The following is a 121,896-nucleotide window of genomic DNA, read 5'->3' on the forward strand; positions in this document are numbered from 1 at the left end:
TGGCCGTGTCCCACTGTCTCATTTGTTTCCTTGGTCTCTGCTCTGTATGTTTACATTGCGGGGAGATAACGCGTCCTCTACCTCACTTCCGGTTTGTCCCATAAGTGACATTGTGGCGCCGGTCCTTTGTGAAAACGAGGCTTGGACTGCACGCCATCGCCATCTTGGCCGGTATAGCGGTGCCTGGCAGCATAATACAGGTGGGATACGTTTCTTTTGATTAGAATCTCTATAAATATCACTATTTTTCTTCACTTTGGCTGGCATTCACCTTTGATAAAGTCACATTTGATGAAACGCGTCAGAACTTTGCCTTATACAGCCAGGACCAGGCCAAAGGCTGCTTGATCTGTGTATCTTTACTCACTGCTCATGTTCCTGGATGTTTGCAAGTGTACCCCTTTATTTTATATTAAAAGTTCTTAAAGTGGAGTTACACTATGTTTGCTTTGTCTTGGATTATCCTTTCCATGTCAGGTGGGGAAAGAGAGGTTTCACCTCATTTGATCCTTTGACCGCAAACTTGAACATCCGTGACTGCAGGTTTCGTTTATAGATTTGCAGGATATTGTATGAGCCCATCTGACCCCTTTGTTGTATGACAATTTGGGTCCATTTGTTTTGGTGAGCGCATATATTTATTTTTCCTGTCGGTGTTGGGATCTGATGTCCTTTGGGGACCACACGCACCACCCTGGAATTGTATTATCACGCTCTTCACCTGGGACTCTGTGACGATACTAACCGTCACTATGAGTGAAAGACAGATAAGTAATGGTTTGGATTGCTTCAATATTTGTCAGCAAAATCTTCATATACAAATATGAAGATTTAATACCACCTTACACAGTGTATTCCATGCTTGGCTGTGAGAGAGACACAAAGACTGTCATTGGCAGACTTCCCTATTGTTTGTGTATTGGGAGGGAATGTGGATTGTGTTAAAGTTTACCTGTCTGTTCCATTGTTAAATGTTAATGACCTCACATTGTTCTGTCTGTCTACCTTAAGAGAAACTTATTATGGGATGTATATAGGTATGTGGATTGTATGCTAAGGGGGAGGGGGGATTGTCCCACATTGTATATTTTTGTGTACAATGTATGAGAGTGTAAAACTCTGTTCCTATTGCATTGTGAATATCACGTCCAGTCTTCAACAAGGTCCACCTAGGCGGTAACCTTGTGGGTGAAAACTGTATATAAGTCTGTTCAATAAAGGAGTTCTAGAGTTACTTCACCCTCAATCTAGAGTCCTGTCTCTTATTGGGGGAATCTGCTACAGGGGATTGCTATGCTCTTCATACTCCCTTGGATAATCACTAAGCTCTTGTAAGAGCTTGTTCTGCTGCACTCTGTGGGGAAAGAGAGGTTCACCCACGGAAACCTGGAGCCTTGTCGGAGGTCCAGGGTGGGTAGGAGACAGCGAGACCCTAACCAAGCTGCGGCAGTTCGTGGGGTCTTAGGTGGTTATGGTGTCTGGTGGAGTGCTTGGAGCCCTCGGGAAGCACTAGGAGCATCAGTTAATGGAGGTACCCAGTCAGGGGTGCCCTGTTCCGTTACAGTTTCTGTCTGCCTTAAGATAAACTTATTATGGGATGTATATGTGTATGTGGATTGGCTGCTAAGGGGGAGGGGGGGGGGGTTGTCCTACAGTGTATATCTCTTTGTGCATGTGTTTGAATAAACAGTTTGAGTTTATCTAGAGTCCTGTCTCTTATTGGGGGAATCTGTTACAAGAGATTGCTATGCTCTTCATACTCCCTTGGATAATCACTAAGCTCTTGTAAGAGCTTGTCCCTGGGCCTGCTTCACCTCTGGGGAAAGAGAGGTTCACCCACAGGAACCTGGAGCCTTGTCGTAGGTCCAGGGTGGGTAGGAGACGGCGAGACCCCAACCAAGCTGCGGCGGTTCGTGGGGTCTGAAGTGGTTACGTTGTCTGGTGAAGTGCTTGGAGCCCTTGAGAAGCACTAGGAGCATCCGTCAACGGAGGTACCTAGTCAGGGTTGCCCTGTTTCGTTACAGACTCTTTTTGTTATTTACTTCACTTCACCATTTATATTTGGGCACTTTATATGAAGCCAAGCAGGGCCACTAGTAAGGGGGTACAATTGATCTACCTGTATCAGGCCCAGGCACACAGAGGTGCCCGAGCAACAGGGGAAATCGGGTGTGGGCAGAACAGGCAGGATGATTGGTACAGCCATTACAGGAATTCCAAGGATATACTAAGATCTTTGGGGACAGCAGACATGGGAATCAGATATGGGCAGGACAGGGAGGGGGATCGGTACGGTGGGGGAGCAATGCCCTGTGTGTATCCCTCCAGCAGCTGAAAGTCGGATTCTCTCCCTTTACCCTTCTCCAGCTTTTAGCTGCTGGAGGGAGAGACACACAGGGCATCATTCCTGTAATTGTCACCCCCCACCCACCCTCTGCACTGATCTCAGTATATCCCAGGATCCTGTGTGTCCACACTGCAATCAGTGGACTGGGGAGGGGCAGGATCATTACTCCGCTGTACCTTCTACGTGGCTAAAGGGGATGGCGGGCAAGAGAATACAGTGAGAGTCTGGAGGACACCTGGAATTTGGAGGGATTGTTCCTTTCTTAAAAAAAACTAAAACATTAACCACTATTTTTAATCACTTCAACCCCGACCTGTATATACATACACTACATTGTCAAAAGTATTGAGACGTTGGATTGTTTCATAATGTCTCTAGTACGGGGGAAAGTCAAGCTACATATCTGTATCAACCTTCTTTCCCTATATACCTGGTGTGGATACACAACTGCCTGTATCCACCCATGAGGCATACGCCAAACTGGGTCCACCATTTCTGGTAGACCCCCTAGATGTTGGTGGTGGCTGATCTACTCACGCTTTTCCTATACTACTAATAATTATTACCTGGATCTGCACTGTTGAAGACTTACATTTTCATCACTGACTTTTTGATATATTGTCACTTTTGTTATATTTTTAGTTCACAATAATTATTATGTTTATATATCATTCACATTTCTTAGCACTGCACTTTTTTATATAAAAGTATTGGGACGCCTGCCTTTACACACACATGAACTTTAATGGCATCCCAGTCTTAGTCCGTAGGGTTCAATATTGAGTTGGCCCAACCTTTGCAGCCATAACAGCTTCAACTCTTCTGGGAAGGCCGTCCACAAGGTTTGACCATTCTTCCAGCAGGTCAGGCACTGATGTTGTACGAGAAGGTCTGGCTCGCAGTCTCCGCTCTAATTCATTCCAAAGGTGTACTATCAGGTTGAGGTCAGGACTCTGTGCAGGCAAGTCAAGTTTCTCCACCCCAAACTTGCTCATCCATGTCTTTATGGACCTTGCTTGGGGTGGAGGAACTTGACTGGCCTGCATTGAGTCCTGACCTCAACCCGATAGAACACCTTTGGGATGAATTAGACTGGAGACTGCGAGCCAGGCCTTCTCCTCCAACATCAGTGCCTGACCTCACAAATGCGCTTCTGGAAGAATGGTCAAACATTCCCATAGACCCACTCCTAAACCTTGTGGACGGCCTTCCCAGAAGAGTTGAAGCTGTTATAGCTGCAAAGGGTGGGCCAACTCAATATTGAACCCTACGGACTAAGACTGGGATGCCATTAAAGTTCATGTGTGTGTAAAGGCAAGTGTCCCAATACTTTTGGTAATATACTGTTTACGCTGCGGCTTGCAAGTGGTTTACCGGGGGGTGTCAGGTACACAGAGAAAAGCATGAGGTCGTTGACTTGTCGTACATCAAACAGAGAAGTGATAGCAAATAACAGAACATGAAATATGTGGAAAAGTACATTGATCATATTGCAACAGAGAAACATTGTAGGTCAGAATGGAGGAAATCCATTCACCTACACAAGGGAAACAGGCAGTGGATGAGATGTCAGTATACAAAATTCACTAAGCAAAAGTTGATCTTTTGCTTTCAAAGGTAGAGGAGAGATTTGGGGTCTTATAGACCCCATATCTCTCCAATAGGAGGACCTGTCATCCCAATAGCTTTATTGCAAGTGATGTTTACTATTTATTCTTTGTAATCAGAATAAAAGTGGGTCAAAAATAAGAAATAAATTAAGGGACAGTGTAAAAAAAATAAAAAAGAAATAAGAAAAATAAATTTAGAGCGCCCCCTTCGATACTCGCGCACAGAAGCAAAGGCATACGTAAGTAGTAAGCGTATGTAAATGGTGTTCGCACCACACATGTGAAGTATCGCTGTGAACCTTAGGGAGCAATTATTCTAGGGCCAGACCTCCTCTGTAACTCTAAACAGGTAACCTATTTCCTTTTTTAAAGCATTGCCTATGGAGATTTTTAAGTATCGTCACCATTCTATGAGCGTTTGCAATTTTAAAGCATGGCATGTTAGGTGTCTATTAACTCAGCATAACATCATATTTTATACTTCATCAAAAATTGGGTTATCAGTGATATCTGGAGACAAGATCGGTGATGTAGTTGGGGGCAAAGTTGTCAATGGCTTTGTATGTTGTAATTAGTGTTTTTAATTTAATTAGCTGGGTAATCAAAGGCCAGTGTAGGGATTGGTTGAGAGGGGTGGAGGACACGGAGTTGAGGCCAGTGGAGGGATTGGCGAGAGGGGTGGAGGACACTAAGTAGAGGCCATTGGAGGGATTGGCAGAGAGGGGTGGAGGACACGGAGTTGAGGCCAGTGGAGGGATTGGCGAGAGGGGTGGAGAACACTAAGTAGAGGCCAGTGGAGGGCTTGGCGGAGAGGGGTGGAAGACACGGAGTGGAGGCCAGTGGAGGGATTGGCAGAGAGGGGTGGAGGACACGGAGTGGAGGCCAGTGGAGGGATTGGTGGAGAGGGGTGGAGAACACTAAGTAGAGGCCAGTGGAGGGCTTGGCGGAGAGGGGTGGAAGACACGGAGTGGAGGCCAGTGGAGGGATTGGCAGAGAGGGGTGGAGAACACTAAGTAGAGGCCAGTGGAGGGCTTGGCGGAGAGGGGTGGAAGACACGGAGTGGAGGCCAGTGGAGGAATTGGCAGAGAGGGGTGGAGGACACGGAGTGGAGGCCAGTGGAGGGATTGGTGGAGAGGGGTGGAGGACACGGAGTGGAGGCCAGTGGAGGGATTGGCAGAGAGGGGTGGAGGACACGGAGTGGAAGCCAGTGGAGGGATTGGTGGAGAGGGGTGGAGGACACGGAGTGGAGGCCAGTAGAGGGATTGGTGGAGAGGGGTGGAGGACAATAAGTAGAGCTCAGTGGAAGGATTGGTGGAGAGGGGTGGAGGACACTGAGTGGTTGGTAAGGTAGATGAGTCTGGCAGCAGCATTCATGATAGACTGAAGAGAAGAGAGAGGTAGGCCTATGAAGAGAGAGTTGCAGTAGTCAAGACTAGAGATAACAAAGGAGTGAATGAGGAGCTCCACAGTTCAACAATGGTGAGAGTCAGCAGCACAAAATGTCTGGGAGTTCACATCTCAGAGGACCTCACTTGGACTACCAATGTCAAGTCACTCACCAAGAAGACACAACAGTGCCTACACTTTCTTTGCTGCCTTAAAAGAGCTAGTCTCCCTATATCTATCCTTACCTCATTCTATAGGGGAACCATTGAGAGAGTGCTGACTAGCTGCATTATTGTTTGGTACGGAAACTGCAGTTCTGCTGACGGCAAGACCTTGCATTATTGGTGCTCCACTCCTCTCCATCTTAGACATTTTCCATACACAATGCTCCAGCAAAGCTACTAGTATCATGAGATATCCCACTCATCCCTCCCACAGTCTCTCTCAGCTCTTGCCATCAGGTAGAACAGGGATGTCAAAGTCAAGCTCACTGTGGGCCCATCGGCATTATGGTTTCCCTCAAAGGGCCGGTTGTACCTGTAAGACTAGATGACCAGATCACCACCCTTACATCAGATGTCAAAAGTCCCCCACTGCCACCATCAGCAGTCGAGTCTCCACCATCCCTTACATCACAATGCACTCCCCCCCCCCCTGCCTTGTTCTGCTGCCAAGAAGAAGCTGGGGGTAAAGGTGGGAAGCAGAAAGTGCAGGATCTGGAGGAGGACCAGAGGAGGGCTGAAGTCAGCTGCCGGAGTCTGCTGAATGCTGAGATCAGAGTAGGTGGAGACGAGGGGGCGCTGGAGCTGCGCAGGATCTGGTGAAGAAGTTCTGTCCTCCTCTCTGCTGCTGGGATAAGGTGGGAGTGGAGACGGGGGGGGGTGGTTCAGCTGCAGGAAAGGTGCAAGGGCCACATGAAATGGCTTGGCGTGCCAGAATTGGCCGATTGTGTTTGACACATGTGAGGTCAGACTGTTCAACAGCTTTTTCCCCCCAGGCGTTCCTGCGGGCTTCGCTCCACTAATCCGTCTTCTAGGAGAAATAACAGCAAACCTCCAACCAGAATCGAGAAGCGTGATGTCATCACCATCGTAGACCACTCCCATAACACAATTTCTTGTATGTCTGCATATGTTCAACTTTTTGTAAGTGCAATCGATCTTTTTTACAATAAATGTGATATCTTTTAATGCACTATGGGAGAATCTTCTCTTCTGATTTTCATGATTCATGAGTGTGAGGATAAATGACCTCCTTTATTGTCTATGGATGGATGTTCGATTGCTCACGTGATCTGACAACCCACAATCAGGGCCGGTGCTAGACCATTTTACGCCTTAGGCAAGACCAGCTACTTGCGCCCCCCCCCAAAAAAAAAAAAAAAAAAGGGAAGGGGTTAAAAACTCCTCTATGTAATACCCAGTGAACCTGATCTGATGGTTCCTCCATGTTATGCTGTCATACCCAGTGATGCCCATATTCCTCCATGTCCTTATGTCCCTCTATGTCACACCCAGGGACCCTGATGTTTTTCCATGTCACATCCTGGGACCCCAGTATTCCTCAATGTCATGCTGTCATACCCAGTGACCCCAATGTTCCTCTATGTCACACCAGGGGCCCCTGATGTTCCTCCATGTCATACTCGGAGAGACCCTGATGTTTTTACATGTCACACCTGGGGACATCAATCCCCCATGGCACACGAAGGGACCCCAATTTCTCAGGGCACACATGGTGACCCCGAACCCCTGTTACACCCAGTGACCCCTATCCCCCATATCACACCTGGTGACTCCGATTCACCATGGCAAACCTGGTGACCCTGATTCCCTTTCACACCAGGGATCCTCCATGTCACACCCCGGGACCCCGATCCCCTGTTCTGGGGACACCCACTGGGCAGTATGAAGAGAGTGGTCCGCACTCTGCCCTCCTTCACCGTGATTCCTTTTCCCAGGATGCTCCTCTCCTGGACCACAGTGCTCACCATAGCTCCAACTGGCTCGTGGTGGATGGAGCAGTCAGTGCCGAGCTCCGGCTCAGGTTCAGCTCTCCTCCGCTCCCTGCTTAATATCAAACCAGGGACGTGAAGGGCTGCCCACCAGCTCAGTGCAGAGAGTCTCTTCCTGCCCAGGGTTTAGGCCGCTCAGCTCCAGCGGAAGAGGATAATCATTCAGGCAGCACTCCGGTGGGCTTCCTTCCTGCCTATTGGGGCCCCCCCAAAACAGCGGTGGAAAGCCAAGGCCTGATAGTTCTGCCACTGCCCCAGACACCTATCATCTTCCTCTGTCCCTTCTTCCTCACCCACTGCTGCTTCTCCCCTCAGCTCACAAGGATCATTAATGATGGAGAGAGAATGCCGACTCATGGCTGCGCCCCTAGGTGGCAATGCGCCCTAGGTGGTTGCCTAGATTGCCTAGTGGAAGCACCGGCCCTGCCCGCAACTCAGTGATCTACTTTGATATTGGAGGACAGATGACCATTTTTTATGGATAGATGCTTTGCTTGTTTTCCCCACCTATAATTTAGAGGTCCATTCGATCTGGTAAGGAGATTACCTTATCACATAGGGTGTGAAGCTTCCCTCCTGCTTTTTCTAGTGACCCCCTTACTATCCATTTGTGGTTCTTCTAGTAATGGTGGTGTCATTTACCCCTTTTTCTCTTCTGGATCTGATTTACTTTTATGTTTTTTTATATGATTTTGATTATTATTTTTTATCATTTTAACAATCATTTCAAATGAATGGTTTTATCTATCGTGATTAGCGCTGCCCTATTTGTCTATTGTTTTATTTTGGAAGCCTGAATCATTATGTAGCACTAAGTGCTAGCAGCTTTCCTCTTAGTGCGACTTGGTCGCCTGACAAGTCGCGCTCCATTCAGTGCAATTGGAACCCTTCTCAAGTCGCTCCGACTTAGAAAAAGGTTACTGCACTACTTTTGGCCGAAGTCGGAGCAACTTGCATTGACTTCCATTATGTGACGTCGGTGCAAGTCGTGCCGAAGTCGCGGTGCACGGCGACTTCATTAAGTCGCCCCGAAGTTGTGTCGCCATAGTGTGAACCGACTCTTAGTGTAGTGTTTATTTGGTTTTGTCTATTTGTATTCTGCCACATATTTCTGGTAAAAAAAAGTCCCAAAAAGTGTATATAAATTTGTTTTTGCGCAAAAGTTATTATGTCTACAAACAAGGGGATAGATTTTTATTATTTTTTTTTTTTTTTTTTACTAGTATTGGCGGGGAGTTTTAGCAGGACTCTGACATTGCGGCGGAAAGATCGGACCCTTAACTGACACTTTTGACACTTTTTTGGGGGACCAGTGACATTACTACAGTAATCAGTGCTAAAAATATGCACTGTCACTGTACAAATGACACTGGCAGGGAAGGGGTTAACCACAGGAGCGATCAAAGGGTTAAGTGTGTATAGGCATGGTACAGGAATGGCACAGGTGATGGTATAGGCATGGCACAGGTGATGGTATAGGCATGGCACAGGTGATGGTATAGGCATGGCACAGGCATGGCACAGGTGATGGTATAGGCATGGCACAGGTGATGGTACAGGCATGTCACAGGTCATGGTAAGGGCATGTCACAGGTCAGGTCACAGGTCGGCTTCAATCACTTACCTGCTCTCCTGGGCTGCCTGCGAGACGTCCACGGCGCTACTCCTCTCCTCGAGTCCTCTTCTTTTGACGGCAGCGGGATTCCAGGAACTGCGGACACTGGCAGGGAAGGGGTTAACACCAGGAGCGATCAAAGGGTTAAGTGTGCTCCTAGGGAGTGCTTTCTAACTGTGTGAGGAATGGACTCACTAGAGATGAACATAGAGATCCATGTTCCTAAATAGCAGGGACTCAAGATGACTGTGTTCATCTGTGACAGAGCGGCCATAGGCAGACTGATGTTCTGTCTCTATGGGGGAGCGTTCGCGGATGGCCAGCGGACATCGCGTCTGCCGGACCCGCTGATTGGCTCCCCCTCTGGCCAATCCGCACGCGTGAGCTCCCACTGTCTATTACATGAAGCAACGTACAGGTACGTCGTTTTGCACAATAGACCTGACCTGCAGCAGTAAAACTACGGCGGCTGGTCGGCAAGTAGTTAAGGAAGTGGTGCGACATCTATGCTGATATATGCGAACGCTGGATGGTAAGTAGGTAAATACTTAGCAGAAAATATATTATCTTTTTTGTAAATACTTTTTCATGCACATTGTGTTTTACATTTCATGATTATACACTGCCTGGCCAAAAGAAAAGTTGTCACCTGGATCTAACTAAGCAACTAACTAAACTAAGCATGCAGTGACTCTCCTATGGGATAGTTCCTGCATGTGCCCAAAGAATGAGGTCAGCTGACTCCCTGAATATACGGAATGACCAGGTTATTCCATCAATAGATTTTTTCTTCCCTGATGATGAATATTCCAAGATAACAATGCCAGGATTCATCGGGCTCAAATTGTGAACGATTGGTTCAGGGAGGAGGAGACATCATTGTCACACATGGATTGGCCACCACAGAGTCCAGAACTTACCGTATATACTCGAGTATAAGCCGAGTTTTTCAGCACATTTTTTTGTGCTGAAATCGTCCCCCTCGGCTTATACTCGAGTCAACAAAAAAAAAAAAATGTCCCCGGCCGGCCCGACGTGATTTACATTTAAAAATGGCACCGCCCGGCGCCAACGGGTCACCGCGCATGCGCCGCTGCCGCTCGGGACAGACCGTACATGTTCGGCTATTCCCGGGAATAGCCGAACATATACCAGCTTTCCCGAGCGGCGGCCGCGCATGCGCAATGACTCATCAGCACCGGCCGGCGCCATTTTTAACTTGAAGGCGCTTCTAGAACAGGTAAGTGAAACACAGCCACACTACCTGCCATTATGTGGGGCTGCGGGCATACTACAAGGGATGCAGTGCTGCAGGCATGGTACACCTGTACCATGCCCGCAGCCCCGCATTTTCTTGTACTATGCCCACAGCACTGCATTGTCTTGTACCATGCCCGCAGCCCTGCATTGTCCTGTACCATGCCCACAGCCCTGCATTCTCCTGTACCATGCCCACAGCAGCCCTGCATTCTCCTGTACCATGCCCGCAGCACTGCATTCTCCTGTACTATGCCCGCCGCCCTGCATTCTCCTGTACCATGCCCGCTGCCCTGCATTCTCCTGTACCATGCCTGCCGCCCTGCATTCTCACCCTAGGCTTATACTCAAGTCAATCATTTTTCCTATTTTTTTGTGGTAAAATTAGGGGCCTCGGCTTATACTCGGGTCGGCTTATACTCGAGTATATACGGTAACCCCATTGAGAATCTTTGGGATGTGCGGGAGAAGGATTTGCGCAGTGCTCCGACTCTCCCATCATCAATACAAGATCTTGGTGAAAAATGAATGCAACACTGGAGGGAAATAAATCTTGTGAGATTCCAGAAGCTTATTGAAACAATGCCATCGTGAGTGCGTGCCGTAATCAAAGCCAACAAAATCTGTGACCTTTTTTTTTTTTTTGGTGGTGGCTTTTTTTTTGGCCAGGCAGTGTATTTGAAAGTCAGCCCATTGGACACTAGAAGTCGCATATATCAAAATATTCGACAAACCATCCAGAGAGTGCAGAGATTTTATTTATCAAGGTTTATTTATTTATTTATTTATTTTGATAAAAAAATTTTATTGAAAGTATTTGTAGAATACAGAGAAATCATAACAAAAGGAACATAGCCAAACAAGGAACACATTATACAATCTCTGGCTGTTCAGAATGTCTATAGAAAACAATAGAGTGTTTTATACTTATAGAATGATACGAAGAGACAAGGAGTATGCAATGAGCAGTATGGCACTGACAATAAAAAGAGAGCGCCAACCTAATCCGGACCATGACACCCCCAAAAGGGGATCACGCTGTGTCGGAGACCGCCGAACAGCATACACGGGTGTGCCACAACCTGATTATCGGGTAAGTGTTAACTCCACTATCGGAAAAATAGATGAACGGATCTGGAGGGGAAATCAAGTAGTGACATTCACGAACTAAGAAAGAAAAGAGAAAAAAAAAAGGGGGGGGGGAAGGGAGGGAAGGAGGGGGGCAAGGCAAGGTTAGGGTAGGGAGGGGAGGGTGAAAGAGAGATTAGGGGTTCCAGGGACCCGGCCGCTAATTTATTCTAGTGGTTTCTATTTCGCTGGGTTTACAGCGTGAGCTACTGTATAACAACAATGTTGTTTAAGATAGCAACGCACGGCATGTGGGCGATGTAGTAAATTCCACCCAAGGCGCCCAGCTAGTATAATATTTGCCATAAGAATCTTTCGCTTATCAAGGTTTATTTAATCCACAGGAATGTTACATTGTGGCAGAGATGGGAACATTGTGGTTTATTTCTCCGCAGGATTCATGACCGTCCCCATGAAAAGAACGATGTCAGTTTTTTGCTCAATGAGGAAGAAAACGAATGGCCTATCAATGGATATATATGGGGGTGCTGAAAATGGCATCCAACCTACGGCGGTGGCTGCGGCGGCCACTGTCCCTTTTTCATCCACATTTATTACAGCCTGGTGCACGGCCTGAAATATAATAACAGACACGATAACGTCAGCAAATAATCAGCAAACACAACCTGCTCAGCTGTAGTTATATAAGATGATTGGTGTCGGGGTAATGGGAATTTCTAATCAGTACAAAAAAAGACCATGAAGTGTATTGTATATAGAATTGTGTTTTTTATTTATTTATTTATTTTAAATAATTTTAACAGTTGGCAAGACCAGTGTTTCTCAACCAAAGTGCCACGAGCTTGGGACCCGGTTTTCCCTGGATCTGAACTATGAGTTGCAGTGGTGTGGATGAGTTGGTCCTCAGCACCCTGACAACAATGAGACTCTGGATCCAGGACGCATCATGTCATTCATTGCTATGATGATGGCACCATGGCGATGCATGACTCTGGGGGTGCATGCAGGGCTGCCCCCAGTATTCAGCAGAATATGGAAGTCCACCTACTTCAGAACCTCCTCCGTTTCCTCTCCTCTGCCATGCTGCTTAAGCCAAAAAGTAGGGCTCAGATGTGAAAAGGGGACTGTGTGGTTGTGGGGCTCTGTGATGGAGGCACTCTGTGGTGATGGGGTACTCGTTTATAGGGAACTCTGATGTACAGGAGCAACTCTGATGTACTTGTGTGCTTTCATGATGTGAAGGAGGACCTCCGATGTGATGGGGGGCATCTGATGTAATGGGGGTGCCCTCTGATGTGAAGGAGGACCTCCGATGTGATGAGGGGCATCTGATGTAATGGGGGGGCCCTCTGATGTGAAGGGTAATCTCTGATGTGATGAGGGATCTCTGATGTGATGGGGGACCCTCTAATGTGATGGGGGCCTTCCGATGTGAGGGGGGAAACTCTGATGTGATGGGGGATATCTGATTGATGGGGGGGGGGCTCTCTGATGTAATGGGGGGCCCTCTGACCTGATGGGGCCCTTGGATGTGAAGAGGGACTTCCAATGTGAAGGGTAACCTTCAATGTTAAGGGGAACCTCTGATGTCAAGGGGGGACTCTAATATGAAGTTAATATCAAGTTGTTTGTGTGCGCAACATCCCAGGTTTAGGTTTCCCACTGCTAAGTAGCATTTAGAAGGGGAACTCTGATGTGATGGAGGACCTCTGATGTAATACGGGACCTTCTGGTGTAATACGGGACCTTCTGATGTGATTGGGACCTCTGATGTAATACGGGACCTTCTGATGTAATACGGGACCTTCTGATGTGATAGGGACCTCTGATGTAATACGGGACCTCTGATGTGATAGGGACCTCTGATGTAATACGGGACCTTCTGATGTAATACGGGACCTTCTGATGTGATGAGGGACCTCTAATATGATAGGAACCTCTGATGTGATAGGGACCTCTGATGTGATGGGGGACCTCTGATGTGATAGGGACCTCTGATGTGATAGGGGCCTCTGATGTGATGGGGGGGCCTTTGATGTGAAAGGGAAACTCTGATGTGGTGCTGGGATCTCTGATGTGATGGGGGTGGGGGGGGGCTTCTGATGTGATGGAGGATTTCTGATGTGATGGGGGCCCTCCGATGTGCGATGTGATAGAGGACCTCTAATGTGATGGGGGCCCTCTGATGTGGGATATATATATATATATATATATATATATATATATATAATATAATATACACACAGTGCTCAGCATAAATGAGTACACCCCAACAGATTTGTCAGAAAACCTTTACTTTCCTTTCGGAGTCAACATTCTCTATGGGACTCCATACTACAAAATCCTCCAACAAATGCGGGCCATTAATTGCAACCAAGATTTGTTAATTTGCACACAAAAAAAAAGTATTTTTTCTAACAAATTCATTCAAGTCAATGTTGCAAAAATGAACACACCCCAATGAAAATCTTAGAAGCAAAGCTAAATTTTAGACAACAGACTCCTAATTACCAAGAATTCAACTACAGGTGAGTGTAATTATTCATTAAACAGGTGTCCAGCAGACAGGTGATTATAAAAGGGTGTTGCTCAATAAAGAAAGCCCCTCCCATTTCATTCTGTCAGCAATGGCACCACATGGAAGAGAAATGTCACAAGGCCTGAGAAAGAAAATAATTTCTTTACACAAGAAAGGTGAAGGCTACAAGAAGATCAGTAAAGCTTTACTTATCAGTCAGCATACTGGAACAAAAGTGATATAAAAATGTAACAAATCCTCAGTATCTTCCTCCCTTGCATCAACCTATCCAAACTAACTTCGACGGGTATTACTTCTATTACGAACCTATACCATGGTAGCTAACTCAAATCATTCGCGACGCTCGCGCAAGAATTTTCACTATCCCTGCAAGCCAACTTTGTCTACAATAGCGTGTCTAGCTTCCTGCGAAAACATTCTCCACCAGATATCTCCCTTCCAATTTCTTACGAATCCCACCTGCCCCTAAAGGGCATTTCTCTTTTTTACCATACTATCAAGCACAAGGCCATATTCCAAAAGTCACCGCATATGATCACCTGGGAAAAAGAACTCAAACAAGAGTTTTCAGATGTGCAATGGGCTAATTGCCATTCGGACCACTTATAAAGCGTCCAAGTGCGTCTCTCATTGGGAGCAAGCGCAGAAACTCCTTACCCGTTGGTACCTAACACCTTATCGTTTGTCTAAAATTTATGTAACCCAAAGCCCTCTCTGTTGGCGCAACTGTGACCAGGTGGGCACAATTGCTCATATTTTCTGGTACTGTAAGGCAGGGGTGGGGAACCTTTTTTCTACCAAGGGCCATTTGGATTTTTGTAACATCATTCGGGGGCCGTACAAAATGTATGCATAAATGTAATAGGCATTGCTTTGCGGCAAAAAACGCTGTAAAAAATTGCGTGACTTTGAGGTCACAAAAGTGTGAAAGGGGCCTTCAGTAATCAAGGAATAGTGTGCCCCCTTTCAATGCAGAGTGACCACAGCATGCCCCCCTTTCAATGCAGAGTGACCACAGCATGCCCCCCTTTCAATGCAGAGTGACCACAGCATGCCCCCCTTTCAATGCAGAGTGACCACAGCATGCCACCTTTCAATGCAGACTGACCACAGCATGCCCCCCTTTCAATGCAGACTGACCACAGCGTGCCCCCTTTCAATGCAGACTGACCACAGAGTGCCCCCTTTCAATGCAGACTGACCACAGCATGCCCCCCTTTCAATGCAGACTGACCACAGCGTGCCCCCCTTTCAATGCGGAGTGACCACAGCGTGCCCCCTTTCAATGCGGAGTGACCACAGCGTGCCCCCCTTTCAATGCAGACTGACCACAGCGTGCCCCCCTTTCAATGCAGAGTGACCACAGCATGCCCCCTTTCAATGCAGACTGACCACAGCGTGCCCCCCCTTCAATGCGGAGTGACCACAGCGTGCCCCCCTTTCAATGCGGAGTGACCACAGCGTGCCCCCCTTTCAATGCAGACTGACCACAGCGTGCCCCCCTTTCAATTGCAGAGTGACCACAGCGTGCCCCCCTTTCAATGCGGAGTGACCACAGCGTGCCCCCCTTTCAATGCAGACTGACCGCAGCGTGCCCCCCTTTCAATGCAGACTGACTACAGCGTGCCCCCCTTTCAATGCGGAGTGACCACAGCGTGCCCCCTTTCAATGCGGAGTGCCCAGAGCGTGCCCCCTTTCAATGCGGAGTGCCCAGAGCGTGCCCCCCTTTCAATGCAGACTGACCACAGCGTGCCCCCCTTTGAATGCAGACTGACTACAGCGTGCCCCCCTTTCAATGCGGAGTGACCACAGCGTGCCCCCCTTCAATGCAGAGTGACCACAGCGTGCCCCCTTTCAATGCGGAGTGCCCAGAGCATGCCCCCTTTCAATGCGGAGTGCCCAGAGCGTGCCCCCTTTCAATGCGGAGTGACCACAGCGTGCCCCCCTTCAATGCAGAGTGACCACAGCATGCCCCCTTTCAATGCGGAGTACCCAGAGCATGCCCCCTTTCAATGCGGAGTGCCCAGAGCGTGCCCCCTTTCAATGCGGAGTGAACACAGCGTGCCCCCCTTTCAATGCGGAGTGACCACAGCGTGCCCCCTTTCAATGCGGAGTGCCCCCTTTCAATGCGGAGTGCCCAGAGCGTGCCCCCCTTTCAATGTGGAGTGCCCAGAGCGTGCCCCCCTTTCAATGCGGAGTGCCCAGAGCGTGCCCCCCTTTCAATGCAGAGTGCCCAGAGCGTGCCCCCCTTTCAATGCGGAGTGCCCAGAGCGTACCCAGAGCGTGCCCCCCTTTCAATGCAGAGTGCCCCCTTTCAATGCGCAGTGCCCAGAGCGTGCCCCCCTTTCAATGCGGAGTGCCCAGAGCGTGCCCCCCTTTCAATGTGGAGTGCCCAGAGCGTGCCCCCCTTTCAATGCGCAGTGCCCAGAGCATGCCCCCTTTCAATGTGGAGTGCCCAGAGCGTGCCCCCCTGTCAATGTGGAGTGCCCAGAGCGTGCCCCCCTTTCAATGTGGAGTGCCCAGAGCGTGCCCCCCTTTCAATGCGGAGTGCCCATAGCGTGCCCCTCTTTCAATGCAGAGTGCCCAGAGCGTGCCCCCCTTTCAATGCGCAGTGCCCAGAGCGTGCCCCCCTCTCAATGTGGAGTGCTCAGAGCGTGCCCCCCTTTCAATGTGGAGTGCTCAGAGCGTGCCCCCCTTTCAATGCGCAGTGCCCAGAGCGTGCCCCCCTTTCAATGCGGAGTGACTGAAAACAATGCAGAGTGAACAGCGTGCCAAGCCCCAGTGCACTTGACTTACCTGTTCTAGCGGCGGGCGGCTTCCTCTCTTCGAGTCCTCCCGCGTCCCGCCTCCCGCCTCCTCCTCGGCCAATGACATTGGCCGAGGAGGAGGTGGATCTGTGAGACAGTAGCGAATTTTCATTCGCTATTGTCACACAAATGGGCGGGCTCGAGGCGCGCTGCTCTGCGCTTCGGGTCCAGCCTTTTCGGAGAATTCAGTGTCAGAACGGAGCCATCGGCTCCTTCTGACACAGCGGCACGGGGGGCCGGACAGAAGGATCGTGCGGGCCGCATGTGGCCCGCGGGCCGGAGGCTCCCCACCCCTGCTGTAAGGGGTTGACCAGCTTCTGGGGGAAGATATTCGAAATTATTTCAGACACCACTGGTATACTGCGTACACCTGATCCTGCCCTAGCACTTCTCTTCCTGGGCATGGATGCCTTTCCATCCCCGATGCGTATTGTAGTGGCCCACATCTTGATTGCAGCCAGAACCATCATAGCGAGATGCTGGAAACAACCTGTTGCTCCTTCACATCTGGAAGCACTGAGACAAGTTAACCTCCAATTCTCCCTGGAAAAGGCCTACGCCTTTTCAACCCTCAGAAGCTCTAAATTCCACAGAGACTGGTCAATCTGGGTAAATAGCAGATATTTCCTCCCGTCCTGTTGACACTTTTACGGTCACTTAGTTTAGTTCAGTATGTCAAAGTTTACTCTGTACTTGTTTAGCTCTCCATGCTAACAGTTCAGTTAGCAGATAGTCCACGTTGTGCTTAGTTCATGTTCCCGTGTTATTGAGATAGGTCAAGGATCCGTCCTCCATTATGGCCATTGCCCTTAATGATTACCAGACATCCTGGCTATTCTTGTATTCCATATCTCCTGTTTATTCACATTATCTTCATATGTTTTATTTTGTTGTATGTGTATTTTAAATACCTCAATAAAAATTATTGAAAGTAATGTAACAAAGATGGAACTGCAACCATCTCACAGAGACACAAATACAAATTGGCCTAAAATGATGAAAAATTTTATATGTTATATAGCAGAATGTGAAAAAAAATATATATATTTTTCAGAATTGTCGATTTTTTTTTTTGTTTATAACACAATAACTAAAATTCACAGAGGTGATCAAATACCACCAAAAGAAAGCTCTATTTGTGGAAAAAAAGGAAATCAATTTTATTTGGGTACAGCATCGCACGACCGCGCAGTTGTCAGTTAAAATAATGCAGTGCCGAATCGCAAAAAATGGCCTGGTCTTTAAAGTGGTTAAAGAGCACCAGAATATGTCATCTCACTTTACCTACTTATGAAGGGCTACCTACCCTTTATGTGTAAAAATATACTTATCTCCTTATTTAGCTTTACTTAATTTGCTGTAAGATGACACTTGGAGCTGAGAGGCAACAGCTCTGTTGTTCTTATTCCTCTTAAATACTTCATTTCCCTCTTCCTTTTCATTTCCTCTTCATTTCTTCCTCTTCATTTCCCTCTTCATTTTTTCCTCTTCATTTCCCTCTTCCTCTTCATTTCCTCTTCATTTCCCTCTTCCTCTTCATTTCTTCCTCTTTATTTCCCTCTTCCTCTTCATTTCCTCTTCATTTCTTCCTCTTCATTTCCCTCTTCCTGTTCATTTCCTCTTCATTTCCTCTTTATTTCTTCCTCTTCATTACCCTCTTCCCCTTCATTTCCTTTTCATTTCTTCCTCTTCATTTCCCTCTTCCTCTTCATTTCCTCTTCATTTCCCTCTTCCCCTTCATTTCCTCTTCGTTTCTTCCTCTTCATTTCCCTCTTCATTTCCCTCTTCCTCTTAATTTTTTCCTCTTCATTTCGCTCTTCCTCTTTATTTCCTCTTCATTTCTTCCTCTTCATTTCCCTCTTCCTCTTCATTTCCTCTTAATTTCTTCCTCTTCATTTCCCTCTTCCTCTTAATTTCTTCCTCTTCATTTCCCTCTTCCTCTTCATTTCTTCCTCTTCATTTCCCTCTTCATTTTTTCCTCTTCATTTCCCTCTTCCTCTTCATTTCCTCTTCATTTCCCTCTTCCTCTTCATTTCCCTCTTCCTCTTCATTTCCCTCTTCCTCTTCCTTTCTTTCTCTTCATTTCCCTCTTCATTGTTTCTTCTTCATTTCCCTCTTCCTCTTCATTTCCTCTTCATTTCCCTTGTCCTCTTCATTTCCTCTTCATTTCTTCCTCTTCATTTCCCTCTTCCTCTTCATTTCTTCCTCTTCATTTCCCAATTCATTTCTTCCTCTTCATTTCCCTCTTCATTTTTTTCCTCTTCATTTCCCTCTTCCTCTTCATTTCCTCTTCATTTCCCTCTTCCTCTTCATTTCCCCCTTCCTCTTCATTTCTTCCTCTTCATTTCCCTCTTCCTCTTCATGTCCTTTTAATTTCTTCCTCTTCATTTCCCTCTTTCCCTTCTTTTTAGTTTTATAGTAAAAAAGGTTTAAAACCTTACAACAAATTCCCTTCACATGGTGGTGATCCAAAGGTAACATTTAAAGTTTGTCCCAGCTTGGCACTATAAATTCACATGAAAAAATGTGTTTTGTGTGAATGGGGCAAAGTCAAAGGTTCTCTGGCTATAATCTCTGCAGTTCAAATGTGCGATTGTGGAAGATACCACATTATGACCATTAGGTGGTGGTGAGGATCATACTTATATCTTCTGATACTCTGCACCATCCAGTGGCCATAATGCCGTATCTCTGAACTTCCTAGATTTCTTGACATATTATTATTTCAGCAGTTTTCTATGAGAGAACTATCATTGTGTTATTAGAGGATAGTAGGTCAGAGGTGACACCATATTTATGGGCCAAATATAAAATCAATAACAGGAAATATAAATAGAATGGACTCTTACCGATCCCACTTTAAGCCCAAAATCGTGAGTTATTCCAAAGAAGTCTGCAGCCTCGGTGAAAGGGGTTCTGATGCCAAGTTTAGGTAACTCTTCCTTTAGGTTTATTTTGGAGATTATATTAAATTTGGGTACAAAAAGATTAATGGTCCTGTGAAGTAAAAACAAAAAAAAAAAAAAAGCTTATTATGAGAACTGGAGAATAGTAATAACTGCAACAATGATTGGGATAAAAAAGGAAAACTTCAACCACCTTCTCTATCCACCCCTACTGTAGCTTAGACACCCTTATATCTGTTGATCTGGAAAAAAAAAATGTATCCATACATGTCCTGACATTATATAAAACACAGGACAATTTATCATTAAACAGCCAATGAGAGTGTTATAAACTGAATGGATTATTTAGGTAAGCCCTCACCCTAAAGGTAGCCCCACATGCATTAGAATCTGATTGTACAACCTCTGCACAATCTTCTATAGATTTCATGTCCAGTTTCAGGTTTACTTTTTCCACTTCCAGGCACTGTACAGGAATTGGGCTTTAACAACAATGATGTACCCAAACAAGCCATTCAATCTATTACCAATTTATAACTTTGCTTGCAACATTTTTTGTAGATATAAAAGAGATTATATAATTACATTGTATGCAAGTCCAGCTTTAATGAAGAAACCTGTCAAAATATTAAAACCACGAGGGGGTTGTGGCTTGGTCCCGATCCAAGATGGCCGCTTAGTACCGAGCTCCTGCACCTCGAGGCCTGATCTTCTCACAGCATAGCCGACTCGCACCCCGTCTTGCTATCTAACCATGGGGAGTACCTCCCGGAGCAACTCCGCTACCCGTTCCCGGGCTCCGCGGGAACCGGAGACTCAGCTGAGCCGTGGAATCCCTGAACTATTCCGGTCTCAGACCGGGACCACACAGAGGCCTACTCCCTCTCCTGCTCCTCGCTCTCGCTCCCGCTCGCCGAACAGACAATCATCCGGCGCCAGTGCTCGTTCCCCCGCCTTGGAATTGTCTCCTCCACCGGCCTCTTTATTTTTCCAAGACCTCCAGCTCGTGGCGGCGGACATTAAAACGGACATCAAGGCCGCCCTGTCGGCCGTCATTGCCGAACTCAGAAGTGATGTCCAGGCCATGTCTCTGAGGGTGGAGGAGGTGGAGATCACCACAGCCCGCCATGATGCCTCCCTCTGCCATGTTCAGCAGGTGACTGAATCCCACGCCGCGCTACTACGAGACCTGAACAGGCATGTGGAGGATCTGGATAATCGGGGGCGGCGGGGGAATCTTCGGGTCCGTGGAATCCCCGAGAGCGTGGAGCACCAGAATTTCCCTCAGGCGGTCACCTCGATCTGTAATGACCTCTTGGGCAGACCTCCGGACACCCCGGTCGCCCTGGAACGTATCCACAGGGCCCTGAGGCCCAGAGGTAGGGATACTGACCCCCCCAGGGACGTGGTGTGCTGCCTCATCAATTTTCAATTGAAGGAAGATGTCCTCCGGAATGCCCGGATTCGCCGCCATATTGCGTATCAGGGGGCAGAGATCAAAATGTTTCAGGATCTGTCCAACATCACCCTGCAACGGAGGAGGGAGCTGCGCCCGCTGCTGGAAGAGTTGCGATCAAGGGCCATAGTATACAGATGGAAATTCCCGTTCGGACTCTCTGCCACCTCCTAGGGTCGAACGGCCCTTCTCCGTGTTCTGGAGGACCTGGAACATTTCTGCTCCACTTTGGATATCCCCTACATTGATTTGCCGGACTGGTACAGCGAATTTCGCCTTTCCCCCCTTCGCAGGGCCACCTCCATGGATGGTATACAGCCAGCGGGAAACTACAGCGTCCGTCGCCGCAGAGCCTATCCTGCCTCCCCTCCTCCTGCCAGGAGAGACGAAGTACCCCGCAATGGCAGCCCTACTGCGTCTCCTGATCACAGGAGGGCGCGTCGTACGCCTTGATTGTGGGGTCTCCTACCGGTGAGTGCTGTCGTGACTTTCTGATTGCTGAGATGTTACTCTGCTACTTTCTCCCCCTGTCTTCCCGGCCATGGACTGTCTGTTTGCCTTGAGTCTACAGCTCCTCCTGATTATGGGACTTTCCGCAGCTCTTTCCCCTCCCGGTCTATCCCTGCTGCTCCTACCCTGGACTGCCTATCATCCCCGGTCCTGTTACTTGGAAGATCGTGCTGATGGCTCACGTGGAGTCCCTACTGTTTTTGTCCCCCTTTGATGGCTTGGGATCCCTTACAGCGCTCCGTGACTCTGCTCCCCCCTCCCCCCCTGCCTGCCCGCGCTCCGACCGGGACGCCACTAACATTTACTTTCTCCCCCCTACGGATCACTCCTAGCCTTGGCTTGAGGACTGCCTGTCTGGACGCTCCCTGGTTTCGTTTCTCCATGCCGGATACGTCCCTGCTTGAAGACTTTGGCTGCCAGGTCACCCTTTTTGGGATGCTTTCCCTGCTTACGCTTACACCCAGGATGACATCCATGCTTGTGTTTTATAGTTACGGGGCTGCTTCCACGGTTGTATGTATTTTCCTCACACTGCCTGTTTCTGCATGTTCGTTGTGTGGGCCGGGGGGGGGGGGGCCCGGGGACTGCCCATTGTCGGCGGTTCGCTCTTCTCCCCACTATAAGTGAGTGAGTAGGTCATCCTGCGAGCCGTGCGGGTTATTCCGGGCCCCCCCCCTCCTCCCCCCCCCCCCCCCCGCGGCTGCGGTGGCGGTTGGGGTGGCTGGGGGTGGGTGGGGAGCTGTGGGTTTCACATTTGCTATACCTGGAAATGTGCTGTGGGGGCTAGCATGGGGGGCGGGGATACCTGTGCCCTGCCTGCACGCTGGGGGGTCATGTGTTGCTGTGGCCGCCTGGCTGGTCGGTGGGGCGTGGCTTATTCCCACACCTCCATGATCTATGTGTCATTTCACATGCTGATGCCTGGGTTTCGCCCGGCGACACTTTTAACATACCTACTGATCCCTACTGCTGTTGATAGATGGAGGATGCTGGGAGACGCTACATGGCCTGTGCCCGCTTTTTTCTCTTTTTTTTTTTTTTTTTTCTTTTTCGGGCGTTTTTTTGTATCTGTTTTGGCTTGTTTTTCGGTTCTGGCCATTTGGCCCAACCTCCATCTGTCACTAGACAGTACTCACCGGTATTGATTGTTCACGTTTATTCCTGTGTTCACTGCTTCGTTGTATGCATTAGTTTGTTTGGCTGCTCCTCTACTCCCTAACCGGTTATGAGGTCACTGCCCTTTGTTTTTGACCTCTCTCCCCTCTACCCTGGGTATCCCCATCACTGCCTACCCTACTGAAGCCTCTCGCATGCTCCTCCCTCCCCCACACTTCCTCCCGCCCCCTTCTCTCTGCCTCCTTCTCTCCCGTCCCCTCTCCCTCCCCCCCTCTCCTCCCCTCTCTCCCCCCCCTCGTCCCATCCCCCCTCCTCTCCTTCCCCTTCCTTCCCCCCCCCTCTTCCCGCCTTTTCCCCCCTCTTCCCCCCCTCTCTCCTCCCCTCCTCCCTCCACTCCCCCTCCCCTTCCCGGGGTTACCTGGCACCTCCTCGAGGCGCCGCCTTCTTGCCCTTTGATTGCCCCCTCCCACCTATGCCTGTTTATTTACTCTACCACCTGCCCTCACTCCCCTTCACTCCACTATGGAGCTTGTATGCTACCACCTAACAGTCCTTACACAACCTTTTTCCCCTGGTGCTCGCCTACATATCCTTGCCTCTGCTCCCCACGATATTTGCCTGTGTTCCATCGCCCTGGTGCTCTGGCCTGTTGCTCCCCCACTGCCACCCTTATAGCTGTGAGTCGGCTACCCCCTTTGTAGCTTTAAATGGCCCTACAGGTGCCTGGTGCTGACCTCCTTTCTTGGTCTCCGTTCCTTCCACTCTCCCCAGCAGCAGAGGTTATCTCCTCTCCCGACTCATTTCCGATACCTTCCCCTGATATCCCCTTCCTCATCGGGTGACGTAGCTGGTCTACCAGTGCCCGCGGATTTAGTGCCTTGCCCTCTCTCCCCTCCTGCCCTCCCTTGACCCCCCCCTTTTTTTTTCTCTCTCTCTTTCTCCCTCTCTTTGTTTGTGCCTGCTCGATTGCTTGTCGTGTTTTGTTTGTTTTGGCCACCTGTCTTTCGTCTTCCTTGTCATCGGTCCTAGTGTCTATCTCTCCCCTACTGTCTTGAAGGATGCCCCGACCTCATTCGGCCCGTCCTGACGCTCAGCTATTGAAAATAGTCTCCCTGAATGTCAAGGGCCTTAACACGCCTCAAAAGCGCTCTTCGGTTTTGACACACCTGCGTAGGCTCCGGGCGGATGTGGTTCTCCTCCAGGAGACCCACTTTCGAGCGGACTCCGTACCTCGATGCTATAACAAATACTATCCTACTGTGTTTCATGCCCCTTCACCGGACTCGCGGACTAAAGGGGTCTCGATCCTTGTAGCTAAATCACTCCCGCTGTCCATTACGGACTCCCTAGTGGACCCCAACGGCCGCTATCTTTTTCTGCGGGGCTCCCTTCACAACTTTCAGATTACCTTGGCTACTGTGTATAGCCCGAACTCCTCCCAAGTCCCCTTCTTCCGGAGGGTTGCATCGGAACTGATCCCATTTCAAAGGGGCACTCTGATTTTTGGGGGCGACTTTAATGTCCCCCTAGACCCCTTACTGGACACTTCCTCTGGCACCTCCTGCCTCCCTTATCGGGCTCTGAAACAGATTCGACTGAGCTTGCAGTCTTTACAACTGCATGATTCTTGGCGCACTTTACATGCGTGGGACAAGGACTTTACGTTCTTCTCCCCGCTTCATTGTAAATACTCTCGGATAGACTATTTGTTCTTCTCCCAGGCGGCTCTACAGTACCTCACCGACGCTTCCATTGAACCAGCGGTCCTATCGGATCACAACTCGGTCACTATGACCTTATCGCTGCCCCTCTGTATGCCTCGCGACCGGGTATGGCGGCTTGACGCCTCTCTACTGACGGATGCGACTAGACTCTCTGAAGTACGCTCTACCCTTCAGGACTACTTTCGTGACAACGCTACTCCCGACACCTCTCTGCTGACTCAATGGGCTGCCCACAAATGCGTGATCAGAGGCAAACTTATAGCCCTTTCTTCAGCTCTACGGAAACAGCGGGAAGCGACTGTCTCCGACTATCTTTCTCGAATATCGGCCCTTGAACGAGTACATAAGCAGACTTTGGCACAGGATGCCCTCTCGGCTCTCACTGAGGCCCGGGAGGGCCTCCAATCTGAACTGGATAGGCGGACCCGCAAGAGTTTTCTTTTATCGCAGAATCTTTTCTACGAATACGGCAATAAGAGTGGCCGTCTCCTTGCTCGAGCCCTACACGCTAGGAAAGCCAAAACGGTGGTTCACCACCTCTGCTCCCCCTCTGGAGCAAAGGTGACGAACAACAGGGATATTGCGGGTGAATTTGAACGTTTCTACCGCCAGCTGTATAATCTGCCGAAGGCGGATTCCTCCTCTCCAAATCCGACTACCAGACCTCGCGCGATCGCGGATTTTCTTGCACAAAACCTGTCTCAAGCTGTTTCCCAGGAATTCAGTTCCACCCTAGATGCCCCCATTTCCCCACTTGAATGGACCGCTGCTCTTAAGCAAATGAAACCCAACAAGAGCCCCGGACCTGACGGCCTGCCGGTCGCGTATTACAAGTCTTTCTCCGATGTCCTGTCTTCCCCTTTTTTAGCGGCGTTCAACTCCCTTTCCCCCGAAACCTCACTGCCCCCCTGCATGCTTGAGGCCCACATTGTGGTCATACCAAAGGAAGGGAAGGATGCTTCCTCCCCGTCCAGCTACCGGCCGATTTCACTGCTAAATGTTGACGTGAAAATCTTTGCCAAAGTCTTGGCGAATAGGCTCCTTCCACTCCTCTCCAAGGGCATCCATCCGGACCAAGTTGGCTTTATCCCTGGCCGGGAGGCTAGGGTTAATACCATTAAAGCAATCAACCTTCACTATGCCCTTTCCACGACCAAACAAAGCGGTTTCCTCTTATCCCTGGATGCTGAGAAGGCATTCGACAGGGTCTCTTGGGATTATATGGAGGCAACCCTGATGGCATGGGGTCTTGGTCGCGGCCTCCTCAACTTCGTCATGGCCCTCTATGCGGACCCACGAGCCCGTGTTCGGGTCAACGACACCCTGTCGAGTGCCTTCCCCATCGGTAATGGAACCAGACAGGGATGCCCCCTATCCCCGATCCTCTTCGTTCTCACTTTAGAGCCCTTCCTCAATAGCATCAGGAATAACGCAACCATCCATGGAGTACGTTTCGCGGGTGCGGAATACAAGGTGGCCGCCTACGTGGACGACCTCCTTCTGTTCCTCACGGAACCCGTCACCTCCCTCCCTGCGGTCATGAAGGAATTCCGACAATTTGCTCATTTATCCAATCTCAAAATAAATTTTTCTAAGTCCTTTGCCCTGAACGTAACCTTACCCTCATCGGCCGTGCAGCACTGTCGGGACAATTTCCCCTTTGTCTGGCAACATGACTCGCTCACTTATTTGGGGATACAGCTCCCCTCCGACCTCCGCCATCTGTTTGCTCGCAATTTGCCCCCGATCCTTGCCCAAATTAAAACTGACTTAGCCGTCTGGACCAAGCTCCCAATCTCTTGGTTCGGGCGAGCGGCGGTTCTCAAGATGAACATCCTGCCCAGGATACTCTATGTCCTTCAGACCATTCCGGTGTCTGTCCCGAAGCCGTTCTTCCGCACTTACAAACAACTGACCACGGAATTCCTTTGGCAACACAAGCGATCTCGCATTCACTATGATCTCTTGTCCCTGCCTAAACATAAAGGGGGTATCGGTCTTCCCGATATTCGCAACTACCATATAGCCTGTCATCTCACCAGAATTGTTGACTGGAATGTCCACAAACCCTTCAAAGACTGGGTCTCCATTGAAGCTGGTCTCACTTCTCTCGACCTATCCACGGTTCCGTGGATCAAGACGTCCTTGGTTCCCGCCGACTTGGGACGACACCCCTTAATCAGCTCAACGCTTCGCACCTTTCGTCGGGCATGTAAAACAACAGCGATCTCGGCGACCCTGGGCCCTATGACCCCTATACGATTGAACCCCGATTTCCCCCCGGGTATGACTAGCACTTACCTTACGGATCATTGGCCGGCTGCTCATCTGCGTATCCACCATGTCAGCGACGGCAAGCAGCTCTACCCCGTCGCCTCTATTGCCCGGAAAGCCAAGTGTCCTCCTATCCTGCCTTTGGCTTTTCTACTCCTAAGCCACTTTGTTTCATCCTTCACCCGCAGGTTTCCTTGTACGGACTCCCCGTCCCCGTTTGATGACCTCTGCCAACAAGAGGGCCCCCTTCGCAAACTGGTATCGATTACCCATTCCCTTCTCTTCTCGCAATCTGGTCAGGCCGTGCGTAAACGGTGCGCCGCCTGGGAGAAGGAATTGTCCTGTTCGCTTTCTGAGGAAGACTGGGAACAAATCTTTCTTAAAAATCACAAGTGCTCCCGGAATGTGTCTACCCAAGAAAATGGATACAAAATTGTATCTAGGTGGTATCGAACCCCGGTGCTTCTACACAAATTCTTCCCTTCTGTCCCCCCCACTTGTTGGAGGTGCTCTTCTGATACTGGATCCCTTCTTCACATTTTCTGGTCTTGCCCGAAGTTGTCTTCCTTCTGGCGAGAAGTACACAGGATAACCACACAGGTCACCACCTATGCCCTGGAATTCACACCAGCTCAATTCCTTTTACATCATACCCCTGCCTCGCACGCTTCTTACACAAAGTCGTTAGTGATCCACATGCTCAACGCAGCCAGACAATGCATCCCGGTGTTGTGGAACTCGCCGCTGCCTCCGACAGTCAAACAATGGCTCCGCAGGGTGTCTGCTATAGTAGAGATGGAAGAACTCATCCATGTTGCCCATGACACCCCCGCTAAATACCATAAGAAATGGGCTTGCTGGCTTCACTTTGTCAGCACCCCAGAGTTTTCCATGCTCTGCTGTTGAATGAACAACTATTCTCTACTTGCCCTTTCTTCCAGCGACCTTTTTTGATTTTACTTGACCTACCCAGGACTACTCTTCTCTTCCCCCCCCCCCCCACCTTGGTGTTGTGGTATGTATGCGTTGAGTGTATGTGTGTAGGCCCCCCCCCCTTTTTTTTTTTTTCTCTTCCCCCCCCTCTCCCTTATCCCCTTCCCCCCTCCCTTCCCCTCCCTTCCCCTCCCTTCCCCTCCACTCCCCATCATGAGTCGCCTTCCCTCCTCCTCTGTGCTCTCTGCTGGTTGGTTAAGCCGACTGGCGAGCACTCCCCACGCCTTTTCTGAACGCCTTCTTAAGATGTGCATCGTAGCTCTACCCCTCCTATCACCCCCTCCCCCCCTCATGGGGACGGTCGCCGGACCCCGTGTTGGGGGGAGGACGTTGTGCTTGGTCCCTTCCCCATGGGACACTTGCCCCTTTAGGCCTTGCCCGTCGTGCCTTTCCGTGTCCTGCCTGTGTCCCTTGCTACACCCTGCCTTGGACGGCCTGAGGTTATTTTGTCTCCATGTACTGATTCCTATGCCGCCCTCTGTCCCTATGGACCAACGGATGCCTACACTTGTTGAGGAGTTTCTCTCCTCTCATACTGTTTATATACTGTTGTGTATTATTTTGCACTGTTCACTTTATATTGAAATATGCTATTTTTGAGAGTATTATGTACCTCTTGTTTCTGTATGGCGTTCATTTCATGTAATGCTCTTTACCCTTTTCTTAATAAATTGTTTTGGAAAAAAAAAAAACCAGGGCTGTCATTTCCGGCCTCTCTTTCTGACAGTGCCAGTTACCTGAGTGTCATAAGGATCTAATAGCATCAAAACTGTAAGTCATGCCAGTGGGCAGCTTAGCTAAAAGAATCTGTGCTATAAACTATAAATCTTAATCATTTTGGTTTCATGGCAGAGCACTGGAGCATTGAGAACACTTCAGAACCGGCAGTTTGAACTTTGCCCTTGCCTTTCTACCTGCCGGCATTTGTCCTGCTTCCTACCTCCCCTTTGTTCTACCTTCTCAATGCTTGTGTCATATCCTGCCTGGCCTTGTTTAATCTTCTGCCTGCCTTTGTCCTGCCTCCCGCCTTCCATTGTCCCACATTCTGCCTGCCTATGTCATGCCTGCTGCCTGCCCTTGTTCAACCTCTTGCCTGCCTTTATTCTGCTTCCTGCCTGCCCTTTTTCAACCTTCGGCCTGTCTGTGTCCTGCTTCCTGCCTGCCCTTCGCCCACCTCCTGCCTATCTTTGTCCTACCTCATGCCTGCCCTTTACAACCTTCTGCCTACCTTTGTCCTTCCTCCTGCTTGTCCTTGTTCAACCTTCTGCCTGCCTTTCTTCTTTCTCCTGTATGCTTTTTTCCCCTTCCTTCCTGGTTTTGTTCTCCTTCCTCTCTGACCTTGTCCAGCCTTCTATGTCATACCTGCTGCCTGCCTTTGACCTGCCTCCTACCTGCCCTTGTCCAAACCTTATGCCAGCCTATGTCATGCCTCCTGCCTGCCATTGTTCAACCTTCTACATGCATCTCTCCTGCCTGTCCTTATTCCACCTCCTGCCTCCCTCTGACCTTCTTCTTGTCTGCCCTTTTCCCACCTCCTGCCTGCCCTTGTCCTGCCTACTGCCTACCATTGTGGCTACTAGTCAGCATCACAGCACTGCTGGCCCCTGTCTTGGGCTTTCTTTCTCCTGTAAACTAAAATGAGTATATACGTGATCCCATCCTTTTTTTGGGGAAGACACAACCACAGCAATGTCCCTTTCCACTTTCAGCTGGCAAATGGCCTGTCAGGATATACAAAGTAGATACATGTAATGCAATAATATATTAATGATTTTACATTTGAATATACAGGTAAACTAGGTTTAGGGTTTTCTTACCATTCACTCCATGATGTCCTCCATCGTTGTATGGTCTCAGCAGACAATCCTTGCTCTACTTCATGGATCTTGCCCGGCTCAGCCATGGCGATAATCATGGATGCGTTATCCTTGTATGGAAGCTCCACCACTGTACAAGGAAGCTCTGTGTCACGGTAAGTGTTGTACTGTCCTGTGCGATGCATCATTGGAACATCCACCATTGTGTTCTTATCCACATTGAACTTCCCGGTTGTTGTAAGAGCTGCATTAAAAATTTGCTGCCATTCTCCTAATAACATAAAACATGAGTTTTAAACCCAATAAGATCTCTGGTTAATGGATAAAAAATCTCACACAATTATTCGATTTGATGCCAAATATAAAACATGCTCGCTGGCATGAAAGCGAATGTCTCGAAAAAAACAAATGCAATATATCCCAACAATACACGCACATTTCCCATGTTTTGTCTCCTTAATTTCTTGCCGACCAGCTGCAGCACTTTTACAGCGGCAGGTCGGCTCTATTACGCGAAACGGCGTACCTGTATGTCGTTTTGTGTAATAGACAGTGAGTGCAAGTGCGTGCCGCTGGGGCCGTGCGTGCACTGATTGGCCAGAGGGGGAGCCAATCAGTGGGTCCAGCGGATGCGATATCCGCTGGCTGCTGGCGATCACTCCCCAAAGAGACAGTACGGCGGTCTGCCTATGTAAACAAGGCAGACCACCATTTTGTCAAAGATATACACAGGGATCCTGTGTTCCTGCTATTTAGGAACACCGATCTCTATGTTCATCTAGTGAGTCCCTCCCCCACACAGTTAGAAAACACTCCCTAGGAGCACACTTAACCCTTTGATCGCCCCTGGTGTTAACCCCTTCCCTGCCAGTGTCATTAGTAAGTAACAGTGCAATTTTTAGCACTGATTACTGTAATAATATCACTGGTCCCTTCAAAAGTGTCAGTTAGGTGTCCGATCTGTCGGCCAAAATGTCGCAGTCCCGCTAAAACTCACTGGATTGCCGCCATTACTAGTAAAATAAAAATTTAAAAAATTAAAATGTCATAAATCTATCCCCTAGTTTGTAGATGTGATAACATTTGTGCATACCAATCAATATACACTTATTGGGATTTTTTTTTACCAAAAATATGTAGCAGAATACAAATTGGCCTAAAATGATGAAAAAATTAGATTTTTTAATTATTTTTATTGGTTGTGTTTTATAGCAGAAAGTAAATATATATATATATATATATATATATATATATATATATATATATATTTTTCAGAATTGTCGCTCTTTTTTTGTTTATAGTGCAAAAAATAAAAACCGCAGAGGTGGTCAAATACCACCAGAAGAAAGTTTTATTTGTGGGAAAAAAAGGACATCAATTTTATTTGGGTACAGCGTCGCACGACTGCGCAATTGTCAGTTAAAGTAACGCAGTGTCATATCGCAAAAAATGGCCTGATTCAGCAAGCAAGCCAAAGGTTGGTAACAACTGGTTGCAACTTGGGATCAAGCAGGAGCATAGTCGAGGAACATGCCAAAGGTCTGCAATAAGTTGTAGCGAAGATACGGATGGCAGAAGGAGAGACAAGTGCAGGATATTAGCTGAGAGAGAGAGCTCAATAATCTGGCAAACAGGAAGTGCAAGGGCATGGTTTAAATAGGAAGTTCATGGGAGGAGCAAGGGGGTTAAAGATTCAAGACAAACGAGATACAGGGCAAGGTTGTCTTAAGAGATCAGGTAGGGAATTACCCAGTGGCTCAGCAAGAAGAGACATTACCAGACAGTAGAGGTCACAGGTTCAGACATGGATCCTGACACCTGAGGTGATTAAGGAAATCCTTTGGTGCAGGGAAGCTGCCTACCTATCATCCATATATCCTGACAGGGATGCAATTAACATAGCATTGACACAAATTTGAACACACAAGTGTCAACCATTTTTATCTCAAGGTTGTAGCACCATTAATCTACTCTATCCCAAGCAGTGTTTTCTGCCTTGTCCAGTTCAACATTCATGGACTACAGAACATCTCCTCCCTCCTTATCTCCCTTAACCCCTTCTGGACCGGAAGGATTAGCCCCTTTAATGACCAGGCCCTATTTTGCAATTCGGCACTGCATTATTTTAAAGGAAAATTGTGCGGTTGTGCAACGCTGTACCCAAATAAAATTGATGTCCCTTTTTCCCCCATAAATAGAGCTTTCTTTTGGTGGTATTTGATCACCTGTGCGATTTTCTTTTTTTTTGCGCTATAAACAAAAAAAGAGCGACAATTCTGATTCTGAATATTTTTCACATTCTGCTATATGACATTCTCAAAAAAAATGCTAAAAATATGCACTGTTACTGTAATAATGACAATGGCAGGGAAGGGGTTATCCCTGTGGGTGATCAAGGGGTTAAATGTGAGCCTAGGAGAGCAATTCTAACTGTGGGGGGCGTGGCTTGTGGAATGACCATAGAGACCTGTGATCCTATATAGCAGGATCACATGGGCTCTATGATCATCCCAGGGAGAAAGACGGTCGGCTGTGTTTACAGCCGACCGTCCTTCTCTCTCATCGGGGAACGATCGTGGGTTTCAGGCGGCAATCGGAGGCACTTGACCCGCGCATCGGCCTCCCCGCTGCCAAGTGAGGGGGCCCTAGCTTCCCACGCGTGACCGATGTAGATCTACGTTGGTTTGCGCAGAGGAGCCACCCTGTCGCAGTAAAAAGGCAGCGGGTGGTCGGGAAGTGGTTAAATAAGGGAATGGGTTTTTCTATCTAGCAGGGGAGAACCGGCAAAGCTGACAACCTTGGTAGCAACCTAAATGTAATTATTTACTCCAGATTCCAATGACTTACCCTTAAAAAGAACAAAGTTGACCAGGGCTAACTTAGTTTTTGGAGGAAAATCTTCGACAAGTTCCTTAATTTTGCCTTCAGTTTTTTTCTTCACATAATCATTTACTTCTTTTTTAGCCTCTTGTAGGTCATTGAAATTGGTCTTCCTAATTTCAGCATGGTAAAGATTTTTCAAATCATCTTCAAAGTTCTTCAGCAAGGTCAGTGTCTGCTGTACAAAAAGGGCATTGCCGATGTTCACTTGACATCTGCTTTTTGGTTCATTCAGCAGTTGGAGAAGAGTGGAATACGCCTGATGGACCTCACTTTCCGTGCTATTCGTGTTGTTCAGGCTCAAACCTTCCAAGATTTCCTGGTGGGTCTTTGATTGGGCGCCCAACAACAGAATGGAAAAAGCAGAAGAAATACTGAAAGGTGAGAAAACAACATTTTTGGGTGGGGAATCCTTGCCCTCAGAAGACGTGGAAGTCAGTTGCTTGAAGAAATTGAAGGCAAATTTAGTATTTCCTTTTACTGCCTCTTTTAGGACTTGGGCTTTCTTTCCACATTCATGGGACTCTTCAGATTTGTGGCCATATGAAGCAGTTATGCCGGGGATGAGCAAAAGCAAAATTAGGAGGAACTTCATGTCTTCTCAGTATAGACGCTCACCTGCAGGTAATGACAATGTGTTTGTTGAGTCTTTGTTTTCAATCCCTGATAAAAACTAAAGTAACATGGCATGAGACTGAGACAAACATCAACGTGTAGGCATTAAAATGTACATACAGGATGTCTGAGAAAAAGAGATGGGGAAGTGTCACGATTCGACCACGCCCACGGCGACTAGCCACGACGACTAGCTAACCGAGACGTGGTGAATCGTGACTGGGAGAGTATAAAGGAGTAAAGGAATAAAGAAAATTCCTACTAAGTAATAAGATTGGCTGCAACACTTTCACAGCTTGCACTGCCTTTAGTCACCACTAGAGGGAGACTCCACTCCAATCCAGCTGGCTGACCACACACAGGCAGATACAAATCTTACATACAATCTGCTGCACTCTAAGGGTTGGGGAGCAGTCTAGCAATTACCACACACTACTAGGATTCCTCCAGCTATCCTACAAGCTAGAACCCCTGTTTTAATCACTCTTCCCACTGTCCCCACACCCACACACCACAAACGATAGCCTGCCACCACCCAACAGTTTTTCCGCAAACTGGTCTGCTGGGACACCACACACACGCAGATCTCCATCTGGTTTACAAATCTGCATTCTGCCAACACACAGTGCAATTGCATACAGATTGGCATGTAGCGTAGATCAAGCAATTTAGGCACTGGAATGCAAAAAATCTCTCTAGAGGTTTGAGTCCTAGCTTAGTACACAGAAGTCACTTATTAATTTTATAATTTAATATCCCAAAAGTGGGCAGTGCATAAAAAATATATACAAAGCAAAAGCAGTTACAAAAAATACACAAAAGATAAAAAGACACACAATTGGCAATTTGCTATAAAAATAAAAAGGAATAAAACAGAAATTAACTTTAACGAAGCTTATCCCGTTGGCAGAAGCATACCGGAAATCGTGCAGGAACTCCCCAGTTCAGAACTGGCTTCAAGGAAGAATGCTGAACCAATCTCAGGGTTCCCAATTTATTGGAATATGAATGTGGGCTGGACTTGAGCCCTTGGCCAATCAACCCCAGAGGGTTGTCCCCTGCTCAGCCCACACGATGTTCTAAACTGACCAGAGTTGAATTGGCCCAGAATGGCGCTGACCGCTGGGCCAGGGATAGGAGTTCTGACACCAGTGCATCGGTCTGATCGCAACAGTACCAAACACTGCTTGCCTGTCGCAATCAGGTGCCATACAACGGTTTTGTGCAATTCTCCAGGACCCCACCCATGCCACAGACACAGATTTACATGTACTCGTAGCCCCACACGTGAGCCACAAGAAGGAATTATTTTCATCTCTCTGCCACTAAATTTTAACTTTTATGAGAGATAAAATACATTCCTTTGATCTGATGGTATCAATCCATACTTGTAGACGGTTGGGGGGCCTTCCACCGCCCCCTGCTGATTTCCACAGCCAAAATGACTGGCAGTTCTCTTTGATGCTCCCGGAAGTGACAATTTTCTTGTTTACTGGTATGGGAGACTTCATTGGAATGTAGGTGTCAACTCTATCTTACAGAATGGCCCCTGTCTTTTTAGATGCTAATAACAGGACATGTGTGTGTGTGACTGATACTACATTAATTAACTCCAAAATGACACTACATCTGCAATTCACTATTTCTACAGATCACTTCATATTTCATATTTCGCTACCGCAAAGCTACCCTATATCTGACATTTACGTTACAGGAAGTAATTCAAACTCACCAGAAGATGTTGATCCATGTGAGCTTATAGCTACAGGAGATTTTCAATATCTGTTCTCCTTAGGGACCTCTAAGCAGCAGCAGCAGCTCTTGTTCACCCCTTTTTTCATTATAGATTGGCACAAGTGTTTTTTTGCATTACATATATATATAAATATATATATATATATATATATATTTTAGCAGAGACCCCAGAGAATAAAATGGCGGTTGTTGCAATATTTAATGTCACACTGTATTTGCGCAGTGGTCTTTCAAACGCAATTATTTTGGAAAAAATACATTTCAATGAATTTGAAAAAACTAAACAATAAAGTTAGCCCAAATTTTTTATGTGTATGTATGCAATGTAAGAGATGATGTTATGCAAAGTAAATAGATACCTAACGTGCTTTAAAATTGCGCGTACTCGTGGAATGGCGACAAACTACAGTACCTAAAAATCTCCATAGGCGACGCTTTAAACAATTTTAACGAATACCAGTTTAGAGTTACAGAGGAGGTCTGAGGCTAGAATTATTGCTCTCGGTGATACCTCACATAGTTACATAGTAGTTGAGGTTGAATAAAGACAATAGTCCATCAGGTTCAATCTGTGTAGGTGTGTGTGGACGTATTAATTACCCATACCCCTGAATGTTTTGATCTTGGAGATGTATGTCCAAGAGTCTTTTAAAAGTAGCCATACTCCCCGCAGTTACCACCATTTGTGGAAGAGAGTTCCACAGTCTTATTGCCTTTACTGTAAAACACCATTTGCATAGCCTGAGGTTAAATTGCTTCTCCTCTAGTCGCATTGTATGGCCTCGTGTCCTCTTACATTCCTTGCAACTGAATAGTTTTTTTTCTATTCTGAGATCACCATGTCCCCCCTCAGGCGTCTTTTCTCTAGGGAGAATAAATTGAGCGCTTCTCATAATAGCTCCTCATAATTTAGGTCCTCCAATCCCCTAATTAGTTTAGTTGCCCATTTTTGGACTCTTTCCAGTTCCAGCACATCCTTTCTGAGGATTGGCGACCAGAACTGGACAGAGTACTCCGGGTGTGACCAGAGTTTTATAAAGTGGTAGGATTATAGATTTATCTCTGGAATACATCCCCTTCCTTATGCATGCAAATATTATGCCGGCTTTGGCAGCTGCAGCTTGACATTGCATGCTATTGCTTTGTCTATCTTCTACTAAGGCTCCCAGATCTTTCTCCATTCTTGATTACCTCAGAGGTCCCCCCCCCCCCTAGAGTGTATTTTGCATTTGTTTTTAGTCCCTAAGTGCAATACCTTACACTTCTCCACATTAAATCTCATTTGCCATGTAGTTGCCCACTCTGTTATTTTGTTCAGGTCATTCTGTAAGATTTCTGCATCACGATGTGAAGTTATTGCCCTGCTTAATTTTGTGTCATCCGCAAAAACTGAGATTGAGCTACTGATCCCGTCCTCAATGCTATTTTTGAATAAATTGAACAAAATTTGCCCCAGGACTGAGCCTTGGGGGACCCCACTTATCACTCCAGACCAGTCTGAGTATGCGGCATTTATTACCACACTTTGGACACGCCCCTTTAACTTATCTCAGTTTTCTATCCAAGGGCAAACCTTGTGGTCTAAGCCTGCTGACCTTATTTTGTAAATTAATGTTGGGGACTGTATCGAATGCCTTAGCAAAATCCAAGTACACCAGGCACATTCACAGGTCTCCCCCTATCTAGCTCACAGCTCACCTCTTCGTAGAATGTTAACAGATTGGTCTGACAAGATCGTCCTTTTGTAAACCCGTGTTGATTACTGCTGATGATACTGTTGACTTTAGCAAATTCTTGGATATAGTCCCTTATCCCTTCCAGTAATTTACATACTATTGACGTTAGGCTGACCAGTCTATAATTGCCCGGGATATGCCTCTGCCCTGTTTTGAATATTGGTATTACGTAGATATAACCTTACTGAGTTCTTTGAGTACTCTCGGATGCATGCCATCCGGTCCTGGTGATTTATTTGTGTTAATATTATCAAGCCTTTTCATGATTTCACCCTCTGTTAGCCATAGCGGCAAGTCATGTGAAGTACTGCTAACCATACAGTCATGGTAAGTGTACCCCTCCTTTTCCTGTGTAAAGACTGAGGAGAAGAAAGCATTTAGCACAGTTGCCTTCTCTGTGTCTTCTGTAACCATTCTCCCATTGTTAATTATGTGTGCAACATGTTCTGACCTTGTTTTTTTCCTATTGATATATTTAAAGAATTTCTTAGGGTTCCTTTTACTTTCCTCTGCTATATGTCTCTCAAAATCGATTTTAGCCTTCTTGATTTCGTATTTACATTTCTTATTTGATTCCTTGTATTGGTGGAAAGTCGATAAAGTCCCCTCCAATTTATATCTCTTAAAGTCAATTTCTATTTACCTAATATGTTTTTTATACATTACGGTTTAGCCACCCTGGTTTGGCCTTGGCTCTTCTAAATTTATTTCCCATAGGAATGCACTGTGAGATGCTTTTGTTCAATATGTTCCTAAAACATTCCCATTTTTCCTCCGTGGTCAGTGTTCCTGGACACCTGCTTCTGAGATTAGATCTGGGTCATTAGTAATTAATAGATCTAGCACTGCATTCTTTCTAGTAGGAGAATCCACCAACTGAGACATGTAGTTGTCCTGTAAGATATTCATGAAGAGTTTAGTGAGTGTGAAGTCCCCTCTTCCCAGTCAATGTCGGGATAATTGAAGTCCCCCAATATGATGACTGGCCTCAGCTTTGCCGCGTTACCCAACAGTGATAGAAGTTACAGCTCAACCTCCCACCTTTGGTTGGGCGGCCTATAACATACTACCACTATTACTTTCCCCTTTACTTCTTCTCTATGGAGTTCTACCCACACGTATTCTAACCCCGTACTCATCCCTTCCATAATGTCACTCCTCTCTACCACCCTTACATTTTTTTTTAACATAGAGACATACCCCTCCCCCTCTTTTTATTCCCTGTCCTTCCGATACACGGAGTACCCTTGGATATTGGCCAGCCAGTCGTGTGAGGGGTCGAACCAAGTTTCTTTTATTCCCACAAGGTCTATGTCCTCCTCATGTATTAACAGTTCCAACTCATCCATTTTATTAGCTAGGCTCCTGGCATGTGCATATACCCATCTTAGTTTTGTAGAATTGGATAGAGAATTATACTTAAGTTTATTCCTGTTTGGTCTGAGGTTTGTCCGCACAGACCCCCTGTGGTTGTTGCTACGGTTCTACTGTCGCTGTTGACCCTAATAATACCTTCTGTCCTTTGCTCCCAACTAACTGACTCTACCTCAGAGCCCTCCCCCCCAACACCTAGTGTTAAGCCCCCTCTACCTTTGTGGTCATCTTTCTCCCCAATAGAGCTGTATCATCCCCATTATGGTGCAGTACCGTCCTTACTAAAGAGCCGGTAGCCAACTGAGAATTCAGCCCAGTTCTCCAGGAACCCGAACCCCTCCTTCCTACACCAGTTCCTCAGCCACTTGTTCAATTCCCTAATCTCCTTCTGCCTCTCTGGTGTGGCTCAAACTCAGTGGCGGCTGGTGCTCCAAATTTTTGGGGGGCGCAAACAGAGAAATGTAATAGGCATTGCTTTGCGGCAAAAAGCGCTGTAAAAATTGACTTTGAGGTCACAAAAGTGTTAAAGGGGCCTTCAGTAATTAAGGTATAGTGTGCCCCCTTCAATGCAGAGTGACCATCGTGCACCCTTTCAATGCAGAGTGACCATCGTGCCCCCTTTCAATGCAGAGTGACCAGCGTGCCGTGCCCCTTTCAATGCAGAGTGACCAGCGTGCCGTGCCCCTTTCAATGCAGAGTGACCAGCGTGCCGTGCCCCTTTCAATGCAGAGTGACCAGCGTGCCGTGCCCCTTTCAATGCAGAGTGACCAGCATGCCATGCCCCTTTCAATGCAGAGAGACCAGCGTGCCCCCTTTCAATGCAGAGAGACCAGGGTGCCCCCTTTCAATGCAGAGTGACCAGCTTGCCCCCTTCAATGCAGACAGACCAGCGTTTCCCCTTCCAATGCAGAGTGACCAGCGTGTCCCCTTTCAATGCAGACAGACCAGCGTTTCCCCTTCCAATGCAGAGTGACCTGCGTGTCTCCTTTCAATGCAGACAGACCAGCGTGCCCCCTTTCAATGCAGACAGACCAGTGTGCCCCCTTTCAATGCAGACAGACCAGCGTGCCCCCCTTTCAATGCAGACAGACCAGCGTGCCCCCTTTTAATGCAGACAGACCAGCGTGCCATGCCCCCTTCAATGTAGACAGACCAGCGTGCCCCCTTTCAATACAGACAGATCTGGGTGCCCCCTTCCAATGCAGACAGACCAGCGTGCCCCCTTCTAATGCAGACAGACCAGCGTGCCATGCCCCCTTCAATGCAGACAGACCAGCATGCCCCCTTTCAATGAAGACAGACCAGCGTGCCCCCTTCCAATGCAGACAGACCAGCGTGCCCCCTTCCAATGCAGACAGACCAGCGTGCCCCCTTACAATGCAGACTGACCAGCGTGCCCCCTTTCAATGCAGACAAACCAGCGTGCCCCCTTTTAATACAGAGTGACCCGTGCCCCCTTTCAATGCAGACAGACCAGCGTGCCCCCTTTCAATGCAGACAGACCAGCGTGCCCCCTTTCAATGCAGACAGACCAGTGTGCCCCCTTTCAATGCAGAGTGACCAGCGTGCCCCCTTTCAATGCAGACAGACCAGCATGCCCCCTTGCAATGCAAAGAGACCAGCGTGCCCCCTTCACAATGCAGACAGACCAGTGTGCCCCCTTTCAATGCAAACAAACCAGCGTGCCCCCTTTCAATGCAGACAGACCAGCGTGCCGTGTCCCCTTCAATGCAGACAGACCAGCGTGCTGTGCCGTGCCCCCTTCAATATACACAGACCAGCATGCCATGCCCCCTTCAATGCAGACAGACCAGCATGCCGTGCCCACTTCAATGCAGACAGACCAGCATGCCATGCCCCCTTTAATACAGACAGACCAGCGTGCCGTGCCGTGCCCCCTTCAATGCAGACAGACCAGCGGGCACTTACCTGCAGCGGCGGCTTCTCCTCAGTCCCCCGCGTCTCCTCGAATCCTCCCGCCGCCTCCTCTCGGCCAATGGCATGGTCTTTGCCTTTTGGCCAATCAGGAAGCAGTTCTCAGACCCGCTTCCTGATTGGCCAGGAGAAGGATCCATGTGACAATAGCGAATTTTTATTCGCTATTGTCACACAATGGGTGGGCTCGGGGAGCACTGCTTTGCGCCCCGGGTCCACTCTTTTCTGAAGCCTATTAGAGCCTCTGGCTCTAATCAGGTGATAAAAAAAAACCCCATTGAGCTCCATGCGTCCGGCGCCCTGCATGCAGATTAGGGGGCCGGAAGCATGGATAGGGAGGGCGGCGCCCCTGCGCCCCCAACGCACCAGCCGCCACTGCTCGAGGTACAGGCAGTATTTCAGAGAAAACCACCTTGGAGGTCCTAATACTCAATCTATTCCCTAAGTCCCTGAAATCATTTTTATGATCCTCCACCTTCCTCTCTTTGGTCATTGGTGCCCTTCATGCACCATGACCGCTGGGTCCTCCCCACCCCCACCTAATAATCAGTCCACCCGATCTGTGATGTGCCGAACTCGAGCGCCCGGTAAACAACATACTGTTTGGCTACCACGATCGTTTTGACAGATTGCCCTCTCTGTCCTCTTGATAATTGAGTCCCCCACTACCACAACCTGTCTAACCTTTCCTGAGTCCCAGCCTCCCTTCTTCCCTGAGCCGTCGCTCCCCCGGCAGCTGGTGGAGGGCGCCTGCTCCAGCACTGCCGCACCTGAGCTGATATCCCCATCATCATGCAACTCGGCATATTTTTTGGGGTGTACTAACTCAGGACTGGCCTCCCTAGCGCTCTTTCCTCTTCCCCACCTTCTAACTGTCACCCAACTGCCTACTTCCAGTACCTGCATCTCCACGTCTCCACCCTCCTCTATGCTGGCCCTTGCCAGCACCTGATGGGTAATGTCCAAGCTCCTTTTCAGGTTGTTGATGCTACGCAGTGTTGTCACCTTGTTTTTTAGATCCAGGATCTGAGCTTCCAGAGTAACAAGTCGCTCACATCTTGCACAGCAGTATTTGCCCTTGATTGGTTCATCAAGGAACGCATACATGCAGCAAGAAGTGCACTGAGTGGCATCCCCAATCCCGTCGGACATTATTACCCACTATTCTATGGGGATAATTAGGATAATGACCTGCTATTCATTACCTACACTACCTCAATCTCCGCAGGTACTACACCTAGGGTACATCCAGTCGCTAAGGTACTCCCGGTTGCTAAGGTACTCACCAGTCGCTAAGGTATTAATAAGTCACTAAGGTGCTCCCAAGTCGCTAAGGTACTCCTGAGTCGCTAAGGTTCTCCCAGTCCCAATGTCACAAGTTATTCCCAGTCGCTAAGCTCACTCCCAGCCGCTAAGGTCACTCCCAGTCACTAAGGTTACTCCCAGTCGCTAAGGTACTCAGTCGCAAGGTACTCCCAGTCTCAAGGTACACCCAGTCATACAGTTACTCCTAGTCGCAAGGTACACCCAGTCGCACAGTTACTCGAAGTCGCAAGGAACACCCAGTCGCACTGTTACTCCCAGTCGCAAGCTAGTCTCAGTCGCGAGGTACTCCCAGTTACTCCCAGTCGCAAGGTACACCCAGTCGCTAAGGTACTCCCAGACACGCGGTTATTCCCAGTCGCAAGGTACACACAGTTGCTAAGGTATTCCGCAGCACTCAGTTATCCCGCAGTAGTCAATCGCAATACTCAGCAGTACTCAGTCACTCGCAATACACAGCAGTACTCAGTCACTCGCAATACTCAGCAGTACTCAGTCACTCGCAATACACAGCAGTACAGGCATACCCCGCTTTAAGTACACTCACTTTACATACACTCGCGCGTAAGGACACAGCTTGTTCAGCTTGGCATGACACTACTCCTGGTTTTAAACATTGGTGTCTATAGGAAATCTTGGTCTGCTTGACATGGCACTGCTCCCAAACCATAAGTGACAGGGATACCAAACTTAAGGAGCACCGAGAGGGGACCCAGGACTACAAAATATCCTGTTTGTGGCCAGCCAGCTTGCCTAGGTAATCTACTATGTCATAGTCCTGGATCCCCTTAACATGCTCCCCAAGCTTGGTGTCCTAATCACATAGTTTGGGAGCAATGCCATGTCAAGCTGACCAAGATTTCCTATGGAGCTAGATTATTTACATGCATTGAGAAGTGAAAAAAGGTATTGCTTCACTTGAAGTACATTTTCGTTTTACATACATGCTCTGGTCCCATTGTGTACTTAAAAGTGGGGTATGCCTGTATTCAGTCACTCGCAATACACAGTAGTACTCAGTTACCCACAATACTCAGACACTCATAGTACTCAGCAGTACTCAGTCACTCACAATACTTAGCAGTACTCAGATACCCACAATACTCAGCGATTACCCCAGAATAATACTCACCTTCCCTGCGATCCCCCACCACCCTCCCGCAGTCCTCACACTGTCTCCCCGCTGTGTGCTCGGCAGATGCCATCACTTGTCTTTTGGTTCCCTTCCCTGCCAGCGTTGCGACGCAGGGAGGTGGAACTGGCGGCAATTTTAAAAATGTGAATACAGCAAATGAGATGATAGAAAGCTGTGATGGGATTACACTGTATCATCCCATTTCACCACAGGATTTCACCTGGTGACTTTTCCAGTGCCCTGCCTGTGCTTTTCAAGTGCTTTGTGCCTGGAAAATAGAGAACGACCATCGCAGCGCTCATAGGGGAGGGAACGTAAGGCAGGTGCCGGCATCGGCTGAGCACACAGCGGGAGGACGGTGGGGGAGGATGTCGGGAGGACGGAGTGAGGATGTCGGGAGGACGGCGGGAGGATGGCGGGAGGATGGCTGGAGAATGGCAGGGGGATGGCGGGAGGATGGTGGGGGAGGACAGCGGGGGAGGACGGGGGGAGGACAGCAGAAGGATGGTGGGGGGGGACATCGGGGGAGGACGGCGGGTGATCGCAGGGGAAGGTGAGTTTTAAAATCTAAAACAACAGATTTCCATGCAAAACAATTTACCGCTTTTAGCACAGAAATCCTGACATAATCAGACTGCCAGGGAGGTTAAAGAGTCTCCACAATGGGAGCACATGTATTCTAATGGATAGATGGGGGACAGGTGACTGGAGGGAGCTCACCCCTTCTTAAAGGCACAGGGTCACACTGAACCCCCAGCACATCGCACAATGGCAGCAAAGGTGTCCGTACATTGCCTGACCAATATAAATGATAATACAAAAAGTTACTCAGTTACTACACCCTCCTCACCCAAAGTCCTCACTATCCTCTGTCAACCTGTCACAGTCTGTTCTCTATCAGTTGTGTCTCCCCTGTACTGTCTCTGCAGGGCTTGTCAGTTTCCTCTCTCTCCCTGCTCTGCTTCTCACATACACTCCAGTATGTGGATACACTCACCGTCCTCTGTTACTTCTTGGTCCCTCCTTGGCTCCTCTGTCAGACAGTCAGCTCAGTGGGGTAAGGTTGTCAGTCTCTCCTGATGCTGCCGCCTCCACTCCCGGTACCCTCTCCTCCAGTCTCTCTCTGTCACAGGGGTCACAGTTTGCCACTCACTCACACACTCAGCTGACACTCCTCACACACGCTCAGCTCAGCTGTCACTGATTTCCGTGCCCTTTCCTCCTGCAGCACAGCACCACCTGCTGTAAACACTCTTTACATCTTTGGAATGCGAGCATGGAGGGATGGGGCACTTTACGTTTTGGCAGAGACCCTAGAGAATAAAATGTATTCTGGATTTGTGCAGCAGTCTTTAAAACGCAATTTTATGGGAAAAAATTCACTTTAATGAATTTGAAAAAAAAAAAAAAAACGAAGCAATAAAGTTAGCCCAATTTTTTTGTATAAAGTGGAAGATAATGTTACACCAAGTAAAAAGACACCTAACATGTCACACTTTAAAATTGCGCACACTCGTGGAATGGCGACAAACTACAATACTTAAAAATCTTCATAGGCGACGCTTTAATATTATTTAACGGTTACCAGTTCAGTGTTACAGAGGAGTTCTTGTGCTAGAATTATTGCTATCACTCTGACGATCGCGGCGATAGCTCACATGTGTGGTTTGAACACCGTTTACATTTGCGGGCGAGACTTATGTATGTGTTTTCTTTAGCGTGCGAGCACGGAGGGATGGGGCGCTTTACATTTTTTTATTTTCTTATTACACTTTCCTTAAAAAGATGTTTCCCTGATCACCTATTGCTATTGCAAGGAATGTAAACATCCCCTGTGACAGTAATAGTAGTGACAGGTACTCTTTATGGAGGGATCGGGGGAATGTGACAGTAATAGGCAGTGACAGGTACTCTTTATGGAGGGATCGGGGGAATGTGACAGTAATAGGCAGTGACAGGTACTCTTTATGGAGGGATCGGGAGGAATGTGACAGTAATAGGAGTGACAGGTACTCTTTATGGAGGGATCGGGGGGAATGTGACAGTAATAGGAGTGACAGGTACTTTTTATGGAGGAATCGGGGGGGGGGATGTGACAGTAATAGCAGTGACAGGTACTCTTTATGGAGGGATCGGGGGGAATGTGACAGTAATAGGAGTGACAGGTACTCTTTATGGAGGGATCGGGGGAATGTGACAGTAATAGGAGTGACAGGTACTCTTTATGGAGGGATCGGGGGGAATGTGACAGTAATAGGAGTGACATGTACTCTTTATGGAGGGATCGGGGGGAATGTGACAGTAATAGGCAGTGACAGGTACTCTTTATGGAGGGATCGGGGGGAATGTGACAGTAATAGTAGTGACAGGTACTCTTTATGGAGGGATCGGGGGAATGTGACAGTAATAGGCAGTGACAGGTACTCTTTATGGAGGGATCGGGGGAATGTGACAGTAATAGGCAGTGACAGGTACTCTTTATGGAGGGATCGGGAGGAATGTGACAGTAATAGGAGTGACAGGTACTCTTTATGGAGGGATCGGGGGGAATGTGACAGTAATAGGAGTGACAGGTACTCTTTATGGAGGAATCGGGGGGGGGGATGTGACAGTAATAGCAGTGACAGGTACTCTTTATGGAGGGATCGGGGGAATGTGACAGTAATAGGCAGTGACAGGTACTCTTTATGGAGGGATCGGGGGGAATGTGACAGTAATAGGAGTGACAGGTACTCTTTATGGAGGAATCGGGGGGGGGGATGTGACAGTAATAGCAGTGACAGGTACTCTTTATGGAGGGATCGGGGGGAATGTGACAGTAATAGGCAGTGACAGGTACTCTTTATGGAGGGATCGGGGAGAAATGTGACAGTAATAGGCAGTGACAGGTACTCTTTATGGAGGGGGGGGGGGGATGTGACAGTAATAGGCAGTGACAGGTACTCTTTATGGAGGGGGGGGGGGGATGTGACAGTAATAGGCAGTGACCGGTACTCTTTATGGAGGGATCGGGGGGAATGTGACAGTAATAGGCAGTGACAGGTACTCTTTATGGAGGGGGGGGGGGGATGTGACAGTAATAGGCAGTGACCGGTACTCTTTATGGAGGGATCGGGGGGAATGTGACAGTAATAGCAGTGACAGGTACTCTTTATGGAGGGATCGGGGGGAATGTGACAGTAATAGCAGTGACAGGTACTCTTTATGGAGGGATCGGGAGGAATGTGACAGTAATAGGAGTGACAGGTACTCTTTATGGAGGGATCGGGGGGAATGTGACAGTAATAGGAGTGACAGGTACTCTTTATGGAGGGATCGGGGGGAATGTGACAGTAATAGGAGTGACAGGTACTCTTTATGGAGGGATCGGGAGGGATGTGACAGTAATAGGCAGTGGCAGGTACTCTTTATGGAGGGATCGGGAGGGATGTGACAGTAATAGGCAGTGACAGGTACTCTTTATGGAGGGATCGGGGGGAATGTGACAGTAATAGGAGTGACAGGTACTCTTTATGGAGGGATCGGGGGGAATGTGACAGTAATAGGAGTGACAGGTACTCTTTATGGAGGGATCGGGGGGAATGTGACAGTAATAGGCAGTGACAGGTACTCTTTATGGAGGGATCGGGGGGAATGTGACAGTAATAGGCAGTGACAGGTACTCTTTATGGAGGGATCGGGAGGAATGTGACAGTAATAGCAGTGACAGGTACTCTTTATGGAGGGATCGGGGGGAATGTGACAGTAATAGGCAGTGACAGGTACTCTTTATGGAGGGATCGGGGGGGGGGGGGATGTGACAGTAATAGGAGTGACAGGTACTCTTTATGGAGGGATCGGGGGGAATGTGACAGTAATAGGAGTGACAGGTACTCTTTATGGAGGGATCGGGGGGAATGTGACAGTAATAGGAGTGACAGGTACTCTTTATGGAGGGATCGGGGGGAATGTGACAGTAATAGGAGTGACAGGTACTCTTTATGGAGGGATCAGGGGGAATGTGACAGTAATAGCAGTAACAGGTACTCTTTATGGAGGGATCGGGAGGGATGTGACAGTAATAGGCAGTGGCAGGTACTCTTTATGGAGGGATCGGGGGGAATGTGACAGTAATAGGAGTGACAGGTACTCTTTATAGAGGGGGGGGAATGTGACAGTAATAGGCAGTGACAGGTACTCTTTATGGAGGGATCGGGGGGAATGTGACAGTAATAGGAGTGACAGGTACTCTTTATGGAGGGGGGGGGGATGTGACAGTAATAGCAGTGACAGGTACTCTTTATGTAGGGATCGGGGGGAATGAGACAGTAATAGCAGTGACAGGTACTCTTTATGTAGGGATCGGGGGGAATGTGACAGTAATAGCAGTGACAGGTACTCTTTATGTAGGGATCGGGGGGAATGTGACAGTAATAGCAGTGACAGGTACTCTTTATGGAGGGATCGGGGGGGGAATGTGACAGTAATAGGAGTGACAGGTACTCTTTATGGAGGGATCGGGGGGAATGTGACAGTAATAGCAGTGACAGGTACTCTTTATGGAGGGATCAGGGGGAATGTGACAGTAATAGGAGTGACAGGTACTCTTTATGGAGGGATCTGGGGTCTGAAAGACCTCAAATCCCTACTCTGCACGCCAAAATCTGAGATTTTGAATACTTTGTATTTTTTAAAACTGGAATGTGACAGTAATAGGCAGTGACAGGTACTCTTTATGGAGGGATTGGGGGGAATGTGACAGTAATAGGCAGTGACAGGTACTCTTTATGGAGGGATCGGGGGGAATGTGACAGTAATAGGAGTGACAGGTACTCTTTATGGAGGGATTGGGGGGAATGTGACAGTAATAGGCAGTGACAGGTACTCTTTATGGAGGGATCGGGGAGGAATGTGACAGTAATAGGCAGTGACAGGTACTCTTTATGGAGGGATCAGGGGGAATGTGACAGTAATAGGCAGTGACAGGTACTCTTTATGGAGGGATCAGGGGGAATGTGACAGTAATAGGAGTGACAGGTACTCTTTATGGAGGGATTGGGGGGAATGTGACAGTAATAGGCAGTGACAGGTACTCTTTATGGAGGGATCGGGGAGGAATGTGACAGTAATAGGCAGTGACAGGTACTCTTTATGGAGGGATCAGGGGGAATGTGACAGTAATAGGAGTGACAGGTACTCTTTATGGAGGGATCGGGGAGGAATGTGACAGTAATAGGCAGTGACAGGTACTCTTTATGGAGGGATCGGGGAGGAATGTGACAGTAATAGGCAGTGACAGGTACTCTTTATGGAGGGATCAGGGGGAATGTGACAGTAATAGGAGTGACAGGTACTCTTTATGGAGGGATCTGGGGTCTGAAAGACCTCAAATCCCTACTCTGCACGCCAAAATCTGAGATTTTGAATACTTTGTATTTTTTAAAACTGGAATGTGACAGTAATAGGCAGTGACAGGTACTCTTTATGGAGGGATTGGGGGGAATGTGACAGTAATAGGCAGTGACAGGTACTCTTTATGGAGGGATCGGGGAGGAATGTGACAGTAATAGGCAGTGACAGGTACTCTTTATGGAGGGATCAGGGGGAATGTGACAGTAATAGGAGTGACAGGTACTCTTTATGGAGGGATTGGGGGGAATGTGACAGTAATAGGCAGTGACAGGTACTCTTTATGGAGGGATCGGGGAGGAATGTGACAGTAATAGGCAGTGACAGGTACTCTTTATGGAGGGATCAGGGGGAATGTGACAGTAATAGGAGTGACAGGTACTCTTTATGGAGGGATCGGGGAGGAATGTGACAGTAATAGGCAGTGACAGGTACTCTTTATGGAGGGATCGGGGAGGAATGTGACAGTAATAGGCAGTGACAGGTACTCTTTATGGAGGGATCAGGGGGAATGTGACAGTAATAGGAGTGACAGGTACTCTTTATGGAGGGATCTGGGGTCTGAAAGACCTCAAATCCCTACTCTGCACGCCAAAATCTGAGATTTTGAATACTTTGTATTTTTTAAAACTGGAATGTGACAGTAATAGGCAGTGACAGGTACTCTTTATGGAGGGATCAGGGGGAATGTGACAGTAATAGCAGTGACAGGTACTCTTTATGGAGGGATCAGGGGGAATGTGACAGTAATAGCAGTGACAGGTACTCTTTATGGAGGGATCGGGGAGGAATGTGACAGTAATAGGCAGTGACAGGTACTCTTTATGGAGGGATCGGGGGGAATGTGACAGTAATAGGAGTGACAGGTACTCTTTATGGAGGGATCGGGGGGAATGTGACAGTAATAGGAGTGACAGGTACTCTTTATGGAGGGATCGGGGGGAATGTGACAGTAATAGGCAGTGACAGGTACTCTTTATGGAGGGATCGGGGGGAATGTGACAGTAATAGGCAGTGACAGGTACTCTTTATGGAGGGATCGGGAGGAATGTGACAGTAATAGCAGTGACAGGTACTCTTTATGGAGGGATCGGGGGGAATGTGACAGTAATAGGCAGTGACAGGTACTCTTTATGGAGGGATCGGGGGGGGGGGATGTGACAGTAATAGGAGTGACAGGTACTCTTTATGGAGGGATCGGGGGGAATGTGACAGTAATAGGAGTGACAGGTACTCTTTATGGAGGGATCGGGGGGAATGTGACAGTAATAGGAGTGACAGGTACTCTTTATGGAGGGATCAGGGGGAATGTGACAGTAATAGCAGTAACAGGTACTCTTTATGGAGGGATCGGGAGGGATGTGACAGTAATAGGCAGTGGCAGGTACTCTTTATGGAGGGATCGGGGGGAATGTGACAGTAATAGGAGTGACAGGTACTCTTTATAGAGGGGGGGGAATGTGACAGTAATAGGCAGTGACAGGTACTCTTTATGGAGGGATCGGGGGGAATGTGACAGTAATAGGAGTGACAGGTACTCTTTATGGAGGGGGGGGGGATGTGACAGTAATAGCAGTGGCAGGTACTCTTTATGTAGGGATCGGGGGGAATGAGACAGTAATAGCAGTGACAGGTACTCTTTATGTAGGGATCGGGGGGAATGTGACAGTAATAGCAGTGACAGGTACTCTTTATGTAGGGATCGGGGGGAATGTGACAGTAATAGCAGTGACAGGTACTCTTTATGGAGGGATCGGGGGGGGAATGTGACAGTAATAGGAGTGACAGGTACTCTTTATGGAGGGATCGGGGGGAATGTGACAGTAATAGCAGTGACAGGTACTCTTTATGGAGGGATCAGGGGGAATGTGACAGTAATAGGAGTGACAGGTACTCTTTATGGAGGGATCTGGGGTCTGAAAGACCTCAAATCCCTACTCTGCACGCCAAAATCTGAGATTTTGAATACTTTGTATTTTTTAAAACTGGAATGTGACAGTAATAGGCAGTGACAGGTACTCTTTATGGAGGGATTGGGGGGAATGTGACAGTAATAGGCAGTGACAGGTACTCTTTATGGAGGGATCGGGGAGGAATGTGACAGTAATAGGCAGTGACAGGTACTCTTTATGGAGGGATCAGGGGGAATGTGACAGTAATAGGAGTGACAGGTACTCTTTATGGAGGGATTGGGGGGAATGTGACAGTAATAGGCAGTGACAGGTACTCTTTATGGAGGGATCGGGGAGGAATGTGACAGTAATAGGCAGTGACAGGTACTCTTTATGGAGGGATCAGGGGGAATGTGACAGTAATAGGAGTGACAGGTACTCTTTATGGAGGGATCGGGGAGGAATGTGACAGTAATAGGCAGTGACAGGTACTCTTTATGGAGGGATCGGGGAGGAATGTGACAGTAATAGGCAGTGACAGGTACTCTTTATGGAGGGATCAGGGGGAATGTGACAGTAATAGGAGTGACAGGTACTCTTTATGGAGGGATCTGGGGTCTGAAAGACCTCAAATCCCTACTCTGCACGCCAAAATCTGAGATTTTGAATACTTTGTATTTTTTAAAACTGGAATGTGACAGTAATAGGCAGTGACAGGTACTCTTTATGGAGGGATCAGGGGGAATGTGACAGTAATAGGCAGTGACAGGTACTCTTTATGGAGGGATCGGGGGGAATGTGACAGTAATAGGAGTGACAGGTACTCTTTATGGAGGGATCAGGGGGAATGTGACAGTAATAGCAGTGACAGGTACTCTTTATGGAGGGATCAGGGGGAATGTGACAGTAATAGGAGTGACAGGTACTCTTTATGGAGGGATCAGGGGGGATGTGACAGTAATAGGCAGTGACAGGTACTCTTTATGGAGGGATCAGGGGGGATGTGACATTAATATGCAGTGACAGGTCCTCTTTATGGAGAGATCGGGGGGAATGTGACAGTAATAGGAGTGACAGGTCCTCTTTATGGAGGGATCAGGGGGGATGTGACAGTAATATGTAGTGACAGGTACTCTTTATGGAGAGATCGGGGGGGAATGTGACAGTAATAGGCAGTGACAGGTACTCTTTATGGAGGGATCGGGGGGAATGTGACAGTAATATGTAGTGACAGGTACTCTTTATGGAGGGATCGGGGGGAATGTGACAGTAATAGGCAGTGACAGGTACTCTTTATGGAGGGATCGGGGGGAATGTGACAGTAATATGTAGTGACAGGTACTCTTTATGGAGGGATCGGGGGGAATGTGACAGTAATATGTAGTGACAGGTACTCTTTATGGAGGGATCGGGGAGGAATGTGACAGTAATAGGAGTGACAGGTACTCTTTATGGAGGGATCGGGGGAATGTGACAGTAATAGCAGTGACAGGTACTCTTTATGGAGGGATCGGGGGAATGTGACAGTAATAGGCAGTGACAGGTACTCTTTATGGAGGGATCGGGGGGAATGTGACAGTAATAGCAGTGACAGGTACTCTTTATGGAGGGATTGGGGGGAAATGTGACAGTAATAGGAGTGACAGGTACTCTTTATGGAGGGATCGGGGGGGGGGGGGAATGTGACAGTAATAGGCAGTGACGGGTACTCTTTATGGAGGAATCGGGGGGAATGTGACAGTAATAGGAGTGACAGGTACTCTTTATGGAGGGATCAGGGGGGAATGTGACAGTAATAGGCAGTGACAGGTACTCTTTATGGAGGAATCTGGGGTCTGAAAGACCTCAAATCCCTACTCTGCATGCCAAAATCTGAGATTTTGAATACTTTGTATTTTTTAAAACTGGAATGTGACAGTAATAGGCAGTGACAGGTACTCTTTATGGAGGGATCGGGGGGAATGTGACAGTAATAGGCAGTGACAGGTACTCTTTATGGAGGGATCGGGGGGAATGTGACAGTAATAGGAGTGACAGGTACTCTTTATGGAGGGATCGGGGGGAATGTGACAGTAATAGGCAGCGACAGGTACTCTTTATGGAGGGATCAGGGGGGAATGTGACAGTAATAGGCAGTGACAGGTACTCTTTATGGAGGGATCGGGGGGAATGTGACAGTAATAGGAGTGACAGGTACTCTTTATGGAGGGATCAGGGGGGAATGTGACAGTAATAGGCAGTGACAGGTACTCTTTATGGAGGGATCGGGGGGAATGTGACAGTAATAGGAGTGACAGGTACTCTTTATGGAGGGATCAGGGGGGAATGTGACAGTAATAGGCAGTGACAGGTACTCTTTATGGAGGAATCTGGGGTCTGAAACACCTCAAATCCTTCCTCTGCACGCCAACATCTGCGTTTTTGAATACTTTGTATTTTTCAAAACTGGTGCTGTTAGCTGGCAAGCAAACTGGAAGTGATGTCATGACGTCGCTTCCGGGTTACTACCTTACCTTACTTCCGGGATCAAAGCCGATTCTGGCTTTGTTCGGGTGGGCGGACGTGCCAGCTGGACGCTCGAGTCTTTTGGTGGGACGGGAGACTCAGGCGGAGTGGTGGAAGGCGGCGAGAGGGGGGGGGGATGTCCCCTCCCGCTGCTTGTAATAATAGCTGAGAGGCTGCTTAGCCGCATTGGTTGTTATCACAAGAAAGCTGACCATCAGCTCTAAAAACCGTGACGGGGTGATGCCTGCAGCTGCATATCATACTGCTACCGTGTTTCGCCGAAAGTAAGACACCCCCCGAAAATAAGACCTACTTACAGTTTTGTCTCTCGCTGAAATATAAGGCATCCCCCCAAAAACAACACCTCCCCGATAATCAGGCCTTCTCTGAACATAAGGTCTCCCCGATAATAAGGCCCCCCGAAGCTACTGTACCTCTGGACCGTAGCGGTGGGCGCCGCCACGCAGCTCACTGTTGGCTGCAGCGCAACCGGAGCAGACAGGAAGAGAGCCCGTGCTGCCGCCTGGATAAGCTGCCGCCTGCTGCTCACTCTGCCCTGACGGATTCTGACGGACTCACAATTAGACAGTGAGTCGCGTGGGGCAGGAGTCGGGCACATTGTGTGAACACACAGGAGTGACTGAGGTAGGGGGAAAATGTCTGATAAAGGGGTGGGGGGGGATGTCTGGTGAAGGTGTGCAATGGTGCAGGGGTAGGGGGAGGGGGTTCACTTAACCACTTGCCGACCGCTCACTGAGCTGGTACTGCGGCAAAGATGCTTGTTATCGTCCAGCGACGTAGACCTACATTGCTGGATCCCGCCCCCTCTCGGCGGCGCGCGTGCGCTGGCGGAGGCTCGCTCCCGCTGTATTCAGACACAGCGAGAGTCGGGCCAGGGGAGGATAGGCAGTGATTACCGCTGCTCTTCCCCGATCGTCGGGGATCGAGTGAGGAAATCCGCCCACTTGTGTAAACAGAGCGGGTTGATCTCCTCTGTGACAGACAGTCACAGATTACAGGATTTAGCATAGCTGAACCTGCGATCTCTGTCTGTGTCACAAGATCCCCTCCCCCCACACACGTCAGTAAGCATGAGGCATACATTTAACCCCTTGATCACAGTTAACCCCTTCTTTGCCAGTGTCATTATTACAGTAACAGTGCATATTTATAGCACTGATTACTGTAGTAATGTCACTGGTATCCCCAAAAGTGTCAAAAATGTCAGTCAGGGGTCCGATCTGTCCGCCGCAATGTCGCAGTCCTGCAAAAAAATCTCAGATTGCCACCATTACTAGTAAAAAAAAAAAAATAAACAATAAAAATGACAAATCTTTCCTGTAGTTAGTAAACGCGATAACTTTTGCGCAAACCAATCAAAATACGCTTATTGTGATTTTTTTCACCAAAAATATGTAGCAGAATACAAATTGGCCTAGAATGTTAAAAAAGTTTGATTTTTAATTTTTTGGGGAATGTTATACAGTCAGGTCCATAAATATTGGGACATGGACACAATTCTAATATTTTTGGCTCTATACACCTCCACAATGTATTTGAAATGAAACAAACAAGCTGTGCTTTAACTGCAGACTTGCAGCTTTAATTTGAGGGAATTTACATCCAAATCAGGTGAACGGTGTAGGAATTACAACAGTTTGTATATGTGCCTCCCACTTTTTAAGGGACCATAAGTAATGGGACAGATTAACAATCATAAATCAAACTTTCACTTTTTAATACTTGGTTGCCAATCCTTTGTAGTCAATTACAGCCTGAAGTCTGGAAGGCATAGACATCACCAGACGCTGGGTTTCATCCCTGGTGATGCTCTGCCAGGCCTCTACTGCAACTGTCTTCAGTTCCTGCTTGTTCTTGGGGAATTTTCCCTTCAGTTTTGTCTTCAGCAAGTGAAATGCATGCTCAATCGGATTCAGGTCAGGTGATTGACTTGGCCATTGCATAACATTCCACTTCTTTCCCTTAAAAAACTCTTTGGTTGCTTTCGCAGTATGCTTCGGGTCATTGTCCATCTGCACTGTGAAGCGCCGTCCAATGAGTTCTGAAGCATTTGGCTGAATATGAGCAGATAATATTGCCCGAAACACTTCAGAATTCACCCTGCTGCTTTTGTCAGCAGTCACATCATCAATAAATACAAGAGAACCAGTTCCATTGGCAGCCATACATGCCCACGCCATGACACTACCACCACCATGCTTCACTGATGAGGTGGTATGCTTTGGATCATGAGCAGTTCCTTTCCTTCTCCATACTCTTCTCTTCCCATCACTCTGGTACAAGTTGATCTTGGTCTCATTTGTCCATAGGATGTTCCAGAACTGTGAAGGCTTTTTTAGATGTTTGGCAAACTCTTATCTGGCCTTCCTGTTTTTGAGGCTCACCAATGGTTTACATCTTGTGATGAACCCTCTGTATTCACTCTGGTGAAGTCTTCTCTTGATTGTTGACTTTGACACACATAGACCTACCTCCTGGAGAGTGTTCTTGATCTGACACACATACACCTACCTCCTGGAGAGTGTTCTTGATCTGGCCAACTGTTGTGAAGGTAACACACATACACCTACCTCCTGGAGAGTGATCTTGATCTGGCCAACTGTTGTGAAGGGTGTTTTCTTCACCAGGGAAATAATTCTTCGGTCATCCGCCACAGTTGTTTTCCGTGGTCTTCCAGGTCTTTTGGTGTTGCCGAGCTCACCGGTGCATTCTTTCTTTTTAAGGATGTTCCAAACAGTTGATTTGGCCACACCTAATGTTTTTGCTATCTCTCTGATGGGTTTGTTTTGTTTTTTCAGCCTAATGATGGCTTGCTTCACTGATAGTGACAGCTCTTTGGATCTCATATTGAGAGTTGGCAGCAACAGATTCCAAATGCAAATAGCACACTTGAAATTAACTCTGGACCTTTTATCTGCTCCTTGTAAATGGGATAATGAGGGAATAACACACACCTGGCCATGGAACAGCTGAGCAGCCAATTGTCCCATTACTTATGATCCCTTAAAAAGTGGGAGGCACATATACAAACTGTTGTAATTCCTACACCATTCACCTGATTTGGATGTAAATACCCTCAAATTAAAGCTGCAAGTCTGCAGTTAAAGTACACCTTGTTTGTTTCATTTCAAATCCATTGTGGTGGTGTATAGAGCCAAAAAGATTAGAATTGTGTCGATGTCCCATTATTTATGGACCTGACTGTATATCAGAATGTAAAAAATATTGTTTTTTTTTTTTTCAAAATTTTCGCTCTTTTTTTCAAAAATTAAAAATTGCACAGGTGATCAAATACCACCAAAAGAAAGCTCTATTTGTGGGGAAAAAAAGGACATCAATTGAATTTGGGTACAGCTTTGCACGACCGCGTAATTGTCCATTAAAGTAACGCAGTGCCAAATCGCAAAATATGGCCTGGTCAGGAATGGGGTAAAATCTTCCGGTATATTTTGGCCTAAATATATGAGAAAAATTGAATATTTTGGATATTTTTTAACTGTCAAAGTAGAAAATGACAATTTCTTTGCAAAATTTTCGCTCTTTTTTTATTTATATCGCAAAAAATGAAAAGTGCAGAGGTGATTAAATACCGCGCAATTGTCAGTTAAAGTCGCTCAGTGCCAAGTTGCAAAAAGTGGCCTGGACGTAAAGCAGGAAAATCCTCCGGTGGTAAAGTGGTTAAAATGACCCAGGAGGATCAGAGGGAATCAGATGTACTGGAACTCTGAGCCCCACCAACTGACTCTGTCATTCTTGATTTATGTAAAATGTATTATTGTACGCTCGTAACTAATGTTGGCTGACTCGTATTCTGTATCTAATGTACTCCAATTAGATTACTGTTCATGTTGTATTTTTCTACTTGAAAATTAATAAAAAAAAAATAAAAGTAAAAAGTAAAAAACAGTGGTCACCAAAACTACCTCCTCCCACTCATTCACTGGATCTCCAATCACCACAATGAAAAAAAAGTTAGGAACACACTGGTTAGGCCTATTCTACCTGATTAAAAATATCCTTCCACTGATCAATTATTCCACAACTGTATCATCTGTGGGCTGTTACTTTTAATGATTGTATGAAAATACGTGCCTGTCCCCTGTGTTCTGTTCATTACAACTGTGCCGCCACTTTCCAATATTTACACTGGTGGGCTAAATTCCCTTTGGTTTGATATTTAATCCCTGATAAGAAAACGACCAGGGCTGCTTCTGTAGGGGGACCAGGCACACAGGGGCCCCAACAGTATGAGGAATCTGTGTGGTAAGGTGGAGGGGGCAGTCACAGAAGGAAGCCCTGTGCGGCTCTCTGCAGCAGCTGAAAGCTAGTTTCTCCCCCTCCTGCCAGCTTTCAGATGCTGCGGGGAGAGACACAGACACAGGCACAGGCACATCGTTTCTGTATTAGCCTCTCCTTGACACCGATCCCCCTCCCTGTCCTGCCTGCTTCTGATCCACCCCCCCCCCGTTTGCTCCCCTTTCACTGCATAAAAAAAGGGATGTATTCCAGAGATAAGACTATAATCCTTCCACTTTATAAAACTCTGGTCCAACCTCATCTGGAGTATTCTGTCCAGTTCTGGTTGCCAGTCCTCAGGAGGGATGTGTTGGAGCTGGAGAGAGTCCAGAGAAGGGCAACTAAACTGATTAGGGGACTGGAGGACCTTAACGATGAAGAGCGTCTGCAATCGATTTATTCTCCCTGGAGAAGAGATGCCTGAGGGGGGACATGATAGCAATTTATAAATATCTTAATGGGGATCCCAGCTTAGAAAAAAAGCTGTTCATTCGAAGGGATTGCATGAGGACTCGAGGGCATACAATGCGATTAGAGGAGAAGCGTTTTAACCTCAGGCAACGAGGGGGGTTCTTTACTGTTAGGGCTACAAGATTGTGGAATTCTCTACCACAAGAGGTGGTTTCTGCGGGAAGTATGGTGACTTTCAAAAGACTCTTAGACTTACATCTCAAGGATCAGAACATTCAGGGATATGAGAGATGATTACAGCCACACACACCTACACAGGGGGAACTGGATGGACTATTGTCTTTATTCAACCTCACCTACTATGTAACTATGTAACTGTGTCGCACTCCCCCCCCCCCCCCATTCCTGCAGTGCTGCAGGCTTCCCTGTTCTTTAAAACAATAACAGATTGTAAAAAAAAAAAAAAATAATTCCACATTGTAATAAATAAAAAAAAAGTTTTTAAAAAGTTTTAGGAAATTGTAAAATAACATTTATTTTCGTAGATCACGGGACACAGAGCCATAATCATAACATGTGGGTTACATAGGCCACCTATAGGTGAAGGACACTGGCAACCAATCAGAATTGATGACCCCCTAAATAACCCCTCCCACACAGGAAGTACCTCAGTTTTTTCGCCAGTGTCTAAAAGGTGAAGGTCGCTGTGGAGAGGAGCTCCACATGTTTGTTATGTTTCAAAGAAGAAGAAAGAAGATTATGCTATCATACCCCAATCAAAGATCACTTAATCTAAGGGGTTAGCTATCAGAGTCATCTAAAACAGTCAATGGACTAAAAGGATGGTACCTGAGCCTCGGCAAGCAGAAATAAGGTTTTGCTTGTAATGCTGTCCTTTTTAGGTGCTGGACCCTTGGATCCGGACGCTTGGAATACCAAACCCCAAAGGCGCTCCATGCAGGGTGCTCTACAGGTCCAAGGCCGTGGGCCCCTCTTACATAGGGGACCCTGTCCTTGAAGGTCTTTAGATTATGCTCACCGTGAGGAGTAAAGATTGGAATCTTGCTTATAGCAGTTTCCTGCGGCAAGACTGGTGAGTCCATTTTAAATATTTAAACAGCAAACAAAAAACCTTAAAAGGTTAAAAATTGCAAAATTGTAAAAATTTTATGCACTGTTACCTTTATTAAGATTACAGAGACTTGTGCCAAGTGTATTACTGCTTGTATTCACATTGCAGCAGATTATGCAAAGTATGATTAAAGCATATTATTACACTGTTTTTTTTTTACCCTGTGCTGATTATCTGAAAAGCTTCAGCTGTGGCAAACAAGTTTCAGCCTAAAATTGCTCTCTCCCCATTTGTTGGTGTTAGCTATGGCACATAGGCATTCCCATGATCGCCGCTGCTAGACATTGTAGCAGGTTCATGCAGAGTATATTTAAAGTGTGTTTAACCACCTCAATACTGGGCACTTAAACCCCCTTCCTTCCCAGACCGATTTTCAGCTTTTAGAGCTGTTGCATTTTGAATGCCAATTGCGCGGTCATGCAACGCTGTACCTAAACCAGATTTGTGAAATTTTTTCCCCACAAATAGAGCTTTCTTTTGGTGCTATTTGATCACCACAAGGTTTTTTCTTTTTTGGTGCACAAATATTTTTTTGTTTTTGTTTTATGTTATAAAATTTTGTAAATAGATACGTTTTTTCCTGCACTGATGAGCACTGATGAGGCCGCACTGACAGGCACTGATGAGGAGGCACTGAAGGGGTGGCACTGATATGCAGCACTGATGTGCACTGATAGGTAGCACTGATATGCAGCACTGATGGGCACTGATATGTGGCACTGATAGGTAGCACTGATATGCAGCATTGGTGGGCACTGATAGGCAGCACTGATGGGCACTGATCGGCGGCACTGATGGGCACTGATAGGTGGCACTGATGGGCACTGATCGGCACTGATAGGCGGCACTGATCGGCATTGATGGGCGGCACTGATGGGCACTGATAGGCAGCACTGGTGGGCAATAATGGGCACTGGTGGGCGGCACTGATAGATGGCAATAATGGGCACTGGTGGGCAGCACTGATAGATGGCATTGGTGGGCAGATAGGGAGGGCACCACTGGCAGGCTCTCTGAGCCCTGATTGCCATCCCTGGTGGCCATCCCTGGTGGTCATGGGTGGGCATCCCTGGTGGCTCTAGTGGCACCCCCCCCCCCAGGGCTGCACTGGTAATCAATGTTCTGATTACCAGCACAGACCCCCCCTGTGATCAGTGAGTAATTAGAAAAACTCACTGATCCCCTGGCTGCAGCACAGATCGTCTTCTTCTCCTCACTGACAGGATCTGTGTGAGGAGCAGTGGTGGCCTGTGCGTAGGGGGCGCAGGGGCGCCATCCCCCCCCCCCCCAAAAAGAAAGGAAAGAAAAAAGTAGAAAAAAAAAAGTAAAGGTCATTGCGCTAGGACACGCCCACTTTCGTGATATCCTGGCTGTGATTGGTCCAGTCTCCAGCCTGGACCAATCATCATTCAGGACATCCGATTCCTGACCCCGCTTATGTCGCAATGGGGGCGGTGCCGGTGCGTGCGCCCGATCTCCTTCCCGCCGGACGGATCTGAAGAGCCAGAGAACCTGCCGCCGTCAAAGAAGACAGAAGAGGACTCTCGAGGAGGAGAGGAGCAGTGCCATGGACGGTTCCCACCGGACCGCGGTTCCCGGAATCCGGCCGCCGTCAAAAGAAGAGGACTCAAGGAGAGGAGCAGCGCCGTGGACGTCTCGCAGGCAGCCCAGGAGAGCAGGTAAGTGATTGAAGCCGACCTGTGACCTGACCTGTGACATGCCCTTACCATGACCTGAAAAAAATGCCATATTTTTTACTTTCTGCTATAAAACATTCCCAATAAATTTTTTTTTTTTTTTTTTATCAGTTTAGGTCAATTTGTATTCTGCTACATATTTTTGGTAAAAAAAAAAAATCCCAAAAAGCGTATTTTAATCGGTTTGCGAAAAAGTTATAGCGTTTACAAACTACGGGATAGATTTGTGGACTTTTTATTTATTTATTTTTATTTTTATTAGTAATGGCGGCGATCTGCGATTTTTTTTTTTTTTAGCGGGACTGCGACATTGCGGTGGACAGATTGGACCAATAACTGAAATTTTTGACACTTTTTGGGGGGACCAGTGACAATACTACAGTAATCGGTGCTAAATAATATGCACTGTTACTGTATAAATGACACTGGCAGGGAAGGGGTTAATACTGGGGGTGATCAAAGGGGTTAAATATATGCCTAAAGTGCTTGCTCACTGTGGGGGGGGAGGGGTTCTGTGACAGGCACAGAGAGATCGGGGGTGTAGCTTAGCTGAAACTTCTGATCTCTCTCTGCTTGTCTGACAGAAGATCCGCCTGCTTTGTTTACATAAGCAGGCGGGTCTTCTCTTGGTTTCTCCAATGATTGCGGGAGGGCAGTGGAAATCGCTGCCGCTCCTCCCGCGGCCCGCCTCCCACTGTATCTAAACACAGCGGGAGCACGGCTCCGGTGGCGCACGCGCGCCGCTGAAACCATTTGCACGAAGTCACGTAGTACTACGTGACTGAGCGCAGCCGAGCCGCCCTGCCTCAGTAATATTGCGGCGGGAGGTCGACAAGTGGTTACAATGATAAAAAATAATCAAAATCATATAAAAACCATAATAGTAAATCAGATCCAGAAGAGAAAAAGGGGTAAATGACACCACCATTCCCAGAAGAACCCCAAACAGATAGTAAGGGGGGGAGGGGGGGTGACTGGAAAAACCAGGAGGGAAGCTTCACACCCTATGTGATAAGGTAATCTCCTTACCAGATCGAATGGACCTCTAAATTATAGGTGGTCAAAACAAGCAAAGCATCTATCCATAAAAAATGGTCATCTGTCCTCCAATACACCGAGTAGATCACTGAGTTGTGGGTTGTCAGATCGAGTGAGCAATCGAACATCCATCCATAGACAATAAAGGAGGTCATTTATCCTCACACTCATGAATCATGAAAATCAGAAGAGAAGACGCTCCCACAGTGCATTAAAAGATATCACATTTATTGTAAAAAAGATCGATTGTCCTTACAAAAAGTTGAACATAAGCAGGCATTCAAGAAACGGTGTTAGGGGCGTGGTCTACGATGGTGATGACATCACTCTTCTCGATTCTGGTTGGAGGTTTGCTGTTATTTCTCCCAGAAGACGGATTAGTGGAGTGAAGCCCGCATGAACGCCTGGGGGAAAAAGCTGACAGACCGGGTTTTAATACTCCAGTACCTTCTACCTCACATGTGTCAAACGCAAGGCCCATCGGCCAATTCTGGCCTGCCAAGCCATTTCATGTGGCCCTTGCACCTTTCCTGCAGCTGAGCTACCCCCCTCGTCTCCACTCCCACCTTATCCCAGCAGTCAGCAGCAGAGAGGAGGACAGAACTTCTTTGCCAGATCCTGCTCAGCCCCAGCACCCCCTCGTCTCCACCTACTCTGATCTCAGCATTCAGCAGACTCCGGCAGATGACTTCAGCCCTCCTCTGGTCCTCCTCCAGATCCTGCACTTTCTGCTTCCCACCTTTACCCCCAGCTTCTTCTTGGCAGCAGAACAAGGCAAGGGATGGGGGGTGCACTGTGATGTAAGGGATGGTGGGTGACTCGACTGCTGATGGTGGCGGTGGGGGACTTTTGACATCTGATGTAAGGGGGGTGATCTGGACATCTAGTCTTATAGGTACAACCGGCCCTTTGAGGGCAACCATAATGCCGATGCGGCCCACGGTGAGCTTGACTTTGACACCCCTGTTCTACCTGATGGCAAGTGCTGAGAGAGACTGTGGGAGGGATGAGTGGGATATCTCATGATACTAGTAGCTTTGCTGGAGCATTGTGTATGGAAAATGTCCAAGATGGAGGGGAGAGGAGCACCAATGATGCAAGGTCTTGCTGTCAGCAGAACTGCAGTTTCCGTACCAAACAATAATGCAGCTAGTCAGCACGCTCTCAATGGTTCCCCTATAGAATGCGATAAGGATAGATATAGGGAGGCTAGCTCTTTTAAGGTGGCAAAGAAAGTGTAGGCACCGTTGTGCCTTCTTGGTGAGAGACTTGACGTTGGTGGTCCAAGTGAGGTCCTCTGAGATATGAACTCCCAGAAATGTAGTGCTGCTGACTCTCTCCATTGTTGAACTGTGGAGCTCCTCATTCACTCCCTTGTTATCTCCCGTCTTGACTACTGCAACTCTCTCTTCATAGGCCTACCTCTCTCTTCTCTTCAGTCTATCATGAATGCTGCTGCCAGACTCATCTACTTTACCAACCACTCAGTGTCCTCCACCCCTCTCTGCCAATCCCTCCACTGGCCTCAACTTAGTGTCCTCCACCCCTCTCTGCCAATCCCTCCACCGGCCTCCACTCCGTGTCCTCCACCCTTCTCTGCCAATCTCTCCACTGGCCTCCACTCCGTGTCCTCCACCCCTCTCTGCCAATCCCTCCATTGATCTCCATTCAGTGTCCTCCACCCCTCTCCACCAATCCTTCTACTGACCTCTACTTAGTGTCCTCCACCCCTCTCTGCCAATCCCTCCACTGGCCTCCACTCCGTGTCCTCCGCCCCTCTCTGCCAATTCCTCCACTGATCTCCATTCCGTGTCCTCCACCCCTCTCTGCCAATCTCTCCAATGGCCTCAACTTAGTGTCCTCCACCCCTCTCGCCAAGCCCTCCACTGGCCTCTACTTAGTGTCCTCCACCCCTCTCGCCAATCCCTCCACTGGCCTCAACTCCGTGTCCTCCACCCCTCTCCACCAATCCCTACACTGGCCTTTGATTACCCAGCTAATTAAATTAAAAACACTAATTACAACATACAAAGCCATTGACAACTCTGCCCCCAACTACATAACCGATCTTGTCTCCAGATATCACTGAAGATCTCCTGCTCTCAAGCTCCCTTTTCTCCTCCTCCCATGCTCGTCTCCAGGACTTCTCCAGAGCCTCTCCCATCCTCTGCAACTCTCTACCTCAATCTGTCCGTCTGTCTCCTACTCTAGGCAATCCCTGAAAACTAATTTCTTCAGGGAATCCTATCATGCCTCCAAATAATCTCTTATCACTTGTGTGAGCTCCCCCCCCCCCCCCATCACAGTTATAACCTTTTGTATCACTTGCCCCACCCTGGAGGCTCGCTCCCGCTGTTTTCAGTCACAGCGGGAGTCGGGCCAGGGGGAAGCAGCCGCTGCTCTTCCCCGATCGTCGGGGAATCTAGTTTGGAGATCCGCCCACCTGTGTAAACAGAGTGGGCGGATCTCCTAAGTGACAGGCAGTGACAGATTGCAGGGTTCAGTATAGCTCAACCTGAGATCTGTCCCTGTGTTACTCAGTCACCTCCCCCCACACACGTCAGTAAGCACCAGGCATACATTAACCCCTCCCTCTCCAATAAAATTAACCCCTTCCCTGCCAGTGTCATTTTTACAGTAACAGTGCATATGTATAGCACTGATTACTGCAGTAATGTCACTGGTACCCCCAAAAGTGTCAAAAATGTCAGTCAAGGGTCCGATCTGTCCGCCGCAATGTCGCAGTCCTGCAAAAAAAATCGCAGATCGCCGCCATTACTCGTTAAAAAAAAAAAACACCAAAAATAACAAATCTTTCCCTTAGTTAGTAAACGCAATAACTTTTGCGCAAACCAATCAAAATACGCTTATTGTGATTTTTTTTTTTTACCAAACAAAGGTAGCAGAAAACAAATTGGCCAAAAATTTAAAAAAAAATTGATTTTTACATTTTTTTTGGGGGGGGAATTTCATATAAAAAATGTTAAAAATATTGTTAGTTTTTCAAAATAAACGCTATTTTTTTGTTTATAGCGCAAAAAGTAAAAATCGCACAGGTGATCAAATACCACCAAAAGAAAGCTCTGTTTGTGGGAAAAAAAAGGACGTAAATTTTGTTTGGGTACAGCGTCGCACGACCGCGCAATTGTCAGTTAAAATCACACAGCGCCGAATCGCAAAAAGTGGCCCAGACGTAAGACTGCAAAATCCTCCGGTGGTAAAGTGGTTAAAAAAGATTAAAAAAAAGGGTGTTATGAAACATCCTGAATATTTAAGAAGTTGAAAAAATTCATACCACAAGTAAGTTTAAGGGTCCCACAACTATACGTTAAAGTCACAGCATTTTATGTGTGACACAAAAATAATAGTAAAAGTAAATTAATTAAATACAAAGATATTCTTACACAGTAAGCAATATATCCAATTAAGGACCGGGCCTTATCTGGCACTTTTTATTTACAAGTTAAAATCTGTATGTTTTGCTAGAAAATTACTTGGAACCCCCAAACATTATATATTTTTAAGCAGAGACCCTAGAAAATAAAATGACGATCGTTGCAATTTTTCATGTCACACGATATTTGCGCATTGGTTTTTTAAATGCAATTTTTCGGGAAAAAATACACTTTAATCAATTTTAATACAAGGAAACACAAGAAATAACCCAATTTTTGATAAAGTATAAAATATGATGTTATGCTGAGTTAATAGACACCTAACATGCCATGCTTTAAAATTGCAAACGCTCATAGAATGGTGACGATACTTAAAAATCTCCATAGGCAATGCTTTAAAAAAGGAAGTGGGTTACCTGTTTAGAGTAATGCTCCGTACACACGTGCAGATTATCTGAAGAGTTTTGTCTGTAGATTTACCAAAACCATATAATATGAGGTCAAACCTAAACACTTTCAATTTGTATGCAATCCGGCAGGCCCTTGCACTACATAGAAAAGGTAAATCTGAAGACAAAAGTCTTCAGATAATCTGCACGTGTGTACGGGGTATTACAGAGGAGTAGGGTTGAGCGGACACCTAGATGTCCGTGTTCGACGGGTTCGGCCGAACTTTAAAAAAAAGTCCGGGTCCGTGTCCCGGACTTTTACCGAACTTTTCCCGGACACCGAACCCCATTGAAGTCAATGGGGACCCGAACTTTAAGGCACTAAAATGGCTCTAAAACACCAAAGGAAAGGGCTAGAGTGCTGCAAATGGCAGCAAAACGTAATTAAGAGCATGGCAAGTGCTCTGCAAACAAATGTGGATAGGGAAATAACTTAAAACAACAAAAAAAAACAGAAAAATAAAACAATGTTCTTCTTCATCTCTGAAGGACGAGGCCCATATGGAGTAGGAGGGAGGTTGAGGTGGTGGTGGATGTGGCGGTGACATAGGCGTGCGCACAGGGTGTGCTGGGTGTGCCTGGGCACACCCTAATCACCTAGGGCACATAGCATTGCCAGTGAGGAGATGGGAAAGATCTCCCTGGGACCTGCTCTGCTCTATTTCTCCTTGCCTACAGGTACATGGCCCCGATACATTACTCTCCCTGCTGGCAAACACATGCATGTGTATTTCAACTTTGGGGTGCACACCTTAATGCAATAGGCTGCGCACACCTATGGGCGGTGTAGGTGGAAGCGGCGGTGGAGGAGGACCAGGGCCGGATTAACAGCATCATGGGCTTGGTGCTGAGGATTTTGAAGGGCCTTAAGGGCCGTGCCTTGCCATGCACCCAGAGGAGGAAGGGTGCAGCCATGCATGCCTAATTCAACATGGGATGCTGTCTCTGAAGCCCATAAACACATCCATGCATCGCCAACTGTCCCTCCTTGTCCGGCCTTCACGCTGTGTGGGGAGGTTCTGAGGGTGCTGCCTGGGGAAGCGAGCATAGAAGCCAGACTTCTGTGTTTACAAGTGACAGAAGAGCGGTAACAGTGAATATGGCCAACCCGGGGCCTATATAAAAGGTAGGGGCCTGGAGCTGCAGCTCCAATAGCCCCTACATTAATCTGGCCCTGAGGAGGAGGACGAGGTAGCCAACACTGCTTCTTTTCAAAAATTTTAAATGAGGGTACACCCCAAAAGAGTGAGAAAGAGCAAAAATGGAACAATGGGTGGGTAAGGTCGGTATCCATTGCTATTCTGCATAAGGTACGGAAAAGTCCCGTGGGATCCATGCCTGGTTCATTTTAATGAACGTGAGCTTGTCCACATTGTCTCTGGACAGGCGGCTGCGCTTGTCTGTTATAACGCCCCCAGCCGTGCTAAATACCCGTTCAGATAATACACTGGCTGCAGGGCACGCCAGCACCTCCAAGGCGTAAAGGGCAAGCTCAGGCCATGTGCCCAATTTGGAGACCCAGAAGTTGAAGGGGGCAGACCCGTCATTCACTACATGTAGGCGTGTGCACACATACTGCTCCACCATGTTGGTAAAATGCTGCCTCCTGCTAAGACGTTCCATCTGAGCTGCTGGTGCTGCTGTTTGTTGTGGCGTGCTGACAAAGCTTTTCCACATTTCGGCCATGCTAACCCTGCCTTCTGAGGTGCTGGCGGTGCCCTGGTTGCGTTGGCGACCTCCTCCTCCTCCTCCTCTGCCTTGTGCTTCCACTGTGGCCCCGCTGTCAGATGGGAATGCCAGCAGCATGGCGTCTACCAGCGTGCGCTTGTACTCGCGCATCTTGCGATCGCGCTCCAGTGAGTGAATTAAGGACGGTACGTTGTCCTTGTAACGGGGATCCAGCAGCGTGGCCACCCAGTAATCAGCACAAGTTAGAATGTGGGCAACTCGGCGGTCGTTGTGGAGACACTGCAGCATGTAATCGCTCATGTGTGCCAGGCTGCCCAGAGGCAACGAAAGGCTGTCCTCTGTGGGAGGTGTATCGTCCGTGTCCTCTGTATCCCCCCAGCCACGCACCAGTGATGGCCATGAGCTGGCCTGGGTGCCACCCTGCTGTGAACATGGTTCCATCTCCTCCTCCAGCTCCTCCTCCTCCTCATCCTCCTCATCCTCCAGAACTGTGCCCCTGCTGGACAATTGCGTCCCTGGCGTTTGCGTGTGCAGGAACCCACCCTCGGAGCCCCTTGCGAATGACTGCCCTGAAAGCCTTGGAAATGTTACCTCTTCATCCTCCTCCTCCTCCTCATCCTGTGCCACATCCTCTTCCATCATCGCCCGAATTGTTTTTTCAAGGAGGCATAGAAGTGGGATAGTTAAGCTGAGAACGGCGTCATTGCCACTGGCCATGTTGGTGGAGTACTCAAAACAGCGCAACAAGGCACACAGGTCTCGCATGGAGGCCCAGTTATTGGTGGTGAAGTGGTGCTGTTCCGCAGAGCGACTCACGCGTGCGTGCTGCAGCTGAAACTCCACTATGGCCTGCTGCTGCTCGCACAGTCTTTCCAGCATGTGCAAGGTGGAGTTCCACCTTGTGGGCACGTCACATATGAGGCGGTGAGCGGGAAGGCCGAAGTTACGCTGCAGCGCTGCCAGGCGAGCAGCAGCAGGGTGAGAACGCCGAAAGTGCGCACAAACGGCCCGCACTTTCTGCAGCAGCTCTGACATATCGGGGTAGTTTTTAAGGAACCTCTGCACCACCAAATTCAGCACATGCGCCAGGCAAGGGATGTGCGTCAAACCGGCTAGGCCCAGAGCTGCTATGAGATTTCGCCCGTTATCGCACACCACCAGGCCGGGCTTGAGGCTCGCTGGCAGCAACCACTCATTTGTCTGCTGTTCCATGCTCCTCCACAACTCCTGCGCTGTGTGTGGTTTGTCCCCCAAACAGGCAAGTTGTAAAACTGCCTGCTGTCGTTTACCCCTGGCCGTGCTGAAGTTGGTGGTGAAGGTGTTACGCTGTCCGGATGAGGAGGCGGTAGAGGATGAGGAAGCGGAGTAGGAGGAGTTAGGAACAGGAGGCAAACTGAAGCGCCCTGCAATCCTCGGTGGTGGAAGGACATGCGCCAAATTGCTATCCGCCTCAGGCCCATCCGCCACTGCATTTACCCAGTGTGCCGTTAGGGAGATATAACGCCCCTGACCGTGCTTACTGGTCCACGTATCCGTAGTTAGGTGGACCTTGGCACAGATGGCGTTGCGCAGTGCACACCTGATATTTTCCCCCACTTGGTTGTGCAGGGAAGGGATGGCTTGCCTGGAAAAGTAGTGGCGGCTGGGCACGACGTACTGTGGGACAGCCACCGACATAAGGTTTTTAAAACTGTGCGTCTCCACCAGACGGAATGACAGCATTTCAAAGGCCAATAATTTTGAAATGCTGGCATTCAGGGCCAGGGATCGCGGGTGGGTAGGGGGGTACTTCCTCTTCCTCTCAAGTGTTTGGGAGATGGAAAGCTGAACGCTTCCACGGGACATTGTGGAGATGGTTGTTGGTGACCCAGGTGGTGGTGTTGCTGACAGATCGTCTGTTTGCGGGGTGGCAGGTGCCGGTATCACTACAGATGTGGCTGGAGCGGCCGAGACTGCAGCAGAAGAGGAAGCAGGATGAGCCAGAGACGTTTCTTGGTTTTGAAGGTGTGTACTCCACTGCAGCTCGTGCTTTGCACTTAGATGCCTGATCATGCAGGTTGTGCTCAGGTTGAGAAGGTTTATGCCTCGCTTCAAGCTCTGATTGCACAGGGTGCAAACCACTCGTGTCCTGTCATCAGCACATTTTCTAAAGAACTTCCACGCTAGAGAACTCCTTTGAGCTGACTTTGGTGCGCTCGTTCCCTTGCTGCGTTGGGCAGTAGCGGGCGTAGTGTCTAGGGCACGGCCGCTCCGCTTCTGCACCCTGCTCCCTCTTCTGCTGTGCTGGTGGCTCTGTGCGACCACCGCCTCTTCCTCCAAACTACTCAGGTCACCTGCATGACGTTCATTCCATGTGGGGTCGAGGACCTCATCGTCCTCCACATCATCTTCCACCCAGTCTTCACCCCTGCCCTCCTTGTCGGTCTCCACAATGCTGAACGCCGCAGCAGTTGGCACCTGCGTTTCGTCATCATCGGAGACGTGCTGCGATGATCCTTGCATGTACTCATCTTGAGAAATAAGTGGTTGGGCATCGCTGCACTCAATCTCTTCCACTTCTGGGGCAGGGCTAGGTGGATGGCCCTGGGAAACCCTGCTGACAGAGTCCTCAAAAAGAATAAGAGACTGCTGTATGGCTTGGGGCTCAGACTGCTGGCCTGATTTGCAAGGGGGTGAGGTGAAAGACGGTTGGACATTGGCTGCAGGTGCCAACTCTGACCTTTCTGCAGTAGACTGGGTGGGAGACAATGTGAAGGAACTGGAGGCACTGTCAGCAGCAAACCAATCTACTATCGCCTCAACTTGTTCTGGCCTCATCACTTCTAGGGGCGTTTGATGCCCTACCAAATACTGATGCAGGTTCTGTCGCCTACTCACACTTGAGGAAGGTGTTTCACTTGTGCGTGTAGCTGGCACAGATCGACCACGTCCTCTCCTTGCAACAGGAGCTCTACCAGCAGCACCACGACCCAGGCCACGGCCCTTATTTGACGGTCTCCTCATATTTCTGTAATTTAAGATCTTGCCCTAGAAAGGTTTTTATTGAATAGCGGAATAGGAAATATGATCCAAAAAAGTGTATGTATCTCGCACGTACAAAACCACACTAGGCCCCAATTACTATTGTTTCTACCCCTAAAAGGATGGATGAGGAGTAGGAGGAGTATGGAACAGACAGCACCCTCAAATCTTCAGAAGTATGAGATGAACCCCAAAAACTTGGAAAGGTGGATCTCACACGTACCGACACAGACTATCCCGCAATTCAATTGATCCTCAAAGGTTTTTATTGAATAGCGGAATAGGAAATATGATCAAAAAAAGTGTATGTATCTCGCACGTACACAACCACACTAGGCCCCAATTACTATTGTTTGTACCCCTAAAAGGATGGATGAGGAGTAGGAGGAGGAGTATGGAACAGGCAGCACCCTCAAATCTTCAGAAGTATGAGATGAACCCCAAAAACTTGGAAAGGTGGATCTCACACGTACCGACACAGACTATCCCGCAATTCAATTGATCCTCAAAGGTTTTTATTGAATAGCGGAATAGGAAATATGATCAAAAAAAGTGTATGTATCTCGCACGTACACAACCACACTAGGCCCCAATTACTATTGTTTGTACCCCTAAAAGGATGGATGAGGAGTAGGAGGAGGAGTATGGAACAGGCAGCACCCTCAAATCTTCAGAAGTATGAGATGAACCCCAAAAACTTGGAAAGGTGGATCTCACACGTACCGACACAGACTATCCCGCAATTCAATTGATCCTCAAAGGTTTTTATTGAATAGCGGAATAGGAAATATGATCAAAAAAAGTGTATGTATCTCGCACGTACACAACCACACTAGGCCCCAATTACTATTGTTTGTACCCCTAAAAGGATGGTTGAGCAGTAGGAGCAGGAGTATGGAACAGGCAGCACCCTCAAATCTTCAGAAGTATGAGATGAACCCCAACAACTTGGAAAGGTGGATCTCACACGTACCGACACAGACTATCTCGCAATTGAATTGATCCCCAAAGGTTTTAATTGAATAGCGGAATAGAAAATATGATCAAAAAGAAAGTGTATGTATCTCGCACGTACACCACCACACTAGGCCCCAACTACTATTGTTTGTACCCCTAAAAGGATGGTTGAGCAGTAGGAGGAGGAGTATGGAACAGGCAGCACCCTCAAATCTTCAGTAGTATGAGATGAACCCCAAAAACTTGGAAAGGTGGATCTCTCTCACACGTACCAACACAGACTATCCCCCAATTTAACTGATCCCCAAAGGTTTTTGATTAAATAGCGGAATAGAAAATATGATCCAAAAAAAGTGTATGTATATCACACGTACACAACCACACTAGGCCCCAATTACTATTGTTTGTACCCCTAAAAGGCTAGATGAGGAGTAGGGGGAGTATGGAACAGGCAGCACCCTCAAACCTTCAGAAGTATGAGATGAACCCCAACAACTTGGAAAGGTGGATCTCTCTCACACGTACCAACACAGACTATCCCCCAATTTAACTGATCCCCAAAGGTTTTTGATTAAATAGCGGAATAGAAAATATGATCCAAAAAAAGTGTATGTATATCACACGTACACAACCACACTAGGCCCCAATTACTATTGTTTGTACCCCTAAAAGGCTAGATGAGGAGTAGGGGGGGTATGGAACAGGCAGCACCCTCAAACCTTCAGAAGTATGAGATGAACCCCAACAACTTGGAAAGGTGGATCTCTCTCACACGTACCAACACAGACTATCCCCCAATTTAACTGATCCCCAAAGGTTTTTGATTAAATAGCGGAATAGAAAATATGATCCAAAAAAAGTGTATGTATATCACACGTACACAACCACACTAGGCCCCAATTACTATTGTTTGTACCCCTAAAAGGCTAGATGAGGAGTAGGGGGGGTATGGAACAGGCAGCACCCTCAAACCTTCAGAAGTATGAGATGAACCCCAACAACTTGGAAAGGTGGATCTCTCTCACACGTACCAACACAGACTATCCCCCAATTTAACTGATCCCCAAAGGTTTTTGATTAAATAGCGGAATAGAAAATATGATCCAAAAAAAGTGTATGTATATCACACGTACACAACCACACTAGGCCCCAATTACTATTGTTTGTACCCCTAAAAGGCTAGATGAGGAGTAGGGGGGGTATGGAACAGGCAGCACCCTCAAACCTTCAGAAGTATGAGATGAACCCCAACAACTTGGAAAGGTGGATCTCTCTCACACGTACCAACACAGACTATCCCCCAATTTAACTGATCCCCAAAGGTTTTTGATTAAATAGCGGAATAGAAAATATGATCCAAAAAAAGTGTATGTATATCACACGTACACAACCACACTAGGCCCCAATTACTATTGTTTGTACCCCTAAAAGGCTAGATGAGGAGTAGGGGGGGTATGGAACAGGCAGCACCCTCAAACCTTCAGAAGTATGAGATGAACCCCAACAACTTGGAAAGGTGGATCTCTCTCACACGTACCAACACAGACTATCCCCCAATTTAACTGATCCCCAAAGGTTTTTGATTAAATAGCGGAATAGAAAATATGATCCAAAAAAAGTGTATGTATATCACACGTACACAACCACACTGGGCCCCAATTACTATTGTTTGTACCCCTAAAAGGCTAGATGAGGAGTAGGGGGAGTATGGAACAGGCAGCACCCTCAAACCTTCAGAAGTATGAGATGAACCCCAACAACTTGGAAAGGTGGATCTCTCTCACACGTACCAACACAGACTATCCCCCAATTTAACTGATCCCCAAAGGTTTTTGATTAAATAGCGGAATAGAAAATATGATCCAAAAAAAGTGTATGTATATCACACGTACACAACCACACTAGGCCCCAATTACTATTGTTTGTACCCCTAAAAGGCTAGGAGTAGGGGGAGTATGGAACAGGCAGCACCCTCAAACCTTCAGAAGTATGAGATGAACCCCAACAACTTGGAAAGGTGGATCTCTCTCACACGTACCAACACAGACTATCCCCCAATTTAACTGATCCCCAAAGGTTTTTGATTAAATAGCGGAATAGAAAATATGATCCCAAAAAAGTGTATGTATATCACACGTACACAACCACACTAGGCCCCAATTACTATTGTTTGTACCCCTAAAAGGCTAGATGAGGAGTAGGGGGAGTATGGAACAGGCAGCACCCTCAAACCTTCAGAAGTATGAGATGAACCCCAACAACTTGGAAAGGTGGATCTCTCTCACACGTACCAACACAGACTATCCCCCAATTTAACTGATCCCCAAAGGTTTTTGATTAAATAGCGGAATAGAAAATATGATCCAAAAAAAGTGTATGTATATCACACGTACACAACCACACTAGGCCCCAATTACTATTGTTTGTCCCCTAAAAGGCTAGATGAGGAGTAGGGGGAGTATGGAACAGGCAGCACCCTCAAACCTTCAGAAGTATGAGATGAACCCCAACAACTTGGAAAGGTGGATCTCTCTCACACGTACCAACACAGACTATCCCCCAATTTAACTGATCCCCAAAGGTTTTTGATTAAATAGCGGAATAGAAAATATGATCCAAAAAAAGTGTATGTATATCACACGTACACAACCACACTAGGCCCCAATTACTATTGTTTGTACCCCTAAAAGGCTAGATGAGGAGTAGGGGGAGTATGGAACAGGCAGCACCCTCAAACCTTCAGAAGTATGAGATGAACCCCAACAACTTGGAAAGGTGGATCTCTCTCACACGTACCAACACAGACTATCCCCCAATTTAACTGATCCCCAAAGGTTTTTGATTAAATAGCGGAATAGAAAATATGATCCAAAAAAAGTGTATGTATATCACACGTACACAACCACACTAGGCCCCAATTACTATTGTTTGTACCCCTAAAAGGCTAGGAGTAGGGGGAGTATGGAACAGGCAGCACCCTCAAACCTTCAGAAGTATGAGATGAACCCCAACAACTTGGAAAGGTGGATCTCTCTCACACGTACCAACACAGACTATCCCCCAATTTAACTGATCCCCAAAGGTTTTTGATTAAATAGCGGAATAGAAAATATGATCCAAAAAAAGTGTATGTATATCACACGTACACAACCACACTAGGCCCCAATTACTATTGTTTGTACCCCTAAAAGGCTAGGAGTAGGGGGAGTATGGAACAGGCAGCACCCTCAAACCTTCAGAAGTATGAGATGAACCCCAACAACTTGGAAAGGTGGATCTCTCTCACACGTACCAACACAGACTATCCCCCAATTTAACTGATCCCCAAAGGTTTTTGATTAAATAGCGGAATAGAAAATATGATCCAAAAAAAGTGTATGTATATCACACGTACACAACCACACTAGGCCCCAATTACTATTGTTTGTACCCCTAAAAGGCTAGATGAGGAGTAGGGGGAGTATGGAACAGGCAGCACCCTCAAATCTTCAGAAGTATGAGATGAACCCCAACAACTTGGAAAGGTGGATCTCACACGTACCGACACAGACTATCTCGCAATTGAATTGATCCCCAAAGGTTTTAATTGAATAGCGGAATAGAAAATATGATCAAAAAGAAAGTGTATGTATCTCGCACGTACACCACCACACTAGGCCCCAACTACTATTGTTTGTACCCCTAAAAGGATGGTTGAGCAGTAGGAGGAGGAGTATGGAACAGGCAGCACCCTCAAATCTTCAGTAGTATGAGATGAACCCCAAAAACTTGGAAAGGTGGATCTCTCTCACACGTACCAACACAGACTATCCCCCAATTTAACTGATCCCCAAAGGTTTTTGATTAAATAGCGGAATAGAAAATATGATCCAAAAAAAGTGTATGTATATCACACGTACACAACCACACTAGGCCCCAATTACTATTGTTTGTACCCCTAAAAGGCTAGATGAGGAGTAGGGGGAGTATGGAACAGGCAGCACCCTCAAACCTTCAGAAGTATGAGATGAACCCCAACAACTTGGAAAGGTGGATCTCTCTCACACGTACCAACACAGACTATCCCCCAATTTAACTGATCCCCAAAGGTTTTTGATTAAATAGCGGAATAGAAAATATGATCCAAAAAAAGTGTATGTATATCACACGTACACAACCACACTAGGCCCCAATTACTATTGTTTGTACCCCTAAAAGGCTAGATGAGGAGTAGGGGGGGTATGGAACAGGCAGCACCCTCAAACCTTCAGAAGTATGAGATGAACCCCAACAACTTGGAAAGGTGGATCTCTCTCACACGTACCAACACAGACTATCCCCCAATTTAACTGATCCCCAAAGGTTTTTGATTAAATAGCGGAATAGAAAATATGATCCAAAAAAAGTGTATGTATATCACACGTACACAACCACACTAGGCCCCAATGACTATTGTTTGTACCCCTAAAAGGCTAGATGAGGAGTAGGGGGGGTATGGAACAGGCAGCACCCTCAAACCTTCAGAAGTATGAGATGAACCCCAACAACTTGGAAAGGTGGATCTCTCTCACACGTACCAACACAGACTATCCCCCAATTTAACTGATCCCCAAAGGTTTTTGATTAAATAGCGGAATAGAAAATATGATCCAAAAAAAGTGTATGTATATCACACGTACACAACCACACTAGGCCCCAATTACTATTGTTTGTACCCCTAAAAGGCTAGATGAGGAGTAGGGGGGGTATGGAACAGGCAGCACCCTCAAACCTTCAGAAGTATGAGATGAACCCCAACAACTTGGAAAGGTGGATCTCTCTCACACGTACCAACACAGACTATCCCCCAATTTAACTGATCCCCAAAGGTTTTTGATTAAATAGCGGAATAGAAAATATGATCCAAAAAAAGTGTATGTATATCACACGTACACAACCACACTAGGCCCCAATTACTATTGTTTGTACCCCTAAAAGGCTAGATGAGGAGTAGGGGGGGTATGGAACAGGCAGCACCCTCAAACCTTCAGAAGTATGAGATGAACCCCAACAACTTGGAAAGGTGGATCTCTCTCACACGTACCAACACAGACTATCCCCCAATTTAACTGATCCCCAAAGGTTTTTGATTAAATAGCGGAATAGAAAATATGATCCAAAAAAAGTGTATGTATATCACACGTACACAACCACACTAGGCCCCAATTACTATTGTTTGTACCCCTAAAAGGCTAGATGAGGAGTAGGGGGGGTATGGAACAGGCAGCACCCTCAAACCTTCAGAAGTATGAGATGAACCCCAACAACTTGGAAAGGTGGATCTCTCTCACACGTACCAACACAGACTATCCCCCAATTTAACTGATCCCCAAAGGTTTTTGATTAAATAGCGGAATAGAAAATATGATCCAAAAAAAGTGTATGTATATCACACGTACACAACCACACTGGGCCCCAATTACTATTGTTTGTACCCCTAAAAGGCTAGATGAGGAGTAGGGGGAGTATGGAACAGGCAGCACCCTCAAACCTTCAGAAGTATGAGATGAACCCCAACAACTTGGAAAGGTGGATCTCTCTCACACGTACCAACACAGACTATCCCCCAATTTAACTGATCCCCAAAGGTTTTTGATTAAATAGCGGAATAGAAAATATGATCCAAAAAAAGTGTATGTATATCACACGTACACAACCACACTAGGCCCCAATTACTATTGTTTGTACCCCTAAAAGGCTAGGAGTAGGGGGAGTATGGAACAGGCAGCACCCTCAAACCTTCAGAAGTATGAGATGAACCCCAACAACTTGGAAAGGTGGATCTCTCTCACACGTACCAACACAGACTATCCCCCAATTTAACTGATCCCCAAAGGTTTTTGATTAAATAGCGGAATAGAAAATATGATCCCAAAAAAGTGTATGTATATCACACGTACACAACCACACTAGGCCCCAATTACTATTGTTTGTACCCCTAAAAGGCTAGATGAGGAGTAGGGGGAGTATGGAACAGGCAGCACCCTCAAACCTTCAGAAGTATGAGATGAACCCCAACAACTTGGAAAGGTGGATCTCTCTCACACGTACCAACACAGACTATCCCCCAATTTAACTGATCCCCAAAGGTTTTTGATTAAATAGCGGAATAGAAAATATGATCCAAAAAAAGTGTATGTATATCACACGTACACAACCACACTAGGCCCCAATTACTATTGTTTGTCCCCTAAAAGGCTAGATGAGGAGTAGGGGGAGTATGGAACAGGCAGCACCCTCAAACCTTCAGAAGTATGAGATGAACCCCAACAACTTGGAAAGGTGGATCTCTCTCACACGTACCAACACAGACTATCCCCCAATTTAACTGATCCCCAAAGGTTTTTGATTAAATAGCGGAATAGAAAATATGATCCAAAAAAAGTGTATGTATATCACACGTACACAACCACACTAGGCCCCAATTACTATTGTTTGTACCCCTAAAAGGCTAGATGAGGAGTAGGGGGAGTATGGAACAGGCAGCACCCTCAAACCTTCAGAAGTATGAGATGAACCCCAACAACTTGGAAAGGTGGATCTCTCTCACACGTACCAACACAGACTATCCCCCAATTTAACTGATCCCCAAAGGTTTTTGATTAAATAGCGGAATAGAAAATATGATCCAAAAAAAGTGTATGTATATCACACGTACACAACCACACTAGGCCCCAATTACTATTGTTTGTACCCCTAAAAGGCTAGGAGTAGGGGGAGTATGGAACAGGCAGCACCCTCAAACCTTCAGAAGTATGAGATGAACCCCAACAACTTGGAAAGGTGGATCTCTCTCACACGTACCAACACAGACTATCCCCCAATTTAACTGATCCCCAAAGGTTTTTGATTAAATAGCGGAATAGAAAATATGATCCAAAAAAAGTGTATGTATATCACACGTACACAACCACACTAGGCCCCAATTACTATTGTTTGTACCCCTAAAAGGCTAGGAGTAGGGGGAGTATGGAACAGGCAGCACCCTCAAACCTTCAGAAGTATGAGATGAACCCCAACAACTTGGAAAGGTGGATCTCTCTCACACGTACCAACACAGACTATCCCCCAATTTAACTGATCCCCAAAGGTTTTTGATTAAATAGCGGAATAGAAAATATGATCCAAAAAAAGTGTATGTATATCACACGTACACAACCACACTAGGCCCCAATTACTATTGTTTGTACCCCTAAAAGGCTAGATGAGGAGTAGGGGGAGTATGGAACAGGCAGCACCCTCAAACCTTCAGAAGTATGAGATGAACCCCAACAACTTGGAAAGGTGGATCTCTCTCACACGTACCAACACAGACTATCCCCCAATTTAACTGATCCCCAAAGGTTTTTGATTAAATAGCGGAATAGAAAATATGATCCAAAAAAAGTGTATGTATATCACACGTACACAACCACACTAGGCCCCAATTACTATTGTTTGTACCCCTAAAAGGCTAGATGAGGAGTAGGGGGGGTATGGAACAGGCAGCACCCTCAAACCTTCAGAAGTATGAGATGAACCCCAACAACTTGGAAAGGTGGATCTCTCTCACACGTACCAACACAGACTATCCCCCAATTTAACTGATCCCCAAAGGTTTTTGATTAAATAGCGGAATAGAAAATATGATCCAAAAAAAGTGTATGTATATCACACGTACACAACCACACTAGGCCCCAATTACTATTGTTTGTACCCCTAAAAGGCTAGATGAGGAGTAGGGGGAGTATGGAACAGGCAGCACCCTCAAATCTTCAGAAGTATGAGATGAACCCCAACAACTTGGAAAGGTGGATCTCTCTCACACGTACCAACACAGACTATCCCCCAATTTAACTGATCCCCAAAGGTTTTTGATTAAATAGCGGAATAGAAAATATGATCCAAAAAAAGTGTATGTATATCACACGTACACAACCACACTGGGCCCCAATTACTATTGTTTGTACCCCTAAAAGGCTAGATGAGGAGTAGGGGGAGTATGGAACAGGCAGCACCCTCAAACCTTCAGAAGTATGAGATGAACCCCAACAACTTGGAAAGGTGGATCTCTCTCACACGTACCAACACAGACTATCCCCCAATTTAACTGATCCCCAAAGGTTTTTGATTAAATAGCGGAATAGAAAATATGATCCAAAAAAAGTGTATGTATATCACACGTACACAACCACACTAGGCCCCAATTACTATTGTTTGTACCCCTAAAAGGCTAGATGAGGAGTAGGGGGGGTATGGAACAGGCAGCACCCTCAAACCTTCAGAAGTATGAGATGAACCCCAACAACTTGGAAAGGTGGATCTCTCTCACACGTACCAACACAGACTATCCCCCAATTTAACTGATCCCCAAAGGTTTTTGATTAAATAGCGGAATAGAAAATATGATCCAAAAAAAGTGTATGTATATCACACGTACACAACCACACTAGGCCCCAATTACTATTGTTTGTACCCCTAAAAGGCTAGATGAGGAGTAGGGGGGGTATGGAACAGGCAGCACCCTCAAACCTTCAGAAGTATGAGATGAACCCCAACAACTTGGAAAGGTGGATCTCTCTCACACGTACCAACACAGACTATCCCCCAATTTAACTGATCCCCAAAGGTTTTTGATTAAATAGCGGAATAGAAAATATGATCCAAAAAAAGTGTATGTATATCACACGTACACAACCACACTAGGCCCCAATTACTATTGTTTGTACCCCTAAAAGGATAGGAGTAGGGGGAGTATGGAACAGGCAGCACCCTCAAACCTTCAGAAGTATGAGATGAACCCCAACAACTTGGAAAGGTGGATCTCTCTCACACGTACCAACACAGACTATCCCCCAATTTAACTGATCCCCAAAGGTTTTTGATTAAATAGCGGAATAGAAAATATGATCCAAAAAAAGTGTATGTATATCACACGTACACAACCACACTGGGCCCCAATTACTATTGTTTGTACCCCTAAAAGGCTAGATGAGGAGTAGGGGGAGTATGGAACAGGCAGCACCCTCAAACCTTCAGAAGTATGAGATGAACCCCAACAACTTGGAAAGGTGGATCTCTCTCACACGTACCAACACAGACTATCCCCCAATTTAACTGATCCCCAAAGGTTTTTGATTAAATAGCGGAATAGAAAATATGATCCAAAAAAAGTGTATGTATATCACACGTACACAACCACACTAGGCCCCAATTACTATTGTTTGTACCCCTAAAAGGCTAGATGAGGAGTAGGGGGAGTATGGAACAGGCAGCACCCTCAAATCTTCAGAAGTATGAGATTGTGTTCACTGTACCCCACAAAGATTGAGTTCACTGCACCCCACAATGATTGTGTTCACTGCACCCCACAAAGATTGTGTTCACTGCACCTCACAAAGATTGTGTTCACTGTACCCCCCAAAGATTGTGTTCACTGCACCCCACAAAGATTCTGTTCACTGTACCCCACAAAGATTGTGTTCACTGCACCCTAAAAGGATGTTGTTCACTGCACCCCACAAAGATTGTGTTCACTGCACCCTAAAAGGATGTTGTTCACTGCACCCCAAAAAGATTGTGTTCACTGTACCCCCCCAAAGATTGTGTTCACTGCACCCCACAAAGATTGTGTTCACTGCACCCCAAAAAGATTGTGTTCACTGTACCCCCCAAAGATTGTGTTCACTGCACCCCAAAAAGATTGTGTTCACTGTACCCCCCAAAGATTGTGTTCACTGCACCCCACAAAGATTCTGTTCACTGTACCCCACAAAGATTGTGTTCACTGCACCCCAAAAAGATTGTGTTCACTGTACCCCCCCAAAGATTGTGTTCACTGCACCCCACAAAGATTCTGTTCACTGCACCCCACAAAGGATTTTGTTCACTGCACCCCAAAAAGATTGTGTTCACTGCACCCCAAAAAGGATTTTGATCACTGCACCCCAAAAAGGATGTTGTTCACTGCACCCCAAAAATGATTTTGTTCACTCCACCCCAAAAAGATTGTGTTCACTGCACCCCACAAAGATTGTGTTCACTGCACCCCAAAAAGATTGTGTTCACTGTACCCCCCAAAGATTGTGTTCACTGCACCCCACAAAGATTCTGTTCACTGTACCCCACAAAGATTGTGTTCACTGCACCCCAAAAAGATTGTGTTCACTGCACCCCAAAAAGGATGTTGTTCACTGCACCCCAAAAAGGATGTTGTTCACTCCACCCCAAAAAGATTGTGTTCACTGCACCCCACAAAGATTGTGTTCACTGCACCCCAAAAAGATTGTGTTCACTGCACCCCAAAAAGGATTTTGTTCACTGCACCCCAAAAAGGATGTTGTTCACTCCACCCCAAAAAGATTGTGTTCACTGCACCCCAAAAAGATTGTGTTCACTGCACCCCACAAAGGATTTTGTTCACTGCACCCCAAAAAGATTGTGTTCACTGCACCCCAAAAAGGATGTTGTTCACTGCACCCCAAAAAGGATTTTGTTCACTGCACCCCAAAAAGATTGTGTTCACTGCACCCCACAAAGGATTTTGTTCACTGCACCCCACAAAGATTGTGTTCACTGCACACCAAAAAGGATTGTGTTCACTGCACCCCAAAAAGATTTTGTTCACTGCACCCCAAAAAGATTGTGTTCACTGCAGCCCAAAAAGATTGTGTTCACTGCAGCCCAAAAAGATTGTGTTCACTGCAGCCCAAAAAGATTGTGTTCACTGCAGCCCAAAAAGATTGTGTTCACTGCAGCTCACACACAGAAAAATGGATGTGGATCACTGACACCTGCCTATCTCCAATCCCACACCACACAGCAATATCGATTGTAGTTTGTAGAACACAGTTTCCCTAAAATTCAGCAGACTCTGTCCCTAACAGGATTGAGAAGAGATCGTAGATCAGGATTGAGTGCAGATTCACCCCACCCCCCACACAGCAATATCGATTGTAGTTTGTAGAAGACACTGACCCTATAATTCAGCAGACTCTATCCCTAAAATGCCTACAACTCGCCCTGCCTAAACACTCCGACCTGTCCCTCAATTCTATCCGGACACAAATGGTTTTTTCCTGCCTATCTTTCCCTAATCAGCAGCCAGCACATTGATGTGTGCTCTGTCCCTTAGCTAAGCAGCAGAATGACGCTGCTGCGGCGGCTGCCTCGAACTTATAAAGACTTGGTCACATGCTTCAGACGGCCAATCACAGCTACTAAGACATTTGCAGGCATGGCTGGGATGGCTTAAGGCACACCAGTTAAACGATTGTTGATTGGCTGTTGAAAGCCCGCCATGAAAAGAGCGCCAAAGCATGCAAAACCCGGAAATAAAACGACCGAACACGGATTTTTACCCGAACATACAGTAAAGTGTCCGTGTCCGTGTTCGGGTAAAAAAAATCCAATTATTCGGTACGAACACGAATAATACAGTCCGTGTTCGCTCAACACTACAGAGGAGGTCTGGCCCTAGAATTCTTGCTCTCTCCCTAAGGTTCACGGCGATGCCTCACATGTGTGGTGCAAACACCATTTACATACGCTTACTACTTACGTATGCCTTTGCTTCTGTGCGCGAGTATGGAAGGGGCGCTCTAAATTTATTTTTCTTATTTCTTTTTTTTTTTTTTACACTGTCCCTTAATTTATTTTTTATTTTTGACCCACTTTTATTCTGATTACAAGGAATAAATAGTAAACATCACTTGCAATAAAGCTATTGGGATGACAGGTCCTCCTATTGGAGAGATATGGGGTCTATAAGACCCCAAATCTCTCCTCTACCTTTGAAAGCAAAAGATCAACTTTTGCTTAGTGAATTTTGTATACTGACATCTCATCCACTGCCTGTTTCCCTTATGGAGGCGCATGGATTTCCTCCATTCTGACCTACAATGTTTCTCTGTTGCAATATGATCTTTGTACTTTTCCACATATTTCATGTTCTGTTATTTGCTATCACTTCTCTGTTTGATGTACGACAAGTCAACGACCTCATGCTTTTCTCTGTGTACCTGACACCCCCCAGTAAACCACTTGCAAGCCGCAGCGTGAACAGTATATTACCAAAAGTATTGGGACGCCTGCCTTTACACACACATGAACTTTAATGGCATCCCAGTCTTAGTCCGTAGGGTTCAATATTGAGTTGGCTCCACCCTTTGCAGCTATAAAAGCTTCAACTCTTCTGGGAAGGCCGTCCACAAGGTTTAGGAGTGTGTCTATGGGAATGTTTCACCATTCTTCCAGAAGCGCATTTGTGAGGTCAGGTACTGATGTTGGAGGAGAAGGCCTGGCTCGCAGTCTCCACTCTAATTCATCCCAAAGGTGTTCTATTGGGTTGAGGTCAGGACTCTATGCAGGTCAGTCAAGTTCCTCCACATCAAGCAAGGTCCATAAAGACATGGATGAGGGAGTTTGGGGTGGAGGAACTTGACTTGCCTGCACAGATTCCTGACCTCAACCTGATAGTACACCTTTGGAAAGAATTAGAGCGGAGACTGCGAGCCAGACCTTCTTGTACAACATCAGTGCCTGACCTGCTGGAAGAATGGTCAAACCTTGTGGACGGCCTTCCCAGAAGAGTTGAAGCTGTTATATCTGCAAAGGGTAGGCTAACTAAAAATTTAACCCTACTAACTACTACATGGGATGCTATTAAAGTTCATGTGTGTGTAAAGGCTGGCGCCCCAAAATTTTATATAAAAAAGTGCAGTGCTAAGAAATGTGAATGATATATAAACATAATAATTATTGTGAACTAAAAATATAACAAAAGTGACAATATATCAAAAAGTCAGTGATGAAAATGTAAATCTTCAACAGTGCAGATCCAGGTAATAATTATTAGTAGTATAGGAAAAGCGTGAGTAGATCAGCCACCACCAACATCTAGGGACCAGAAATGGTGGACCCAGTTTGGCGTATGCCTCATGGGTGGATACAGGCAGTTGTGTATCCATGCCAGATATATAGGGAAAGAAGGCTGATACAGATATATAGCTTGACTTTCCACCGTACTAGAGACATTATGAAACAATCCAACGTCCCAATACTTTCAACAATATAGTGTATGTATATACAGGTCGGGTTTGAAGTGATTAAAAATATTGGTTAATGTTTTAGTTTTTTTAACCACTTAAGCCCCGGAAGATTTTACCCCCTTCCTGACCAGGGCCTATTTTGCGATTCGGCACTGCGTGACTTTAACGGACAATTGCACAGTCATGCGACGCTGTATTTAAATAAAATTGACATACTTTTTTCCCCCACAAACAGAGCTTTCTTTTGGTGGTATTTGATCACCTGTGCGATTTTTGCTTTTTGCGCTATAAACAAAAAAAGAGCGTAAATTTTGAAAAAAGAACAGTATTTTTCAAATTGTTTTACATGAAATTCCCCCCAAAAAAATGTAAAAATCAAAATTTTTTAACATTTTTGGCCAATTTGTTTTCTTCTACATAAGTTTGGTAAAAAAAAAATTGCAGTAAGCGTATTTTGATTTTTTTGCGCAAAAGTTATTGTGTTTACTAACTAAGGGAAAGATTTTTGTCATTTTTGATGTTTTTTTTTTTAAACGAGTAATGGCGGCGATCTGCGATTTTTTTTTTGCGGGACTGCGACATTGCGGCGGACAGATTGGACCCTTGACTGACATTTTTTACACTTTTGGGGTTACCAGTGACATTTCTACAGTAATCAGTGCTATAAATATGCACTGTTACTGTAAAAATTACACTGGCAGGGAAGGTGTTAACTTTAATGGTGATGCAGGGGTTAAGTGTGTCCCTAGGGGTGTGCTTCTAACTGTAAAGGGTTGTGGCTAGTGATGTAACCACAGAGACATACGACATAGCAGGATCCTATGATTTCTGCAGTTACACCAGGGGGAATGAGAGACGGCTTTGTTTACATCAGCCGCCTGCCTTTCTCCCTCTCCACGGGGAGATCGCGAGTGACCGGCGGACATCGGGTCCGCCTGTCACACGCGCGGACTTGTCAGGGAACGTTTGGGGCGGTAGCGCGCCTCCGGTGGCGCGCACTCGCCCCCTAGAGGCTCACAGGCTAGTGACGTAGTCCTACGTCACTTTGCCTGTATGGGGCTGACCGCCGCAGTAAATAGTCGCGCGGCGGTCGGCAAGCGGTTAAGAAAGGGACAATCCCTCCAAATTCCAGGTGTCCTCCAGACTCTGACCGTATCCCAGCCCCTTTAGCCACGTAGAAGGTACAGCGGAGTAATGATCTTGCCCCTCTCCAGTCCACTGGACACACAAGATGCTGGGATATACTGGGATCAGTGCAGGGGGGGGGGGGGTAGGAGCAATTACAGGAATGATGCCCTGTGTGTCTCTCCCTCCAGCAGCTGAAAGCTGGAGGAAGGTAAAGGGAGAGAATCCGACTTTCAGGCTGCTGGAGGACACACAGGGCATTGCTCCCCCACCGTACCGATCCCCCTCCCTGTCCTGCCCATATCTGATTCCCATGTCTGCTGTCCCCAAAGATCTTAGTATATCCTTGGAATTACGGTAATTGCTGTGCCAATCATCCTGCCTGTCCTGCCCACACCCGATTTCCCCTGTGGCTCGGGCACCGCTGTGTGCATGGGCCCGATACAATGAGATCGGTGGTACCCCCTTATTAGGGGCCCTGCTTGGCTTTATATAAAGTGCCCAAATATAAATGGTGAAGTGAACTAAATAACAAAAAAGAGCCTGTAACGGAACAGGGCACCCCTGCCTAGGTACCTCCGTTGACGGATGCTCCTAGTGCTTCCTGAGGGCTCCAAGCACTCCACCAGACATCGTAACTAGTGTTGAGCGAACACGGACTGTATTATTCGGGTTCGTACCGAATAATTGGATTTTTGTTACCCGAACACGGACCCGAAAACTTTACTGTATGTTCGGGTTTAAAATCCGTGTTCGGTCATTTTATTTCCTGTTTTGTATGTAATGTCGCGCTTTTAATGGCGGGCTTTCAACAGCCAATCAACAAGCGTTTAACTGGTGTTTCTTAAGCCATCCCAGTCATGACTACTAATGTATTAGTAGCTGTGATTGGCCATCTGAAGCATGTGACCCATGTCTTTATAAGTTCGAGAGCCCCCAGAGCGCTGCGTCATTCTGCTGTAGTTTAGGGAGAGAGCACACATCATACGTGCTGGCTGCTGCTGATTAGGGACAGACAGTGAAAAATTGTATTGTGTCCGAAAAGAATGCAGGGACAGGTTGGAGTGTAGGCAGGGAAAGTTATTTGAGCATTTTAGGGACAGGCTGGAGCGATTAGGCAGGGACAGTCTACATCGATTTTGCTGTGTGGGAGGTGGTGCAGTGAACGATTTTTTGCCCTCACTTGAGCCCACTGAGGAGGAGGAGGAGGGAGAAAAAAATCAATGTTTATCAGTCAGTTGTGTGCAGCGTTCATCAGCTATATTTTACTACAAGTTAAAGGGGATTTCCCCCCCCCCCTCATAGCCTGCTTGCTGCTGACTCTCTCTGAGCTGACCGTGACATAAGACACTGCTGTGTTGTTCACATGTGCTATTGAGTGATTTTCAATTTTATACACTTTTTTCTATTCCACTATTCAATATACACCCTTTTGGGTTAAAAAAAATTAAATTGTGGCATAGTCTGTACTAATCTATTTCAAAATTACAAACTTAAAGGGGAATTTTCTTTTTTTTTCCCTTCATAGCCTGCTGCAGAACTGACTGTGACATAAAACATAAGACACGGCTGTGTTCACATGTGCTATTGAAAAATCACCAATTTTATATCATATTTTCTATTCCGCTATTCAATCTACACCCTTTGGGGTAAAAAGAATTAAATTGCGGGATAGTCTGTTTCGGTACGTGTGAGATACACCTTCCAAATTTTTGGGGCGCATCTTCCACCGCCGAGGATTGCAGGGTGCTTCAGTTTGCCTCCTGCCTGTTCCGAACTCCTCCTACTCCTCATCCTGCCTTTAGGGTACAAAAAATAGTAATCGGGGCCTAGTCTGGGTCTGTACGTGTGAGATAGATACACCTTTTGATATCATATTTTCTATTCCGCTATTCAATCTACACCCTTTGGGGTAAAAAGAATTAAAATGGGGCATAGTCTGTATCGGTACGTGTGAGATACACCTTCCACATTTTTGGGGCGCATCTTCCACCGCCAAGGATTGAAGGGCGCTTCAGTTTGCCTCCTGTTCCCAACTCCTCCTACTCCTCTTCCTCATCCTCCCTTTAGGGTACAAAAAATTGTAATCGGGCCTAGTCTGTGTTTGTACGTGTGAGATACACCGTTTTATATCCTTTTTTTCTATTCCGCTATTCAATATACACCATTTGGGGTGAAAAAAATAAAATTTGCGGCATACTTTGCATATTTGACTGTGAGATACACCGTTGTATTTGTATACTGTTTTTTTATTCCGCTATTTAATAAACACCCTTTTGGGGTAAAAAAAATTAAATTGCGGCATAGTTTGCATATTTGACTATGAGATACACCCGTGCGATACTGTTGTTGTTTTGTTCCGCTATTCAATAAACACCTTTCTAGGGCAAGATCATAAATTACAGAAATAGGAGGAGACCGTCAATTAGGGGCCGTGGCCTGGGTCGTGGTGCTGCTGGTAGAGCTCCTGTTGCAAGGAGAGGACGTGGTCGATCTGTGCCAGCTACACGCACAAGTGAAACACCTTCCTCAAGTGTGAGTAGGCGACAGAACCTGCAGCAGTATTTGGTAGGGCATCATGCGCCTCTTCCACCGCCGAGGAGGCCAGAACAAGTAGAGGCGATAGTAGATTGGTTTGCTGCTGACAGTGCCTCCAGTTCCTTCACATTGTCTCCCACCCAGTCTACTGCAGAAAGGTCAGAGTTGGCACCTGCAGCCGATGTCCAACCGTCTTTGACCTCACCCCCTTGAAAATCAGGCAAGCAGTCTGAGCCCCAAGTCATGCAGCAGTCTCTTCTTCTTTTTGATGACTCTGTCAGCAGGGTTTCCCAGGTCCATCCACCTAGCCCTGCCTCAGAAGAGGAAGAGATTGAGTGCAGAGATGCCCAACCACTTATTTCTCAAGATGAGTACATGCAAGGACCATCGCAGCACGTCTCCGATGATGACGAAACGCAGGTGCCAACTGCTGCGGCACTCAGAATTGTGGAGACCGACAAGGAGGGCATGGGTGAAGACTGGGTGGAAGATGATGTGGAGGACGATGAGGTCCTCGACCCCACATGGAATGAAGGTCATGCAGGTGACCTGAGTAGTTTGGAGGAAGAGGCGGTGGTCGCACACAGCCATCAGCACAGCAGAAGAGGGAGCAGGGTGCAGAAGCGGAGCGGCCGTGCCCTAGACACTACGCCTGCTACTGCCCAACACAGCAAGGGACCAAGCACACCAAAGCCAGCTCAAAGGAGTTCTCTAGCATGGAAGTTCTTCAGAAAATTTACTGATGACAGGACATGAGTGGTTTGCACCCTGTGCAATCAGAGCCTGAAGCGAGGCATAAACCTTCTCAACCTGAGCACAACCTGCATGATCAGGCATCTGTGCAAAGCACGAGCTGCAGTGGAGTAGACACCTTCAAAACCAAGAAAGGTCTCTGGCTCCTCCTGCTTCCTCTTCTGCTGCAGTCTCGGCCTCTTCATCCACCTCTGTAGTGATACCGGCACCTGCCACCCCGCAAACAGACGATCTGTCAGCAACATCACCACCTGGGTCACCAACCATCTCCACAATGTCCCGTGGAAGCGTTCAGCTTTCCATCTCCCAAACACTTCAGAGGAAGAGGAAGTACCCCCCTACCCACCCGCGATCCCTGGTCCTGAATGCCAGCATTTCAAAATGCTTGGCCTTTGAAATGCTGTCATTCCGTCTGGTGGAGACGCACAGTTTTAAAAGCCTTATGTCGGTGGCTGTCCCACAGTACGTCGTGCCCAGCCGCCACTACTTTTCCAGGCAAGCTATCCCTTCCCTGCACAACCAAGTGGGGGAAAAATCAGGTGTGCACTGCGCAACGCCATCTGTGCCAAGGTCCACCTAGCTACCGATACGTGGACCAGTAAGCATGGTCAGGGGCGTTATATCTCCCTAACGGCACACTGGGTAAATGCAGTGGCGGATGGGCCTGAGGCAGATAGCAGTTTGGCACATGTCCTTCCACCTCCAAGGATTTCAGGGCACATCAGTTTGCCTCCTGTTCCTAACTCCTCCTACTCTGCTTCCTCATCCTCTACCGCCTCCTCATCCGGTCAGCGTAACACCTTCACCACCAACTTCAGCACAGCCAGGGGTAAACGACAGCAGGCAGTTTTAAAACTTGCCTGTTTGGGGGAAAAAACCACACACCGTGCAGGAGTTGTGGAGGGGGATTGAACAGCAGACCAATGAGTGGTTGCTGCCAGTGAGCCTCAAGCCCGGTCTGGTGGTGTGCGATAACGGGCGAAATCTCGTAGCAGCTCTGGGCCTAGCCGGTTTGACGCACATCCCTTGCCTGGCGCATGTGCTGAATTTGGTGGTGCCGAGGTTCCTTAGAAATTACCCCGATATGTCAGAGCTGCTGCACTTTCGGCGTTCTCCACCTGCTGCTGCTCGCCTGTCAGCGATGCAGCGTAACTTCGGCCTTCCCGCTCACCGCCTCATATGTGACGTGCCCACAAGGTGAAACTCCACCTTGCACATGCTGGAAAGACTGTGCGAGCAGCAGCAGGCCAGAGTGGAGTATCAGCTGCAGCACGCACGCGTGAGTCGCTCTGCGGAACAGCACCACTTCACCACCAATAACTGGGCCTCCATGCGAGACCTGTGTGCCTTGTTGCGCTGTTTCGAGTACTCCACCAACATGGCCAGTGCCGATGACGCCGTTCTCAGCTTAACTATCCCACTTCTATGCCTTCTTGAAAAAACACTTTGGGCGATGATGGAAGAGGATGTGGCACAGGAGGAGGAGGAGGATGAAGTGGTATAATTTCCAAGGCTTTCAGGGCAGTCATTCGCAAGTGGCTCCAAGGGTGGGTTCCTGCACCCACAAACGCCAGGGACACAATTGTCCAGCAGGGGCACAGTTCTGGAGGATGATGAGGATGAGGAGGAGGAGATGGAGGAGGATATGGAACCATGTTCGCAGCAGGGTGGCACCCAGGCCAGCTCATGGCCATCACTGGTGCGTGGCTGGGGGGATACGGAGGACACAGAGGATATACCTACCACAGAGGACAGCATTTCGTTGCCTCTGAGCAGCCTGGCACACATGAGCGATTAAATGCTGCAGTGTCTCCGCAACGACCGCCGAGTTTCCCACATAGTAACTTGTGCTGATTACTGGGTGGCCACCCTGCTGGATCCCCGTTACAAGGACAACATACCGTCCTTACTTCCCTCACTGGAGCGTGATCGGAAGATGCGCGAGTACAAGCGCACGCTGGTAGACGCGCTGCTGGTGGCATTCCCACCTGACGGCGGGGGCACAGTGGAAGCACAAGGCCAAGGCAGGGGAAGAGGAGTAAGAGGTCGCCAACGCAGCCAGGGCACCGCTAGCACCTCCGAAGGCAGGTTAGCATGGCCTAAATGTGGAAAAGCTTTGTCAGCACTGGTGATGGACGAACATAGGCCGGGGCGGTTCGCGAACGCCAGTCGCAAATTTTCTCAAAAGTCTGCGAACCGCGAGTTCGCGGTGGGCCCCATTGACTTTAATGGGAGGTGAACTTTAAAAACCTTTAGGTCATATTTGCAGCCACAAAAGATGTACTAGCTGTGCACAAATAGTCCCAGCACATTGACAATGTCATAACAGAAGTATTGCAATTGAAAAAGTTGCCCTAAATTCTTTATTTTTTTTTTACAGCAAAAAATATATATATTTTTTCATAAATCAGCCAGAACTGACAGCAGATACATGTCTAATACATATAGGGTCCATTCACACTTCTGTAAAATGGGTCTGCATCCATTCCACAATTTGGCGGAACCTTTACAGACCCATTGTTTTTTATTTCCAGTCTGAAAAATTAGGCATTCACAGGATAAAGAAGTAAGTGTCGGCCATTCCAGGCCATTCCAGGCCCCAAAAATTAGCCCACATGCGTTTGCCTGACAGCTAAGAACATAGTATTCTGTGGCTGAAGGTACATTAGGCATTCACAGGTAACAGAAGTAAGTGTCGGCCATAAAAGTCACCAAAAAATAGCCCACATGGGTTTACCTGACAGCTAAGAACGTATTATTCTGTGGCTGAAGGTACATTAGGCATTCACACAGTATACAGAAGTAAGTGTCGGCCTGTATAGGCTGCAAAAATTAGCTCACATGGTTTGAACTGACAGCAAAGAACTTAGTATTGGAGGTACATTAGGCATTCACAGAAAAAATAATTGTCGGCCCTGAAAGGCCCAAAAAATTTGCCATTCAATGGACATGAAATGCCTTTAATGCCGCTGTATGTAGCGAAGCCAAGGACCAGGAATTGTTGTGGGTTGAGGAATTTCGATGAAACCTGGTCTACTGGTCACATGTGTTGAATTCCTCAGAGATCCATGCCTCATTCATTTTTATAACTATCACTGTCATGAGCTAGGCAAGTGCGTTTATCGGTCACGATCCCCCTGCTGCGCTGAACGTCCTTTCAGACAGGACACTGGATGGGGGGCAAGCCAACATTTCCATTGCAAATTGTGCAAGCTCTGGCCAGAGGTCAAACCTGCCTACCCAGTAGTCCAGGGGTTCATCACTCCTCAGAGCGTCCACATCGGCTGTTAACCCGATGTAGTTGGACACCTGTCGGTCTAGGCGTTCCCTGATGCTGAATCAGGAGTACAGCTGTCGATGGATGATCTCATATCTGAAGTGACCAACACATCTTCAAAATGCCCACTTCTTGCATGCGCTGTTGGATTGCTACCTGCAACTGTTTCTCTGTGAGTGGAAATTCCACTGCCAGCGCACGCAAAAGCAGAATGCAGCATTTCTCGAAGCAAGGCCTGGAAGTGCTGCATTCTGACCGCCCTCTGTGTTGGTGGTAACATTTCCGCCATTTTATGTTTGTTCCAGGGGTCTAAGTACGTTGCCACCCAGTACTGGTCCTTGCCCTTTATGCTTTTTATACGGGGGTCCCCCTTAAAACACTGGAGCAAGACGGCCCCTATTCACACTAAACTGGAAGCGGTGTAGTGGCCTGGCTCCAGCTCATCATCCAGGATAATGTCGTCCTCATTCTCCTCCCCCCATCCACAGATAACACCAAGGATCCCAGAAAGGTATAAAGCAGGCGAGCCATGGCTGTGTAAGATCTTCTGAAATGGCCTGAGATTTTCCTGGCCTGCCGCAAGACGTTCTGGATCCCAGGGTATTTAGCAACGAATCGCTGCACGACCAAGTTCGGGACGTGTGCCATGCATTTCAGCAAGCTCAGCAGATTGGCACCGTTGTCGCACACCACTTTACCAACTGTCAAATTGAGCAGCGTCAGCCACTGATCTGCCTGTGAACGCAAAGCTGAAAGGAGTGCAGGACCAGTGTGGCTATTGGCTTCCAGGCACAACAGACGCAGCACAGCATGGCAATGTCTCACCTGGCATGTGGAATAGGTTCTGGGGATCTTTGGCTGCACAGCAAAAGAGAAGGCAGCAGCAGAAAAGGAGGAGTCCGCCGAGGAGGAGAGGGAGGATGGAGTAGGAGGAGGAGAAGAAGAGGCAGGCCTGCATGCAATCCATGGCGGTAAAACCAAATCTACACAGGTGCCACGGGTTACATACTTGACGGCCGTCAGAAGGTTCACCCAGTGGGCAGTAAAAGTTATATACCTTCCCTGCCTGTATTGGCTAGACCACGTGTCTGTGGTCAGATGTATCTTGGCATCGACACTATGTGCAAGAGATACATTCACTTGCCACTGAACATGGCCATACAGCTCTGGAATGCCCTTCTGCGAGAAATATTTCCTTCCTGGGACCTTCCATTGTGGTGTTCCAATAGCCAAAAGTTTCCGAAAGGCCTCCGATTCCACCAGTTGATATGGCAGTAGTTGGCGGGCTATCAGTTCCAACAAGCCAGCAGTCAACCGTTGGGCAAGAGGGTCATCCGGCGACAGCAAACTCTTAATCCAGAAGTTCAGTGAGGATCTCTGAATGATCCAATGTTGACCTAAATTACTAATGATGATAAATAGAATCCACCTGTGTGTAATCAAGTCTCCGTATAAATGCACATGCACTGTGATAGTCTCAGAGGTCCGTTTAAAGCGCAGAGAGCATCATGAAGAACAAGGAACACACCAGACAGGTCCGAGATACTGTTGTGGAGAAGTTTAAAGCCGGATTTGGATACAAAAAGATTTCCCAAGCTTTAAACATCCCAAGGAGCACTGTGCAAGCGATAATATTGAAATGGAAGGAGTATCAGACCACTGCAAATCTACGAAGACCTGGCCGTCCCTCTAAACTTTCAGCTCATACAAGGAGAAGACTGATCAGAGATGCAGCCAAGAGGCCCATGATCACTCTGGATGAACTGCAGAGATCTACAGCTGAGGTGGGAGACTCTGTCCATAGGACAACAATCAGTCGTATACTGCACAAATCTGCCCTTTATGGAAGAGTGGCAAGAAGAAAGCCATTTCTTAAAGATATCCATAAAAAGTGTAGTTTAAAGTTTGCCACAAGCCACCTGGGAGACACCAAACATGTGGAAGAAGGTGCTCTGGTCAGATGAAACCAAAATCAAACTTTTTGGCAACAATGCAAAATGTTATTTTTGGCGTAAAAGCAACACAGCTCATCACCCTGAACACACCATCCCCACTGTCACACATGGTGGTGGCAGCATCATGGTTTGGGCCTGCTTTTCTTCAGCAGGGACAGGGAAGATGATTAAAATTGATGGGAAGATGGATGGAGCCAAATACAGGACCATTCTGGAAGAAAACCTGATGGAGTCTGCAAAAGACCTGAGACTGGGACGGAGATTTGTCTTCCAACAAGACAATGATCCAAAACATAAAGCAAAATCTACAATGGAATGGTTCACAAATAAACATATCCAGGTGTTAGAATGGCCAAGTCAAAGTCCAGACCTGAATCCAATCGAGAATCTGTGGAAAGAACTGAAAACTGCTGTTCACAAACGCTCTCCATCCAACCTCACTGAGCTCGAGCTGTTTTGCAAGGAGGAATGGGCAAAAATTTCAGTCTCTCGATGTACAAAACTGATAGAGACATACCCCAAGCGACTTACAGCTGTAATCGCAGCAAAAGTTGGCGCTACAAAGTATTAACTTAAGGGGGCTGAATAATTTTGCACGCCCAATTTTTTAGTTTTTTATTTGTTAAAAAAGTTTGAAATATCCAATAAATTTCGTTCCACTTCATGATTGTGTCCCACTTGTTGTTGATTCTTCACAAAAAATTACAGATTATATCTTTATGTTTGAAGCCCGAAATGTGGCAAAAGGTCGCAAAGTTCAAGGGGGCCGAATACTTTCGTAAGGCACTGTAAAAGTATATTGTTAGATAACACCCAACTTCAATCTGTCGTTTAGGGGGGCCACTGGTCTATCACACCAGTTATAATACTTTTTAAAAGTGCTTTTGTCACTCTTTGTAGTTGTAGTATCGCTGCAGAAACGCTCACCACACCAGTCACAATGCTGCACAGTGCACAATACAAATCCACTATAATATGCTTTCTATATTATAAGTGTATTACACCCCTATATAATGCACACCAAAGAATAGTTCACCTATACCAAATACCAGTCCTTGAAAGGACTTTTGTGGTCCTACAACAGAGCGATCTGTGTCACTGACAATCTGTCCCTGCTGCACACAGCAAACCTCTCCCTACACTGACAAAAAGCAGAATGTAAAATGGCAGACAGCTCAGGTCTATTTATAAGGTAGGGGGTATGTCCATGTGCTGAAATGTCTCTATTGGCTGTCCTGCGCAGCAGCAGGAAAGGTGCAAGGGCCACATGAAATGGCTTGGCGGGCCAGAATTGGCCGATGGACCTTGTGTTTGACACATGTGAGGTAGAAGGTACTGGAGTATTAAAACCCGGTCTGTCAGACTGTTCAACAGCTTTTTTCCCCAGGCGTTCATGCAGGCTTCGCTTCATTAACCTGGCTTCTGGGAGGGATAACAGCAAACCTCCAACCAGAATCAAGAGGCGTGATGTCATCACCGTCGTAGACCACGCCCGTGACACCATTTCTTGTATGCCTGCATATATTCAACTTTTTGTAAGAGCAATCGATCTTTTTTACAATAAATGTGATATCTTTTAATGCACTATGGGAGCGTCTTCTCATCTGATTGTCATGATTCATTTTTAAATCTTTTTATTATGTTTTTTTACAATACAAATCAAAAATCACAACCAAAAAGAAGAGAAAAGAGAAAAGAAAAGAAAAAAAAAAGGAGCATCCATACACAATTCCTTCAATACAAAGATATATACGTAAAACATGAGCAAGAAATAATCTGCACCATTAGTGTTCATAATCACTCAGAGCAATTGGAATACACAAATTTCCTCCTTGGAATTGAAATCCTTGCTAGTCAATCCTTTAATAGCCAATGTAAAAGGTTCATAATTCCCAATTTTTTAAGAACATAAGCATTGTGTTAAAACGCAACGCCAATGCCTTTTCATACTCATACGTTAATCTAACAGATGTTATTGAGTGGGCTAATTTAGGGACTTCGATGCTTTTCCACTGTCTAGTTATCGTTAACCTCATGACTACCAATATATGGGCTATAATCCAGCGTATCTTTATCGGATATCTATCTATCCCCAGATTTAAAAGGGCTAATGCCGTGTTTGGTTCAATAACTGTCCCTGTTATTGTTACTATCAGGGGCGTAACTACAGGGGTTGCAGGGGTTGCAATTGCAACCGGGCCCCATGATCCAGGAGACCTGTGCAGCTCCCCTGTACACCTGGATAGGAGGGGGGGGGGGGCGGGGGCAGCATGTAGAGAAATCACTGTCCTTATTTTTCCTCCTGTAGCTGCAGGAGGAAAATGGAGGAGATTGGTTCCTCTGTATGCTGCCCCCCGCCGCCTTCCTATCCAGTTAACTTGTGTTCTGCTGTCTCTGGGCCCCTGTGTGCTCCCCCAGTCCCCATCCCCCCCCCACTGTGCTCCCTCCCCTCTCCTGCCGGCTGCTGCAGGGGATGTGTCACAATAGAGAACCAGGAAGGGGTCGGTAAATATGTAATTTACCAATTCCTTCCTTTTCTGAATGGACAGAGTCATAGTCAGTCACATTGTAAAAAATTCAATAAAATGATAACAAATAATACAATTAAAATACCAAAAAATAAAAACTACTGACACCAGTGGGTGAACTTCCAGGATCGCAAAGGTCACACTTGTGACTGAGCCCTGGCATTCCACCACCGTGGGGAGGCCCCAAGATGGCAGGAAGGGGGCCCACTGCAGAACTTGTGAAAGGGTTCCGCTGCGGGACCGTAATAAAGGGCCCCACAACGAAAGTAAAGGACCCCAGGATCAGTGGGAAGAGTCCCAGGCTTGAAGGGATGGGCCCTGGCCAGGGGTCCGGGGGGGGCCCTTCATGGTTTCTTGCACCAGGGCCCTGAAGGTTCTAGTTACGCCTCTGGTTACTATAAAATTGAAAATTTGATTCCAAAAGCTTGTTAGATTTTTACAAGCCCACAAACACAGTGGCGAATGTGTCGGATAACATTTTCGAGAATCGATAAGGAGTAAGATACCATCTAGAGATAATTTTCTGTGTTAATTCCCAATGGTTAACACACCGGGATATCTTATAGGAATATTTAATGGCTTGAGACCATTGCATATTCGTAAACGTTTGACACAGTTCTTCCTCCCATTTTAGCATAGGCCCTGTCTTCTGGAATATGGATTTAGAATTTAATGTGTTATAAAATAAAGAAATTCCTTTCTTCCTTTTGGGAAAGGCGGTATAATAATCATATAACCGTTGGGACAATAATAGTGTTGGTAATGGGTATTGACTAAGAAATTTAGTTATTCGTATGTAAGAAAAATATTCCGATTTTGGAAGTTTATATATCTGATGAAGTGTTTCAAATGATTTAGGTTTTATACCTTCTAGCAAATCTTCAATCCAGTATGTATTACAATCTCTCCATTTAGAAATATAGAAGTAGGGTATGAGAATTTCCATTGTTTCTATGGGTATCTTTATTTTTTGATTTACAGAGTCTAATTTATTTTTCGTTAGGAGGATTCTCCATGCTAATAACAATGTTTTTACTGTAATAGAGATGTTTTGAATTGGGACCAGTTTCCAGTAGTCTGCTATCACCAAGGCTTTTTCCACCTGAACCCATTGGGTGTCTATATCATTGCAGAACCATGGCTTGAGAGATACCATCTGGGATGCCCAATAATAATCTTCCAAATAAACCATACTTATACCTCCTACTGATTTATGTTTAATCAGGTGAGACCATGACACCTTTGATGTTTACCCTGCCAAATATAATCTTTAACCGCTTGCCGACCGCCGCAAGTACATATACTGCGGCGGTCAGCCCCTCACAGGCAGAGTGACGTATCGGTACGTCACTGGCCTGTGAGGCTCTGGGGAGGGAGCGCGCGCTGCCCGCGGCGCGCTCCCTCTCCCGCGCGGTCACGGACCCCCCCCACGCGTTTGACCGGCGGACCCGATGTCCGCCGGTCACTCAGCGATCGTCGGGGAGAGGGAGAAAGGCAGGCAGGCTGTGTAAACAAGCTGCCTGTCATTCTCCCCTGTGTAGAAACAACGATCATACAGTTCTACTATGTAGGACCGTTGATCATTGTTCCTACAGCTCAAGCCACAGCCAATCACAGTTAGAATCACGCCCCTAGGGACACACACAGCCCCTCCCTCTCAAATAAAGTTAACCCCTTCACTGCCAGTGTAATTTTACAGTAACAGTGCATATGTATAGCACTGATTACTGTAGAAAGGTCACTGGTACCCCCAAAAGTGTCAAAAATGTCAGTCAAGGGTCCGATCTGTCCGCCGCAATGTCGCAGTACCGCAAAAAAAATCGCAGATCGCGGCCATTACGCGTTAAAAAAAAAATGACAAAAATCTTTCCCTTTGTTAGTAAACGCGATAACTTTTGCGCAAACCAATCAAAATACGCTTTTTGCGATTTTTTTTTTACCAAACATATGTAGCCTAAAAGAAATTGGCCGAAAATGTTAAAAAATTTTGATTTTTACATTTTTTTGGGGGGGAATTTCATATAAAAAAATGTTAAAAATATTGTTATTTTTGCAAAATTGACGCTCTTTTTTTGTTTATAGCGCATGATCAAAAAATCGCACAGGTGATCAAATACCACCAAAAGAAATCTCTGTTTGTGGGAAAAAAAGGACGTCAAATTCTTTTAGCACGACCGCGCAATTGTCCGTTAAAGTCACGCAGTGCCGAATGACAAAATAGGCCCTGGTCAGGAAGGGGGTAAAATCTTCCGGGGCTTAAGTGGTTAAGAAGAGTTGTAAGATTTCTCATGATTTGAGATAGAATCGGGAGTGGTAGGGAATGGAAAACATATAGAATCTGTGGTAGACTCATCATCTTGAATGCCGCAAGACGGCCTATCCAAGATGGTTCCTTTTAGGAATTTTGATCCAATTTCTTCTGTAATTTATTTAATAATGGTTTATAGTTAGCTGTGACCATGGATTACGTTGATGGGGTTAATATTATCCCTAAATAGGGAATCTCTTTAGATGTCCATATATAGGGTAATTGGGATTCTAAATATGATCTATTGTGTGTCCGCACTTCTATATCTAAAATTAAAGATTTTGAGAAGTTAACTTTATAATATAAGATCGCACTAAATGCTCATAGTGCTTGATGGACTGCAGGTAACGAAATAAGTGGATTTCTAAGTGTTAATATCACATCATCAGCAAATAAACTGATTTTATGTGGGGTATCTTGAAATCTAAACCCTAATATATGTGGGTGTATGGGTATTGTCTCGGCCAAAGGTTCCATCGTTAAATTAAAAATACTTGGGGACAAGGGGCAGCCTTGGCGGGTGCCATTGGTGATGGAGATAGTTCTAGAGTATATACCTGATAAAAATATTTGTGCTGAAAGATTGGAATACAATGCCCAAATTGCCGACGATATCCTGCCATGAAAACCAAACTTCTGCCATATACCGCCAATACACCCTATAAAAAATGCCACTGGCTTCCGCTCACCCAACAAATTAAATTCAAAATACTTACAACATCTTACAAAGCAATCCACAGCCTAGCCCCCAGCTACATCACTAGCCTCATCTCAAAATACCAACCTAATCGCTCTCTTCGTTCTTCTCAAAACCTCCTGCTCTCTAGCTCACTCATCACCTCCTCCCATGCTCGCCTCCAGGACTTTTCCAGAGCCTCTCCAATCCTATGGAACTCCTTACCCTTATCTGTCCGATTATCCCCTACTCTATTAGCTTTTAGGCGATTTCTGAAAACCCTCCTCTTCAGAGAAGCCTATCCTACCAACCCCTAACAAATGTACCTCCTTTTTCTTCATCAACCCATCCCCCACAGTTATTGCCTTTTGTTTCACTTGACCCTCCCTTCTAGATTGTAAGCTCTAACGAGCAGGGCCCTCTGATTCCTCCTGTATTGAACTGTATTGTCTTCCTTCACATTGTAAAGTGCTGCGCAAACTGTTGGCGCTATATAAATCCTGTATAATAATATAATAATAATAATCAAACGCTTTCTCAGTGTTAACTGATAAAAGAATTGAAGGAATCTTTGATTGTTCCACATGATTGATAAGACTTATTACCCTTCTAGTGGCATCTGCCGCTTGTCTGTTTGCCATAAACCCTGTTTGGTCTTTATTAATTAGGGATGGAAGAACAACTGTTAACCGTTTAGCCAAGATTTTAGCATCTTCACATCTGTGTTGAGTAATGATATTGGTTTAAAGTTTGCTGGTGTATCAGGGACTTTTCCTGGTTTTTGCAGTGCTACAATGTGAGCGCGAAGCATCTCCGTTGTGAATGAACCCGATGTCATAGTAAAGTGAATTAACTTAAATATATGTGGTGCCAAGATCTGTTTAAATTGTTGGATATACTCATTTGTAAATCCATCAGGACCAGGCGATTTGTCAGGAGGGAGTTGATCAATTGTTAACCACTAAGCCCCGGAAGATTTTACCCCCATTCCGACCAGGGGGTATTTTGCGATTCGGCACTGCGTGACTTTAACGGACAATTGCGCGGTGGTGCGACGCTGTACCTAAACGAATTTGGCGTCTTTTTTTTCCCACAAACAGAGCTTTCTTTTGGTGGTATTTGATCACCTGTGCGATTTTTTGATCACGCGCTATAAACAAAAAAAGAGCGTCAATTTTGCAAAAATAGCAATATTTTTCACATTTTTTTATATGAAATTCCCCCAAAAAAAAATGTAAAAATCAAAATTTTTTAACATTTTCGGCCAATTTGTTTTATGCTACCTATGTTTGGTAAAAAAAATCGCAAAAAGCGTATTTTGATTGGTTTGCGCAAAAGTTATCGCGTTTACTAACAAAGGGAAAGATTTTTGTCATTTTTGTTGTTTTTTTTTTTTTAACGCGTAATGGCGGCGATCTGCGTTTTTGTTTGCGGTACTGCGACATTGCGGCGGACAGATCGGACCCTTGACTGACATTTTTGACACTTTTAGGGTTACCAGTGACATTTCTACAGTAATCAGTGCTATATATAAATACACTGGTAGTGAAGGGGTTAACTTTATTTGGGAGGGAGGGGCTGTGTGTGTCCCTAGGGGCGTGCTTTCTACTGTGATTGGCTGTGGCTTGAGCTGTAAGGACACTGATCAACGGATCTACATAGTAGATCCATGTGATCAGTGTCTTTATAGCGAGGAGAATGACAGGCAGCTTGTTTACACAAGCTGCCTGACATTCTCCCTCTCCCCCGCCGATCGCCGAGTGGCCGGCGGACATCGGGTCCGCTGGTCACACGCGCGGGGGGGTCCGTGACCACGCGGGAGCGCGCCTCCGGGGGCGCGCGCTCGCTCCCTAGACCCTCACAAGCAAGCAACGTAGCCCTACGTTAGTTTGCCTGTGAGGGGCTGACCGCCGACGTAGATAGTCGTGCGGCGGTCGGCAAGTGGTTAATAATAGTTCCCTGATGGTCACTGGTTTATTCAAATAAGCCAACTGTTCATCCGATAGTGTGGGTCATTTTAATTTTTCAAGGAATTCAATTATTTTTGAGTCAGATGGTTTTTTTGAATGTGGGATTCATTTCTAAATGATATAAAGCGTCATAATAATCCGTAAACACATCTGCGATATGTTGTGGTTTTAACCATTTTTTTTTTAGAAAAAGGAGGGTATACATAGGGGATTTAAGATGAGAGGCTAACAGTTTACCTGCTTTTCTTTTTTTCTTTTTTCGTAAAGTTTATTGAAAAGCAAACATGTAATAACAAAGTTCACAGTATTTAAGAACAACTTGTACATTTAGGTTTAAACAGGCTTATTTTGTACCAAAGTAAATGTCTTGTAACTAGCGTAGATATGTAATAGCCTTCACTTTCTACTGGGAAAGGAAAAACAGTCATGTTGTATAGCTTTAAAGGAAGCAATTCTGACGTTAAAAAATTCGAAAAACTTATCCTTAGTCTGGTGGTTTATTGAACAACCAAAATGTCGCTATTGTTTTCACAGTCTAAAGTGAGAATGATATGTGTTAGTGTGAAAACATCTGGGTAAATACCTCTATGTGGCCTGCACATAGAAGTAAGTGGTTAGGTTCATTCTCTCGGATGAGGGTCGAGCCCTGAGCGCGCCTCCCCGGACGTAGGGGCTTCATCGGGCCTGGGATCGCCCGTGCAGGATTCATTCCCTTGTCTCCCTCCCGTTTGTCTGCCCCCTCCTTTCCCTCGCCCTCCCGACCATTTCTCCCCCCCCCTTTCTTCCTTCCCCCCCCCCTCTTTTCTGGTCTCTACAGCCCTTTCTGGCTTCCTGACTCTCCCCCCCCCCCCTGTTCTGGACTTTCTGGTTTCCTTCCCCCATTTTTTACTGAGTTCCAATTACGAATACGTGACCCTGGGTTGGATTAGTGGCTATGGCTTTGGGTGCCTACCCTGGCTTACTGTACCTTCCTAACCTATACGATTCCTGATAGATTTGTTAGCCACAATCCCTTTGGTCATACTACTCAGCGGAGCTTTGAGCCTGCATAACTGATGCCTGTTTAAATCTAACTGTTTTTGGGGACCTGGTCCCCTCTACCTGCTGGGGCTCTTTCAAATGTTTGTGTTCCTTAAACTGTATGTCTACTTAAGTTCACATGCACTTTACCTGTTGTTTGTGTTTTATATGCAAGAAATTTAAATAAAGAATTTGAAAAAAAAAAAAAGAAGTAAGTGGTTAGAGCATGTTCTATGAGTGGGTAGGTAGGGGAAGGTATAGGTGCAACGGAAAGGACTGATTAGGAGGGAACTGAGCGGGGTAAAGGTAATAAAGATAAGTTGGTAAAGAGAGTATGGGAAACAGGAGAAAGGAGGAGAGAAGAGAGAGAAAAAAAAAAAACGTAAATAAATAAAAATAAATAAAACGGGATTTTGATGTAAATTATGGTCTCTTAAATAATGTTTCCTTTACTTAGAGATCTATACTGAGATACAAAGGCAGCTCAATAATACAAACATGGAATGTGTGTGTGTTTTCTACTTTCGTGTTAGGATATCTGACAGTGGAAAGATAGGTGTGTATGACAGATATAGAACAAAAGGATTCTATTTTGAGAATAATATATTATTTTCAATGATCTCATGGCTTTATCATGGTCTTGTACTAAGAGGCATCGTAGTTCATTACGTAGTCTTGTGAGAATAAAATTATCTAAACGGTTAGGGTTTAGTTTATTTTTAGTTTCACTAGTATGAATTTCCTGCAATATTTTAGCTATAGAGGATTGTAGTATTTTTTTTTGGGTTTTTGTCCCTAGTTGTATAAGGATACCCCGCATGTATGCCTTGTGGGCATTCCATAATATTGAAGGGGAGATGTCTGCGGTGTTATTTATATAAACAAATGTATTCAGATTGTTAAATTCATGTTAAGTTCAAATGTTAAGTTTGAACTATGAAATAATCTACGCCAATCAGGTTTGCATTCGTCTCCATATGTTTACTCAGAATATACACCATACAGTGGCCGTACAACGGTTCACACCATCCTTCAATAGATGTGTGACACAGATTAAATTTGTTACAGAGTTTTTATAATACATAAATGGGCACAAGCCCAAGTTTACAGATTACACAAAGTTTCACAATATTGCACAAGATTTCATAATACAGTCTAATTACACATACGGTGACATTATAATGACGTCGAGTGAAAAGTTAGTCTGACAATTAAAAATGATTGATTGGGGGCTTTTTACATTTTACGGTAATAAGGGGCTTGTTTTCATAAACATCTCTTTCCAGGAATCTTATCATATCTTTGGAAGAACATTTCATGTTACACTTGACACATATTCATAATAAAGACAACATAACAGACTCAAGACTGAATTTCTAAAACTATGATTTTTAAATATATTCAGGGATTAAGAGGGGACTCTAGACTGCTATACTGAGTATGGATATATGAATATGTAATATAAAAGTCTTTAAGAGTCCTCCATATGTTCTCATCTCGACAAGATGCTTCATTAGTAGGGTATTATTAGCTGGAAGTTGGATCAATTTATTTTTGCAACGCCAGGCAGTTATACAAGATCTAACACGGTCGGCTCGCAACGTACAAGTAATGGCGGCATGTTATATCATGTATGGAAACTTCTAAAATGTTTAGTAATACCCCTCATCCACTATAAATAAATCTATTCTTAAATAAGATTGATGCCTAAATGAGAAGAAGGCATAGCCCCTCTCTTCTGCATGGAAACATCTCTATGCATCATATAAGTCCTCCCTGCGAAGAAACCCATCCAGGGTAGCCGGCCGGTCTCTGTGCAGAGTGGATGAAATCTAAAATAGCTGACCTAGAGGATAGGTCACGTCGTAATAATCTCAAAATAAGGGGGGGTCCCTGAAACAGTCTCGTTGGCTCAACTTCCCCACTTTGTCAGAGACCTTTTTAGTGTAGCGTCACCATGTAATGTTCTGGTACCTTTGGGTACCCTAATTACTCTTTCATAAGTGTATGCGCCCCACCATTCTCTTTTGGTAAGGTGCGCATACACCTTTAAGACTGATGCTGTCATCACTGAGCACCGGACTGATGGCTATTTAGATCGCCGGCTCTCACTCACATGTGTTCGTTCAAACTGCTTTGTGCCTTGATGCTAACCTGTCTTGAAGCTCACATGCTTGCAAGCATACCTCGCTGTCGGAACCACGCTGCGCTGATCCCTGTATCCCGCTACCGGATCATCCGCTCTTGCCGAACCTCTCCTCTGCTACATTGCTATTAGTGATAAGTACCCCACAGTGGAAACCTCTATAACCTTTATACTAAAGCTTACACTATCTAGCTCTGCATACTAAGGACTATTACTACATCTGCATTATCTAAGATTGCTAGCTCTTGAGCCTACTACCACCTGTTCTTGCACTGGGTTGATCTCTCTTGTATGTCCACCTGCTACTCTGTCATCTGCTACCATACATGATTGCTAAACCTATCTGCATCCCATCTGCTACTATCTTACTTTCAAGAACATTTCCTTTCAAGTGTCTGTCATCTACCATCTCTACCCAACCTGTCTCTTCAGCCTATCATCACTGTGTTACTATATACATAAGTCACTCTAGGAAACATCTTATTGAGTGTGTGTATTTACTTGCTGAATTGAGATCATCCACACATGATGAGTCATTGAGAGTTGGGATTGGTGTCTCAGCGTTTCTCTACATGACTACTGAAGTGGAATATTTCTGCAGCTGAAAATCCACATCATACATAAAACGCAGGAGCGTTAGAGCTCATCGCTGGATCGCCAGGATAAGGTAAGAGAAGCTCCGCCTCGCTGTCTGCACGCTCTGCCCATTGACCCCGAGCGTGACTCGGGGATACCGCTAATAGCAGAAAATTCCTACCCCGAGTCACGCTCAGGGATACCGCTAAGGCGGTTAATTTATTTATTTAATTTATTTACTAATTTTAGTAGTAGCGCGGGTTTTAACTACTTTAACACTAGCCACTGTGCTGCTACTGCGGCACAGTGGCTCGTTATCGTCTAGCGACGTAGACCTACGTCGCTAGACTCCGCGCTCACGCGCCGCCGGAGGCGCGCTCCCGCTGTTTTCGTTCACAGCGGGAGTCGGGCCAGGGGAGGAGCAGCGACGATCACCGCTGCTCTGACCCGATCGTCGGGGAATCTAGTTTGGAGATCCGCCCGCCTGTGTAAACAGAGCGGGCGGATCTCCTAAGTGACAGGGAGTGACAGATCGGAGTGTTCAGCATAGCTGGACATCCGATCTGTCCCTGTGTCACACAGTCACCCCCCCCCCCACACGTTAGTAAGCACCAGGCATACATTAACCCCTCCCTCTCCAATAAAATGAACCTCTTCCCTGCCAGTGTCATTTTTACAGTAACAGTGCATATTTATAGCACTGATTACTGCAGTAATGTCACTGGTACCCCCAAAAGTGTCAAAAATGTCAGTCAAGGGTCCAATCTGTCCGCGCAATGTCGCAGTCCCGCAAAAAAAATCGCAGATCGCCGCCATTACTCGTTAAAAAAAAAACACCAAAAATTACAGAAATCTTTCCCTTGGTTAGTAAACGCAATAACTTTTGCGCAAACCAATCAAAATAAGCTTATTGCAATTTTTTTTTACCAAACATGGGTAGCAGAAAACAAATTGCCCAGAAATTTTAAAAAAAATTGTTTTTTACATCTTTATTGGGGGGGAATTTCATATAAAAAAATGTTAAAAATATTGTTATTTTTTCAAAATAAACGCTCTTTTTTTGTTTATAGCGCAAAAAGTAAAAATTGCACAGGTGATCAAATACCACCAAAAGAAAGCCCTGTTTGTGGGAAAAAAAGGATGTAAATTTCGTTTGGGTATGGTGTCGCATGACCGCGCAATTGTCAGTTAAAGTCGCACAGCGCCGAATCGCAAAAAGTGGCCCAGACGTAAGACAGCAAAATGCTCCGGTGGTAAAGTGGTTAATCTAATTTAATACACGTTAAAAAGATTGTGAAGGCGCCCAGCCCTGATTAAAAGATGTTAAAACCTGCTGCCCTTTTAATTGTTAACTAAACAATAAATAGGTAATTAATATGTGGTAAAAAGGCGCTGGTAATCTTTAAAGTGCTGTGTATGGATACTTATAAAATAATTATATATGAGTCCAAGTCGATTCAAGCAATTGAATTGATAACGCTTTTGCATGAATTGACTTGGACTCATATATAATTATTTATAAAGCACTTTCATCACTTTAACAATATAATTATTTATAAAGCACTTATATCACTTTAATACTTTAAAGATGTGAGCACAATAGCTATTGATTTAATTTATGCACCAGGTTATTGACCCCTTGTGGATGCACAAATAAGCACTGGTTCAAAAAGTTTTTGATAATTATTTGCACGGAAATTTGATAGCACTTGCACTTTAATAATTATTTAAGGTATATTGCAATATTTAAGTCTTTTATACTTTGTGTTAAATATTTTAAGTTTTATAAGTATCCATACACAGCACTTTAAAGATTACCAGCGCCTTTTTACCACATATTAATTACCAATTTAATACACGTATATGAAAATCAGCCCATTGGACACTTGGAAGTCGCATGCATCAAAATATTTGACAAACCATCCGGAGAGTGTAGAGATTTTATTCATCAAGGTTTTTTTAATCCACAGGAATGTTACATTGTGGCAGAGATGGGAACATTGTGGTTTATTCCTCCGCAGGATTCATGACCGTCCCCATGAAAAGAGCGGTGTCGGTATCTTTCAAAAACTGGTAGAAAATAAATGGACTATCAATGGGCATGAATGGGTGTAGTTCCAATGCAGTCATACGTTTGCCGCGGGCTGCGGCGGCCACTGTCCCTTTTTCATCCACATTTATTACAGCCTGGTGCATGGCCTGAAATATAATAACAGACATGATAACGTCAGCAAATAATCAGCAAACACAACCCGCTCAGCTGTAGTTATATAAGATTATTGGTGTCGGGGTAATGGGAATTTCTAATCAGTACAAAAAAAGACCATGAAGTGTATTGTATATAGAATTGTGTTTTTTAATGTTTTTTAAATGTATTTTAATAATTTTTACCATTACTTTTACTTACTGTTGGTAAGACCAGTGTTTCTCAACCAAGGTGCCATGAGCTTGGGACCCGGTTTGCCCTGGATCAGAACTATGAGTTGCAGTGATGTGGACGAGTTGGTCCTCAGCACCATGACAACAATGACGCTCTGGATCCAGGACGCATCATGTCATTCATTGCTATGATGATGGCACCATGGCGATGCATGACTCTGGGGGTGCATGCAGGGCTGCCCCCAATATTCAGCAGAATTATGAAGTCCACCTACTTCAGAACCTCCTCCGCTTTCTCTCCTCTGCCATGCTGCTTAAGCCAAAAAGTAGGGCTCAGATGTGAAAAGGGGACTGTGTGGTTGTGGGGCTCTGTGATGGAGGCACTTTGTGGTGATGGGGTACTCGTGTATAGGGAACTCTGATGTACAGGAGCAACTCTGATGTACTTTCATGATGTGAAGGAGGACCTCTGATGTGATGGGGGGCCTCTGATGTGATGGGGGCCCTCTGATGTGATGGGGGGCCTCTGATGTAATGGGGGGGCCATCTGTTGTGAAGGGGAATCTCTGATGTGATGAGGGATCTCTGATGTGATAGAGACCTTCCGATATGATGGGGGCCCTCTGATGTGATGGGGGCCCTCTGATGTGATGGGGGACCCTCTGATGTGATCGGTGCCGTCTGATGTGATCGGTGCCGTCTGATGTGATGGGGCCCTCTGATGTGAAGGGGAAACTCTGATGTGATGGGGAATCTCTGATGTGATGGGGGGCGGGGGGGGGGGCTTCTGATGTGATGGAGGATCTCTGATGTGATGGGGGCCCTCACAGTAAGAAGCACGCCCCTAGGGACACACTTAACCCCTCCTTCTCTAATAAAGTTAACCCCTTCCCTGCCAGTGTCATTATTACAGTATCAGTTCATATATATAGCACTGATTACTGTAGTAATGTCACTGGTACCCCCAAAAGTGTCAAAAATGTCAGTCAAGGGTCCGATCTGTCCGCCGCAATGTCGCAGTCCCGCAAAAAAAATTGCAGATCGCCGCCATTACTGGTTAAAAAATAAAAAAATAAAAATGACAAAAATCTTTCCCTTAGTTAGTAAACGCAATAACTTTTGCGCATACCAATCAAAATACGCTTTTTGCGATTTTTTTTTACCAAGCATATGTAGCAGAAAACAAATTGGCCTAAAATGTTAAAAAAAAATTAGATTTTGTTTTGGGGAATTTCATATAAAAAAATGTGATAAATATTGTTATTTTTGCCAAATTGTCGCTTTTTTTTTGTTTATAGCGCATGATCAAAAAATCGCACAGGTGATCAAATACCACCAAAAGAAAGCTCTTTTTGTGGGGAAAAAAGGACGTCAATTTCATTTGGGTACAGCGTCGCACGACCGCGCAATTGTCTGCAAAAAGTCACGCAGTGCCGAATCACAAAATAGGCCCTGGTCAGGAAGGGAGTAAAATCTTCCGGGGCTTAAGTGGTTAGTTGCAACCAAGATTTGTTAATTTGCACACACAAAAAAGTGCACCAACAAGGGCGAGGTGAGGTTGTTGGTGCATGGATGACTGATTAACCTGAAGACATTGTTGACAAAGCGCTCCACTGCAATTTGGCTTCAGTCGCCATTCCTATCTTCAGGCTTGTGGATATTTCATCCTCTTCAGAGAAAATATAGAATTTACAACCAGGATTTTTGAAACATGAGTTAACTGGGCCGGTGCAATTGGAGACAGGTGTTTTTATCTTTCATACGCAAACCTTAATGTACTACCAAAACAGAGAATAGAGTATGTGTAACTAAACACTATACCCCTGAAGAAGCAGCAAAATATAGCTTTGAAACGCGTTGGGTGTTACGCTGCACTACCGCATCTTCACTCTCGTATTGTTGTGTCATAATCTATGGTTTGGGTCTTTCATTTATAATTTTGTATTTTGTGATTAATTATTTCTATATAGTTTAACTTTGTATCAAAAAAATGTAATTTGTTATGAAAAATACTGTACTTTGTATACTCTACTGAGTGCCTTAAAAGTCCCAAACTCATAGGAGAATCCATTTCCATTTCGTTGCTATGGATGTGGCACGTTTACTAGAGATCCTCATGCTGAGAATCCTGTTCATATTAGAGGATAGTAGGTCAGAGGTGACACCATATTTATGGGCCAAATATAAACTCAATACGGGAAATATGAATAGAATGGACTCTTACCGATCCCACTGTAAGCCCAAAATCGTGAGTTATTCCAGAGAAGTCTGCAGCATCAGTGAAAGGGGTTGTGATGCCAAGTTTAGGTAACTCTTCCTTTAGGTTTATTTTGGAGTTAACATTAAATTTGGGTACAGAAATTTCAATGGTCCTATTAAAAAAACAAAAAAAAAAAAAACAAAACAAAAAAACAACAAAGCTTATTATGAGAACTGGAAAATAGTAATATCTGCAACAATGATTGGGATAAAAAAGGAAAACTTCAACCACCTTCTCTATCCACCCCTACTGTAGCTTAGACACCCTTATATCTGTTGATCAAAAAAAAAATGTAGATCCATACATAACATGCAATGAGAGGGTTATAAACTGAATGGATTATTTAGGTAAGCCCTCACCCTATAATTGTTGCTGATACATCAATGGCTAGCCACATGCATTAGAATCGGATTGTACAACCTCTGCACAATCTTCTATAGATTTCATGTCCAGTTTCAGATTTACTTTTTCCACTTTCAGGCACTGTACAGGAATTGGACTTTAAGAACAACGATGTACCCAAACAAGCCATTCAATCTATTACCAATTTATAACTTTCCTCACAACATTTTTGGTAGATCTAAAAGAGATTATATAATTACATTGTTTTATTTTTTATTTTTTTCAATAAAAAGCTTTTATTGAAAATTAAATACAAACATTACATCGTACAAATTACATTGTAACATGCAAGTCCAGCTTTAATGAAGAAACCTGTCAAAATATTAAAACCACGAGGGCTGTCGTTTCCGACCTCTATTTCCGACAGTGCCAGTTACCTGAGTGTCATAATGATCTAATGGCATCAAAACTGTAAGTCATGCTGGTGGGCAGCTTAGCTAAAAAATCTGTGCTATAAACTATAAATCGTAATAATTTTGGTTTCATGGCAGAGCCCTGGAGCATCGAGAACACTTCAGAACCTGCAGTTTGGACCTTGCCCTTGCCTTTCTTCCTGCCGGCATTTGTCCTGCTTCCTACCTCCCCTTTGTTCTACCTTCTCCATGCTTGTGTCATATCCTGCCTGGCCTTGTTTAACCTTCTGCCTGCCTTTATCCTGCCTCCCGTCTGCCCTTTTCCCACCTTCTGTCTGCCTATGTCATGCCTGCTGCCTGCCTTTGACCTGTCTCCTGCCTGTCCTTGTCTCACCTTCTGCCTGCCTATGTCATGCCGGCTGCCTGCCTTTGACCTGTCTCCTGCCTGCCCTTGTTCAACCTTTTGCCTGCTTTTATCCTGCTTCCTGCCTGCCCATTTTCAACCTTCTGCCTGTCTTGTATCCTACCTCATGCCTGCCCTTTTCCCACCTTCTGCCTACCTATGTCATGCCTGCTGCCTGCATTTGACCTGCCCCTGCCTGTCCTTGTTTCACCTTTTGCCTGCCTTTATCCTGTCTCCCGTCTGCCCTTTTCCCACCTTCTGCCTGCCTATGTCATGCCTGCTGCCTGCATTTGACCTGCCCCCTGCCTGTCCTTGTTTCACCTTCTGCCTACCTTTGTCCTTCCTCTTGCTTTTCCTTGTTCATCCTTCTGCCTGCCTTTCTTCTTCCTCCTGTATTCTTTTTTTCCACCTCCTTCCTGGTTTTGTTCTCCTTCCTCTCTGACCTTGTCCAGCCTTCTATGTCATAGCTGCTGCCTGCCTTTGACCTGCCTCCTACCTGCCCTTGTCCAAACCTTATGCCAGCCTATGTCATGCCTCCTGCCTGCCATTGTTCAACCTTCTACATGCATCTCTCCTGCCTGTCCTTTTTCCACCTCCTGCCTCCCTTTGACCTTCTTCTTGTCTGCCCTTTTCCCACCTCCTGCCTGCCCTTGTCCTGCCTCCTGCCTACCATTTGGGCTACTAGTCAGCATCACAGCACTGCTGGCCCCTGTCTTGGGCTTTCTTTCTCCTGTAAGCTAAAATGAGTATATACGTGATCCCATCCTTTTTTGGGGAAGACACACCCACAGCAATTTCCCTTTCCACTTTCAGCTGGCAAATGGCCCGTCAGAAAATAGATACATGTAATGCAATAATATAATAATGATTTTACATTTGAATATACAGGTAAACTAAGTTTAGGGTTTTCTTCTCTTACGATTTACTCCATGATGTCCTCCATCGTTGTATGGTCTCAGCAGACAATCCTTGCTCTACTTCATGGATCTTGCCTGAGTCGGCCATGGCGATAATCATGGATACGTTATGCTTGCATGGAAGCTCCACCACTGTACAAGGAAGCTCTGTGTCACGGTAAGTGTTGTACTGTCCTGTGCGATGCATCATTGGAATATCCACCATTGTGTTCTTATCAACATTGAACTTTCTGGTTCTTGTAAGAGCTGCATTAAAAGTATTCTGCCATTCTCCTAATAACATAAAAATGAGTTTTAAACCCAATAAGATCTCTGGTTAATGGATAAAAAATCTCACACAATTATTAGATTTGATGCCACATATAAAACATGCTTGGTGGCATGAAAGCGAATGTCTTGAAAAAAACAAATGCAATATATCCCAACAATACACGCACATTTCCCATGTTTTGTCTCTTTAACCTCTTGCCGACCAGCTGCCGCATTTTTACAGCGGCAGGTAAGCTCTATTACGCAAAACTACTGTACGTACCTGTACGTCGATTCGCGTAATAGAGAGTGAGGGCAAATGCGTGCCGCTGGGGCCGTGCGCGCACTGATTGGCCAGAGGGGGAGCCAATCAGCGGGTCCAGCGGATGCGATGTCCGCTGGCGCCCACGATCACTTCCCATAGAGACAGAATGGTGGTGAACAACAAAGATGAAAACAGGGATCCTGTGTTCCTGCTATTTAGGAACCCAGATCTCTATGCTCATCTAGTGAGTCCTACCCCCACACAGTTAGAAAGCACGCCCTAGGGACACACTTAACCCTTTGATTTCCCCTGGTGTTAACTCCTTCCCTGCCAGTGTCATTAGTATGTAACAGTGCAATTGTTAGCACTGATTACTGTAATAATGTCACTGGTCCCCTCAAAAGTGTCAGTTAGGTGTCCGCTCTGTCCGCCACAATGTCGCAGTCGATTCTAGGACAATATTCCCCTGGACAATATCCCCCGGGAAACATCCCCCTGGACATAATCCCCCCTGGACAACATCCCCCTGGACAATATCCTCCCTGGATAATATCCTCCTAGACAATATCCCCCCTCAAACCCTAACCCTAACCATAACCCTAACCCTAACTCTAACCCTATGTCCAGGGGGATGTTTTCCGGGGGGATATTGTCCCGGGGGATATTGCCCGGGGGATAATGTCCGGGGGGATATTGTCCTGATATCCCGCCACAATGTCGCAGTCCCACTAAAACTCACTGATTGCCGCCATTACTAGTAAAAAAATAAATAAAAAAAATAAAAATGACATCAATTTATCCCCTAGTTTGTAGACATGATAAATTTTGCGTAAACCAACCAATATACATTTATTGGGATTTTTTTTTTACTAAAAATATGTAGCAGAATACAAATTGGCCCAAACTCATGAAAAAATTAGATTTTTAATTGTTTTTATTGGCTGTGTTTTATAGCAGAAAGTAAAAAAAAATATATATATATTTTCAGAATTGTCGCTCTTATTTTGTTTATAGCACAAAAAATAAAAACCACAGAGGTGATCAAATACCACCAAAAGAAAGCTCTATTTGTGGGGAAAAAAGGACATCAATTTTATTTGGGTACATCGTCGCACGACTGCGCAATTGTCAGTTAAAGTAGCGCAGTGTCGTATCGCAAAAAAAGACCTGGTCATAAAAGTGATTCAGTAAATAAGCCAAAGGTTGGTTACAACTGGTTGCGAGTTGGGATCAAGCAGGAGCATAGTCGAGGAACATGCCGAAGGTCTGCAATAAGTTGAAGTGAAGATACGAATGGCAGAAGGAGAGACAAGTGCAAGATATTAGCTGAGAGAGAGCTCAATAATCTGGCAAACAGGAAGTGCAAGGGCATGGTTTAAATAGGAAGTTCATGGGAGGAGCAAAGGGTTCAAGATTCAAGACAAACGAGATACAAGGCAAGGTTGTGTTAAGAGATCAGGTAGGGAATTACCCAGTGGCTCAGGAAGAAGAGGCATTACCAGACACAGCAGAGGTTGGACTTGGATCCTGACGCCCAAGGTGATTGAGGAAATCCTTTGGTGCAGGGAAGCTGCCTACCTATCATCCATATATCCTGACAGGGATGCAATTAACATAACATTGACACTAATTTGAATACAGAAGTGTCAACCATTTTTGTCTCAAGGTTGTAGCACCATTAATCTACTCTATCCCAAGCAGTGTTTTCTGCCTTGTTCAGTTCAACATTAATGGACTACAGAACATCTCCTCCTTCCTTATCTCCATTAAATAAGGGAATGTGTTTTGCTATCTAGCAGGGGAGAACCGGTAGAGCTGACAACCTTGGTAGCAACCTAAATGTAATTATTTACTCCAGATGCCAATGCCTTACCCTTAAAAAGAGCAAAGTTGACCATGGCTAAGTTAGTATCTGCAGAAAACTCTGTGATAAGTTCCTTAATTTTTCCTTCAGTTTTATTCTTCACATATTCATTTACTTCTTTTTTAGCCTCTTGTGGGTCATTAAAATTGATCTTCCTAATTTCAGCATGGTAAAGATTTTTCAAATCATCTTCAAAGTTTTTCAGCAAGGTCAGCGTCTGAGGTACAAAAAGGGCATTGCCGATGTTCACTTGAAGGCTGCTTTTTGGTTCATTCAGCAGTTGGAGAAGAGTGGAATACGCCTGATGGACCTCACTTTCCGTGCTATTCGTGTTGTTCAGGCTCAAACCTTCCAAGATTTCCTGGTGAGCCTTTGATTGTGCGCCCAACAACAGAATGGAAAAAGCAGAAGAAATACTGAAAGGTGAGAAAACAACATTTTTGGGTGGGGAATTCTTGCCCTCAGAAGACATGGAGGTCAGTTGCTTGAAGAAATTGAAGGCGAATTTAGTATTTCCTTTTACTGCCTCTTTTAGGACTTGGGCTTTCTTTCCACGTTCATGGGACTCTTCAGTTTTTTGGCCATCTGAAGCAGTTATGACCGGGGTGAGCAAAAGCAAAATTAGGAGGAACTTCATGTCTTCTCAGTATAGACGCTCACCTGCAGGTAATGACAATGTGTTAGTTGAGTCTTTGTTTCCAATCCCTGATAAAAACTAAAGTAACATGGCATGAGACTGAGACAAACATCAACGTGTAGGCATTAAAATGTACATACAGGATGTCTGAGAAAAATGAGTAAAAAAATCTCTACATCTTTGAAATACATCCAAATTCCTTAATTTTGTGCCACTTTAAATGCTGCAAATTCAATAAAATTGTTAATCTGCCAGAAATGTAATGAGCTTCGAGCTTCAGTGCTGCCTCTTCTGCACTCAAATCCCAAGAAATGTTTGCATCCCTTTCCAGGTCTCACCTACTGAACTGCAGGACACCTCCTCCATAGGTTATGGAGATTGGGGGGGGGGATGTCTGTAGTCCAGCAAAGGGAAAGCTGACAACCTGATTTACATTTGTAAATCGCAGAAGTAAGGTCTTGTTTGTACCCCACACTTGCCGTTCACGGTTCTTCATTTAACCCAACAGTCTTTAGTAACCACTTCAAGACCGGGCCTATTTATGACATTTGTTGCTTACAAGTAAAAATCAGAAAATTACTTAGACCTAGTGATCGACCGATATTGTTTTTTAATATTGCTGATGCCGATACCGATATTTTGGTCATCGCGTATCGGTATCAGCCGATATTGGCCGATATTTTTGTACATTTACTTGACAGGTACTCTTGTGGAGGGATTTGAGTGTCTAAAAGACCCCAAACCCCTCCTATGTACTTAAAAGCATTCAAAACGCCAAGTTTAGCTGTTTTGAATGCTGCCATTTTTTTTAAATTCGGCACAGAGTACCCGGAAGTGAGGTCATGATATCACTTCCGGGTTTTTGGATAGAGATCCGATCAGAGCCGAATGCGGCTTTGATCGGGTCTTTGGCGGCCGTGCAGGCTGGTTGCCTGGGACTCCTGGTGGGACAGGAGACGCGGGCAAGTCGCGGGGGGGGGGCGTCACCTCCCACTCCTTGTAATGACAGCTGAGCGGCTTCTCAACCGCATTGGTTATCATTACAAAACATTACATTACATATATTACATTGTCATTACATTATAAATAATGTGCAAAAATATAGTGCAATAAACAAGTCCAAGGGCAAGTGTAATGTGCATAAAGGAAAAAAGAAAAGTCCACTATTAGACCGAAATATAATCTGTACTCCTCTGTAGGTGCACTCCTTGGCAGTGCCCAGTGCCAAAAGTATTAGTGGTGACACCCTCCGTGTTCAGTGAGATGGGGAAGTAATTCAAACTCACCAGAAGATGTTGATCCCTGTGACCTTATGCAGTGGTGTAGCGGGGGCTGTCAGTGCCCGGGGCAAGGTAAAATATTTTGCGCCTCCTACACAAATCTACAAGACCACTACACAGACCACTACACTGACACCTACACTGACCTAGCTGACCACTACAGAGACCTACCTTATTCCAACACTGACCTACCTGATTACTATACTGACACCTACACTGACCCCCCCCCCCCCCCACTGACACCTACACTGACCCCCCCATTCACTGACACCTACACTGACCCCCCCATACACTGACCCCTTCACTGACACCTACACTGACCCCCCTTCACTGACACCCCCTACACTGACACCCCCTACATTGACCCCCCCCCATACACTAACACCTACACGGACCTCCCTTACACTGACACCCCCCTATGCTGACACCCTCTACATTCCCTTTTACACTGACCCCCCTACACTTACCCCCCTACACTGACACCGACACTGACCCCCATACACTGATACCTATACTGACCCCCCCTACACTGACCCCCCCATACACTGACACCTACACTGACCCCCTCACTGGCACAGACACTGACTCCCACATACACTGACCCCTACACTGACACCTATACTGACCCCCCACACACACTAACCCCCCCCTACACTGACCTCCCTACACTAACCCCCCCCCCCACACTGACCCCCCTACATTTCCACATACACATACATACAATGCCACCCACTACATTTCCACATACACTGACCCCCCCCCTCACACTGACCCCCCATACACTGACCCCTACACTGACACTTGTACTGACACCCCCATACACTGACCCCTACACTGACACCTATACTGACCCCCCTACACTGACCTCCCTACACTAACCCCCCCCCCATACACTGACACCTACACTGACCCCCCTACACTGACACATACACTGACCCCCCCTACATTTCCACATACACTGGCCCCCCCTACACTGATCCCCCTACACTGACACATACACTGACCCCCCCTACATTTCCACATACACTGGCCCCCCCCTACACTGATCCCCCTACACTGACCCCTACACTAACACCTATACTGACACCCCTACACTGACACATACACTGCCCCCCCAATACACCTACCCCCCCTACATTTCCACATACACTAATCCCCCCTACACTGACCCCACTACACTGACACCTACACTGACACCCCCATACACTGACACCCCCATACACTGACACCTACACTTAACCCCCCCCCCATACACTGACACCTACACTGACACCCCCATACACTGACACCCCCATACACAGACACCTACACTGACCCCCCACCCCATGTCCACTTCCCTGGGTCCCCAGGCAGCACATCACTTACCTTGTTCTGTGTCCAGACACTGGCGACTCGAGGAGGCGATCCGAAGCGGAGAGACAGCGTGTCGCTTCCTCTGGCTCCTCCTCTCACAGGCGGAATGCACTTGATATCACTCCGCCTGTGAGCCGGGACTACCGAGGAAATAGCGGCTCCCTTCTCAGTCATAACGGCTGAGCTCGCCTCTGACAATGCCGTCCTCAGCCCTGCCGGGATATCGCCCTGTGCTCATCCCTTGACCAATTGTTTCTGCACTTTTTGCACATTTGTTTGCACTTTTTGCACATATTTGTGAATTTTTATATTATTGCGTTATCTCACATTGCATTAATTTGTACTATGGCATATTGATTCTTATCTGTCTATATCATATAGTGCGCATTTGCATTTTATTGCACAATTTTTTGGTCATATTTGCCTTTGTGCAACTTTATACTTACTATACCATTACTATCTGCCAATTTCTGTCCAATACCTATCATTAATTTACTTACCTGCGGCAGCGCTATCTACCTCACCTTCCCTTAATTTTATTTAGTATTTCTCATCTGAGTCATAGTTTGAGGTGGGCAGTCTCAATAGATAGATAGATAGATAGATAGATAGATAGATAGATAGATAGATAGATAGATAGATAGATAGATAGATAGATAGATAGATAGATAGATAGATAGATAGATAGATAGATAGATAGATAGATAGATAGATAGATAGATAGATAGATAGATAGATAGATAGATAGATAGATAGATAGATAGATAGATAGATAGATAGATAGAACAATAAAAGTGCAGGAAAGGGCACTGGGGGGCAAACTAAGGTCAATTTATTCTATTTAGTAATGTAATCCAATAGGATTACAATATATCAGTGTGTTTGTGTGTTTTACTTTTTGAATTTGCCACCATTTCCACCCCCCTGCGGCGCAAAGCTCGTAGAGAATGGAAGCTTGGGCACATAGCATATGGCGGAAGATCCAGCCACCGTACACTGCTAGAATACATCGCGGGATCCTGGGGACAAGGTACCGTATTTATCGGCGTATAACACGCACTTTTTCCTCCTAAAAATGGAGGAAAAAGTTGCTGTGCGTGTTATACGCCGATATAAAAAAAAAATCTCCATAAAGCAGTGCCGAGAGGTAGAAGGGGGCGGGCGGCGCAGAGGAGAAGGAAGGACGCGCTGTCATCGGAAGTCCCGCCTCCTATGCCGACGTCAATCATAGGCGCCGGGACTTCCGATGAGAGCGCATCCTTCCTTCTCCTCTGCGCCGCCCGCCCCCTTCTACCTCTCGGCACTGCTTTATGGAGATTTTTAGTGATGTGTATAGTGGCGCTGGCGAGGCTGCAATTATGGGCGCTGGCGAAGGCTAAATGTATGGGCACTGGCAAAGGCTAAATGTATGGGCACTGGCAAAGGGTAAATGTATGGGCACTGGCAAAGGCTTAATGTATGGGCACTGGCAAAGGCTAAATGTATGGGCACTGGCAAAGGCTTAATGTATGGGCACTGGCAAAGGCTAAATGTATGGGCACTGGCAAAGGCTAAATGTATGGGCACTGGCAAAGGCTTAATGTATGGGCACTGGCAAAGGCTAAATGTATGGGCACTGGCAAAGGCTAAATGTATGGGCACTGGCAAAGGCTTAATGTATGGGCACTGGCAAAGGCGGCATGTATGGGCACTGGCAAAGGCGGCATGTATGGGCACTGGTGAAGGCTACATGTATGGGCACTGGCGAAGGCTGCATGTATGGGCACTGGCGATGGCAAGGCTGCAATTATGGGCGCTGATGAGGCTGCATGTATGGGCACTGCACTGGCGAGGCTGCATTAAAGGACACTGCGCTGATGAGGCTGCATTTGTGGGCACTGGTAAGACTACATTTAATTTAAAAAAAATGTTCTGAGTTTAAAGCTGTTTATTTTAAATTTCAGCTTTTTTCCTGAAATTTCTGCCCTAAAATTTTGGTGCGTGTTATACGCCGATAAATACGGTAAGTAACCTCTTCCAGGATCCAGCGATTTCTCCCTGGTGGTACCCCGAGTGGGGCTCGGGGTTACCGCTAATGGCACAGAAATTCCACCCCGAGCCACACTCGGGAATACCGCCAGGGAGGTTAAGATATGGCCTAGTGGTCGTTTCCAAAGTTTCTACTGGTAGTCGGTTAAAGGAGCGCCCAAAATCAGCAATAAGAATCCCACTTTGATCAAAAGATTGTCGTTTTATTGGTAGCAGAACATGTTAAAGCCAGCAGATTTCGGGGGAACAGAGACTCCCCCTTCTTCAGGGCGTAAATGTTGCTATTCGGATCTAAGTAAGCTTAATCACCTGCCAGATCCAAACCCCACCCACCAGCTGTATTTCATTTTCACTGGTGCCAATGATCATGGTTTTGCTGTCGGTTGTAGATCCGATTAGCAACATTTACGCCCTAAAGTAGGGGAACTCTGTTCCCCCGAAACTCGTTGGCTTTAACATGTTCTGCTACCAATAAAACGACAATCTTTTGATCAGAGTGGGATTCTTATTGCTGATTTTGGGCACTCCTTTCACCGACTGCCACTGACATGGGGCATTTTTTTCCTTCCAGTGACATCACCCAAGCAGGGGCATTTTTCCTTCCAGTGATACCACCTACACAGTGACATTTTTCCTTCTTGTGACCTTCAGATGCAGGGACATTTTCCTTCCATTGACTTTTTATTCCTCACCAGTTATTTTCCACTGTTTTTCGTCAGCCCCCAATTTGTGCACTGATATTAAACTCTTCAGTTTGTTGCAGTGCACCACAACCATTGGCACTATTTTAGGACATGGCACAAACATTTCATATTTTTCAGTGCAGCTATTGGTCTTATCCTTTTCTTCACCAAGTGGGGACAGTTTCCCATTTCCCCCCTGGTCATTGGACTGACTATAGCGTCTTCACCATTGATTTTACTTAATAAAGTGGAAAAATCCTCCAAACATGTTGGCTGATTCTTCAGCACATGAATACCTTATGGGTAATTGGGGCAGATGTGGATTTTTTGGCACCTGCCTCTTTTAGCCCCAATCCCCTTGTCACGGTCAGGGGAAAGGCTTGGAGACCAGAGCAAAGACCCTCCCACCAACCAGCAGGAATAAGCAAACAAGCAGGTCACCCTGGCAGATGACAAGGACTCAGCCAAGCTTCGGGGGTCTAAGCACTAACTGGTCTTCACCAGCACTCCTAAGATGGCCCCACGCGGAGGTGAGCAAGAAGGGTCCAGTAGAAGATGTAGTTAGATTGGGATTAAGCAGAAGCGTAGTCAGTAGTTGAGGAACAAGCCTCAAGGTCGGTAACAAATGCTAGTGAAGATACAGATGGAAGCAGGATTGACAAGAGCGATATATTGGCAGGGAAGAGCACAACAATATGGCAAACAGAAAGTGCAAAGGCACGGCTTAAATAAGAAGTTTATGGGAGGAGCAAAGAATCCAAGGTTTACAAGAAACAAGGTACAAGACAAGATTGTCTAAGGCAGGCATGTCCAACCTGCGGCCCGGGGGCCACATGCGGCCTGGAACCCCAGGCAATATGGCCCACTGCCCCTGACAATTTTTTTTTTTTCTGGAGAGGAAGGAAGTTGGGTCGGGGGCATGGCCACAGCGGCTTCCAACTAACGTAGGTAGAGGCTGCCTCAGAGGGGAGGGGAAGGGGGGGATGTGAGCATGTTCAGTGTTTCTGACTCCTACCACCATGACCACTTTAAATCACTGAAGTGGTCATGGTGGTTAGAGTGTTCCTTTAATATCTCTCAGAAGAAGTAAATCTCCGTATACTGATTCCATTTCATTTGATCATCCTCTAATTGTGTTAAATTAATGCGGGGGGTGCGGCCGGGCGGGAAGGGGCGCGGCGGCATTTTATTAATTATATATCTTAACTATAGTATAGATTTTATATGCGGCCCGAGAAAATTTCTCTACACTAAATGGGGCCCAGAGAAGCCAAAAGTTTGGACACCCATGGTCTAAGGAATCAGACAGGGAGCTGTTCAGCATCTCAAGTGGCTCAGCAAGAAGAGTTACTACCTGACAAAGCAGAGATCCCGGGTTCAGATCCAGGTCCTGACACCCCTCCTCCATCCAGTTAGGGGGGCACAGTTTTTCATCTTTGCACTGCCAGCACCTATAACTGCTTATATTCACTTTCTCATGACTTCCCAGACAATAGGAGGAAGAGCAGAAGCATGCTTTTGCCACCCCCAATAGAAACCCCATCAGGTTTTAGTGCTGTCTGCATCACCATTGGATAGATTCAGCCTCTTGATTTGTCCTGGTGACCATTGTAAAAATCCAACTTTTGGCAGTTGTCACCAGAACCGAATGGGAGGGAATAGCATCCAGTGGGGCAGAGAAGGATTGGGCCAGGGGGCAGGGGGGCAATTGCCCCCTGGGTTGCTCTGATGCCCTGTAAAAAAGGCTGCACCTCTTCTGCCAAAGACATGCCTAAAGGATTCCTGATGAAGAAAAGTAAAAAGTTCCCACTGCTGACCTACTGAGTGCGGGTTGAAGACAAGGATAGAGCGCAGACCTCCCCCCCCCCCCCCCCCACCCCCAGCATGGATGGTGTAAACTGTGTCTGAGCAGAGGCCGGTTTCATGCCCCACTGGAGACTCTCCTCCCCCAGCCAGCCCAGATTGAGCTGTCCCAGCTCCCCCAAACCACCCCTTGCTGGCCAGGTCGGGAACCCGGATTCAGCCGGTGAGAAGAGAGTACCTGGAGCAGGGCTTCAGCCTGGAATAGGGGGTCAGGAAGAGGACGGAAAGAGGGAGAGATGGAGCGGGCCGAGTCGCTGCACCATGGGCCTCTGGTTTGTATCTGCCCCCTGGGCCAAAAGTTGCCAGTCTGCCCCTGCAGTGGGGACACCTGATAACTATGAAGAAGTTTCTCCTGACTTTGGAGAGTCTTCTAACTATTTCACTGGGACAAGCAGTAAAGAGATATCTAACAATAGGATACAAAAATAAACATCTGAAGAGATCTATGGCTATTTTTTCAAAGAGATCCAAAACTAAAAAAAGCAAAAGATACCAAATACCCTGAACACAGTGTACATAGATTATTATCTCACTGACACATTCCAATATTAATATATTCAATGAAAAGAGTGCAATTGCTGGAGAAAGGTCCCATTAGACTTAGACCATCACCACCCCTCACCAGTACCAACCTGACGAGCCTTCTGCAGAGACAGAGCCTTCACAACTGCAGAGCCAGAGTCAGAAACAAATCCTATTTATGTATTTTTTGGTGCCAAAAGATTTCCCTGGCAACTCATAAAACGTCACCCCATGATTAAAAATTACATTTGCACCACACTGGATTGGGCATCAAACTTGATATTCATATGTTACAATTCCTTTACTCATCCCTGTTCCAGAAATAATTTCCATTTGGCCCAGTTCCTATTACGTTGTGTTCCTTGTGTGTTCCTAATGTCATCATAAAATATTAGGTCTGATTTATGAATCTAAAA

The 121,896-nt window shown here is 46.3% G+C and overlaps 2 protein-coding genes across 2 annotated transcripts; both read right to left on the reverse strand.

The window, feature by feature from the left end:
- Positions 1-11,723: 11,723 nt before the first annotated feature.
- Positions 11,724-121,686, reverse strand: LOC309569514 (serine protease inhibitor A6-like). The gene is made up of 5 exons (XM_082275380.1): positions 121,591-121,686; positions 113,124-113,774; positions 29,461-29,731; positions 19,514-19,661; positions 11,724-11,930 (listed from the first exon to the last, which is right to left on the reverse strand). Exons 2-5 carry the CDS (start codon positions 113,749-113,751, stop codon positions 11,739-11,741), a joined length of 1,239 nt encoding a protein of 412 aa, XP_082131506.1. The 5' UTR covers positions 113,752-113,774; positions 121,591-121,686; the 3' UTR covers positions 11,724-11,738.
- LOC309569876 (serine protease inhibitor A6-like) lies at positions 32,270-32,964 on the reverse strand (the record flags this gene model as incomplete). The annotated part of the gene is made up of 1 exon (XM_082275867.1): positions 32,270-32,964. The coding sequence occupies exon 1, from the start codon at positions 32,933-32,935 to the stop codon at positions 32,270-32,272; it is 666 nt and encodes a 221-aa protein (XP_082131993.1). The 5' UTR covers positions 32,936-32,964.
- Positions 121,687-121,896: the final 210 nt, after the last annotated feature.

Source organism: Pelophylax lessonae (genome assembly GCF_965119305.1).
Source record: "Pelophylax lessonae genome assembly, chromosome: 13".
Taxonomy (NCBI): domain Eukaryota; kingdom Metazoa; phylum Chordata; class Amphibia; order Anura; family Ranidae; genus Pelophylax; species Pelophylax lessonae.

What these genes read in the sequence shown, in the direction of transcription:
- LOC309569514 (XM_082275380.1), bottom strand. Translation starts at nt 113,751, where the DNA reads ATGAAGTTCCTCCTAATTTTGCTTTTGCTCACCCCGGTCATAACTGCT. An exon ending in AGGACATCATGGAGTGAATG is followed by an intron (nt 19,662 to 29,460) that starts GTAAGAAAACCC and finishes TTTACTTCACAG; the next exon opens with GACCATTAATCTTTTTGTAC. An exon ending in TTGGGCTTAAAGTGGGATCG is followed by an intron (nt 11,931 to 19,513) that starts GTAAGAGTCCAT and finishes ATTATATTTCAG; the next exon opens with GCCGTGCACCAGGCTGTAAT.